The 144,179-nt window shown below is 27.0% G+C and overlaps 6 protein-coding genes across 9 annotated transcripts in view; 3 read left to right on the top strand and 3 right to left on the bottom strand.

Moving 5' to 3' along the window:
• LOC100203658 (hexosaminidase D) overlaps positions 1-34,071 on the bottom strand; it is a 50,637-nt gene extending 16,566 nt beyond the window's left edge. Inside the window, exons 1-15 of one of the 2 annotated variants that reach the window (XM_065791301.1) lie at positions 33,998-34,071; positions 28,894-28,991; positions 18,960-19,004; positions 18,749-18,821; positions 17,870-17,884; positions 17,685-17,739; positions 17,407-17,516; positions 15,256-15,343; positions 14,855-14,933; positions 12,983-13,068; positions 10,805-10,979; positions 10,468-10,536; positions 2,269-2,328; positions 1,779-1,914; positions 239-409 (exon numbers count right to left, since the gene is read on the bottom strand). In XM_065791301.1, coding sequence (XP_065647373.1) covers positions 239-409; positions 1,779-1,914; positions 2,269-2,328; positions 10,468-10,536; positions 10,805-10,979; positions 12,983-13,068; positions 14,855-14,933; positions 15,256-15,343; positions 17,407-17,516; positions 17,685-17,739; positions 17,870-17,884; positions 18,749-18,821; positions 18,960-19,004; positions 28,894-28,991; positions 33,998-34,053 — 1,316 coding nt within the window. In that variant the 5' untranslated portion in view covers positions 34,054-34,071. The remainder of the gene's footprint in view (positions 1-238; positions 410-1,778; positions 1,915-2,268; positions 2,329-10,467; positions 10,537-10,804; positions 10,980-12,982; positions 13,069-14,854; positions 14,934-15,255; positions 15,344-17,406; positions 17,517-17,684; positions 17,740-17,869; positions 17,885-18,748; positions 18,822-18,959; positions 19,005-28,893; positions 28,992-33,997) is intronic. The other variant, XM_065791302.1, reaches the window with a different exon arrangement.
• A 3,670-nt stretch (positions 34,072-37,741) lies between these two features.
• On the bottom strand, positions 37,742-38,167 carry LOC136076127 (protein FAM200C-like). The gene has a single exon (XM_065789597.1). It carries the CDS (start codon positions 38,165-38,167, stop codon positions 37,742-37,744), a length of 426 nt encoding a protein of 141 aa, XP_065645669.1.
• Positions 38,168-40,958: 2,791 nt separating this feature from the next.
• Positions 40,959-43,105, bottom strand: LOC136076541 (uncharacterized). The gene is made up of 2 exons (XM_065789877.1): positions 43,037-43,105; positions 40,959-42,797 (listed from the first exon to the last, which is right to left on the bottom strand). Exon 2 carries the CDS (start codon positions 42,726-42,728, stop codon positions 42,012-42,014), a length of 717 nt encoding a protein of 238 aa, XP_065645949.1. The 5' UTR covers positions 42,729-42,797; positions 43,037-43,105; the 3' UTR covers positions 40,959-42,011.
• Positions 43,106-68,530: 25,425 nt separating this feature from the next.
• LOC100204904 (uncharacterized) lies at positions 68,531-91,294 on the top strand. Of its 3 annotated transcripts, none has more exons than XM_065791300.1 (12): positions 68,531-68,604; positions 75,785-75,900; positions 75,984-76,138; positions 76,271-76,354; positions 84,776-84,838; positions 85,004-85,062; positions 86,046-86,215; positions 88,180-88,308; positions 88,598-88,805; positions 88,957-90,730; positions 90,842-90,961; positions 91,071-91,294. In XM_065791300.1, exons 2-12 carry the CDS (start codon positions 75,795-75,797, stop codon positions 91,188-91,190), a joined length of 2,988 nt encoding a protein of 995 aa, XP_065647372.1. In that variant the 5' UTR covers positions 68,531-68,604; positions 75,785-75,794; the 3' UTR covers positions 91,191-91,294. The 3 variants fall into 3 exon arrangements, with proteins under 3 accessions (XP_065647372.1, XP_065647370.1, XP_065647371.1); XM_065791298.1 differs by lacking the exon at positions 68,531-68,604 and adding an exon at positions 75,365-75,579; XM_065791299.1 differs by lacking the exon at positions 68,531-68,604 and adding an exon at positions 75,437-75,566.
• On the top strand, positions 71,702-72,259 carry LOC136076126 (histone-lysine N-methyltransferase SETMAR-like). Its single transcript, XM_065789596.1, has one exon. The coding sequence runs from the start codon at positions 71,702-71,704 to the stop codon at positions 72,257-72,259; it is 558 nt and encodes a 185-aa protein (XP_065645668.1).
• Positions 91,295-91,572: 278 nt separating the features above from the next.
• LOC100198688 (conserved oligomeric Golgi complex subunit 7) lies at positions 91,573-140,325 on the top strand. Its single transcript, XM_065791297.1, has 23 exons — positions 91,573-91,672; positions 91,846-91,929; positions 92,929-92,973; positions 96,353-96,408; positions 96,808-96,892; positions 98,956-99,045; positions 100,946-101,014; positions 101,163-101,198; positions 109,103-109,223; positions 116,189-116,271; positions 125,757-125,861; positions 126,010-126,220; positions 126,460-126,587; positions 134,377-134,451; positions 136,439-136,504; positions 137,076-137,205; positions 137,284-137,451; positions 138,201-138,331; positions 138,406-138,486; positions 138,566-138,680; positions 138,755-138,880; positions 139,185-139,275; positions 140,178-140,325. Exons 1-23 carry the CDS (start codon positions 91,670-91,672, stop codon positions 140,254-140,256), a joined length of 2,178 nt encoding a protein of 725 aa, XP_065647369.1. The 5' UTR covers positions 91,573-91,669; the 3' UTR covers positions 140,257-140,325.
• The last annotated feature ends 3,854 nt before the right edge of the window (positions 140,326-144,179 follow it).

Genomic DNA, 144,179 nt, shown 5'->3' with positions numbered 1-144,179 from the left:
TTGAACAATGTCTGAGGTCGGCAACTTTTTGTTTCAATACAGAGTTAAACTACAATAGTTTTATTTCAATGGCTTCAGAAGATAAATAATGGCGCGTAGATTGTTTTATAAAATAGTTTTCCATTTGAACTGACAAAGTTTATGTAAAAAATAAATAAATAAAAAAATTTGTCAAAACATACAAATTATTAATTCTTTAATTACTCATAAATGTGTTTGTGTTAGCTATTGCTTTTACCTTCCAAAAGGATCTTTCTCAACCATTATTTCATTTGAGAATGACAACAGAGACTCAACAAATTCTTTTGAACGAGATTTTAGCACTCCTTCCTTAAGAACAGTAAGTGTTAGGCCGAGCGATGGTAAAGCTGCAGGAAGTAGTTCGCACAGTGTTGCAAAATGGTCATACCTTTAAATTAAAATGATTATGATGATACCATTATAAGACAAAAAAAGCAAAACCAAAAAAATTCATTAAAAAAAAAAATTATTTATATATCTGTTTATTGTGATACCACCATAAGGAAGAATATTATGAAAGATTTACAAGATCCTTTTATCTTCACCCACAAATAAACTTTTATATTAGAGTTTTCTTTCTCACAAGTAAGTTACCTTTATTATTTATCTTCACCAATTAAGAGGCCTTACCTGCTCTAAAGAGACAATTTATTGTAAAAAAAAAAAAAAAAAAAAAACATTTTTCTTATCCTGAATATTAACTATAGTTAACTATTATTTATTTCAAAAACTAAAATATGCAAATGAATATTATTTATATTTTATTATCTATATTTATCTATATTATATTTTATTATCTATATTTATCTATATTATATTTTATTATCTATATTATATTTTATTATCTATATTTATCTATATTATATTTTATTATCTATATTTATCTATATTATATTTTATTATCTATATTTATCTATATTATATTTTATTATCTATATTTATCTATATTATATTTTATTATCTATATTTTAGAAACTAGTTATTTGTTTTAAAATGGAAAACAAAATTTCTAATAAGTTATCAATTTAAAAATATATTTTGTATGCTGACAATATATAGTATAAATATTTTCAAATTAAATAATCACTCACTTATATAAAAAAACATGTTATAACAATACTATGTGCTATTACATTATTATGAGAAACCTGAGATTTTGTTTGTTTGTTTGAATATGTTCTGTTATTGCTTGTTTTATTACTAATTGATTGTTTAACAGTGCACTCGATACCAACTATGTTTTCTAAAACTAGTATTATATTATAAAATTAGTTAAGATATAAACACCTAAAACTAATATGTCAGTATTTTTATTGAAGATTTTCTAAGCTTAAGTTGTATAGTGTTTAATGATATAAATATTCATTCATCACATTTTTTCCGTGTTCACATTTTGTAGAGATTTATCCTATCGTTAACTTAATGAACTTTAAACTTTCCTATTATAAGACAGTTTTTTCATATCAGTTAGATATATCTTCATATAAATTTTCATATCAGTTACATATATTTACAATATATATATAATACATAAGGTAGTATATAAGTTTAATGAGTTTTAATAATTAAATTAATTTAATAATAAAAAATAACTTGTTAAATTTAAGCATTTACAATTTTGATCATTTACTTTATGAAAAAAATGATTGCAATACATAGCTTAATAACCGACTCAATATAAACAAGAAAAACAATACCAATATTTAAACGTCTCAAACTCTATCTAAAAATCTATCAAACAATAACAAAAGAACAACCTTGCCCATCCTGTTAAAGCAATTCCAGAGATTTTAGTTTCAAGAACATTGTTTTTCTCTAGTATTCGCAGCCAAGATTCATGATTTTTTATATGCATAGGTATTGGTGGTATGTTATTGTTGGGAGATAATGCACCTATAAAAAATTTACATAACTACAACTTAACAAAATTGATTGAGCAACATCTAAATACAACACCACAAACATTTTACCTTTAACATTTTTTAAAACATAACTACATAATTATTAATGATGAATATATATATAATTTGTTATTTACCATATCTTAATCATTATATTTAATAAGATTATGTATTAACTTGTTATTAAAAATAACTTAATAATTATTAATGATGAATAAATATAATTTGTTATTTAAAATATTTTAATAATTATTAATAATGAGTACATACAATTTGTTATTTACAATTACTTATTAATTATTAATAAGTATATATAACTTGAACTTGATAATAACTTAAAAATTACCTTTAAATGAACTAGCTAACCATAAAGATTTAAAAGTTGTTAAGTATTTTTCCCACATATCTAAAGAAAAAGTAATCAAATTATACAATATTTTAAAAGCCATTAAGTAATTTTCCCACATATCTAAAGAAATAGTAAACAAATTATACAATATTTTTGAACTCAATTTATTGAAACAATCAATGCTAAATTAATAACTTTTAAAACATAGATAAAAATCAGGGAGGGTCTAAATGGTTAATAAATTGCAATAAACTAAATAAACTTTAGTTTATTGCAATTTATTTCAAAGTTTTAAACTTTAGTTTATATTTATTTCAAAGTTTTGAACCCAGATTCAATATAATGCTGGTTTGTTGATATTTTATTGGAGTTTTGCGGAAAATCAGAAAATGCGAGATTAATTTGGTAAAACAAAGTTAACTTGTAAACAAACTTATAATTAAATAAAAGTAAACTCATAAGATAAATTTCAAATAGTGGGTGGAATGGCCATCACAGGATTCGAAAGTATGAATCTGGTGCTCTGAAAAGAAAAAAAAAATTGAAACAAACAGTATTCCTTAGTAAACAGACAGGTGTTCTAAACAAGTATTCTAAAATTCCTTGTGATAGCATCAATTTTACTGATGGAGAAAATTCCAAGTGGATCTTTATATCCAGTAGGCAGCAAAGTTGTCAATCAATCTCTAGAAAGTAAGCATAACATAGTTTTGACTAAGGTTGTTACGAATGAAGGAAGTGCCTCCAGTGAAATTACTATTACTGATTTAGAACATAAAGAAGAAAAACTGGAGTATGAAAGCAACATTCTAACTAATGATAATTTGCGTGAACTTGTTGGAAAAAACAATAACAATGATAATAATGTAACTTCTGATGTTGTAGCTCCCAATAATCAAGAACAAATTGTTCAACAGCCATTAGGCAATGACCCTGGACTGCGGCCTGAATACTTCAGTGATCGCGATCTTTAAGTTTTGTCAAACAAGGTCCTAGTGTGCATATTGAGATTTCTTTTTCCCCCTAGAGATGAAAAAGATTCTTGAAAATTCAGTGTTTCTTATTATACTTAAGTTCTTACTTATGATGAAAAAGTAGATGTTGGTTGGTTTATTCAAAATCTAAAAACGCCATGTTCTGTTTCTGTTGCAAGTTGTTTTCAACACAATTACTTTCAAGACAGATTTTCAGATGCTGGTGGTGGTTTGTGTTACTGGCGTAAACTGTCAGAAGAGTTAAAAACTCACAAAAACAGTAAATCTGATATGGAAGCTATGCGGAAATGGAATAATACAGAAAATGCAATAAAAATAAATAAAACAATTGATTTTCAGCATTAAAAAAATATAGATCAGGAAGTTAAACAATGGGCAGCGGTGTTATAAAGACTTCTTTCAATTACACATTTCTAAGTGAAAGAGCTTTACGTGGTCAATTGAAAAGCTGCAAAATACAAATAATGGCAATTTTTTGAGATTAGTAACTTTTGGTTAAATAAGGTTTTGCAAGAGCACATCAGGCGAATCAAATCAGAAGAAATTTTACCATTACCTTGGTACAGTTACCTTAGTAAAAATATTCAAAATGAAATGTTTAATCTTCTAGCTGATTCAATAAGAGAAGAAATCATGATGCAGTGCAAGAAAACAAAATACTTTTTGTTTATTCTAGACTGCATACCATACCTGTCTCACACTGAGCAAATGTTGTTGACTATTCGTATTGTTCAGATAGAACCAGAAATTGCCATAAAAGAATATTTTATTTCGTTTTTACCTGTAGACTGTTAAACAGGAGCTCACTTGACAGATGTTTTTTTGAATAAATTAAAAAAACTAGGATTAGACATGCAGAACTGTCGAGGTCATGGTTTCAATAATGGAGCAAACATGAAAGGTCGCCATTCTGGTGTTCAAGCAAGAACTTCTATTCTAAACCCCTTGGCTTTTGTTGTTCTCTGTGTTAGTCTCAATTTGAATTAGTTTTATCTGATGCTGCAAAATCTTTAGTTAGTTCAGTGTCTTTTTCCGGTTTTATTCAGAACTTGTACACCTTTTTTCTGCATCTACAAAGCCATGGCATATTTTTAAAAATCACAGAAAATCTGTTCAAAATAAAAATAATGAACTAATCGTAATTTAAACAAAAGTTTTGAACAATAATTATTTACCAGTAAACCAGTAAGTACCTAGCTATAACCCTTACAGCTAAAATATCAATTTTAGCTAAAAATTAATAGAACTATTATAATAAAAAAATGTTTTAACAATTATTGATGGTCTAAAATGTCTAATATGCAGTTCAGCCCTGCATGAAATCATATATATTTATTTATATTCATTTATTATTATTAATTTTTTTTCCTTTTATGAAAAAACCATATAGAAAAAATTGGCAATTTTGAACAGAAAATTAATATATATATATATATATATATATATATATATATATATATATATATATATATATATATATATATATATATATATATATATATATATATATACATATATACAGTATTGGACAAAACATTTGCAACCAACATCGAACAATGCTAAAAAGTGTTCCTAATTTTACATGTCTTAAAAAGGAAACGAACTATACTACCACAGCAAACAGTTCAGGAGTCTGGAGTCATAACATGCCATGACATGAGCAATCAGCTGACAGGTGACAGCACACAGGCGGAATTTCATTGACAAGTGTCATTTTGCAGCGGACAAAACAAGTGCAACTTTTTTGGTTTGTTTTATTTTTTTAAGTCTGGTCCGTGTCAACGCCACGGAAGTTTTTTAATAATTAAAGGAAGTATCCAGAAGTTTCCAGAAGTTTCCAGAAGCATGCAAAAGCTTCCAGAAGTTTCAAGAAGAAGCATCTGGAAGCATCCAGTAGCATCCAGAAATATCCAGAAGCATCCAGACGCATCCACAAGCTTCCAGAAGCATCGAAAAGAAGCATCTAGAATCTTCCAGAACAAGTTCACACAGGTTCATTTTACTATATAGGAGACATGTAAATCGACATGTAATTCAGTCAGTATATGGAAGTCAATCAGTCAGTATTATCAAGACAGTTTATCGAAGTGAACTTTATCAAAGTGTTTTATCGAAGAACATCAATACAAGAAGTGAAATACAACAAATGTTACTTTACATCAATACAGTCCGCATCCAACCTTGTGTTCCACAGAGCATTATTGTATCATCACAAGGTAAATGTAACACGGTAAGCCTTGAGAAGCGTGATTATTTTTATTTTTTATTTTTATGACTTCAAGTGCAAAAATGGCTCCCGACAGTCTTGGATTGGAACTAAGAAAGAAAATTATTACGTAAGTGGAATGTCACAAAAAAGTATTTGTGATAAATATCGCGTGAAAAAATAGACCGTATCAAGACTATGTTCCAAATATCGTTCTACGGGGAAGTTGGCAGCAGATAACAAAGGTGGAAGACCGCGTTCCACCACTTCTAGAGAGGATTTTATGATCGTCAGATCCGTCAAGAAGGATCTCTGGATATTATCAGTAGAGATACAAAAGCAGTTAGAGCTGCCTGTATCGGACCGAACAGTCAGACGACGTGCTGTTGAAGCCGGATTGTTTTCTCGACGTCCTGCAAAGAAACCGTTGATTTCACTAAAAAACCAGAAGAAAAGACTCCTGTTTGCTACATCTCATATTGACTGGAATGTGCAGAAACGGCGAACTGCCCTGTTCAGTGATGAATCGAAGTTTAACATCATTGGGAGCGATGGCATTTGTCGTGTACGTCAACCGGCCGGAAAACGCCTCGATTTACGCTACTGTCATAAGACCGTGAAGCATGGTGGAGGCAATGTAATGGTCTGGGGTGTTTTTCTGCTAACGGTCTAGGTCCAATACATCGAATCGATGGAATAATGGACCGTTTCATGTATAAAAATATCCTGATAGATGTTATGTTACCTCATGCTAAATGGAATATGCCAATAAAATGGGTTTTTCAGCAAGACAACGATCCGAAACACACTGCAAAAGTAGTCAAGCAGTGGTTTCAAGACAACCACCTATCGGTGATGGATTGGCCGCCTCAATCTCCGGATCTCAACCCTATCGAGAACCTGTGGGAGATCGTCAACCACAGAATTAATCGTGAAGGTGTTTGTAATAAGGATCAACTGTTTCAACAAATCAAAAAGGCCTGGGCAGCGATTCCACAAAGTTTCATTGATCACCTGATCGAATCTATGCCTCGAAGATGCAAGGCTGTGATCGACAACAAAGGATTTGCCACAAAATATTGATAGCAAAATACAGCTTGGTCAACATTTTGTCGAGTTGCACTTGTTTTGTCCAGAAGGAAATCAACTTTTTTTAATACTTTTGATTAATTTATTAATTTTCGTGTACAAATAATGAACTTTGTGATGAATAAAACTTGAAGAACTTTGTCACTAAACAGTTACATAGTTATTTCTCTAAATTGAAAAAATGCAGCACTTTTATATAAAGAAACTAAATTAGCATTATTTGGTTACACTTTTTTTTTTTTTTTTTTTGTTATTTCACCTCCCCAAGGCCCAGAAGGCCACTACAAATGAGGAGGCTACTTAATTGTGGTCATAACCCTCTCTCAACTCTATAACTTCGAAACACGAACCTTGACGAACAAGGCCGCTGCGCGGAGAAACAAGTTGAGCGCGGTACTACCAGGGACGTGGTGGGGATTGAACTCGGAACTTTTTTTACACTTGTTTTGTCCGATACTGTATATATATATATATATATATATATATATATATATATATATATATATATATATATATATATATATATATATATATATATATATATATATATATCTATATATATATATATATATATATATATATATACACATACACACACACGCTATAATAGATAGATTAACTATATATATTATGGAGCTATATTTATAATGAGTAATTTATGTAAATGTATGTACTAAAGCTCTTACAGCAACCTATTTCAGTATAACATTATCAGTGTGTATCTAATAATGCATTCATATATATCATATATTATTAATATATTATTCATATATATTCATATATGTGTGTAAATATAGTAGTAATAATAGTAGTAATATATTTGAGCTATGACCAATAACTTGGTAAGTGAATCAAGTACACTTAGACAACTATATCATTATTCAGCATAGCTACATTATTTAAAATCCATATGTCAAGTTTAATATTAAGAGTTCACAGAAATATCATTAACAACATCAGTAGGTAGTCAATTCCAGTAAAAAGATGCTCTGTTTGGTAAAAAATATTGCTGAGGCGAAAAACTAGTTATTTCGTGATTATATTCCATTTGATGACCTCTTGCTGATTGATAACTTCTTAGCAAAATTTTATTAAATTTACTTTTTCAATTCCATTGAATAACTTGTGCATATGAATCAAGTCACCCCGAATCCATCTTACAACTAAAGTAGTGAGACCCATAACATAGTTTTTTTAGTGGCAATATTATTCTTGTAGCACGATACTGTACCTTTTCTAATAGAGAATTAGAAAAGGTACAGCAAGAATATGCAAGAATACTAGATTAATTGTATGAATACTAGATTAATTTCATTTTTAAGACACGGAGACCACATAGATACAATGAATTCAATTAACAGTTTTACAGAAGTTGTGTATATAATTTTTAGTTATTCACTATTTAATCTTAAAAATGCATTCCTCAACATACCCAAAATTTTGTTTGCTTTACTTGCACATTCAATTGATTTTTCCATTCAAGTCAGAGGTAATACTACACCAAAATCTTTTTCAACATCAATGGCATTTAAAGGTATATTTTGCATAAAATAAAACATAAAATATACTTTTGAAAAACCCTTTTTTTTTCTCTTTTAAATCTATTTAAATCTTAGAAAAATTTAACAGAGTTGTAATTAAGAACCAATGGAAAGTTTTAGGAAAAACGGTTAGTCCTTTTTGGAAAATAGGGCAGCATTTGACAAGCTTGGTCTGGAAGCGGGAGCAATTGCTCTTGATTACTGACCACAGAAATAATATTTAGTTTATTTATTTACGAAAAACAGGCCAGATTTTTTAGTCATTTTAAGAACATTTAAGTTTATGTATGTCCGTAAAACAAAAAAATTTTGTTTTACGGACATACATGGAAACATACATAAACTTAAATGTTCTCAAAACATCTTGGTGGAAGAGTAAAAACATCATGCAGAAGAATAAAAAGAATATTCGCGACCACTTAAAACAAACTAATTCTATTGGTTCAAAAAAATACGCTGAATAAGCGAAATGAAATGTTTTTAAAATGTTTTAAAAATTGTATTATTCGAAATTTGTTTAGTTTTGAAATTTCTAGCATAAATTGTTTTAAGAATATATTTTCAAATGAACTATTATTTTAATACTATGGCTTATTCTTGGAGCCACATCTACAAAGCTGTAAATCTTTTAAACTATTATTATTTGTTTACAAAAATAGATGTTTTAAACATATATTTTTTAAATTGTCAAAATTTTGAAAGTTTATTATATATTATACATTTTAATAGTATATTCTAGTATATGTACTTTTTATGTAAATGTAATTTTGTATCTGTTTTTTATTCTATTGTAATCTTTTAAAGCAATTTTTGCAATTTGTTTTGTAAACAAAAAAACTTTCAACAATAATAGTGTTTTCAATGAAATTATTAATAACCATCAAAGTTAATAAAACTAATTATGAAATAAACATACAAGAAGTTTCTGGTTACAAAACACAAACAAAGTAACTTGCGGATAAACAAGCACTGCACCTGAGGTCACGACAGAATACAAATATATAGATACATATATATATATATATATATATATATATATATATATATATATATATATATATATATACATGTGTGCTCTCGAGTACTTAATAGAAGTGGGTGGAGTGGATGTTTATTAATTAATTTTCAGAAAATTTTCCCATCCACCCTAAGCTCATTAAGTCCCCCCCCCCTCCCGTTTATTAATTTTTTACTTGTTATCAACAAAAAAATTATTTCCCAAAACTAAAAAAAACTTTAAGAGAAAATCGGCCTTAAGAAATTAAAAAATTACTAGTAACTGATAAATATCGAAACTTTCAGTGTAAATTCGGACCCCTTTTTCTACTTATATACTTTTTTCTGTTTTAAATACTATTTCAAATTAAAAAGCCCACTCACTAAACATCATCAGCGGTAATGTAAAGAAGTTCCGCTTCCTCTTTATAAAGTATATTTAACCTTTTTAGTTGATTTTTATCTAGTTAATTTATTTTCTACAGTAACTCAATGATTTATTTATTTCATTTGTTCATCTTACTAAGAAGAATTGTTTCGAATATGTTGAAATGTTTCAAATATGTTAAAATTTTCAAACTACGCAAAGCATAAAATAGCTAAAATTTACTTTTTTATTTATAAAATAATTTAGCTTAAATAAAAATAGAACTAGCGTTAGTTTTATTAGAATCATGTTGGACTTTTTGGGGCCGGGGCTATTTTTATTTTAAAGGCCTTTTTTATGTGCCACAGCATAAAAATGACTAATAAAAAAGGTCTTACTATACTCTTTGATAAATAAAAGAACATTTGTTTCCTTATTAAGCAATCGTAAGATGTTACTCTATACTAAAAATGTTGCTTAATTTTATAAAAAAAATTATAAAAAAGCAATGTTTCGAAAATATTTGTTCTAAACGTTATATATTTTGCTTTTAAAAAGTTATTTTCTTTTCCTAGTTTTTTTTTGTTTTTTTTTTGTAACTGTCTCTCATTGTTCCAATTAATCTTATTTACTCTTTTTTTTGTTTTTTGAAATGTTTTCAAAACAATTAAAAAATCTTGCTAGTTTTTCGTAACTAAATATTGTTTCCGTGGTCAGTAATCAAGGACAATTGCTTCCGCTTCTCGACCAAGCCTGATTTGATGCACCCTAATGTGTGTGTAATAATAATAATAGTAATTATATATAAATATATATACATGTATGTATGTATATATGTATGTATGTATATATATATATATATATATATATATATATATATATATATATATATATATATATATATATATATATATATATATATATATATATATATATATATATATATATATATATATATATATATATACATATATATATATATATACGTGTAAAAAAACAAACCTTTTGGAAAGTGATTGTCTAAATTTGGTCCATAACCCCAAACCATAATATCTGTGAGATTTGATAATTCTAATTAAAAAGTATGCTTAAATAAAAAAAATACATATATATTTTTAGTCAAAAAGTATATATATATATATATATATATATATATATATATATATATATATATATATATATATATATATATATATATATATATATATATATATATATATATATATATATATATTTAAAAATATCAAAAGAATAGTTAGTAAAAGGTATTCTTTGATATGTGATAAATGAAACTTTGTAATTAAGTGATAAACAAAGGAAAGCATAGAGATGAACTTACTTTGCATCTCCACTAAAGGCCAGTTTCTTATCATATCATCCCATATTATTGGTCTCACACGCAGATTTGTCTTTTTTTTAATATATTTTAAAATAGGAACCATATGATGGAGATAAATGTGCTCTTTTTGCATTCCACTTGCTTTACATCTGGCACAATCTTTTAAGTTGAAAACCTGAATAAATATGAAACTAATTTCTATGAGTAATATCCAGTAACATATATATCTAACCTTTTATATATATATCTAAACTGCTGGTATATAATCACACGATACACAGATTTCTGATATATATCTTGCTGTTGACATAATTATTTCTATTTATTTTAAGAAGTGAATATTTAGTTTTAAATATAAATTTTGACCTAAAAAAGAGTGTAATTCTTGGTGACAGAATTTGAATAATAAATTGATCAAGCAATGACAAGCAATATTGTTTAATAAAAAAAGTAAACAAAATTTAATGAGACTTTTTTATGATTTTGAGGCATCGGCAAAATGTGCGGAAGATAAGCAAAAATTTATATAGAAAACTCATTTTATAAATGGAAAAGTGTTTGAAGCCTTAAAAGTTTTAGGGAATTTTTATGTGGTAGTGGTATTGTGGTAGACAGCTTGCTTTGTAAATAAAAAGTTCCAAGTTCAATCCCCACCATGTTCCTGGTAGGACTATGCTCAACTTTTTTCTCAGCCAATCTTTCTTATTTGTCAAGACTCATGTTTAAGAGTTCAAAGGTTGAGAGAGGGTTTTGTCTACACTATGTCTACACATTCTTTGTCTACAAATAGTCTACACATTATTTGTCTACACATTATCTACACTGTCTATGCATTGTTTGTTAACACATTGTCTACACATTGTTTGTCTAAACATTGTTACATTAACTTTAACTAAATAAAACAGTTATTATTGTAAAAATTCTGATGATTATCTGAATAAACTCAGTAGTTATTATCTGTAGTTTTGATGATCATATAAAGGCACATTCACAGGTATAGATTTTGGTCCTGCTTTTATATTTTAAATAATCATTTAAATAGTATTTTTCTAACTGTCATTTTAATGTTATTCCAAAAGGGAAGAGTTGTCTTTGTTGGAATAGTACCTTTATCAGAACATTTATTTTTGAAATAATTGATTAATGGCTATATTTTGCATTTTTCTAGTTAAATATCTTATTTTCTATGTTTTGAAAGATTTAGAAAGTTATTACCATGAAAAAAAAATTAAAAAAAAAATTGTAAAGCTTTCTAATCATGTGATCACATTCTATGAATTGCACAGGGTAATTTATAAAACCATATAATATAAGGTTTTTTGTGGTTAAAGCACAAAGATTTAAAATACAAGTTATAATTTATAAACTCAATCTATAAGTTGCTGTAAGCATGATATTACGGTGACATAAAAAAATAGCCCAAAGTTACCTTGATTGGAACTATAAAAAAATAGCCAAAAGTTAACTTGACTAGAACTATAAGGTAATCATTAAATTAGTAATAAAATTAATAGGTTTTTGAAGAAATTGTTTAAGCTTAATTTAAAAAAAATATCAAATATACAAAATATATATTCAAAAATAAATATACATATAAAACCTTAAAAATAACAATTTTTACTTTTAGTAAAATAAACAAAGATTGTTTTTTTACATTTTCTATTAGATAAAGTTTTACCAATTTCTTAAGTAGCTTATTTATAGTGTCATCTCCTAACCAAAAAATTTTGGTGTAAAATAATTATTTGCCAGTGAGACATTTTCTAGCTATGATCTCTTTCAGCTAAAAAATAAACTTTTATATTAAATATCTTAAAAATACACTTATTTTTAAGCTGTTAATTTTTTTTTATTTAAATGAGTTGTTTTAATACAGTAAAAATAAAACAATTTTTGATTGATTTTTGTTGATGTTACTGTATTTTTTTAAAAGGGGCAATACATTCCAATTAAGAAATCAAAGCGTTCCAATTTAAAAAATTGGTTGCTTTAATTGGAACAAATTGAAAAATCAGATTTTTCCATTTCTGAGATATGTTGCCTTCATTATGGTTAAGAAGCATTATTTGCTTCCATTTAAAATCAGTTCAATACCGTTTTAAATTAGAAAATATATCTTAATAATTATTAATTTCAATAATTGAAATCACCTTTGTAAAGCAACTATCAGTAATCTACCTCATCACCTCCTAGGTGTATTAATGTAATATCTGGATGCACATATAACACTTGATCAATCATCTTCAATACCATACCTAATGTTTCTAAAAACATGAAAAAACTGTATAATGCTTAGTATATACAGTCATAAAGTCTTGTGTAATGTATTTAAAAAAACTTTTATTTGTTTCATTTATTGTTATTTTAATGATTTAGCTGCTCTATGATTACAAAAACTGGACAAAAAAAAAAGAATGGAGAATGGTTGTTACTATAAAAAGCGAACTTAATTAAAGTTAAGAGTTGACAAGACACTTGATAAATGCTAACTTTATCAAGCTATTTATTACTTATATGTAATAATCTTAGATAAATACCTTAAAGTAAAAAGCAACCCCAGTTTGTCAACATGTCAAGCATTCTGAAAAAAGATAATTTGAGAATGTTTCTCTGCTGCTGAACCAGGTACACTACCACACATGCCCTTAATTACTTTTTATTTTAGTAATTTGCCCGTAGATATGGTCACCAAAAATCACAAAATTCCTTTGATCAAAATATTTAAGTTTTTACATGCCCACAAGAAACTCTAAAAACAGGACTTTATAGGTTTGGGAACTTTTGCTCAAAATGCATGAAAATAAGTTTTTTGTTATTATCTTTTTTACACAAATTTATACAAAAAAATTATCGGTTGTTCAAAAGTTATAATTTTTAAAAGGCTTCATAGTTAAGGCTTTTACCCAAAATGAGACCTTCATAATATTGGATATATCATTTCGATATTAATGTCATGAATATGTCATTTTTAAAATACAAATCCATGTTAAGAATATCAATTAATGTATAGTTGAGGTACTGTTTATTAATAAATTTAATATATTTTTGTGACAATAACATAAAAAAGTTAAAATTAAGTAAATTTAAAACAAATATTTTTTCAGGAGCATTTGCAATATTTACAAGGTTGTTATCATTAAAACTGATTACAAAATATTTTAAATATTCAGCAAAGGAGCTGCTACTTTTTGAAACTTTGAATCAGTTCCAAGATTTATTAAGAAAGCTGTAATGAATCGCTTTAACAACTTGCTCAGAGTAGTAGCCCAACCCATGTCCTCTTACTGCACAAAAGCCACCTATTTGTTTTATAACAACATTGATTTTCAATGAAACAGTTATTCAATAATCATCAACAAGTATTCTGTAGTGATTCTCAAAGTTTGTAATATGTGTTTGTAAGTCATGATGTAGTTTTTGTTCAAATCAAGTTGTTTAAAATTTAAAGCCTCTTTGTCAATGGTTTTAAGTTAATTGGAAATGCATGTATGTACTAATTGTATATTTTTAGGACTTTCCTGGAGGCATTCCCATTAAAAGCATTGTTCTGATTCTCTTTTGAAATGTTCAGAATTATTGAAAAATTACTAAATTTATTTTCACCATTATATTTTTCTATATGATTTTAAATATGATTAACAGCTCCCTCCTGTAGGTGAAACTGGTAAAAAAAATAATGTATCACTTAGTGATCGCTGGTTTCTGCCCATATCAATAGAGAATTAATAAATTGCAAAAACCTTGAGCATTATATTTGATTGAACCTAATTGAAAATTTTTTTTGTATTGCCACTCTAAAATCTAAAAGTTCTAAGATTTTCTTCTTTAAATGGTTCAATACTTTTCCATTCGCTTATATGGCAAGGTTGAATAGCCATAATACTTGGAGATAAACCACACATTATTTGACAAAGTTAAAGATCAGCTACATTTGACTCTCACCACTCCAATTGATGCTGATGATTCAATGAATAATTATTACAATGAGAATAAACATTTTTGCTGTAATAATAATATATCTATTATGAAGAATTTAATTGTGATTCTTACCGTTATGAAGCGGACATGGAAGATTTGCATACTCAGGGGTTTCTCTCAAATATCGAAATTGCTCATGCTTAAGAACAAACTAAAAAAATAATAATATTAATTTTAAGTTCAAAATTAGAAAACTTTTTTATAATCTTCTTGATAATTTTATCTAATCTGAAAAAGTCACTCCTAAGTCTATAGAAGACTCTTTAGAACTTTATTAACATGGTATTTAAAGTATTTTTAACTTTATTGAAACTACACAACAAGACACAGTTTTTTACTAAAAAATAATCAAAAGTTTGACAAGTTTATTTTATAAAACATTAACAAGTAAGTTAAACATTAAGTAAAGTAACAATTAAAAGTAATAATTTGATTTTAACATATCATTAAAAAAATCAAATAATAACCATTACCTCAAAATGACCAAATGTTTGGACAAGTGGTATGACCTCCAAGTTCAATTTTTTAGCTGTATCCAAAAGCTCTTGAATCTCAAATTTGCTATAGTTGATAAATAAATAATAGTTAATAAGTAGATAAATAAATAAACAACATTTAATAAAGTAGATAAATAATAGCTAATAATGTAGATAAGCAAAAAACTTTTAATAAAATAGATAAGTAAATAACAGTTAACAAAGTAGATAAACAGTTAACAAAGTAGATAAACAGTTAACAAAGTAGATAAACAGTTAACAAAGTAGATAAACAGTTAACAAAGTAGATAAACAGTTAACAAAGTAGATAAACAGTTAAAAAAGTAGATAAACAGTTAACAAAGTAGATAATCAGTCAAAATGTATGATAAGTGTAGTTAAAATAAAATTAATATTTTTTGTAATAATAAAAATGAAAATAAAAAATTAAACATTTAAACATGTTCAATAACTTTGAATATTGTTTTTGACATATCAAAGGCTTCAGATAGCCTGGCATGCTGGATTTCTATATGGTGATCTGGCATGCTGGATTTCTATATGGTGATCTGGCATGCTGGACTTCTATATGGTGCTCTAAGAAAGTTTTTAAAATAATTGAATTATTCCTTTTCAAATGAAAATTTTTCCCTTGTTGATATTCAAATACAACTATTATACTTGTACTTAAATGCTAACACTTATTTTTATTTACAGTAACTTCTGGAGTACCACAAGGTTCAATCAGCAGTCCTATATGATTTCTCGTCTATATTGATCTTCTGACAATATTACATTTAAAATGACTCCATTTGCTGGCAACACAGTATATATATACTTTTTAAGCGCTTAGAACAGGCAGATGATCTTGAGTAAGATATTTTTTCTGTAACAACTTGGGGTTTAAAATGGTGAATTTTAATCTAAAACCCAGTTTTTTTACTGTTATATTCTTATATTGATGAATGGCAACTCTTATTGTTTCCTTTACTTTACATCTTCTCATACTATCTTTCACAATTTACCTCTTATCTCAAAAAAAAATTTTTAAAGATTTTCTTACTACTATGTCAAGATTTACTTACTCTATTCACTACCTCTACATAAACCTCTTATTTCTCACTCTATGGAATACTGTTGCCATGACTGTGCTGGTCCATGGAACATTGTTGCCATAACTGTGCTGGTTCTTCTAATAATTTTTTTTCTCTTCTAGACAAATTTCAAAAATGTATTGTAAATGTAGTTGGATCTGCTCTAGCTACAAGCTTGAGTCCCATCCTCATTGATGTTCCATCATTATTAGATTGTATTTTTTTCTCTTTTTTAAAAATAGCATCATGGTTGTTGCTGAGCTATTTTCTCTTGTTCCATTAGCCAAATACAGTCTCGCGTGACTCTTCATTCACTAAAGTTGCATCAATTTATTGTATTACACATCAATGTTTTGGAACTCTCTCTTATCTTCATTTTTACCCAATTAAAACAACCTGTTTTTTAAGTCTTCTGCCCACCGCTTTTTTGCTCTTTAACAATATTCTGAGTGCAGTACATCTAAAGGCATAAAACAGATTTGAACCTAAAACCTCTAGATTGATTGATAGCATGCATTATTTACATTAGAAGTTTTTAAAATTAAACTAATTAAATCTAAAGTTTTAACACAAAAAAGTTGTATTTCACTGGATAAAACCAGACAAATATAAACTATCAAATATAAACTGATTGAATTATTAACTTATTTGAATTTTTTAGTTACTTAAAAGAGTAGCCAGTGTTGTTCTGAAAAAAATGTTTTAAATTTTTTTTTTTTAATTTTAAATGCATAACCACAAAAGCATTTATAAACAAACTGACACGCAAAGTATTTAAAATTGAAACTCCATAAGTTGAAATTTTTTCTGGAAAGAATTATGTTTAGCATTCATCTAACTGCTCTGTTAATACCATGTAAAAACAAAAAGGTTTTATGGCACTATTCATAAAATTGCTATAAATTTAATTTTTCACAGTTGTGGTATATCAGGGATTACTTTTAGGTTCAATCAACTGTTAGGAAATATAATAAAAGCAGAGTAACAATGTAAATTTAAAATATAGAATGTACTCAGTACCTCAAAAACTAATACATTGATTAACAAACCACACCTGTATGCAAAAGGGGATGATATTTGGTGCAGAAGTCCAGAGTATGGAAACATGTCTTCATATTCTATCAATAAACCTGAAGCACCAAGAGACTTAAGTAAAGGCAAAAGCTGCAAAAAAAAAAGTTTGTCAGAAAAAAACATTTAACAACTGTAAAATTCACTTAGCCATAATAGTGTTATTAATATAACTGGACTATAAACCAGCTGGCTATTATCATAAAGTCAGCAAGCTAACAATCAGTAACAAACTAATCAACTACACTAAAAAAATCTTACTTTAAGAAAATATGAATGTTTTGGAGGTGCACCCTTTAAGTCAAAATGAACGATTCTAAAAATAATTTTATAAAAATTCATAAAAAAGACAAAAACTGTAGAGTGTAGGTGTATCTATGACTGTTCACGATCTTGTGGTCACCCTTGTTTATATAGAAAATAATTTTGAAAACGACTTTACTTACCGCTTGAAATTAGTCCTAAATTAAAAAAAAAAAATCAATTTAAAACTCATAACAAATTCAATAAATGTTAATGGAAAAAAAACATTAACACAAGATAAAATATGCTGTTACTAAATAATATAAATTTACAAATGTAAATAATAAATAATAAAGTTATATTCTTCTGAATCTGAAACTTTTAATGCTGACTCTGCAACTTTTATAAAATTGAACATATTTTTAAAACACAATTTAAAATTTCTTTTTTTTTTTAGTTTTATCTAATTTATTCTAATACTGGTCTACACAAAATGTCACTGATAATGTAGCCAACGTAGATTTCTATTTCATACTGAAATAGAAATATCCGATGGCTTTCATATATACATCATTTGAGGAATTGGGTAGACAGTATCTATATCATATGAAGGATAATTATTGTAAAAAAAAAAGTTGATTTTATTTTTTATTACTCTTCTTTGTAATCTTTGTAATCTTATTTAATAGAAAAAAGCCTGGATTTAAGTCGGCATTTTATAAATTAAAGTAAACAGTATGTAAATGTACCAAGTTAACCTTAATATACAAGAATAAGTATCAATGATAAATATGTTTAAAATTGAAAATTTATTTCATTCAATAATTCAGTTTTCTCAAAACTATCATATATCAGTAAATATATCAGTTAAAAACAATAAATACAGTAACTAAATATGTATTTTAGCATCTATGGTAAAAAAGTTTAAGAAACTAAGCAAATATGTAAAAATCTCAAATGTTTCAACAAATCTTTTTATTTAAATTAATAAATATGTAGAAGACACAAAAACTTCATCATAAAAAGATCAATTTAAAAAAAGTTTAGTAAATTTAGATTTAAAAATGTTAAAAACTAAAAACCTTTGTGTCTTTAGCTTGATAACTTTTAGAACAGGCTCCACAAAACTCTCCACTTGGACATAATTTTTACTATCTGTATGGAAAGTGAAAATAAAAACAATATACATTAAAATATTGATTATTCTGCAAAGCTTTTATTGCCTCTTTTTGAAATTTAGTTTTTAATATAAACAATAAGCTTTTAAAACATGTTTTTAACAGAACTACTAACCTGTTGAAATTTTGTTTTTCTCAAAATTACATTCAAATAGCTTCACTAAATGAGATAAAAATATCAAAAAAACATTTTAATAAATCATGTATTTTCCAATTTATGTGAGTTTACATTATTAATGTATAGCAGTTGAATTTCAAGGTACCAAATGAGATTCAAGGAACATTAAAATGGGTTTATACCCATGCATCAAACAAAAAAAACTCAACATTAGAAATTGAAAATGTGAAACAGTATTTGCTACAGCCTTTTTACCCCAAAAACTATTATACATGTCGCTTTAAAATAAATTAAAAAAAAATTAGATAATGCGAAACACCGAAAAAACTAAAATTATGCCCATATTTCTAAATTTTACCTTCTTCAATACTCCTCTACTAACTCTTCAATACTCCTCTACTAAATTTAAACAATTCAAGGTACATCTAGAAAAGGCAATTAAACAACAGGAATAATTAATAAAATAGTAAGGAATATAACTACTTAAACAGTTTCTTCTAAAATTGTAGAAATAATATGTATCCCATTGGAAAAAGTCAATTTAACTTATTTATAGTATTTTTATAAGATTGTTTACATATATATATATATATATATATATATATATATATATATATATATATATATATATATATATATATATATATATATATATATATATATATATATATATATATATATATATATATATATATATATATATATATCCTTGTGTACTTGGATTGACACTGCGTAAATATATTGTGCATACTTCAAGTTTAAAAATTCTGACTTTAATTCAATCAGTTTTTTCAGAAAAAGAAGAAAAAAAAGAATAATGGAAAAAAAATGTTTTTTTTTGCTGTAATTAAAGTAATTCATATCTAGATAAAGCTAAGTGTGCAAAGTATGTAAAGCTAAGTATGCAAAAATATTTGTATGTGTATAAATAAATATATATAGATATATTACTCTTAACAAAAATTTTACTTTAAATCATTCATATTCACCCGTACTTAATAACATTTATTATCAAACGCATTTTTTGTATCCCCCCCCCCCCCCCTTTAAAAAACTGTCAAAAAATCGCTTATCCTCGCCCCCCCCCCCCCCTAAAGCATGACTAATTAATGGATTACCCCAAATGGAAGTGGCTGTCTGAGTTTGACTTAATTTATAGCATCTGGGTAAATATCTTATAAGAAGCAAATATCTAATAAGAAGCAGAAGCAGAAGCAGACAGATATCAAAAATGTCAACTTACTGGTATTGGAATCTTTGGAGGCAATGCATGAATCCCAAATCTGGTGTGTTTAAAAACCGGAGGGTATGGTAATAATATGTTTGGTAAAATGTTTTCAATTAAAGGATAGCAGAATGATTTGTAGCAAGACACATCTGTGAATTTGACCACTTGAAGCATGTACTTTGATCTCATTCTGCATGTGATTGCCATAGTTGGTTTGAAAAACTTCTCTGGAAACTGTGGCATTGCTCTCTGGTATTTGAAAAGCCATCACATACACTGGATATTTATATATGATTGCTTTACTCCATATTGATACTAAAACATTCATGGTATAACAGGAAATTATTTTTTTCCAATTCTTCATTTTTTTTCCACTTGCACCAATATGAGAACCAAAATGTTCATGATCAAAAACCAATTTACAAATGTCATGGGGAAAGAGAGCCGTTCTGCATTCACATGGATTATATGTTCCTTGAAGTTTAAACTAACTATTTACATGTCAATATCATATTACAGAAAAATATCAATTGATTCTTAAATAACTTTTGGATACCATGCATTTTCATCTGGTCCTCCATCTGACCATGACCCAAAACTTTTTTAGATGGTGTTTTGACAAAATTATCAAATTGTTTATCATCAATTATTACCATGACTGTAGGCATTTGATAAATCATGTTTTCCAGAACAGATCTCTATATATATTGGCCCAGAGTTCTTCGTCCCAGTAACCCAGATTATCTAAAGTTTTCAGAGATTTTTAATAATTCAGATCAATGTTAAGGATCAGTTCCAGCTTCATTAAAGCGAACGAATTCCTAAACAACATTAAAAAGATCAGTAGATCAGTAAGAAAGCTTTGTTCTTGACAACAGTTAAGTCGCAGAGTTTGAATGTCTTGTTGAATTTTCTTTTTACTAGTCATAAAGTTCTTCAATTCCTTTCCATTAACTTGTGAATAACCTAAACTTTTAATAATCATAGTTAATTATTGAATCCTTCTTTGCATTTGTAGTATAAGTTGTCCTCGATGGACAGTAGGGTGTACCAAAAAAAAAATAATAACTCTCAATTGTTTTTCCATTCTCTAAGATCCTAATAGGCTAAAATTACCAAAAAAACATTTTTTGTTCCAGTAAAAGTGATAGCTGTAAAATTTTATTTTTCAAAAAAAAGTCTAATTTTTTGTGAAAAATAAAAGTCTCTTACAAATATTTATTTCTAGCTTAAGAAGTTATTCTCTGGCAACCAGTATGAGGTTCTTTAATATGTTGCCCAATCAGTAGTCTCTAACAAAGTTCTGGATCAATAGGATAATCTTTTCTGTGCAGCAATTGACACATGTCTAACAGTCATTTCGCTTTATCTGCCATTTTAACTCTTCAACATGAATCTCAGCTATCCTATCAGCTCAGTAAGCTCCTATAAGTATGAATCACAACTTATAGAAACCCTGTTCAGTAAGCTCGGTTGACTTGCTAATAACTATGAATTATTATTAATATTATTAATATCTTTAAAATACTTTAAAATACACTTTCCTCCCGCCCCTCTCCCCCTCCCTCCTCCAAAAAAAAAAGCAATCGATAATATAATTTAACTATTAATGGATTAATAGTTAAATTATATTATCGATACCGCTATTTCATTTTCATCCAGATTGATGAAAATTAAATAGCGGCATATCTCCTAATAATTAAAAGACAAATAGTTCACATAGTTTCTTGTAGTCCTCGTGTTAAATATCTCTGTGGTCAATGGCCTCTTGAGGAACTTCCCTTTTAATATTGTTTAATTGGGGCTTCCCTTTTAATATTGTTTAAAAACAACTCAACATGTAACCCATTCTAATCAAACCTGATGTACTCTGTCTTATCCACCTCGTTCTGAGTGACCAACCTTTATATAATGTTACATATAGTGCTTTCTTGTGCCATTTTATTTTTTCATCAGTAAGATCCTCCACAAAATGAGAAATGTGTACCTCCAACATGTGTTTCCTGCAGATAAATCAGAACAGGGAAGATTAAGTACCAAAAAAGTACTTCAGTGTTGGAGTGTTGGAAGCAGTGATGTCACAGCATATAGCAAAGACCTGATCAACAATGTTGTAATACTCTCATATATTTAAGATCGCATCTGCCTGGTCAACTCTCTTGGAGTGTTCAGCTTAGATTACTCTAAGATTGATGTCATTTGTGTTGTCAATATCAATGATGTGTTGAATCTTGTTCTTGACATCCATTAAAAAAGAAGTGCACATAGTGCAGATCTTTAAATGTTTCACTCTTGCAGATAAGATATTCGCCAGTAAACCTTTGAGAACAAGCTACAACAGACTTAGTATATTTAGACCATAAAGAATTTTAAAATAGTTATCAGTATTTATTTATAAAACTGTATATCTGAGGTTTTCTGATGCTAAGAAGCTGGTTAAAATATTCTATCAATCAGCTGCCCATGACAGCTGGTTGATAGAATACTTTACAGGAAACAGTAGCTTTTTGGTATTAGTGATTGTCTTTCTCTTTTTTCTTTTATTTGCGTCTATTCTGACAGGATGACCAATGTTAGCCACAAAACTGATTTTTTTAATTGACTAAAGATGACTTAAATTGGACATGTTTTTTTTAAATGTTTATAAACATTATATGTTTGTAAACTATATGCCTTATATGTTTATAAATATATAAGGCTCAGGTTTGTGTATGTTTAAAAATGAGCATCTGATAAGCATTTTGTTGAGTATTACTTTAAATCATGCATGTTAATGAGCAGAAAACTGAAAATTTTGTTGGTGTTTATTTGATGCATGAAAACCATTTAATGAAGTTATTGTGCAAAAGAAAATATTTATAAAGAAGTATAGATGATTTTTTTCTTGCCCACAAGGCTTACGAGAATGCTCATGGTTTTGTAAGCTTAAGTATAATTATAAGCCTCTTAAAATATTTTAAATAAGCCTACCCGAGCCTGTTACAAAATCTCAGTATTCATATAAAAGCATGCATTACACTAATAATAATATTATTCACCTTACTATTCATCAAAAAACATTAAAAAAAACAACAAAAGAATGAGAAAAATGTCCTAAGAAATTAAATAATATTGACAACAAAACAATATTCATTTTCAAAAGATTTCATTTTTTTAAATTTTACAGAAATCACTTTTTGACAACTGATTTTGTTTTTTTGGTTATTAATAGCCTCAGTGGACTTCAGAAAATGGCAAAAACTTGAGAAATGTCCTCAAGAAGAAAAAATAATACCTTTTTCTGGTACACCCTTTTGCTGAGCTCTACTCTAAATTGCACATGTTTTTGAGCACAAATCTATTAATACAGGAATTCTTGATCAATGAAAACCATTTGATGACAACCCTTCCCAGGAAACGCATGCGATTTTGCCTTGTATGACCATATGCAAGTATTTTATTTTAGAAAACTTAGTCATGGCTGTTTGCAAGTTTTATAATATTAATCATTACAGAAAAAGTTTCAAAAACAAAAAAGTAAAACTAACAAAATAGGAAATAAAAAGAAATTTAAATAGGAAAAAAAAAAAAGAAATGATAATTTAAATAATTTGTTTTTTGTTTTTATTTTTGTTTCTTTAGAGTGGTTATTTTCAGCAACAAAACTAGATAACGTGAAGCAAAAAAAAAAAAAAGCTTCAAGTCTACAACAAAAAGAATGATTTTCCTTTATTTAACTTTTTTTATTAAAAGAGGAAAGCCAAAAGATAAATTGCAATGTGTTTGTAAAATATATTTGTATAATTTTAATGTAACAACAAGGGTTGAATTAAGCGATCGCGAAATGCAAAATCTGGAAAAATATCTGGTCTTCAAAATTTTAGTTTATGCAAAACCATGTTCCTTGTTTTCAAGGGGCGAATCAACTTTTATTTGTTAGCGAAAAAGTTATAAAAAATAAAACAATAAACTTATGACTACAAAAGTAATAACACTCTAGTAACTAACTGCGTTATAAAAGTAACAACACTATAATACTGTGATTACTTTTATTTTTTTACTTATTCATCTAGAAAAATAGAGTGGATATATTTAAAACTTAAGGAACTTAAACAACTTTATAAAAATGTAATGTATAAAAAGTTTAGCATTATAAAAAACATTACTAATGGCCCATAAAAATGAGTGTTTATTTTAAAATCAACTAATAAAAAATTTTTATTGGTTGAAAAATTTTTTATTGGTTGAAGTTAAATGACTTGTAAAAGTTTCCAAAGTTTTTAATAATATTTGAATATCCATTTTATTTTTTCTAGATGATTTGCTACTTTAATTAAAGTTTGGAATTACTTATGTTGTTTGAACAAAGAATGAACTTTAAAAGTTATAAGTACTTTATAAAAGTAATAACACTATTATAGTTTTATTACTTTTATAATGCAGTTAGTGACTAGAGTGTTATTACTTTTGTAGTTGTAAGTTTATTGTTTTGTTTTGTTTTTTATAACTTTCTCGCTAATTTGAAAACAAAGTACACGGCTTTGCATAAACTAAAACTTTGAAGACCAGATAATTTTTTCAGATATTTTGAAGCTTAAAAATGATGTATATATGTGTGTGTGCCTTACTTAGAAAATACACTGTAAGGCCTAAATGGTATAAGAAATCTGAATGTGATGAGATGTGTATCATTGAGAAACATACAACAAAAAGTTTTTTTTATATGCAAATAAGAAAAAATAAATGGTTACAAAGCAAACACATGACTAGTGGTATTTTAAAGAAATACAAAAAAAATGGGGACAGTTGCAGGGGTTAAACCACTGACATTCTGTGTTTGAAGATAATGCCTTATCCAAATAAGCTAAACGTGTGTAAACTTAATATAAAATAAATATAGTTATATAATACAAAAAGTTATATATAAAAGTATATGCAAGCATTACATAGACGTTTTCTTATGGGGACAATATACTTGTTACTAGGGATTGCGATTCCGCACACTTTTTAATCCCGCAGGATCCGCATGGAAATTTTTAATTTCTGTGCGGATCCCGCGGGATCCTGCATGGGATTGGTAAATTTCTTATGCACATTATAAAAGGTAAAGTGACAATTGTATTTTTCTTTCAAGTATTTCAGAAAAAATATACTCAACTTATTAAATTGATAAGATGAGGTAAATAAAGCCGAAAAACACAATTCATTTGTAAATCAATATAATTCTTAATACTTAATAAACAAAAAGATAAGCCAAAATACGTAGAACATCTTTTAGCTTTACGTAGAACGCCTTTTAGCTTTATTTATTTTTATCAATATCAAATATGAGAAAATCATTGTAAGAAATGCGCTCTTAAGAAAAAGACCTTATTTAAGGTATCATCACTTATTCTACTCCTCAAAGGACTGCATATATAATGTTCATCAAGTAACTATGCGCTATATCTAGAAACTTGCCTCTTACTCCGTTACTTTCATAGGCAGACATTTCTTGCTTCAATAATTTATCAAAGTCTTAAGAATCTAAATTTGGTATCTTCTTTACATTTTCTGTCCAGATTTTCTTGTCTTTCTGTATTTGATTTTCCAATTTTTTTTTCAGCGATAGAATTGTAGGAGTAAGTATTTGGGAATTGTTAATAGAATCTACAGTTTCTTTTTCTTTGAGTTTATTTTCTTTGTCTTCATTTCTTTCGATTGTATAAACTCTTATCAATATTTTTTAATTTCTTGATGCATAACGGTTCTTTTTGGCATTGAAAAAGTATTTTCATTTTTTTTTAATTTCTTGTTCATATATTTTAGGATTTTGTAAGTAAACTAGTAGTCCATTTAAATTCTTATTACGACGTTGTGTAAACCTCTCATGAAGTGCCGCGGCTAAATCTAACCTCAAAAGTGATGATTGCTTTTGTAATTTATCTAACATAAATTGAGAAGTTTTTTCCGCAGTGATAAGGTTCGATTCTCTGCTGCATAATAGTTCGAGACCAAGTTTTAGTGGTGCCAGGCAAACAATTAGGTCATTAATTTGGGACCATTCATTTTGGGTGAAACAAATTTCTGACCCAATATCAATTAAGACTTTTTCAATACACACTTTTAGTCTATGAAATCTTTCTAACATATCAAACATACTGTTCCACCTAGTTTTACAATCAAGAATCAACTTAAGCATTTTTCCTGTGTTCTTGTAGGATATACTTCTGTAAATATGTATCGTCTTTAACAGGAGAGTTTTTAAAAATTTTCTTTTAGTGATATGAATTTTTGCATTATATTGGCTTTTACAGAATCTGAGAATTTAACTACCATCGATCTTATAGTAATAGGTGAAGTCGAGAGCCGGAAACTTTGAAAACAAATACCACAAATCTGAATATGTGCAAAAACTATTAAATGTAAAGCCATCTTTAACAACCATGCGCAACACCATTTTTTCCATAGAAATTTTTTTCACGAAAAACATGTCAATTGTTCTGACCTTTTTCAATGGAATTACTTCTTCGTCTTCGCAATCAATGTATATTTTAGGCTCTAGTTCAACTGATTCATGCTGTTTTTAAGTTGAAGCTTTAAGTCTTGTTGTAAAACGTTTGATTTTAAATTGGTGCCATGTTTAGTTTTTAAATGGATTAATAACCCTTTAGTTGATCTTTGATTAATTTTTAAAATAGCCCAACATAACATGCACTTCGCAATTTCTTCTTTATCATTTTTTTTTAAATAATTCCATTTAAAAAAAATAATTCCAGCTTTAATTTGTGACATGCTTAGTTGGTACTTTTGTTTTAAAATCTTGATGTAAATAACTTTTAAAGTCTTTTTAAAAAGTAGTATTATTTTCTATTTAAGTTTATTTTAATTTCCTATTTTGTTAGTTTTGATATTCTTTGTTTTTGAAACTTTTTTCAGCAAAACATTATAAAACTTGCAAACAGCTGTGACCAAGTTGTCTAAAATAAAATACTAATGTGTGGACATTAGTATTTTATTTTAGACAACTTGGTCACAGCTCAAAAAAAACCTCAAGCATTTCCTGGGAAGGCTTGTGATGAAGTTGTTTTTTTTATTGCAAAATAAAAATATTTATGTATCAGATTTGAAGAACGTTTATTTGTCTTTTTTACAAGATTAATGAGAAAGTGCGCATTTTTGTAAGCTTAAGCATATTTCCGAGTCTGACTTTACTTTTTACCTAAACATACTTGAGCTCATTTCAAAATTCAATATGCTTATAAAAAGTCATAAATAAAGTATGCTTATAAAAAGTAATAATAATTATGCCTAAGTCATTCAACTTAGTTAGGCATCATTATTAACTTTATTGAAAACAAAACAAAAAATAAAAATAAATTTCATTACATATTAATCCAATATTGATGTAACGGACATTTATTTTCAAAATAATTAATTTTTTCGAATTTTGCGGCTATCCCTTTTTGGATACAATTTTTTTTTCTGTTAATTTTTAGCCTTAGTGGACTTTAGAGAATGGGGAAAAATGGAGAGGTATCCTGGAGAGAAAAAAAAGTATATTTTTGGTACACCCAATGGACAGCACTCTTCTTCATATCATGTAACTTCAAGGTTCTATCCTTGGCCTTAAACTCTTACATTAACGATCTTCCAGATATTCTCACATCTAAAGTGGCATTGTTCGCTGATGACACTACCATTTATTTTTGTCATGATAAAAGCTTATCATAACAAGAATAAAGTATTTGAGCTTGAAAAAGATCTCAGTTCTGCTACAGCACATGGCTCACAGTGGTTGGTGAACTTTAATTTAGATAAAACTCAATTTTTTTCAGCCAATCGCTACAACAATAATTTAGATCTCCCTATATTTATGAATGGTAATGTACTCGACAAGCTACCTACCCTTCATCTTCTAGGATTAACTCTTACTTCCAATCTTTCTTGGAAACTATATATCAAATCAATCGCAAAATTAGTATCTGCTAAGTTTTGTATTAGTATCTGCATCTCTTTAACAGGCTCGACACTTTCTTACTCCGGATTCTATTCTTTACCTCTATAAATCTCAAACCTCCCCTTTTATGGAATACTATTGCCATATCTGGGGCGGATCTTCTAATGATATCCTTTCTATTTTAAACAAGGTGCAAAAATGCATTGTTAACATAGTTGGACCTGCTCTTGCAGCCTTGTTGGAAGTTGGTAACTTCGAACTCTAATAGTGGTTGCTTGCAGCCTTGTTGGAATCGCAGATGTTAAAAAAAAAAAAAGTTTAATGATTCTTAAATAAAGTTTATTCAAAAAATTTAAAAAAAGTCATCGTTTATAAAGTCAAAATAATTTTATTTTTTAAAAAATATTTTTTATTATAAAAAATGCTTTCTTTATATAATGCATACTTATTTTATATAACATGAATAAAATTTATATAATATAATTTATATAACGCAAATTTAAAAAATTATATACAAGTTTCATTGATACTTGGAACAAAAATCATTACCAGTAATTTGTTACATATTTAAAACTGTTTTGCTTGTATAAAAACATTTGTAAAGATAAAAGTTTCTATGTTATTTATTTTTAATGCATACTTAAAAATCTCTTTTATTCAACGCATTTTTTATATGTTAAAAGACCTTGGTCAAATTGTCAAAACAAAGTATTACTTGTTTGGTCATATAAAGATGTGCAATTGCACATGTTTTTGACTGAGACTGTATATATATAACAACTTACTGTTTAAATCATTGAGTTCTTTTTGCAAAAGTAAATAATTATGGTGATAATTTTTTCTAATTGGCAACTCAAACCAGACAACCATTAGCAGTAGAAAACTATAATAAAAAAAACAGTTAAATTAGTAGACTTATGAAAATATCATATGAAAAATTTTTTTTTTTATGTTTCTTAAATGTCTTTTATTATTTACTGTTATTACTATTTTTGTTGTTTATTTTGTTATAATTTCTTTACATTGGCTAGATATTTTTTTGATTTTTGATTTAATAAAAAATTACTTTGAGTATTAGGATGAATTTTCATTAAAATTGCTATACAAAACACTAGTACATCCCTATTCAGAATATTGAGTGCAACACAGGGCTACAAGAATCGAATTTTTGAGGGGAAAGCCGTATAAAGAAAGATATTAGAAATGCTAACTCTGATAGGAGAAGAGGTGATCTAAATTCAAAATCTAATTCAGGCGATGTTATGAGATTTAGTTGTGAAAAAGAAAAGCATAATGCATATTAATATAAATCAACAAAGCTTACATATTTATATAGTTAAAAGTTAAATTACGTTATTAGTGCAATTTTTTAAAGTACCTCATTGTAATTAAATTTAATTTTAAACTACGTTAAAAATTTATTAAACTAAATAGCTATAACAAATATTACTTATAAAATTTTTTCCATATTATTTATTTCTCAAAAAGTAAAAGTTTTAAGTAAAAAAAAAATCAACTTTTTTTCTTATAAAAACAAAAAAAAAAAAAATTTCACAATTACAATGAAAATGTTTTTTACAACAATTAATGTTTTTAAAAAACATTCTAAATGTCTTTAAAAACATTCTGAATGTTTTTATTTTATTTTTTAAAAATAAAAACTTTCTGAATGTTTTTATTTTTTAACTGAAAAATATGCACGGAGCATTACTACATCGACTATCTTATAGCCTGACTCGCAACGGAGTGCTGCTACATTAACTGAGGGTTTGGTTTGGGCAGGCAGTCTATCAAATAAATTTAAAAAAAAAAACTTGCGCTCATTAAAATATATATATATTTATATATATATATATATTTATATATATTTTATTATATATATATATATATATATATACGCTGATACGTATATATATATGTATATATATATACGAATCAGCGTGGAAAATAATGGGCGGTCAACGGTCACTGACCGCCCGAAATGATTAAAATTGCTATTTTGACCTCTCAAAACGGATTCTTCCCGGTCAAGGTTGACCGGTTGAAAAAAAAAGAGTCACATAACGTTTGACAAGTTATCAGGATGTCTTTGAAAATGCATATACAAAAATTTCATCTGTATATTTCATCAAATTTTTTCAAATGTAAATCTTTGAAAAAAGCTTCTAAAATAATTTTATTGTTTGTACGCTAATTTAAATCGCTTTGTTAGTGAGTATTATAAATGACGTAAACTATTAATTTTTTTTTGCTTCACTTATCAAAACTAATTTCATTTTACCGGTGATGAAATCCATAACTGCTTTTTTCATAAATGATTGAAGTTCTTATTTTATTATTGTTTTAATAATAATATAATTTTAACTAAGAACATTTTTTTATTCCTTCATTTTATTTATATTTTATTTATATATTTTATTTGTTTTTCTAATAACCTTTTGCTGCTAATTGCTATGAAAAAAATGCTTCTATTTTTAATTTTGATTTAATTTATCCGTAATCAGCAAAACTTACAAATTATCGACTAAGAGCCGCACACCAAGCCCCAAAATAACACCAATAATTCATTTGCTGATGATAACATCGAAAAAATGTATGACTTTTATAATATGCCGTTACGCTATGCTGGCTTCACTGGGAGTGTAAATTATATGTTAGATGCTTGACATAACTTAGTTGATAACACTGTCAAATATTTGGCACCAGATAAAACTGAATTGCCTGTTTCGAATAGAAAGGTTAAGCGTCTTTTTTCTCTTATGAATAGAATTAAAACTGACACAAGAAATCTGAAAAAAAGACAACTGAAAAACCGCTAAATTTAATATGGATGTGCACTGATGAAACAAATAGTGAAGAAATTGATGTGAATCCTGCCATTGAATTATGGACCGAAGATACGTTGCGAAGGCTTACACAAGAAAGTCGTAAAATTTATTTAAAAAAAGTAAAGAAAAAAACTATAAAAACATTAATTGATTTAGAATCTTCATCAGACGAGTCTTTAGATTTAAAATCGCCTTTCGATAAAACTTTGTATAATGAATCAAATAAAACGTATCTTTAATAAAACATCTCCAAGTTTTATAAAACTTTGTTTTTTGTATCTTTGGGCATTAATTATAGTAGTATTACATAAAACGATACTTAATTAAGTGTTCAGTATAAATTATTTTGATATAATATTAAAATGTTTATTTTTTATTATTTTAAAAAATAAAATACAAATAAAAAAGGAATACGAGTTCGTTCATTTTAAAGTATGAAGTTATTTTTTTATTTACAAAGTTACGCCATGCAGAATAATTACTACAATGAAAATTTGAACCAAAAAAATCATCAAAAGCTAACTCTGTATTCGGTCAACTAAGGAATGCTTTTATCTATAAAAATGCACAAGTCTGGAAGAGATTTTACACATCGCTGGTCACACCTTATCTCAAGTATGCTGCTTCGGTATGTATTCGGTAATTCTTTTTCTGCACACAACATTGAAAAACTTGAAAATGCTCAAAATGACGCCAATAAAGAAAATTCCGCTTCTTAGAGCGTTAAAAATTCTGCTTCTTAGAGCGTTATCCAGCGAAGTCAGATTATCACATCTTCATCTCACCTCACTAAATAAAAGACGCAATCAAGGCAATTTAATCTACAACTTCAAGTTGTAAATTAAATCAATGATAATTTTGAAAATATTTGTTGGCTTAACACCAAGACGATTCCTGATCTTCAAAAGGTTGAAAACCATCTCTCAATTGAGGCTGAGCTAGCAGGACAGGAGTGTAGAGAAGTTAGAAAGCTGCAGAAATTGGCAGAAACCTCTTTATCCCTGATTTGAGATCTAGTAACCTTTCCTTTCATGATGTTCCACCATTCTGATGGAGAGATAACCTTCAGTGATTCTGAGAACATTTGCTTGGGGAACACCTCCCTGTCCTTCAAGTTAAACTTGTATAGTAAACCCAAGAAATCAGGGTTCCTGTCCTCTAACCATTCTGCACTGTTTTCATTATCATTATCAATGAAGGTTTTGTAATCATCTACATAGCGATGGTCAGTTATATAGGCCAAAAGATGAAAGGGTTGTACAGCATCTTGAAATCTCTTCTTTATTGCATCATAGTATATGGATAGCTCTTCATCCTTTATCAATGAATACCAGATATGAACTGCGTCAGAGAGATGACAAGAATCACTCTGCATCTTGTCTAAGGCAATCCCCAATTTTTTAATTTGACTAAGAAGACGACTTGCCTCACGTTTGATGGCTATATTCTCAATTACTCTTCCAGTATTGGCTGGAAAATCTTCCATCTTCTCTCCATATATCTCCACGTAGAAGTTATAATTTTTCTGGTATGTCTCAATGCAGGCAACTTGAGAGTTCCAGCGTGTTTCATTTGGCAGCTGAGGCATACATCCACTTTTTTCCTTTAACAAACCATGGGCCATATGCACATTTCTAAAATATTTCTGAACTTCCACAACCTGTTTTAGAATTGTTGAAAAAGAATTGCAAATGTCTTTCTGTAGCAAATTCATATAGCGTGCATTACAGCTATATGTTAACATATCAGGATACTCTTGTTTGATCAGCTCTTTCATTTTCTTCATCTTAGCTTCATTGTCAGTGTAGACAGCAAATACAAACTTATTATAATCATTTTTTATGCTAACTATAGCTTCATTGATGATTTTGAAGCAGTATTCTGCAGTTTTTTTTTCTGATCCTGAGTCAACTATGTTGTACAGATAACTCTTTTTTCCACCATAAAATGAGTGAGCAGTTATTGGGTTATTCTGAATACTAGACCATCCATCTTGACAAATTACCAACATGTCTTTGGTTTCCAGTTCGTTCTTTATACCAGCTGACAGATCATCATAGACTTCATTTAATAGATCTCCACCCAGTTTCTTTCGGCTTGGTGGGACATACCCAGGACAAAGAAGAGAGCAAAGTTTCTGAAACTCACAATTTTCCACTGAATCAAAAGACATGATGGAGCTGAAAAAAAACCGGGCAACTTGCTTGTCTATGGCATCTTTCTGATCATTTGATGTTCTAACTACAAAGTTATTTAAGTTACTACTTTTAAACCTTTTTGCTGGTGTGGAGCTGGACATAATAGATCCTTCGAAAATTGAAGTATCTGACTCATTTAACAAGAGGTTAATATTGCTCATTGAGCTTCCAGGTCTTGGTTCTTGTTCATCAGTGTCCTTCTTTCTCTTTTGATTCTTATTAAATACTATATTCTGATCATATCCATATCCTTTTTTCAATAATAATTACCTTTTAATTAGTCATAATTATGTTTAAATGTTTTCTGAAATAAATAAATCACAGAAAAAAAAACAAGCAAAGAGAATCCTTTAAATAAAATATTATTTTAAAAAAATCAAAAAACCTCGGTTTTTTTTGGGTTTTTTTAACTGGGTTTTTTTGGGTGGGTTTTTTAATGCCAACCCTGCTTTCAAGCAAGAGAGAGAAAACAAAAAACATACTAACTTTGTGCTAAATTTAGCACTTTTACTTAGTTTAGTCCTTATGTTAATATTTTCTTGCTGCAGCTTATCATTATTATTATTATCATCATTGTTATTATTGTTATTATTATTGTTATTATTACTATTATTATTATTACTATTATCATTATTATCATTGTCACCACATATGATGATGATGATGATGATGATGATGATGATGATGATGATGATGATGATGATGATGATGATGATGATGATGATGATGATGATGATGATGATGATGATGATGATGATGATGATGATGATGATGATGATGATGATGATGATGATGATAAACCCATACTGACAGCTGAAACATTCAAATAAGTTTATAAAAAAGTATATAAAATCTATACTTACCAAAATAAAACTACAAGACTTTTTAATAATCTTTGACAACAGTGCATAGTATTCATTTTTTATTTTACTTTTTTGAAGATAAATATTTTGATTATTAAGATATATATATATATATATATATATATATATATATATATATATATATATATATATATATATATATATATTTGTATAAACATATATACATATATTTATATATATATATATATATATAAATATATATATATATATATATATATATATATATATATATATATATATATATATATATATATATCTGCGTGTATGTGTGTGTGTGTGTGCCTATATATATATATATATATATATATATATATATATATATATATATATATATATATATATATATATATATATATATATATATATATATATACTAGGGTTATAATTTTTTTTTTTACTAAAAGTGCACATTAGAACTTCACATTCTCATCAATGATATAATATGTGGCCATGTTTTAACCAATTTTACACTCATCATAAATTGACCAATGGCCACAGATATATATGTGTGTGTGTGCGTGCGTGCGTGCATGTGTGTATGTATGCATGTATGCATATATATATATATATATATATATATATATATATATATATATATATATATATATATATATATATATATATACATACATACATATGAATATACACACATATATATATTATGTGTGTGTGCGTATATATATATATATATATATATATATATATATATATATATATATATATATATATATATATATGTATATATATATATATATAAATATATATATATATATATATATACATATGAATACACACACACAGATATATATATATAAACTTTTACTTGTTATCAACAATATTGTTAGGCTTAACAGATATGCACACGTATAATTATCAAAAAATATTTAAAAAAAGGATAAATGGACTCTTTTCATTTTAAGATCGGAAAATTGTATGTGTGAGTGTATGTGCACTTGTGTGTGTACAAATATCAAAGACAATTGTCTGAACATCAAGTTTGATAAGCATATATATATATATATATATATATATATATATATATATATATATATATATATATATATATATATATATATATGTATATATATAATTATGATTTTTTTGATAATTTAATTTTATTTTGTTTTTAAATTTGATTAAGATTTTATCTTAATCAAATATTAAGATTTTATGTTAACTTCATTTGAAATACATATATATAAATACTGTTTGCCCGATCCTTAAGTTGAAGTGTTTGCATCATCAGTTATAACCTAAACAACATCAGTTGTCTAATGATGAGTTTGACAAGCAGAATCTATAGGGAAAAAATTTATTTCATAAAATCTATTTCAAAAAATAAAAAAGATAATGAAAAAAGATAATGAAATAACGAATTTTCAAAAAATTCCTTATTTTATCTTCTTTTATTTTCTTTTTTCTAATATAAATTTAGAAATAATATTCAAAGTATCAAACCCTAAAAAAACAAAAAAAAATTTTTATTCAAGCAAAAAAATGTTGTTGTTTTTTTCTTTTTAGATAAAAAGTAAAAAATTTTAATTGCAAATAAATCTTAAAACAACGTCAAATCAATGATAAATTTTTTTATTAAAAACCTATCTAATTAAAGTTTTTAAACTTCTTTAAAACTTTAAAACTTCTTTAAAACTTCTTTATTTAAAAAAAATTTTGAACTTCGATAAAATAAAAAAAGTTCTATATTTTACGAATAAAAATTACAATGTCGAGAATTGTTAAAATATTTGCTTGGAATGCAGGCAATTTTCTCCCTTAAATTCCCTTTAATTTCGACTCGGCTGTTTTTCGAATCGATAACTTATAGCAAGATACATAGCAGCAAATTTTTATTGAATTGTAATTGGTCCGGTAAACCATTTAGCAAAAAAACCTAAAAGAAGAGTTTCACAGGCATCAGAAAAGACCTTTTTTAAGACGGCTTTTTAAACGATGCCCGTTGAAAGAAACTGATTATTAAAATTTCATAGGAATTAGATTAAAAACGCAGACAACAGCGGCGTATCTTTTCGTAATATTTCAAGCTGTCTAGCATAGATCGTCATAAGACGTAAAATATATAATCCAAATTCATTATATCATAGCCTTAAGAGAAAAAGTTTGTATTTCTTACGACTACGATTACATAGAACTTAATGCTGCTCGTGCGTGCGATATTTTTTAAGGAGCCTTTGATACAAATGCAAATGGCGAAACAAAAACACTGGATAGAATTTCAATAAAAAGCTTTTATGTTTTTAATAGAAGAGCTTTGCTATATTTTCACCTAAAAGAGTTTAATTGAATTTAAAGTAATTTTTAGTTTGGTATTTCTGACGTAACTTTTTTAAGTTACTCGATACTTTAGAGTCTTAAGTATCGAACAACTCAACAAAGTTATGTCAGAAACTAAACTACATGATAAAATTTATGAAGTAAATTAGTTGAGTTGTTAGATACTTTACATCAGTGGTCGGCACCATATTTCCATAGGGGCCCACTTGCAAAATTCTTGTTTTAGTTGCGGCCTACAGCAATAAATAAATTATATATAAAATAGGTTATATTACCTATATAACAGAATATAGTATAGAATTAGATTATAGAACTAATAATTGTATCAATACTAAATTCATACTTAAGAAAAAAAAACGCATAAAACCCAATTAAAATTTGGTGAGTATTTTGTTGTTGCAGCTAGCACAAGGTCATTCAAATGAGTGTCAGTCAGTCTTGTTCTGTAAACATTTTTTATTGTTTTCATGGCTGAGAATGTTTGTTCGCATTGGTAACCAGTGCCATACATACAGATAAGTCTATTTACATGTTTTTTAAGAACTGGAAAACGTTCCTTCATGACAGCATGCCAGAAAATAATTAAATTTTCACCAAAAGTGCCATCTTCATCTTTTTTTGGTGCCTTTCTTCTCAACTCGTCGTCACGTTAATTAGTTCATCCTCTGCTTTTAAAATATCAGCTTCTTCAAAGTCCTTTAGAATACTAATATCATTCATATCAAAGTCAAATGGATAACATATGCTTTTTTAAGTCTTCTAATTCATTAAATCTGTTTTCAAATTGATCATACAGAGCAGTCACTATTAATGAAAATGACGATAACATGTCCCTTGATGGTTGACATTCATTTAAAGTAGGAAAATGAGTACAACTACCAGATGCAAATTGAGTTTTGTACAAATTAAGTTTTGTCTTCATCACAGTGATGTGGTTGATCAAATCAAAACCCGCACACGGCGGCCTTGTAATCTCTTATTCAGAACATTGAATTGTGCTGTGATGTCGCAAAGAAAAGCCAGTTTACACTTAAACTCTTCAATAGACATTGTAATGAATGAAAATTTTTGAGTTACCATGAACTGCAGTACACTTGGCAAACACTCCCAAAATCTGTTAAGAATATTTCCTCTTGATAGCCACCTAACCTGCAAAAAGTAGACAAACATTTATTTTTGATTGTAATGGTAAATTATTTATTTTTTGTCTATATACCTCTGAATGAAGAAGAAGATCACCATGTTCATCTTCATTTTGTTCCATTAGCGCACGAAATTAACGCCGTTTGAGTGCATTGGAACGTATATGATTGATTGTTTTTACTACAGCTGTCATTACATCATCAATTGTCGCAACTTTAGCGCACAGTGCTTCCTGGTGTATCACACAGTGATATGACATAAATTTGTTAGGAAACTCACCACTATTTCTCAGCAAGTAACAACTCCTCGAATTCTTCCAATCTTAGCAGGAGCGCCATCTGTGACAACTGAAGATATTTTTTGAAGAGGAACTTTCCTATTTTTTAATATTTTGAACAATTTGTCATAAATGTCTTGTCCAGTTGTAGTTGTTTCCAGTGGTTCAATTCCAAGCAGTTCTTCAAATAAACAACAATTCGTAGTGATAAAACGTGCATAAACACAGAGTTGTGCTTTACCGACAAGGTCAGTAGACTCATCGAGAGCGATACTCACAAATTCAGCTTCTGACAGATTGTTTGACAATTGTTCATAAACATTAACAACCGTTTTCTCAATTTTTCGAGTAACTGTACGCGCGGACAAGTGCATACTTTGAAATTTGTCATGAATTTTTTTATCATTTGGGAAAAGAAATTTTGATGCTTCAATCATGCATTCTTTGATTATCTCACCATCAATAAATGGTTTCAGGTTTTTTGCTAATATTCATGACACCATATTAGAGGCACGAGTTTCACAATCAACACTGCTAGACATTTGTTGAAACAAATTTTTCTGTTTTTCTAAACAGCTTTTCAATGAGTCGTATTTTATTTTTCTGGTTGTTGAATCAAGAGGATATTTAGTATTGTACAATTCATGTTTTGATACGAAATGACGTTCAAGCTTGGTTCTTTTCAGTTCACTAACAGTCTCATTACATATTAAACATAGAGCATTGTTACTTGGTCCCTCAGTGAAGAAATAAATCAGCTCCCATTTTTCATTCTACTGACGTGCATATTTACGCTTCGCTTCATGTTTACCTGGCATATCTTTGCAAGTTAATGTGTGTATTTATCAGAGTTGCAACTTCTGAGTAAAGCATCCAAACTCGATAACCGGTTACTCGATTACTGGTTATACTCGAGTAATTTTTGGTTATTTAATTTCCAAATATTGCGTCTTTTTTTTTTTTTTTGTTCATTTAACAATATTCTCTGGTAAAAGTGTCGTTGGTACATAATATATGAAGAACACGGACACTCGAAGAGGATCATAAGATCCTGTCACCGAGTACCGTTTAACAATACAAAAATTATAAACCAATTATTTCAAAAAAATATAAAATAAAAAGTAAATACCGTTTAAGAAAACCTTCATACAAATAAAATAACCTCAATTATAAAACACCGTTTAACAAAACAATAAAAAAATAAAATCAAATATTTGAAATTAGTAAATACCGTTTTTATGAAAACCGTCATACAAATAAAATACCGATTAAAAAAACAATAAAAAATAAAAACAAATATTTTAAATTACATTTAGAAACACTTATAAAAGAGAAACGAGATCAGAAGAACTCGAAAATATTTTCTATTGAGAAAATAACTTTTTTCAGTTTGTTTTTGAAAGAAGAAAAATTCCAACTTTGGGAAAAATCAAAATTTTTTAAAACTATTTGGTTCCACAAATAAGCTCCGCGATAAGATACAAGAGACCTTCCAAATTTTGTATGCGAATAATGTTGATAAATAAATTTGTCATTTCTTAGATCATAGTTGTTTTTGGGCTTTATTGCATATAAATTTTGAAAAGGTATTGGAGCTAAGTTTATCTTTAAAAAACCGACTTTAAAAAAAGTCTTAAAAAACCGGTTATTTAAAACATTAAAGATTTGTCGACTATTTCTTTTATAATACTTATTTCGTAAAAAATTTAAACAATGTAGTATTTTTATTCAAGAAAAGTACGAAAAACATTCTAAAGACGATAACTTTTACCACTGCTGTAAAAACTATTTCATATCAAATATACATTTGATATGAAATAGTTTTTACAGCGTTAAATTAATTAAATTGTTGTTTGAGTTACTTCATCTGAACAAATTCGAATGTTCTAATTATTTTTGACGTGCTTTTCGAATGTTTTTATTTTTGTAGAGTAATTTTTTAGCATGATTTAACTTTTAAGTATAAGGATCTTATTTGAAGTCTTAAAGTGCTACAGTGTTAGAGTGCATTAAAATTATCTTTTTACTATGTCTAAAATGACAAGATCTGGTGTTAGGGAGTATTTTATAAGGAGGCTTTATAATTTTTACAGCCTGGAAAACAACTAAAAGGCCCACAACTACACTAATTTGTATATTATGCAGTTAGGTGGCTTGGGACCCACAAATTATGTAGCAAAGGCCCACAATTTGCCGACCTCTGCTTTACATTGTACTTTTGACTGTAGAACAATTTAAAATATCGATACTTTAGACTGCAGAACAATTTAAAGTATCGATACTTTAGACTGCAGAACAGTTTAAAGTATCGATACTTAAGACTGCAGAACAGGTTACATTATCGAACAACTCAACAAAGTTACGTCAGAAACTCCATACAAAATATTACTACAGTTTTAGTAAAAAATTACTACAATAAAACAAGTTCCGCCTGTAATTGTTTTTTTATTTTGTTTTTTTAATTTTTTTCTTTATTCATTTATTCAACCCAAAATTAAAGAAATTACATATTTATTTATAATTTTTAAAAATCAGGTTCTGTGTAACTCATATAGTTAAAAACCAAAATTTGATTGAAACCAGTGGCGGATGCAAAGGTAAGAGGGGTAACTACCTCCTAAAGAAATGTTAAACTTCAAAATATTATTGAAAAATTTGTAAAATAAAAAAAAAATACAAAAAATTATTCTGCAGCTAACTATTTACTTTTTTTAAACTGAAACAAAAACTAAAACTAAAGCAAAACTAAAACTATTTCATAACATAACAAAAAAAATCTATTGTTGCATTTTTAACAGTTTTAGGATATCGAAGAAAAACGATGAAAGTTTTGAAACATTTTATCATCATTAATTCATTCTATTATATAATTAGATAACAATAAAAAACAGTAAAATTACTATCGCTCTATTTTTAAAGATTTTTTAAATTGTTTTGAAAAATTTACGAAAAAAAAAAATAGATTTGGTTTTAATAGAAAATTTTTTTTTTTCTTAATTTAATTTTAATTTGTAGTACAATTTACATACGCGATCCGCTTTTGGTAGTTAAAATTTCAATAAAAAAGTATTTATTTTTCAACAATTGAAGTTGCAACATTTCAATTTATATTATACTCATATAGGGGAGAACGGGGTGAGATGAGACAAAAAAAATTTGCTTGCGTGCTGCGCTTTAAATTTTCCACAAAAACGATACAAATCGGTTTAAAACTATAGTCCAATGAATTGTCATGTTAAATTATTGCAAAACCCATTATTTAACCATCAAATTAAGTTCAAGGGCTTGGTTTTTTAAAGTGACACTGTTTGTCCCATGTCACCCCATGTTGGGGTGAAATGGGACAATGGTTGGGGTGAAATGGGACAAAAATAGAAACAAATAATTTTAAGCATTATTTTATTGTTTATTCTACTCCTTATAAAACATAACAATACACAAAATTTATTTATGTTTAACAAAAATAAAATACCATTCTAAATGCATTTGTAACTTTGTTCAACAGGTTGCTTGATGTTTAAAATGAGTCAAAATTACGTTGATGCCTGAGGGGGTAGCTTTATTTCTTTTTCTTATCTTTATCTTCTTTTTTTCTTTTACATTCTGATAAACTTTCAACTAGTTCATTTCTTGTTGGTGTGTCAATCAATACCAGAGACCTAGAACATTTTCTTTTTGCACTTTTTCTCTATGCCACCCTTTCACCCGCTTTTGGAAATGGCCTTATATTTTCTGCTGTCCAATGGTAGGCAGAAGTGCTGATTTGCTGTTTCTTTTCATTAATAACTTCAGATACAATACACAGTGATGTGGGGATTGTTTGTTTGTCGGAATTGTCATTTGCTGGAATAGGTCGATCAGATACATAAGAACATAAAAAGTCGACATCACTGAAAACATATGGATCGTACGGGAAAATGCCAGCTGTTTTAAAACCATTTTGAATGTAAAGGCTCTCGTATAAGCTATTCCTAAATTTTCAGAAATGTCATATATCGTCATAGGAGTATTTGGATGTGCCTTTAACCATGAATCACATGCTGAATTGTAAAATTTCTTTAATGGCCTAAATACTGATCTGTCAAGTGGTTGGAGTTTGTGGCTGCAATGGGGTGGCAATGTCAAGAGTACAACATTGCTTTCCTTAGCTTTATCTATCAGTTTAATCGATATATGAGTTTTGTGGTTGTCCATTATTAAAAGTAATGGATGATCCTTGCTAGGATGTCCATACTCCACAAAATGATCAAACCATTTCAAAAATAATTCTGTATTTATCCATCAACTAGGATTAGCATCACATTTTGTACCTGTTGGTGCACCTTTAAACATATGGCTACGAAAGTGGACATGAGGAAATATCAAAAACGGTGGAATAAAATTTCCAAGGGCATTAATGGAACCCACCATTGTAACTAGGGTTCCCCTTTCAGCAGAAGTTACCTGTCCTACTTGCTTTACTCCTTTACCAGCAATCACTTTCACTGGCTTATGAACAGTTGTCAGACCTGTTTCATCAATATTGTAAATGCAATCAGCAGAAAAGATATAGCGCTTCTGCACACTGTCAAGGTTTTTGAAGAAAGTATCTACATTTGTGCGATTGAAACTAGTTGTTCGACTGAGGCTGGTAGCTTCTGGCATACGAATAGATAATTTTGTACGATTTAAGAATAAATAAAACCATTCAGTTCCAGCTGTTTCACTCTTTTTCCAGTTTTCTGGTATTTTAATGTCATTTTTAATTGCATATTGATATGCAAGTTGTTTTGTTTCTCTAACATCAAGTCCATAATGCATATTAGATGCTTGACGAAGATATATTGAAAGTTCATCTTCTTGGGTCTTATTAAAAATATATTTATGTTGTTCATCATAGTATAAGTTACTGTAAGAAGTTTCTTTATTAACCTTTATTTTCCGCTGTAAACTTGATTTTAAAATTGTATGCTCTTGTGCAGCTGCTCGTAGTGATAAACTGCCAGATTCGACAGCCATCACAGCAACTTCTATTGTATGAGCATCAGGCTTTAACCGACTTGTCACTCATTTGTACTTTCTTGGCATCTGAAAAATTATTACTCATATTACTCACTCCATTATTAAAAAAAATTATGCTCTTTTTAATTGCATTAACCAAAATCCAGATTAGGCTATAAATTTTAAATTTATTTTAATGAAAATAAAATAGTATCACAACCCTATAAAACTTTTAATGTGATTAAATTTAATAAGGCTATTAGTGAAGAACTTTATTTAAACTGAATTTAAAATACAAAATTGATTGGCATTAAAACAATACTTACTGTGAAAGATGTCTTCAGGACAAAGTAACAAAGAAATCCACTATAATTATTATTATTTTCTATGATAAAAACACTTTATTATAAAGTAAACATTGAAATCTTATCATAAACATAAACATTATTTTCTGTTCATTTGCTTTTTTACAAAAATATTGATTATAAAAGTTAAAGTACAGTAAATTAAAAAAAAAGATAAAACTGAACAGTGTCCCATTTCACCCCAATTCTCCTGTCCCAAGTCACCCCATCACTAGTAGGTGTGAGAAAACCTTTATTTTATATATATTTTTTATAACCTTTTATATATATATTTTTTATAACCTTTTATATATATTTTTATAACCTTTTATATATATATATATTTTTACAACCTTTATATTATATATATTTTATATATTTTATTATATTCTCATAGCCATATGCTAATCATACTTCTTCAGTAGTTAAATAAAACAATAGTGAATAATTAAAAACCATAAACATAAAAATATCTGCAAACAACACATAAATATTTAATATTAATGATGTCTTCAAAATCCAGGAAAATTGTTAGATTTTTATATATTCGCAAATAATCCGAAAAAAAAAATATTTCTGAAACTTAAAAAACACAATAATATTGAGAAGCTATTGCAAACTTATAATATATATAAAAAACTTTTGCTTTGTTAAATTTTTTTTAAAAATAGTAACTGAATGAATTTCTTATGAATTAATTTCTTATTTAGAAAACAAAAGTGTGTTTATTACTATTTTAAATAAATAAATGACAAATGATTTTTAATATTTTTAATGAAATTATTTTTATTAGCTACAATGACCAACAGGGTAAAGAGGACAAGCTCTTTATATGACTATTTTGTCAAAAGAATTAAAATTCTACCAATACAGGACCAAGTTGGTCCTATCGTTTTCCCTTTATCTTTGGTGTCATCATCCGAACGATTTATTTGTGCATTTATTGGCGAGGCTGAAAATAATCAAATTACAATGAAACTTTGTTTTTTTTCTCCAGAACCTGGACTTGGTATGGTAGCTCCTAAATTTACAAGTAAAACTAACACAGAAATAAATAAAGAAGATTCAATAACCGCGACAAAAGATGATATGCCTATAGACATTGGGGCATTTTTAACACGTCAGGTAACTGAACAAGATAAATACCGAATATTGAAATGAAATTGGTTTTCTGGTCCAAATGACAAATATCTATATTCTGTGCATTTAAAGAAGGATAAGAATATTAACTGCTTTTTGTCCGAGAAACATATACATAAATTTCCGTGGATAATGATTTCAGAATGCCTTTATGGAATTTTTATCGCTATTAGTATTGTTTTCTTTTTGCAAAAGTTGGGGGAATACACGGTCAAGTGCAATTAGTCAAGCTAGTTACTTTACCTCTTAAAAGTTATTCAAAGCTTTTGGGTAAGGATGGTGACTTACAATTACATGATTGCAATGCGTATCACAAAGTTGCTATGTTGGCAGCATCAGATTTCATCAGAACATATGAATGTCCGTCTACAGATGTACGTAATTTAGTTAACAAAGGAAGACTTAAACAAGCTAAAGAAAATCGAGAACGATTAAAGCCTATAATTGAATCTATAATATTTCTTAGTCGGCAGAATATTGTTCTGCGAGGTCATCGCGATGATTGCCAGATCTTTGAAATTATTCAAAACTCTTCAGTAATTAATAATGGCAATTCTCGGGAAGCATATTTACATACTCCACAAGGCGATAGCACACATGCGCCCGCGCGCATATTTACATACTCCACAAGGCGATAGCACACATGCGCCCGCGCACGATTTTTCGTACTTTTTTATAAAGAAACATATTTTTAAATTACGTACTATATACTATACTTTATTTACCTTTGTGTTTACATTTGAAGTGTCGCTTTATAAATGTATAGTAATCAAAGAACACGTAAGTATATTAGAATATCATTTTTTTAATTAAAGTACACAACTATACAAAGATCGTGAGGGTTTATTTTAAAAGAAAAGTTGAATGTAATTAATGCCCTTCTCCATGACTTTTGGCGTTTGCTCTATCTTGGGATATATTTAAAGCCAAATTTCGTGGACGTTTTTGTGGTTTGTTCTTTTTTATACACTTAAGTGGACGACCACAGCGTTTCAAATTTTTTTTTTGTTTTAGTAATATAGTCAGAAAGAAAACAATATATAGGTACAGTAAGTACTTCTTCAAAAATTTAAAAATATGTTTCTTTATAAAAAAAGTACGAAAAATCGTGCGCGGGCGCATGTGTGCTATCGCCTTGTGGAGTATGTAAATATGCCTTCGGGAATTGCTTCGCTTTCGAGTGAGCGCTGGGGACAATATTTTAAAAAACCATTTAAATAACTGTAATACTAAAGCAATATGCATAAGTAAAAGTATTCAAAATGAACTAACTGAACTACGCGCTCAACAAATTCAGGACTTAATGAAAACAAGAATTTTTAAAGGAAAATTTTATAGCGTTATATTTAATGAAGCAACGGATACCAGTCGTAGTTCTCAAATGACAGTCGTATTAAGATATATTAATGTTAATACCTGTAAAATCCGTGAAGATTTTATTGGTTTTATAAACTGCCATACTGAAAATTATTCTGATTTTACTTATAACCTGAATTAACTGGAGAATTGCTAGCAAACACAGCTGCAAACACATTGACAAAATTTGGCTTCAATTTAAAGGATTGTGTTGGTATAGGTACTGATGGATGCAGCCTTATGTTAGGTGAAAACAACGGAGCCGTCAAGAACTTACAGAAGATCCTACCAAACGCAATAAAAAGTCCATGCTACAACCATGCTTTAAACTTAGCAATTTCCAAGTGTTCGTATGTGCGAGCTGTAAGAAATGCAATTGGCACAGTGAAAGAAGTAATATCATTTTTTAAAGCTTCGCCGAAGCGAAGTAACGTTCTTAAATATATAAATAAGGGAATGCTTACAAGCATATGCGAAACGAGATGGATTGAACGGCAATAATTCTGTGTTAAGTTTTAAATCTTGTTTAATAAATATAATAAGTATAGAAACACTTGATTTGATATCACAGTGGAATGAACTTCAACAAAGGACGCATTACTAAAAAATGCAATATCTGAGTCCTTATTTGTAATAACACTTTGTTCATTAGCCAATGTGTTAAATACCACAGTCTCTTTAAGTAAGGCTCTTCAAAAAAAATTATTGGATAAGGAATATGCAAAAACTATTCTTAAACATACCAAAAAAATATTAAATTTTAAAATATTAAATAAATATTAAAAGACTTAGGTTTAAAAATCAAGATTCTACGAACAGGAAAACAAACTAATCGCGCAAGTCACAATACCAATGATTCTCTAACTTACTGTAGAGTCAATGTTTATTTACCGTTACTTGATAGCATACTTCTAGATTTACAGTTCAGATTTTCTGATGAAACCTTGAACTCTTTTGAATTAAATGTAGCAATATCAAGAAATTTATTAAATAAAACAAAGATAGAGTTAACAGCATCCATAAAATAATATACTGAGTTTTATGAAAGGGCTGCCCAACATAAATACTGTTGATCAGAATGACTAATTAAGGAAAGTTTCTTCAGAATTTGAATTTTGGGCGCTAAAATGGAACAACGCAATCAAAAAGCAACAAGACCTACCTGAATGTGCACTGGAAGCATACAAGCAATGTGATGGTAATGTTTTCCCTTTAATTAAATGTATTTTACAAATGCTTTGCACCCTTCCTGTTTGCGATGCTTTGGGAGAACGGAGTTTCTCGGTTTTAAAAACACTTAAAACTTGGTTAAGATCCAATATAGGACAAGAACGATTAAATGGATTAGCTATGATGTATATCCATAGAGATTGCATCATAAATGTCGAAAAGATTATTGATAGTTTTGCATCTTCGAAAACTAAAAAGCTCAATTTTACATTGTAGTTTGTTAAATTTATAAAAGTCTTTATTAAAAAAAAGAATATACTAAAGATATTATTTTGTCTTTTGTTGCACATTACAGACAGGGCCACATTTGCCTATAGGTAGACAAGACTGCAGCCTGTGTACCATGATTTTAGCGGGCTCAATTTTTAAATGGGGTATAGTAGGAAAAAAATTGTGGTATTTAGGAGTGTTTAGGACCCCGCTAATTTTTTCAGCCTAGGGCCCTCGAGGATATAAATCCGTCCCTTATAACAGACTAAATATTTATTTTCAACATTTGATTTTTTTAAGATATTTATATACAGATACATTCAATATATTTATTAGCAAACTTTTCTGAAAATATTCTAAATAATAAAATAAAAAGTGGTTTATCTAAAGAAAAAAAAGCGGATTTTTTTTTTGTTAGTCAAATTACCCCTTCCCCCCTCCCTCCTAGGACAATGACCTGGATCCGCCACTGATTGAAACCTTACAATAAAATAAACAAATAAAAATAAAAACAAACAAACAAAAAGTAATGGTAAAGATAGAAAAAAATAAATAAAAAGAACAATGATATTTAAAAAAAACATGACTAATAACATAAAAAAGGATAAAAGTCGATGAGAAAACTTAAGAAATAATGAATGAATGAGATAACCCAACATATCTCATTAAAGGTTAGGTTATTAACAACCAGAAGGATAATAAAAAATAAAATAAAAAATAAAACAAAAGAATATAATAAAATAGATAAGATGAGACAAAATATATATGTATAAATATAGCAACAACAACAAAAATATATATTCTGTAAAAAAAAGGTGTGATTATGTTCACAAATAGAATGAATACAAGTCCAAACCCCTATTGAATAATAATAGCAACATTAGTATGAAATAATATTAAAGCAAAACAATCAAGTAAAATTTTAACAATTACGGTAGTACTATAAGATATAACAATATAATAATAATAATCACAGCAGTGGCGGGTTTAAGAGGGAGGGGGGCATGGGATAGTAACCTCCCCCTTGGGACTAAGTTATATTTTTTTAAGGCGAGTAAGAAAATATATCAATAATCTTTATAGGCATAAGTTATACATATATGCATATGCATAAGTTATGCAACATAACTTAGTCTTACAAAAAGTTTTTAAACCACAATGCATTGTAACTTAATGTATTTTAAAGCGGATGGTCGTAGAGTTTGTAGGTAACATAAGTTCGAGTTAACGGGTTGTTCGACTTACCAGGAATTAACTGTATTTATCTTATTTTTATTTTTTAGTTTTAAATTAAATTTTTAATGATATTTTAAATATCTATGTGTTGTATGTCATTTGTTAATGTTTTACACAATTAACAAATGAGCATTTCCAATGGAGATAGTAAAAAAGCAACTACTGCAAAAAGAAAACAAGTCAATATTTGTACATATTATAACAAGAACCATATAGAACAGAACAGGTTAATAAAACAGAAAACTTAATCATTTTAATACCATGCACTTCTCAATTATCTGAAAATGAAAAAAACATTGCTTGCAGTATCGAAAAACATATTTAACTTTTATTGACGATATTGGATATTATTTAAACTCAAATTCTTTAAATCAGAATACAAGATATGGATTCTGTCTGGATCTGATTTTATTTATGCTTTTTCAACACATGTTAAAAAAGGAAAAGAAGTAAAACGATACTTAAATCAATCTCACTTCACGAATTTTCCTATGTTTCTATAATAAAGATGGTTTCGGGTAAAACAACATTGTTGATAACAAGTAAATATTAATTAACAAGCAGTTTTAATAAGCTTGGTCTAGGCAGGTTAAATTTCCCAGAATTGTTTAACGTGTACAAGCACGCGAGAGAATGCGTATAACCATATTAAGGATCGTCCATAATTTACTTCAAGCAACTTCGACTATTTTTGACCCCCATCGTAACGCTTTTGTAAAAAGTTTCGTACAAGTCTTTAAAAAACCACTAACCCCTCCCCCCCCCCCCCTCCTTAAAGTGTGGCGTAGTTTAAAGTATAAATAAACCAACTAGGGTAACAAAAAGCTCTGCAACTGCAATCGATAATATTTTTATTAATAGTTATATAGAAACGTCATTTGAGACAGGTATATTTAAAACTGACATTAGTGATCACTTCCCAATATACATTAAAATAAATCTTTTAAATGTCACATCCAAAGGGGATTCTAAAATTATAACTCTAAAAAAACGCAACCTATCAACAATTAATAAGAATAATCTTTCTAATAAACTAAAGCAAGAGACGTGGAATAAGGTTTTTAAATGTGATAATACAGATGAAGCTTTTAATATTTTTCTACAAACGTTTCTTGGTATATATAACAAAACCTGCCCATATGAATTAAAAATAATTAAAAAAAAAACAATACTAAATCCTTGGATAAATAAAACTCTAATAAAATGTTCAAAAAATAAACAAAAACTTTACAATAAATTTTTGAAAGACGGAAGTGAAGATAATGAAAAGATATACAAAAAATATAAACGGTTTTACGAAAATCTTCTCATGAAAGCTAAAAAAAACTATTATAGTGAAGAACTTACAAAAAACAAATTCGATGTAAAAAAAACATGGGATGTAATTAATAATATAATGGGAAGAAACAAAATAACTACGGCTTTACTGCCTCAAAGAATAAATATCAATAAAACTGTTATTTATTGTCCTTTAAAAATCTCGAATGAGTTAAATAAATACTTTACAAATATTGGCCCGAACCTTGCTAAAAAAATTATAACCACACCCAACTCATTTCAATTATATCTTAAATCGTTAAATGACGTAATACTTCACGATAGCAACTTTTCTCTTAAAGAATATGAAACAACCTTTTCTTTTCTTAAAAAAATAAATCACCTGGCTTTGATGACGTTTCTAGTAATATAGTTATTTTAAACAAAAATTACATTTCCAGACCTTTGATTCATATTATAAAACTTTCAATTAATGAAGGTATTTTCCCTGAAGCACTAAAGTTGGCAAAAGTATGCTCAATTTACAAAAACAATGATCAATCAGAAATCTCTAATTATAGACCTGTATCAGTACTTTCTGTATTTTCCAAAATATTTGAACGTGTAATCTATAATAGAATTTATAACCATTTTAATGAAAATAATTTATTTTACACAAAACAGTTTGGTTTTCGAAAAACCAATTCAACTGAACACGCAATAATTGAAATAGTAGACCAAATTACTAAAGGATTCGAAAACAATAACTTTACTCTAGGATTATTTATTGACCTATCAAAAGCATTTGATACGGTTGATCACCTCATTCTTTTAGAAAAAATTAAACACTATGGAGTAATAAATAAAATCTATGATTGGTTAAAAAGCTACCTCACTAAAAGAAAACAATATGTTATTAATAAGGAATCAGGTGAACTAAAAATTATGTGTGGAGTTCCGCAAGGGTCAATTCTTGGTCCCTTGCTGTTTTTGATCTATGTAAACGATTTGCATAATGCTTCAGCAAAACTTAACGTGATAATGTTTGCTGACGACACAAATCTTTTCTTATCGAACAGTGACATTAGGCAAATTTACTCTGACATGAACTATGAATTAAGGAATGTCAGTGAATGGTTTAAGGCTAATAAACTGTCACTCAATGTAGATAAAACAAAGTATACTCTATTCCATAAAAAATCACAACAGGAAAACCTTCCCTTAAAATTACCAAATTTAATTTTAGATGATAAACTAATCGAAAAAAATGAGTCAATAAAATTCTTAGGAATTCTTATTGATGAAAATTTATCATGGCTTCCTCACATAAATTATATCCAATCAAAAATTAGTAAAACAATTGGTTTGATGTACCGTATTCGCCCATATGTAACATCAGAAAGTCTGAAACTAGTATATTTTGGCCTAATACATTTTTTTATTTACTATTCCAATATTACATGGGCTAGTACTCAACCAACAAAACTTAAAAAAATATTTTCTCTACAAAAACATGCATGCAGACTTATATATAAGAAAAAAAAATATGAACATGCAAAACCACTAATGAAAGACATGCAAATGATGAGTATATATGAAGTTAATATTTACCAACACTTAATTTTTATGTATAAATATAATAACAGCCTGATTCCAAAAGCTTTTAATAATAAATTTACGAAAAATGTTAACAATAATTACTCTCTTAGAATAAATCAATGGAATACTTATAAATTGCCTAGAATTAGGAGCAAGTATTCTGAATATGGAATAGCATACCGTGGACCGAAACTATGGAACACATTTCAAAAAACTAAACATTTAATTACGGTAAAATCACTAAACTCCTTTAAGTTTCTAATAAAAAATGAAATTTTTAAACATTATAAATAATTTTTTAATTTTTCTAAATGAACATCGAATTCCATTATTCTTAGTTTTTTCTATTTTTATTTTTTTGTTTGATTGTCTCTTATTTTTATCTTTAAAATAATTTGTCAGTATTTTAAATGACTATCGTTAAAATTATATTGATACTATTTACTTTCTTTCTTTAAATGTAAATATTTATGAAAGTTTTTTATCTTTTTATTATATTGGAACTGTACATAGTATTTTTAAAAATCTTATTCTATTTTAAACTTGTAAAGCCCACAAAGGGGCTCTATGAAAAGATTGTGGTGACTTTAGTCATCTATATCTTCTTTGAGCCCCTGCCTGTTTTTTATGAATCAACTTTTTTTTTTGTATGTAAATGTTTCTTTGTAACTATATTTTCTTATTATATAAACAGCAAATATATATTTCAAAAAAAAAAAAAAAAAAAAAGACGATTCTTTATGTGAAATAAAATGTTATAGATAAAATATAGCTAGCTAAGTTTTTGAACTTACATAAACCCCATCCCTTTCTCCTTCCCTGGCGAGTGATAAAACCCCCTACTGAATCACAGTAATAATAATAACAACAATTAATAATAATATTTATAAATATTGAGTCTAAATATTAAACAGTCTTTATTGCGATAGTAATAGCAGTAAAAGTAGGGACGTAGCCCTCATAAATCCGGCAAATTTAGTTATATTCATAACACATTAAAAAAACTGTTTACAAAAATGAACTGTAATAGCAAATCAAAACAGAGAAAACAACGTTGACCGATGTTGTGAACCCTTAACAAAGTCATTAAGTGTTTCCTTCAGGTTAAATGTATCTGTCCTTTCTTTGTGAACATTAAGTATAAATAAATGATTCAGCCGTTTCTGAGACATTTTTGTCCTGAGATATGTTTTAACCCTTCTAAGAGCACTGAATGATCTTTCTGATGTTGTACTTGTTGCTGGCATCACTAAAGCAAGTTGAAGTACTTTTTTTACTTCAGACATAATACTTTGTTGACCCTGAGAGAGAGAGAGAGAGAGAGAGAGAGAGAGAGAGAGAGAGAGAGAGAGAGAGAGAGAGAGAGAGAGAGAGAGAGAGAGAGAGAGAGGTGAAGTAATCCTTGACATCAAAGATATTTATATCATTTTTCAATGGCTCATTTTTCTCCTTAAGGACCTGCTGAAAATGTAGTTCAAACGCGACAAGTTGTGCCTCAAGTAGACCTTTTAAATCATCACCATATAAGGAGCAAACACCATTTACATCATCTTCCAACCTCTCTTGCTTATTTACTTTTATCAAGAGAGCTTCCAAGTGTTAATCTTTTTTATATCCTGGTTGATCAAAGCGTTTTTGTATTGCAGCAATGATAACATCTATTTCTTCATAATAACTTTGCCTGTATAAGGATTTAGGGTCTGCATGATAATCACCATCAGAGTTACCAATATCAAACCTCTTAGATATTTTTCTAATTCTAGGAACCTGAGGTCCTCAACATTTAATTTGTATGCCATAAGATTAACCTTACCCCACAAAATATCAAAAGATATTTCATTTTGAAGAGATTTTAATGTAGCAATAGTCATAAGAGCAACTTGATGTCCTTCCATAGTAGACATGGACTTGCATTGCAAAGTGCAACTAAGATTATCTGAGTACCTCAACATGGTCTTACCTAAAATAACTCCCCACAAGTAATTGAAAGTTTTCATTTAAGCTGATACTCCATGAATTCTTGCCTTGATTTCATTATCCTTGCTTACATCAACATCCTCTTCCCATGTCATTTGTAAAACTTTATAGTTGCTAACTATACTAGCAAGTGAATCTGCTCTTACTGTCCATCTGGAAGGACATAGTGTTCTAATTCCAACAGTTGGAGCATCAAACAAGGTTGCTTTTGTTTTTAAACATTGCCTCTCTCATTGGGGAATTCTTAATAATTTTTATGATTTCATATGTGGTTTTTAATGCATTTCTCATAATCTTGGATTGTATTACAGTGTCACCAACAGCAAGATTTAAAGCATGACCGTAGCAATGAGTGTTTATTGCTCTTGGTTTAATGACTGCAATTTGTTAGGCAATACCACTCCTTATTCCACTTATCACACTTGCGGAAAGCTTTCTAAATGACGCCACGGACATTCACAAAATAATAGTTACGATCTAGTAATAATTACGTTCTTTTTATAATTCATTTATACAACTACGTAAATTGATCGATTCGCGATCGTAATAATGAATATACCGGTATATAGCAGAATGAATAGACGCAGATTTAAATAAATAAATAAAAATGTGAGCTGGTCAAAAGAGGCCTATTTTTAAGTCCTTGATATATTTATACATACAGTATTGGACAAAACATTTGCAACCAACATCGAACAATGCTAAAAAGTGTTCCTAATTTTACATGTCTTAAAAACGAAACTAACTATACTACCACAGCAAACAGTTCAGGAGTCTGGAGTTATAGCATGCCATGACATGAGCAATCAGCTGACAGGTGACAGCACACAGGCAGAATTTCGTTGACAAGTGCCATTTTGCAGCGGACAAAACAAGTGCAACTTTTTTGGTTTGTTTCATTTTCTTAAGTCTGGTCCGTGTCAACGTCACCTAAGTTTTTTAATAATTAAAGGAAGTATCCAGAAGTTTGCAAAAGCATGCAGAAGCTTTCAGAAGTTTCCAAAAGAAGCATCTGGAAGCATCCAGATGCATCCACAAGCTTCCAAAAGCATCGAAATGAAGCATCTAGAATCTTCCAGAATAGGTTCACACAGATTCATTTTACTATATAAGAGACATGTAAACCGACATGTAACTCAGTCAGTATATGGAAGTCAATCAGTCAGTATTATCAAGACAGTTTATCGAAGTGAGTTTTATCAAAGTGTTTTATCGAAGAACATCAGTACAATAAGTGTAATACAACATTTTTCATTACATCAATACAGTCCACATCCAACCAAGACGGTGTGTTCCATAGAGCATTATTGTATCATCACAAGGTAAATGTAACACGGTAAGCCTTGAGAAGCGTGATTATTTATTTTTATTATTTTTATGACTTCAAGTGCAAAAATGGCTCCCGATAGTCTTGGATTGGAACTAAGAAAGAAAATTATCGGCGATTATGTAAGTGAAATGTCACATAATCATAATGAAACAGAGAAAAACAAAGTTATAATTTACACTAATAAATTATAGTTTACACTAATAATATTATTCATATTCTCTCTTCCCTCACAACTGTTTCAAAAGTATCTTACTTTTGCTGACTGTTTCTGGAACTTTCTACTTACCCTTTAAAATACACTTGAACCACTTCATTTTCATCAACCAATCATTTTGCACTTTTATCTACCAATTGATTTGCACTTTTATTTACCAACCGCATATATACATCTGTTGAAATTTGACTCAAAGAGCATATTCTCTATTGTTTCTGCTTTTCACCGTGTTACCGCAACATGCGTCATAGAGCATCGTGGTACACTTTTACATGCGTTTTAATTATCTGCTCATTCGCGTTGCACAAACAGTCCACTTTAGTATCACAAATTTCAAAACTTTTTGCAATCAAGATATGGTAAGTTGCATGTTCATTTTTTATTTTTATTTTTATTTTTATTAATTTGTTTTTTAATCTTTATTAGTTAATATAAGTACAAAATAAGTATTCAGCACTTACTGGGCCGTTTGGTATATTTTTTTAGATTTAGATCCTTAAGACTACCTCCTGCGCAATAAGTTCAACTAACTTTCTTAAAAGTATATCAGCACGTATCTTTTTAAAAGGGAGAGAGTTAGGGTGTTTGGCTTTACAGTAGTATGCCCTATCAAATGTTGCAACATAAGAAGGCTTTGACGACGTAGAAGTGGGTTTTACTTGCTTGTTTTGAGGATAATATCCCGACGGGGGTTTCTAGGAATGAGCATTAAAACATTCGAAACGTCATATACCAGAGTATTGAATCCTTATAAGGGTCAATACTATATCCATTTCCTGACGAGAATCTGGTATAATACTACATAATTTTCTATTTTAATTAACGCTGATATATTTTTATACTCTTTCTTTAAGTAAATATGCGCACACTCCCCAATTATAATTAATGTATGTTTTTGATGTTTTTTGATGTTTTTTGAAGTACATCTGCATTATTGTAGTGTTTTATGTTTAATAAATTAAGCTATTTTGTTATATTGTGTTAATTGGTTTATCACATTGTGATTAGCATAACGATGGCAATTATTAACAGTTGTTTTGGTTTTTGTTAAAAAAAATTTTTTAAGCAGTAAAGAAATACAATTAAAGTATATACAATTAAATTGTATATACAATTAAAGTAATTTAGATATAAAGTAATCGTAAATTTTGTACTTATCCTAGGGGGTCTTATAGTTTTAATTGGGTGTTTAATATTTTTCGTCTGAGGCTGACGAGGTTGTGTTGCTTGGTGGTACACGGATTTATTCTGTTTATCGCTGTCTATGGATATAAACTAAATGTAAAACAAATATTTTTGCTATAAAGCTGCATATTTTTATAACACAAATTTACTAAAACAATCGACTAAACGGTTAAGCTCTAATTATATCTGACAATTAAATTTGTTTTATTTATTTATAAAACGAATATTTCCGGTCGAAGGCATTACTTAAAAGAATTAGACATAAATATAAAACAAACATTTTCCCAATATTAATCAAAAATAAAAAAGCAATAAAACAATAATTTTAAAACAAATATTTCCATTTAAAAAGTATTAATTAAGATGAGGATAAGTTTACATAAATTTAAATTTTATATAATAATAAAGGGTATATTAAAATATAACCTAAGTATAAAACGAAAAATTCTACTAAAATGGTTTACAGGTTTAGAAAACAAATTACTCCACTAAAACGGCATAGATCGTAAATCGAATAGCTTCATTTATACGGTATAAATTACAATTAATTATAAACTAAATATTAACAAATGTTTTCCCGGAAGGATATACATTATAATTTAATATAAATTGAGAGAGTTTTACTACCATAAAATAAACAAATATAAACAAATTATAATTTCTTAACAAAGTATTGATTTTCAATAAAACAGTATAAACAAAATTTAGATATAAACTATATATAAATTGAATATCTGCGCTAAAATGATATACATTTTATATAGCGATATAAATATGAGTGACTAGAATTTCCCCCTCTTCACTGAATGCTTCTATACTGGGCGCCTGTCTAACTTATCTGATCATTGTCTAACTAACACTAACTCCAAGAAAATTATAGCTTCCTTCTCACTCACATTTTAACAGCTGTATGTGTTCCTCAAAGTAACTGGGTTCTTTTGGGGTTCAGATAAAAAAAAAAAAAAAAAGTACCAAATTGTTAAAAACAGACGGAAATCAGTCCTGCCTATTCCTACCACTAAATTGTAAGATTCTAACTGGAGTTTTGTCCTTTTTGATAATTACTTGCTTATTACTTAATCTAAAATAGTCTTTTTTGGCATTTTCGCTTAGGATTTGACGGCCTGATGTGTTCCAAATAGTGACTAGACTTTTGCTCTAGTTGCGAACAATATTTAACAGTTTAAAAAAAATTTAAAATCTTCACAATAAAAAGTTTTTGCTAACATCGTTATCATTATAATTCTTATCATTTTTTTATTTATTTTTTGTTTTAATTATATATTTTAATTATATATAATATAATTAACTCTATTGACGTGTAAGGTGGGAGCTGTATTAAAACAGAAATTCAAAAATAAAACAAAACTAATAGAAAAGAAATACTAACCTTCCAACTCGAAGCAATGTTAAAACTAAACTCTTCACAATAAAAAAATTATTACCATTATCGCTATCACTAATATCTTTTTAAAATTTTTTTCATTTTAGATCAAATTGTATTTTTCTAACATATAAGGTAGAAGCTATATTAAAATATAAATTTCATTAAAAAAAAAATTACAACTTTCGTTATCAAAGTCGCTGTTTTCATATTCATTCTTATAACCATTTACAATATCCACCTCTTGCAATTTTTTTTTATATATTTATGTTGATTTTAAATTTGAAAATGTATTACTAATTCGTTTTCCAATTTAAAATCAACATAAATATATTAAAAAAATTGCAAAAGGTGGATATTGTAAACAGTTACGAGGAATATAAATACGAGGACAGCGACTCTTATAAAAGTACGAAATGATATACCTTTAAATTTTTTGCTTCGTTTTTTTTTTGAAATTTTTTTAAACATGTTTTAGTCGTGCACTATGCCTATAGGTAATACTATTACCAATAGGCAAAGCGCACTACTAAAACACGTTTAAAAAGATTAAACTTTAATACTCTGTTATGTTTTGAGTTGATGAATATTGTAATATTTATCAATATAGGAGAGAGTGGTGTATTATTCGAAATTACCTAACGTACGTGGGGTAATTCCAAACACACCGTGGGTAATCACAAACCCTGCTATGTAATAACAAATAAAATGCCAATTGTAATAATTAAGTGCAAAAGTTATACTATGTAACAACAACAACAACAAAAATAGTGGTTTTATTTTCATAATAGCTCAACGGAAATGTTACTCAAGAAAAAAGTTTCATGAATTTATCAGAAAAAGTTGAGATCATATTACTGTGAACAACAATCGCAGCTTCATTACACTACTACACTTCTGGAACTGAGCATGAGATTTCCTCTCTGTGGGTAAAAAAAAAATTGTCAAATTTTATTTTTCTATTATGCTGTTTTGACCATGTTTGGAGTTACTCCTGCATTTGTTATTACCCCACTCTCCACTCATCATCAATATCAATAATATTTATCAATGTAATATTATATTGAATTGTGTAAGCTGCTATGAATAAAGCTATTTATAATAATAGGTCAAAGGTAAACATACCATAATGGAAATTGACTTAATTACCCAAAGCGTGCTAATTTGTTAAATAAATTTGCCAAAGAAAATCACTAGTCAAAACGAATAGTGTTTTCATATTATGTAAAATATGAGGAATCTCAACAATAACAATACTAAATAAAAACACAATTAGCAAATAATCAAAATAAGTAATAATTTACGAAGAAAAAAAGCTATTTTGGTACTAAAACATAGTATTTTTAGAGTACCAATATTCTGCAATCTTTCCACGGCGAATGTCACAACTTATACTGTTGTACAATCAAATGCTGTACATATGAAATGATATTTACGTTAATATCATAACATATTATTAAAATTATTTGAACTGTAATGTAATTAAAAAAGTATTATGTATGTATATAACATTACATATAATCGTTATATTATATGCTACTGTTGCAATTTTACTATTACTGCAATTTTAGGTACGGGGAAAGTATAACCTCGGATCCCGCACCTTTGGGACCCTGAATTTATCAAGATAACCTTTTGTTTTAAGACATTTTTACGCTGTGGCACATAAAAAAAGGCCTCTAATAAAAAATAAGCCCGGGTTCCATAAAGTCTTAATCTGCCACTGTAACTTCAAATTGTATTATGACATTGTTGTAATTACAATTCCAGCTAAATGAAACTCACAATTTCATTGTGTACATTATATTAGAAAAAATCTAAAAATGTGTTTTCATACCGATTTCTTTGCTTTGTTCTTTCCATAATTTTCCGTCTTTAGTAAGTATTGCAATAAAATAAAATAAAATATGCATCAAATACAAAAAATTTACAGCAATATTTTTCCTTTTTAAACTATTTAACAATCATTAAAGACCATCTTAATGATCTTCGTAACGATCGTTATAGCGGTATTGTCTGCTTTTGAGATAATCAAATAACTTGTTTACATATTTGTGATTATCTCAAAAACAGACAGTTCCGCTACATCAATTATTACTACATCAATGTAGTAATGTCACAAGTGTGCCAATGTGCCTATATCTTTCATATTTAGAACGTTATTTAAACGGCAGCGATTTTTAATTATAAAAACCGCAGATCCGACACAGAACCCGCTCCTCTGAAAATTGAATTAAATCTTAAATAATGTGTTATACTAAGATATGATATTATATAATATACAAAAATGTTATACACAAATTATAATTATATACAAAAATTTTAATTCAACTATGATTGTGTGTGAACATCATAAAATATTTACACACAATCATATAATCACAAATCACAATAGTTGACACATAATCATTGAATCACAAAACATATATACATATATGTTATGATGTTTACAATCAAGGTTGTCACACAAAATTATAGTCGAACTAACATTTTTGTAAATTCAACTACATCAAGTTTGTGACAGCCCTATGACATCATAATGAGATCATTTTATGATATTTTAACATGAGTTTTCATACCATCATGACATAAATCTTTTATTGAAAATTTGGAAACTTTTAAAGAGGTTTTGGTGTTTTGTCAAAAATTGAGATTAATGCGATGTAGTTATGACATCAAAAATTTTCTCATGGTTTGTTATCAAGTAGTAATCTCAATATGATCTGATGGTAATACCACAACCATAGTCGAGTTTATTCATTTATGGTTATGACATCGGAATGATATCATAATGAGATAATTATTTGATACCGCAGTATGAAAAATTTTTCAATCATCTCAAATAATTCCTGTTTCTTATGAAATAGCTGAATTATAAATGCACTATCTAACATCATGTGCAATCCTGTCCGCTTTCTCTATGCTATCTTTCTAACACGATTACTTCCATCTTTTGCTCTATAATAACTTCGTTCTTCCAAAACTCACTTTACTCTTGGCCGTAAAGCGGTTATGACGCTCCTTCTTGGGGGGCTGAACATGTCTTTGCGTGCCTTGGTATGGTGGTCTCTGTATGGCAACTAGCCGGAGGAGAATAAACCACAATACCTATGAAAATTTTTTGATATCATATCAATATTATATTGATCTCATGCGTCGACTGGAATATTTTTCCTCGTATTATTTTTAATGTGCGTTTTTATATATATTTAAAATCATTTTTAAGTATATCTTAAATACTAATATCGTATTTTAAATTGTTTTTTCCAGATACAATCGTTTAAAAACTATTGTTTTTAAGATGAAAATAAAAAAGTCAATATTTTTAAGTTTTTTTAATATAATTGTTTAAACATGTTTTTTATGTAAATTGATTATTATTATTAAAGTTTTTATATAATTTCGCTTTTTTTGAGTACCAAGTTGACAAGCTTTCGAAAAACTTTTTTTTTCAAAATATTAGGGACCTGTCAAATTTTTAAGGGTCTTGAGGCACCCCTAAAAATACTTTTTATTCAAAAAAATTTTAAACCTAGTGTTTTTGTAGAACACATTTAGTTAAGTGCAGCAAACTATTTTAAAAAAAGTTACTTTTGAACCACCCTAATATATATATATATATATATATATATATATATATATATATATATATATATATATATATATATATATATATATATATATATATATATATATATATATATATATATATATATACTACTGTGATCAAAAAGTAAGGTGAATTTTTAATTTAAACTTCCCGCCTTATTCGAATCGTCCAATCTTTTTTATTTTTAAGTTGGTAGGAATGTCATTAACATATGCGCCAAATTACATGTCAAACTCATAATTATTTTTTTTTGTTTACGCTTGTTTCTGAAGTACCAAAAGTGCATTCGGCTATTTTCACGATGTCTAATTTTGTTGAGCAAAGAAGTGCTATTAAATTTTGTTTGCGGAATGATATTTTTGCTGCTGAAACGTATCGAATGTTGCAAAAGGCCTTCGGTGAAGAAAAAATGTCTCAAAAAAATGTTTACAAGTGGTACAAAGACTTCAAAGAAGGCCGAGAACGTGTTAATGACTTGGAACGCTCCGGACGACCATCGACTTCGATTGATGATCGCCACATCAACAAAATCAAAGAATTGGTGCTTGCAAATCGTTGGTTAACCATTCGAGACCTTGTTGATATGGTTGGAATATCATTTGGGTCGGTGCAAGCGATTTTGAAGGATCATTTGGGCCTCAGAAGACTCAAATCACGTTTGGTGCCGAAATTTCTCAATTTCTTTGAAAAAGAGCGTCGCGTTAAAACGTGTGAAGCAATGCTTTCTGACTATCAAGACGTCTACAAACAAATTATTACTGGCGATAAGACTCGGGTCTACGCATACGACCCTGAAACAACCGACCAATCGAGTGAATACCGTGAAAAAGGCGAGCCGAGATTGAAGCAACCACGTCAAAGTCGCTCAAAAATCAAGGTCATGTTGACTGTTTTCTTTGATTATTGTGGTGTCGTGCACTACGAATTCCTTCCAACTGGCCAAACTGTCAACAAGGAATATTATTTAAGCGTTATGCGATGTTTGCGTGAAGCTATTCGCAAAAAGAGACCGGAATTATTGGCCAATAACTCTTGGATTTTGCACCACGATAATGCGCCTTCGCACACAGCACTGGTTCTTCGTGAGTTTTTCGCCAAAAACTCTACCCATGTTGCTCCACAACCACCGTATTCGCCCGACTTAGCACCGTGTGACTTCTGGCTGTTCCCAAAGCTCAAGAGACCACTCCGGGGAAATCGTTTTGAGTCCATTGAAGAGATCCAACGTGAATCGGCACGCGCATTGAAGGCTATCCCTACCGAGGACTTTTCGGCATGCTTCAAAGACTGGAAAAAACGTTGGCAAAAGTGCATTGGGGCCGGGGGGGATTATTTTGAGGGGGACGATACAGATTTGGAAGAATAAATAAAGATTTTTCATTTTCATAAAAAAATTCACCTTACTTTTTGATCACAGTAGTATATATATATATATATATATATATATATATATATATATATATATATATATATATATATATATATATATATATATATATATATATATTTATAACTTTATAATTAGGGTTTTTCGGTTCCGGGTACCCGGACTCAGACTCGGCGAGTCTGTGGGTAAATACCCGGATCCGATACCCGGTTTAAGGCTCGGCGAGTATCATGGTTTGAATGTTTTGCCTAGTTTCGTAGGCAGCGGTGCGTCGTCGAGCTGGATCCCTACCTTTCTAGATAAATATAGTAGTAGGGTTTGTGAATCTAACTTAAAGTTGAACTTGGCCACGGCTTTTTACATGTTTTGAGAACATTCAAGTTTATATATGTTTCCATGTATGCCCGAATACACACTAAAAGAATTAACTTCATAACTAAAATTTTTTCTTATCGAATGTTTTTACATATAAGCGAATGCTTTAAAGGATTTGCTAATATAATATGTTTCTATATTAGCAAATGTTTTAAAAGCATTCGCTAATATAAAAACTTTTGATTAGAAAGATTGAATTTAATAAGTTAATTCTTTTAGTGCGCATTTAATAAACTTAAAAAAAACACTTTTTATTTCTTAATTACTTCTCTTTTTTAGGAAAAAAGTAAAATATCATACTTTTACTAGAACATTTTTTACAGCCCCATTATGCCGAAGCACTCCAAAGTGTGAGAGTATTTCACTCAATGCACCGATTTGAAAAGTGGAAAATGCGTTAAGTGTTCAACGATAATATCAAATAAAGATGAAAATACTTCATCAATGATTAAACATTTAAAAGTTAAACATGGAGTTTTTTTTACCAACACGGGAAGAAATAGGAGAAAATTCTGGCACCAAACGATTTAACCCAGCAAGCACACAACGTTGAAACAACGTTGAAATAACGTTGATCGACGTTGATCAACGTTAATTCAACGTTGTTTCAACGTTGTGTGCTTGCTGGGAAAACTCTCGACACTTTCGTTTCCGTCGCAAAAAAACCTTTAGAAGAAATTTTCTGTAAAATGGCCGCCCTTGATGGTATATCAGTTAGGGCGATTACAAAATCTAGTTTTATTCGTGAAAGTTTAGTAAAATCAAGCTTTAATCTTCGTAAAGCCCATAGAGATGTTATGAATTTAATTCATAAGTTTTATGAAAAAAAGAAGTTGGAAAAATTAAAAAATTAAAGAAGGCCGACGATTTAGCATTACACTTGATGAATGGACGAGTATAAAAAATTCGGAAATATCTCAATATCAATTTGCATGGAGTTGATTCTGAAGTTTATAATCTGGGTTTAGTGAGAATTTTTAACTCGTGTTCAGTTAGTTGAAAAAGTAGAACAATATTTAAACACATATAACATTAATTTTAAAAAACATATAGCTGGTTCAACTGGCGACGGTGCAAGTGTAATGATAAAGTTTGGACGAGAATCTCCTAGTCTCTATAATTTGTGTTTGAATCACACAATACACTTAGTTGTTTGTGATGTACTATATAAAAAAAAAATTATTACCGCCCTGCAAGATGAAGATGATATTGATGGAGATAGAAATGACCATGGTCAAGATGATATTAATGATGATCAAAATGAAAATTATTGCTCTGACAAGAGCGACGGTGACGTCGAAGAGTACGGACAAGTTGAATCAACAAATTTAGGCAATGTTGAAGAAAATATAAAAAGTGTTTGTATAATTGTTAAATTTTTTAAAAGCTCTTCTGTGAGAAATAATATTTTGCAAGAAAAGATCAAAATAATTTTAGGAAATGAACATCAGCTAGTGTTAGACGTAAGAACTCGTTGGAACTCAATGATTGATATGATATCTAGATTTTTAAAATTATTTTATATCATTAAAGAAGCTCTGCAAGATATTGGAAGTGTACATTTAATAGAAAATATTAATATTGAATTATTAAATGAATTGGAAAATACTCTAAAGCCTATTAAATTAACTGTTGAAGCTCTTAGCAGAGAGGATGCTAATCTTGCAAGAGCCCGATTAGCAATTGACTTTATGTTAAGAAAATTAAAAGGATCCAATGGTAATTTAAGTAGAGAGCTATTAATGACGATAAAAACTCGAATTAATAGCCGTAAAAACCAAGAAATAGAAGAGCTATTAGATTCTCTTGTAAATGGTACTATGTCTTCAAAGAAAATACAATTATTTACAACAGATTTACTGAAGAGATTATTTGGTGAGGATGAAGAACAGCAAAACACACATGAACAGGAGCATTCAGCTGAAAATAACGAAATACTACAGGAAACACACTACCATTAACACTGGAGAAAGAACTACATAAAACATTAGAAAGTGCGAAATGTCCAATTTTGCCAAATTGCGGAGATAAATTAGCTGATATTAAAAAAGAATTTTTATTATTTTCAAAAACTAAGAAAAATTGTATGAAGCGTTAATGACGATAAAACCAACATCAACAAATTCCGAACGAACATTTTCTGTAACATCCAACTTCTGCACAAGAATTTGTTCCAGATTATCGGACAATTAATTAAGTGCATTAGTTTTTTTAAAGTTTTATTTTTTAAGTAAAAATAATTGCTCTGTTTTGTATCAAACACTTGCAAGTATTTTAATTGAGTTGAGTTTATTTTTGCTAGTATATTTACATGCATTTTATAAAATGCGATATTTTTAAAAAAGTAATGTCAAGTTTATTTGATAGTTATTAGGTAAGATTATAATAAAAGTATAGAATAACATATTTCCGTTAGACGTTGAACTGACTAAAAGTTGTTTTATTTACCTTAACATAAACCAAATCCATTTTAAAAATTGGCGTGAGAACAAAAAGCCCTTTCATGCTATTGTTAAAATTGCAAGTTAAAAAGACGTATTGGACCCGGACCCGAACCCACACCCGATAAATATTTTTAGACACGACTCGGACTCGTCGGGTCTAAAAATGCCGGGTTTTCCCAAACCCTAATATTACGGTACCAAAAGAGAACAAAAGTGTTGCATTAATCAAATAATAATCTATTGTTTTATTAAAAACGTATTAGGTTTTTATTGGATAAACTGTTAAAGTTTTCTTTGGCAAAATATATTATAAGTATTTGATTATGGGCGTCTCATTCTCTTGTAGTCAGCTATCAAACATCAACGGACTCAGAGGCGGATCCAGCATTTTTTGGCCTTTGAGATGACTTCCAGACATGAAGCAAACTTATACTTATGACAAATAAGGATACTTTGCGAAAAGTTGCAATGATTGGAACTTAGGAACAAAAAACCCCAAGTTTTTTTCCCCAATGCCCAACGTAAGAGCAACAATTTGATAAAATATTCTTTGTAGCATTCTTAACTAGATTCTAAATATTTTATCGGACTTGAACCACTTTACTACTTCTCAACAACTTTTTTTTTGCGTTTATTCATTTTATATGGTAATATTATATTATAAATAAATTGAACTCGTTTTACAAGTTCACTCTTACGTAAAACTATAAAAAAGTCACCCAACAAAATGGTCAATATATCATTGAAAAATAAAAAAACATTTTTAGAGACTCGAAAAAGATAAATATTTATAAAATCAGCCTTTACCAACACCTAATTTTTATATAGTAATAGAATAAAACGAAGTAGTATACCGCGGACCAATTCTATGGAACACTTATCAAAAAGCAAAAACTTTTAATATGGTAAAGACGTTAAATTATTTCAAGTTTGAAATGAAACTTTTGCAAAAGATAAATAATTACTTCTAGACGAGCATCAAATTCCAAATCTTAGTTTTTATTTTTATATTTAAAAACTTTTTTTTTATTATTGCCTTGATAATTTTTGAATGCTCCGCTATTGCTGAATTTTCCCAAATTGCTGAACTTTGAATAAGGTAGAATATGCAGTTTTACATGGAACAATTAAATATTTTTAAAGTAGAAATCAACAAACTCAACAGAAAATTGAATGAATCACTAAAGATACAGCGTTTTCTGAAGCACTAGAGATGCAGTACTTTCTGAAGACAATCTGACTAAAAATGACGGAGATTACGTCGCTTCCTTTTAAAAACCAATGTTTTGATTTTTGCGTCAAAAGAAGCTATTGCATTGATTTGTTTTGTTTGTAATGGTTTTTTGTATATTGCATATTACACTTCTCAGCAAACATTCTACAGCGGAATTTCATAGGACCTGTATAGGCATTGTAAATGGTCCGCTTTAGCTTTGCTCGTCGGTTATTAAGTGGGCCGTAGTGGCAGCCACTACATCACGTCAAGGAAAGTTATCGGCTGGCCATTTATAGTGAATACCGCTAATGCTCCACTAAATAACCGATTAACAAAGTCCAATAAACCGCTCAAAATGCTTCTATAGGTCCGCAGCAAATCCACTACAATGTTTTCTTGGTTGACAACGAGAATATCTATGCTCCTTTGAAATGTTGTATAAAATCATTTATAAATAAATAGTTTAAATTTTTTATTGAGTTATAAGATTTTATAATTTTATATTTGAGTTTTTTAGTAATGTTGCGTAGGAAAGTTTTTAATCTACAAAAATGTTAACTCGTTCGAAGATAGAAAAAATTTCTAGAGTGAAAGCGGGCAAACAAATGCCAACACCGGCGTTCAGTAAGACAGTACTCACCATAAACTTCACATAAATTCTTTTAAACTCACACCGCATTTTTTCCTTTTCTGAAGTTAAACAATAAAATTACGACAATAATGCTCTCTTTAATTGTCCATTTTCAACTTTACTTTTTAACCGATTTGATTTTCGCTAATGAAGCTCAGTTTTTGACTCAAGATCTAGTCTAATCTCTAAAACAGTACCCGGTGCGAAAAAGATAGCCAGATAACACAAGACGTGTTAAAAACGTCAAAGACACGTAATACGTATTTTATAAGTCTTTAACGCGTCTTTTATTTATTTTAGCGACAAAATGGATAAAAGACGCGCTAAAGATGTATAAAACTATGTATGTAAATCACTATGTATTAATATCATTCAATCGCTATTACATCTTTATAAAAAACAACAACATTTATTTATAGCGAGACTTTGTTTGTCAAATAATATAGAACTCACTATTTGAACGGCAACGGTTTTTATTTTCAGCAAAACAAAGAATTGATCTCTGAAGAACACACGTCGTATACCGTTTCCTTTCAGTGTCGTAGTTTTTTTTTATCCAAACATGTTTAATTTTGCTAAAATAATGAGGTAATCAACCAATACAAATGCTTTTGATAAACCGATAAATAATCCTAGATTGATCAAAACCATTAGTAATTTGGTATACTAATTCAATAATTGCTTGTACAATTGAATTGCTAATAGAAAATCAAATTACTTTGCTTAAAAAAAATTGTTTTAAGTAAAACGACTTTATTAATTTAGATTTCACGTTTCAGATATCTGATTATCCATTATTTTTGCAAACTGCTTATATTTATGTCTACTACTTTAGCGTTTCAGAGAACTTCCGTTCATTTTTTAAAATTCATTCTATGGGTTCTGTGGATTCTGCCAATGTTATTTCGGTTTAAGAAAATTATATTGCTAGAAACGTCATTAAACATACTCCATTCTTAAAAAGAAAAAGTTATTTCATACTTTAGGAGTAAAGTAGCTATCGTGCAGTATTGTGTAGTTTTAAAAATTAAAGATATATTTGAAATAAATTTGAGGTGGTTAGGATTTTTTAAGCATGGTTTGGGCCAAAATTTGTGAAACATCTATTTAATTTTTTAAATTATTTATTATATTAATATTCTAAAATGTTAATTTCACAACCAAAGTTTTAAAATGATTTTTATTTTGAAAAAGATTTTTTATTTTATTTTATTAAGAAAAGAAAAAAGTGAAAATAGCGAAAACTAAAATAAAGTTTTAAAACAAATTTGAAATTAAAAAAACAAGTTGTTTCTACTATATTATCAACAACATTATATTTACTATGTTAACGACAACTGTTACTATGTTAACAATTCTACTAGGTACTACTTATATAATTAGTATAATAGTTCTGTAGTATACTACAGAACTATTATACTAAATTTTTACTTTTTCGATGCTTTTTCTGATATAAAAAACAAGTTTCGTTAAAAGAAAAATGACATTGCATAAATAAACTTGTATTATTATTTTCCTGAAACTTAACCAATTTTTGAAAACGTTGTTTTGAACATTAAGAAGGAATTTTTGTTATTATCGACTAATTAAATACATGCTAGACAAAACATTGTCTGCGGATTTTTGTAGTAGCTTAATTTTTTAATCTTTTAACTCTTGGTTGCCCCGTAATCGCCGTATTTCTAACATTTACATGTTTTTAAAACGTAGAATAGCTAATATATATTTTTTAAACGTGTTGCACAACAATGAAAAATAATTTTATAGTGGTAAGCGTCGCATTAAAATATAATTTTATAAATATTTTATGATCCTTTATTTCCTAGACTTAATATACAGTTTAACACGTTTTAATAACACCCATATAGCATTATTATTATTTTTTTCAATTCAAAAGTAATATTTTTTTTATTTAACCGTTATGTTAAGTTAATCTATGTATGTTATTCTATACTCCATATAAAATACTCATACTGTATATTATATACTACTCAAAATGCAACAGTTGCAATAGAAAAGAAATATTGTGCAAGCGCTTGCATATTATTATATTCATCATTTGTAAATATTTTATAAAAAATAATCAACTCGTTATTAAAACTAGAAAATTTTTTTTTTAAATAAAAATTAACATGCTTCCTACTACATCTTTTTTTGCTTACTTCAATTGCTTTAATTTATATTAAAAAAATAAGCTAATTTAGATGTCTATAAACATTAAATTAATATTTTTGAAGAATTATGAAGAAATTCATAAAAATCATTAGTTTTAAAAAAGGTTTTACAAAGAGTTTTTGCTCATTTTTTTATATAAATTTTTTGGTAGAAAAAACTTTTTAGAGTCTAGTAGACCAAAAAATTATTAACTATTCTATAAAATTTTTACTACCAAAAGATTTTTATAGAATAGTTAAAATTCTACCAAGTTAAGGCTACAGTTCTAAATTGGGTTATAAACAATGAGAGCTAAAGTAGTCCAGATCAATGGCAAACAATCTAGTGAGGTGATATGTAATATTGGGTTTCTACAGGGGAGATGACACTTTGATTTGTATTGATATTACAAACTAAAAAGCTGTTTATTAATTAAAACAAAAACAAAAAATATTTTAACAAAACAGTAAAGCAAAATTAATCTTAAATAACATCAGAAAAAATTTAGTGATTGCATGAAATATTTTCAGATTGATTATTAACTTGGTTTAACTAAACATATTAAATGTAATTGAGTAAAAATGCAAAGAAAACTTGATATCTTTCTAGAAACAGAAAATATTAAACTCTACAGACCAAAAAATTAATCATTCAAACTATTATTCCTCTTCACGATAAATACTGTGCATCTATTTTTTTGATGCAAATAAGGATTTTCTGAATATCTTACAAAAGCTAAAAAACAAAGTTGTGAGAATTATACAGAAATGTGATTGGTTGACTTAAAATCTAGAATTTTTAAAGTTACTCAATTAAATCATGGTAAAAAATAGAATAAATTTTAAATCCTATGTTTTATTCACAATGTAACATTGACTGGAAATATACTACTTATGTCGTTTTAAATTTTTTAATAAATATTATTTATTACTCTTTATATGTTCTGAAATTCCTAAACATGGTATGTTTAAAATCAACGTTGATATGTTTAAACCAAATGGTTTAAACTAATCAAAAAAATATCAATTTAAACCAAACTTTTTTTTGTTGAAAATATTGAAACTAATTGGAGTTGTTCTAGATTAGTCGCAAAGTGATCAAATAAAAATAAGTGACGCTGTTAAAATTTTTTAAGAGCTGATAAACATGTTATTATTTTTATCAACATATTATCATATCAATATATAAAATCTATTATAAATTGAACACAACAAATACATTTTAAGTAACGATACAAACTCTAATCAAGAAAACTGTAACTGCTTTAATAAAAATCTCTGTCCATCGTTCAATAACTGTTTAAAAAGCAACATTGTATATCAAGCAACTGTAACCTCCACTAATTGTGATACCTTTCCTAATGAAAAATTCTGCATTGGTATATGATTGGTATAAGTGAGACTCCTTTTAAATTAAGATACACTAATCACGTTAAATCTTTTGAAATCTCTAAATATAAAAATAATACTGAGCTCTCAAAGCAGGTATGGAAGTTAAAAGAAGCTCATTTAGTTCCTATAGTTAAATGGAAAATTCTCAGATGATGTAAAGCATATAATCTAGCATCTAAATTTTGTAAATTATGTCTCACCAAAAAATATGAAATCCTAAATTATAAAAATACTAATCTATTGAATAAAAGGAGTGAGATTGTTTCTAAGTACAGACATAGAAACAGATTCCTTCTTTCCCAATTTGACATTAGTGATTAGTAAAGATGATTTTTCCATATTATTATTATTGTTGTTATTATTATTATTATTATTATTATTATTATTGTTATCATTTGACCTCAGAACTCATTCCATTGTTTTTTTTTGAAATTTTTAATTACCAACCTTGTTTTTATGTTTTATGGTCAAACCATCATTTCCATTTTTTCTCTTAACCCGATGCCGACATCACACAGTTTAAGCTTGGCAAATTATTGCAGACCTTATTTTTCCTAATTCCATAGGCTGTATATATATATATATATATATATATATATATATATATATATATATATATATATATATATATATATATATATATATATATATATATATATATATATAAATAATATATATATCAGGCAACCAAAAAAGTTTGTGCGGTTTATCCTAGTTGCCTATTTCTAAGAAATGTATTAAAAAAACTGGTTGTGGTATGGGGATGATTTTGCATATAAATTAAAGCTTGTTTTAAGGAGAATCAATCAGTGTGTTTCATAAGTTTTATTAGTGCCTTTTAAATTTAAAAGTGGAGTATGGCTGTGTCAGATGCGATAATTCGCGCCTGTTTACTTTATGAGTTCAAACTTGGAACCAAAGTTGCAGAAGCTTGTTGTAAGATATGCGCTGCGTTTAGGGAAGGTACCATAGCAGAACGGACGGCTCAAAAGTGGTTTAAAAAATTTTCTTCTGGAAATGAAAACCTTGAAGATGAACCAAGATCTGGAAGACCATCCATCGTAAACAACAAGGATATCAAGCTGGCAATCAAGCAGGACTCCAGTCAAACATGTCAGGACCTTGCCCTAAGATTTAATGTGAGTGATGAAACTATTCGTTTACATTTGCACCAACTTGGAAGATGTTGAGCAAATGGGTACCTTATGAGTTGAGTGAAACAAACAAGCTACAGCGCTTAACCATTTGTTCTTCATAGCTTTCCCGCCACAATTTAGTGCCATTTTTTGACCGGATGTTGACGTGCGACAAAAAATGAATTATGTACTGCAAAAAAAACCGAATATATCATTGGCTAGCCAGTAACGATCCAGTACCAATGACTCCTAAACCAAGTATTCATCAACAAAAGGTTTTACTGTGTGTATGGTGGACTACAGCAGGTATCGTTCACTATAAGTTGCTACCAAATGGACAAACCATTACTGCTGATATATACTCAGCCCAATTGGACAGAGTTTCGGTTGCTCTTCACCAAAAACAAGCAGCTTTGGCAAACAAAAAAGGTGTTGTGTTCCACCAGGACAACGCCAGACCGCACACTGCAAAAATCACGTGCGAAACTCTAGCACGTTTACAATGGGAGATTCTACCTCACCCTCTGTATTCACCAGACCTTGCGCCAAATGACTATCACCTGTTTTTGGCCCTGGATAATCATATGAGGAATCGACAGTTTCAAAATAGAGAAGATCTCGAAAAAAAGGTAATTCAATTTTTTAGCTACCAAACTCAAGACTTTTATAAAAATGGAATATACCAGCTTGTTTCACGATGGGAGAAAGTTATTCTTGTTGAAGGAGACTATTTTTCAAAATAAACTTTATTAAAACTGTTTTTATGTGTATTTATTTATGGATCTGCAAAACCACACAAACTTTTTTGGTTGCCTGATATATATATATTATTCTATATATATTTTTATATATATATATAATAAATACTATATATACAGGGCTCGAATTAACGTAAAAAAATCTAATCGCGATTTTTTTGTTGCTCATAACTCCTCCTCCACTCCCGCCCGAGGGGAGGGAGCATTATTTATTTTAACTTATTTATAATAACATATATAATAAGTCTCATTTTTGCATAAGATGTCATAACATTTACGTTCAGCGGTTGTAAAGTAGCTTTAGTTATAATTTACATTAATACTATTATTATATTGCATTAAATCTAACGGCTATATTTTTGTAAAATCAATGAACTTGATATTATCTTCTTTTAATTAATTATTTCATTTTCTATTTTATTTACATATTTTAAACTGTTTAAAACAACTAGAATATGTCATTTTCTATAAATATTTAACAGTAAAAAAAATTATTTAAAACTCTAACAAAACAATCTATAAATTTGAAACAGTTATAAAAAACTATTAAAAATGACGAAAACATTATCATGATAAAATGTTAAAACTTAACATTTTCACGAAAGCCCGCACAATCACAAACAAGAATGATTATTAAATTCTTATTAAGTAAGTTTTCTTATCTAAGTAACCTTATCAAATTCCCATGATATTTCTATCTATTGCTTTTTCATTCAATGTATTTTTTAATAAAAGTTAACGTTCACTTTTTTTATTCAATAAAATAAAGCGGAAGAAAAAAATGTGTCTAAATAATAGAATCTTTTACGATCTAATACTTTTTTTGATTGCTAATAGAAAAAGTATAAGATCGTAATCGTAAATATTTTGATCGTTTTGTAATCATTTTACTAGTTTAATGCCTAGAATTTTTCAGGATTTTTACTAACAAAAAATTATTTTTAATAAGCAAAAAATCATACGCCATTACAAGTTATTATTTAACATTTTAATTTTAAGGGGTTACAATGCGCTAAAATAAAATTAAAAGTTGTCACAATTTTCTTCCTCGCTTTCACTTTCTTCTAAATCCGATATTGTAACTGTCGCTAGATCAATGTCTGTTTTTCCTGACTTACTTTTTCTCTATTTTCCGGATAACGATGAAAATTTGCTTACAATCGTCTAACTTTATTATTATACCATTCGTCCATAGCAGTATCAGGTTCAAATTTGCCATTCTCAGGACCTTCTTCACTTATCCGAAGTAGAGATTCTAAGAGATCTCGTCTAAGACAACTTCTCCAGTCATTTTTTACACGATTCATACATGAAAACATTCGTTCTACTTTCGCATTTGTAAAAGGACAAATTAAAAATAGTTCAAAAATATCAAGAATATTTCGGCATTGTTTGACCAAATTTGATTTGGAAAAAACAATTTCCCAAATTTTCAAATAATACTCATTTTGATTGTTACTTATGATGGGAAACATATATGCTTTTAAAATGATCCAATCATGAAGTATATTATTCAAATCACATCCTAAACCAATTGAAAATTCAGAAAAATGTTCAACAACTTCACCGATAGCTTTATCGCCAAAAGTTCCATCATTCACATTTAACAGCTAGTTATAAACGCCAAGTAAAGCTACCAAATGTATAAACAATGGTGATTTTTGGAGAGATTGAAAACGGCCTTCCATACATATGGTATTATTTGCAATAATTAACTTGTACTCTTGATTCGAATAGGTATTTAATCGTTTGTTTTTTATAAATTTTTCCTTCCTTAAACAATCGGTCTTTTTCCTGCATTTGAACATTTTTACTAATTGTTTTTCTAAATCTTCTATTTTTCTTTCTTTTACTTTATGCTCCGCTTTAAAAAAAAGTTATCATTTCAGAAATCACTGCAGTTTTATACTGTAAAAGAACAACTAATACTTGCGAATAGAGTATCAATCTTCTAAAATAAAAAAAGAATAATCATGAAAAAAAGAAAGATCACGAAAAAACAAATATTAGGAAAAAACTAATCGCAAAGGTGCGAAAAGTAATCGCGATACGCTTAATTCGAGCGTATATATATATATATATATATATATATATATATATATATATATATATATATACACATATATATAGATAGATAGATACATATATACATATATACATATATACATATATATATATATCTACTATAGATAACAAATTGTTACCCTATCTTTGTTACATTAATTTATACAGCATTTTCAAAAAAAGAAGAAAAATCTCTGGTTTAAGGTGTTTGACCACACGCATCTCCTGAGAAGGCTAGATGTATATAAAACAATATTTAAAAAATCTTTTATTTTCTTGCCAATGAAGTGCTTTTGTGCCATTAATTTTTTTTTGTCAAATATTATTTAATAAAATTTTATCACGAGTTCATAGGAAATTGGACTATTATTGTCAAATGAGGAAAGCCAAAAATTGTTTATAAAATTAGTTGATGTTCCCTGTATATAACGAAACCAATTTAAAATCAAATTAAAATTGCAATGGAGTAGGAATTTTTTTTACAAATAGAAGTATAAATATTCCTAAAAGAAAGTTTAAAAAAAATGGTTTAAGTAAAATTTAGACAGTTATTATTAGCTTTATAAAATAAGGTAATAAAAATGGCATTGTTTTTAGTTACATTATTTATTTTACTAAATCGCAGATATTTTATAATGTAAATTTTATGTTAGCTTACTTAGTGCGCATACAATTAATAGCACAACACTAATTGATATGATCTTTATTTGGTAAAGCTGCTGACACAGTAGCAGATTAGCGATTACCACCAAACATTTTAATGGCTTATTGAAACACATTTGAAAGTTTTATAACTAAAAATCAAATTTATTTATATGAAAGCTATTTAAGATTTCAAAATTCATTTATATGAAATTTAAGATTTCAAAATAATAATAATCACTCATTTTTAGATTTTATAATTTTTTGTTTGTAAAATATTTACGGTAAGTGATTTTCATATTTTTTGTTGGTATAAACATGGTTTTTTAAAGATAATTTACTTCACAGATTTGGTTTGTAGATTTATAAATGTCTCTATTTTTCAGTTTTCACAAATAAAAATTAACATATTTGCAAAGTTTTTGTACATTATTGCAAGTCTAACTGCAAAAATATTATTTGGTAAATCTTTGGACTGTTGCTTGTTAAATCTTTGGACTATATTTGCATATGTGTCTTCAAAGTTGTTTCTTGTTAAACTTCTTCACTAAAGAATTGTGAAGGCATATAATGGATTAGTGCAAAAGTTTGTTTAATAGGTTTTTGTATTATAATTTTTTTTTAAATTCCACTTAATGTCTCTTGGAAAAAAATATTTGCAATTATTTTTCTTCATTATATTAGATAATGTATTTATTGTTTATTTAATTACTGTTAATTTATTAGGTTATTTCAAACACTTGCAAAAAATATTTGTTTTTACTAATGTAAGCAAATTAGTTTTTTACTTTTCCATTCTAACAGAATATGAAGTATGTATAACGAATCAGAAGAAGAAAGTAATGAAGAAGATCTATTTACAACAAAGTCTTCTCGGAAAAGAAAATTGCTTGTTTACTCAGATGAAGAAGGTTCTTCTGGTAAATGAATCGCAATATTTATATCTTAAAAAAAAAAAAAAAAATTATTTTGAATAAAAATTATATATGTAAATCTACCACAGGTGGGAGTGATACAGATGATAACAACAGTGATGATTTAGAAGAAAGCGATGGCTTATGTCCAATCTGTTTGACTGAGTTTACTAATCAGATGGTTGGAGTTCCAAAAACATGCAATCATGTCTTTTGTTTGGAATGTTTGCAAGAATGGGCTAAGGTGTGACCAAATTATAAAATTTCTATTTGTGTGTGTGTGTGTGTGTGTGTGTGTGTGTGTGTGTGTGTGTGTGTGTGTGTGTGTGCATGTGTGTGTGTGTAAATGTATCTGTGACAGATGAGTTTTTTTTAGAAAATTAACAATTGCCCAGTTGACAGATCAAAGTTCAATTTTGTATTAGTTTATAAGATCAAAGATGGACCACTTGTTGAAGAGGTACATATTTTTTGTTTTTTATTATTTAAGTTAACACAATAAAATAATATTAATAATAACGAGTGATGCGGAAGTTATCGGTCAAATCCTAATTTCATTATTTGAGCATAATTATTAGTTTTTGTGGTTTTATGCGTAGGCATAAACGTTCTATAAAATATAAACTTTATTATTTGAAACACAATTATTTAAAATGAGCTTAAATGCAGCTGAACGAGAATCTTTTCGAAAGCGAATAAAAATGTTTTTTGTAAATAAACCTAATATTAAAAAAAAAAAAATCGTAAATCATTTTGAAAAGGAAGGATTTGCTCGAAGTACAATATATGATAACCTAAAAAGACTTGAAACTGTTCAATCGTTTTCTGATAGAAAGCACCCTGGTTGTCCGACATCCTGGACTAGAGAAAAGAAAACCGAGTTAACAAGACTTGTCAACAATCGAAATGGGGTCAGTCAGAGAAAAATAGGTATTAAATTCGGTGTAAATCAATCGACAATTGGTCGTCAGTTAAAAAAAATGAATATTAAATATAGAAAACGTGAAAAGACTCCAAAATACACTAAAGAACAACAAATAAAGGCAAAGAAAAGAAGCAGGAAACTAGTTAACCAACTCTATAACACAAAATCGCTTTTAGTCATCGATGATGAAAAATACTTTTGTTTTGCAGTGGACAACATGCCTGGAAATTCTGGATACTACACAAACAACAAAAAGACATGCCCAGAAAGTGTTCGTTTTATAGGAAAAGAGAAATTTCCAAAAATATTATTAATGTGGATAGCCATATCTGACCTTGGTATGTCCGAGCCATTGTTTCGCACTTCCAAGGCTGTAGCAATCAATTCATCAATCTATATTAATGAATGTTTAGAAAAACGACTTCTTCCATTTATTCACAAGTATCATGGAGACTTTAACTATTTATTTTGGCCAGATTTAGCAAGTTCTCATTATTCTAAAGATTCTCTAAATTGGATGGACCAATATGTCTATTACGTTGATAATAGACCAATTGAAAATTTTTGGGGACATTTGGCACAAAAGGTTTTTGAGGGAGATTGGCAAGCTTCAACAGAGCAAGTTTTGATTGATCGCATTAAACTAAAACTACAAGAAATTGATTTAAACTTTTTACAATCGCATATGAAAGGCGTCAGAGCAAAATTGAGATCAATTGCAGATGGTGGTGTTTTTTAAAATAAAAATAATTTATTTTTATTAAAAGATAAATGCTTTATTTAAAAAAAATATAATAGTAGTTTGTTTTTTTATTTATAAATAAGTTATTGACGTTTTTATTTTGTCCAATAACTTCCGCATCACCCGTTACTTATATAAGGTTTAAACTATAACACTCTTAAAACTCCCTATTTCACTTTTGTAAACTAAATAAAAATAAAAATATGTTTCATAAAATTTGAATGATAGGCTAAAAAGCTATGAGTTGTCTCTTTTAGTATAAATTTTTTTGATTAAAGTTAAATATAAGGGAAACTGGGGACACCTTATCACCCTTTTTCATTTTTAAGCTCAATTTCCTTTTTGCAAAATCAATTTGCAAAAAACAAATACTTCCAATACACTTAGAATTCGGATGGGTTTATTTGGTGAAGAGACTATTTAAATAGTAGTTTTGTGATTAGCTCACAAAAAGTAAATGGAAGTAGTTAAATTAAGTCCTAATGATCCCTATGATCCCACATAATCCCTACCTTATAGATGACTTAAGGAATCATGTGTACCACATCAGGCCTTGTTAAGAAGCGTTATGCAGTTTGCATTTTACATACAAAATGGTGATTTGCGTTCAGCAGTTTTACATTAAACAAAAACTTTACTATTTTGGAATATTTAAAATATCTTTTAATATTGTCTATGTTTATATAATTATATAATATTCTATCTATGTTTAACTGCAACTGATAAATTTACAAAATTTTTTTTTTGTAAAATAAGAACTTTAAAAAAGACTTTAAATTAAATAAGATTTTAAAAATTTAAATTTTGTTTTGAAGTAATGTAAAGTAGTAAAATGTTGAATTTTAAATTATTTTTAAAGGAATGTAAAATAGTTTTGCAATAATTATTAAAATTTTTTTTTTATTATCTGCTAATTAATTCATTACATAAAACATAAGCCTCTCCATCATAGATTAAATGCAAAAAGCAAATAATTAAAAAAAAAAAAGGGAGAAGTTTTTTTTTTTAAAAGAATTCTTTTCTTAAATGTATCAAGCCTTCCAGGAAGCGTGTGCGATCGCATGCCTTGTTGGTCCACGTTTAAAGTAATTTTTTTAAACACACTGACCATGGTAGTTTGCATTTTTTAACTTATAAAGCGTTTCAATAATTCGCAACAAAAAGCTGAACTTATCTACTGATTAAAAAAACAATTCTAAAATAAGGAAACAAAATTGTAACGAAATATCAATTAAGTTTTAATTAAATGAACTAAAAAATTGAATAATTAAAACAAAATAATTTAAAGAATTTTTTTTTAATAAAATTATTATACAACTTTTGTATTCACTTTTTTTAAGTGGTTGTTATTTTTAGCGACTGAGTTTGATACAAGTTGAGGTAAAAAAACATAATGTTTTATCAAAATTTAACATCAAGTGAAAGTTTTGATATGCAATTTATTCATGATTTTTATCAGTACGTATATTAAGAAACTTATTTGCTATGTACTCTAAAACTATAAGAAATTTGTTAATTTATTTTCTAATGTGAATTTGTTTTCATGTCATTAGGCTTTTAAAAATATTTTTGCTATATTTGACATTTTTTCTTAATACTTATATAAAAGGAAAATAAGAAAATAAACTGCTATTTATTTGTATAATATATTATTTGATTAACAAATTTTGTAATAAATAATAAAATAATATGTTATAAATATGGAATAAATTAAAATAAAAATACAACATGATTTCTTTTGTAAATGTATTTACCGCATTTGATGCATGTCTGAAATTGTTTCCTTTAATTGCCCAATTTCCAGCGTTATTTTGAATTACTAGAGATAATGAACATAATGATTGGTCTGTTTGAAAAAATGTTTTTAAAAACTTAAAAAATGTTTTAAACAGACTCCAGTAAATTAACAATGCACTACCCCACAAGCTTTTGGAGCATTGTCAATGGCAATAGTTCATAAGGAAATACACTATAGGTTTTAAATTCACAATTTGGATAATCCAACAAAAGTGCAAACTATTTCAATGGGGTAGTGAAAATAACCAAATATTTTATATTTAAATATAAGTATCAATGACTTTTTATTTTTTTACATGAAAAACTTGTTAATAAAATTTTTTTTTCTTACAAATAAATAGCAATTTGTTTTCTCGCTTTCCTGTACATTGATAAAAACAGAAAAGTTTAGCAAACACATTTGAAAAACAAATTTAAAAATTGTGGGATGCACAAAGCGTGTGACTGCACGCAAGAACAAGCCCAGACCTGTGTTAGTACCGCTGGAGCGATATGGGTGCCCAAACATTTTTATTTTTTCATTTTTCTTTTGCCTTTTTATTGAAAAATAAAATAAAAAATTCAGTTTTAACAATAGTAAATAATTTTCAGTTTTTTTAGCTACCTCATTTTTTCCTTTGGTCAATAAAATGAATTAAAAAGAAATAGCTTTTTTACGTAATTACGTAAATTGAACGTTTTAAAAAAATGAATATCGTTACAAAACTTTAAAAATTTAAATTTACAATTTTAAAAATTTGCTTTTTCAAAAGATAGAATGATTTTAAAATATCCATTCAGAGTAAAGTTAACTTTTGTTTTTTGGCAATTAAGAGTAAACTGCTTTTGACAATTAATGAACAAAAGCAAAAAATTTCGGTCAACTATTGCGCAAATTTAGTTTTTGAACGAATAAACTTTTGATCTTTAGCTTACTATTTTAGTTTACCTGAGGAAAACGGAACCTAAACTTTTTTAGAAAGTTTTGTTTCTTTTTCATATTCTTTTTGACTTCTAAAATGATAAAAATAACAATTACAATAACTTATTAAAAGTTTTATTAAGATCTGTTTAAAGTAACCCATTGTAAATGTAACTTATTTATTAGGCGTAACTTTTTTAATAGGGGTCATCCATAAATTATGTCACGCTATAAGGGGGGATGAGGAGGTTGGTGGTTTTGTGATGACTCATACAAAACTTGCTTCTTAAGTGTTATGATTTTGTGACGAGGGGAGGTCAAAAATGGTCAAAAGTTGCGTGGCATAATTTATGTTCCACCCTTTATACTTAATGATTAAAAAGATAAAATATGTTTTTTAAAATATAATGTTTTTTAACATTATATTTTTAAAATATAATGTTTTTTAACATTATATTTTAAAAATATAATGTTAAAAAACATTATATTTTAAAAAGTTTATCAGCAAGGGGTCATCCATAAAGTAAAGCTTTTTTGTCAACTATCCCCCTCCCCCCTGCATTTTGCCATACTCTTTTTTGAGTACCCTCTACCTCCCTAAAAGTACCTACGCTTTTAACCTACCAACCCAACATTTTAATGATATTTTTTTAAAATTAGTGTCTCCATACTTTTATAATTGACCTACTGCCCCCCGCTTCATCTCATATAGGCCATTTGCAAACCCCCTCTTCCTCTCTGAACGTATGTACTTTATGGATGATCCCCAACTAACATTTGTTTCTTAAGTGTCCCTATATGCCCTGCTCTATCCTATTCAAAAAAAAAAAAAAAATACCTTTAAATCAACTCCTTATCTTAGGATAAAACTAAACACGGTAAACACAAATGATTAAAATGATGATTGAAAAAATGATGATTAAAAATCATTGTTGCGGCACAGGTTTCAACTAGGTAAGGAGAAGGAGAGAGGGGGAAGGGGAACACACGTTTCCTGGGAAGGGTTGATGTATATAAAATTTTTTGTTTCTTATTAATTCAATATCGTGTAAAGTTTGACATTATTTATGCGCGTAAGTTATGTTTACGAATATCTTGTTAGTAACTGATTATTTAAAATACTGCATTAAATACATAAAAAGTAAAGTAAAGAAATAAATTGTGATAAACAAACAAAGTGTTAAGTATGAGATTGTTTTAAGAATTGAGTTATTAGGAAATATAATTTTTTAATACCAAATTTTATATTTCATTAGTAATTTTTGTTATATTAGTTTAAATGATTTTTAACACAGTTTTAAGTTAAATTTAATTATGGTACTTTAAAATATGCTAATGAGGCAATTTAACTTTTAACGACGTAAATATCAAAGCTGTGATAAAATTACATTTATTAGCATGTGTTTTTGTTATGTATTAAAGTCTCATAAAAAGGCCTGTCACATTATACAATTTGTATAAATTTATAGAATCTTTTTAATTCAAATCTAGTCTCTTTAAATTTATAAATATTAGTTTTTTTTAATAAATTCATTTACCTCTCTGTAAATTAAAAACATTTAATATCATAAACAATATTATCTTATTAATTTAAATGAGAGGCATTTTATAATTGTAGTTTCTCAATCTAATTTTCAGTTAATCAAGTTAATATTTATTACAATATTTTATATAAAAAAAATCAGTCATATAATATTTTATATAATACAATAAGCAGGGATGCGAAGTCAGTCCAGAGTCCAGGAGTCCCTGTTTTTACCTGGAGTTCTGCCTTTCATAAAAATTGTTGAGACTCCATGATTTTTTTAACTTTGTATTAGCATATGAATGTTTCCTTATTAAGCCTTATTAACTTTTATAATTTTAATAATTTAAATTTGTTTAGCCAACCGTTACATAACTTTAAACCAGTAAAAGCACGAATACATTTAATAGCGTCGCATATGGTAATCTCTCCAGCATATAAGTTATTTAAAATATGCAGCATGTTTGTGCCATACATCACCTATAGCAGATAATGCGAATCACAGCATATGTGGTACATAAAACTTTTGGTGTACACTGATACTTAGATGCCAATTTATACTTAGGATAGGGTTATCATTGTCCTGGTTTAATAGGGAGAAAAAAGTTCCTATTTTTTGACCCCAGAGTCCGGAGTCATAGAGTCCATAAAAATCAATAGGATTTAGCATCTCTGACAAGAAGATATAATGAGATTAAGTTAATAGCGCAATAAAGTTAATATCAAAGTTACTTTTAACTAAATTAACTTCTTTTAAATAACAAAACAAAAGTTTATTTTTAATTCTAAATAAAATTATTACAATAAAAAAGTAAAAAAAAAACACCTAGTTTGAATTGAAAAAAATAATAGTTAATACGAATATTATAAACTTTTAAAAAATGTTTTTAGCTAAATTCTAAAAAAAAAAATAATACTAGAAAACCTGAAAAGGTAATTTTTCATTTAAATTCAAGAAGGAAATAATTAAAATAAAAACAGCAAAACAAACGTTCTGTTTAAATTTAGGAACCTTTTATTTAAATCAATGAAACAAATAAAATAAAAAACGAAAAAACCAACGTTTTAATAATTCTAAATAAAATAATTTAAACAAAAAAAAATTAAAAAAATTTGCATAAATGTTTTATTTTCTTTATCCTGTAAATTAAATTTACACTTTATTGTCTTTGCTTTATCTTGGCAAATATTTTTTTTATTTCTTTTGCTGTCTTACTTTCCACTCATTTATAATCGCTAGTTTTTTGGGTGTATATATATTATATTAAATGTATATAATTATAAATGTATTGATTTTTGTCTTATTAAGTTTATCAAATTTATTACAACCTTGCACATGTTCTTATTTGTAGAGTTAACTTTTTGTATTAAGGTTTTTAAAATGCTAGTAGAAGGCAACTCTGCCTTCTTCTAGCGTTTTTTGTTCTTGGTTAGAGAAAAATTAGAGGTTTTAATTTACAAGAAAGCTCTTGATTTAAGAAAATATCATTGTTGAAAGTTTGGAAAAGCTTAAGTGTTATAATAAAAATGTTTGTTTTAAGTATACTGTATATTTGTTGATCCCTTCTCTATCTTGTAGGCTGACTTAGATTGATGAGTGATAAACAATGTTAATAACTTAGATCAATTAACTATGTTGACCTATTTCTTACTCCTTCTCCATCTTGTGGGCTGGCTTATAAAGTGAAAAGATAAGTTTTTCCAGCCTAGAACAATGACGATGAACAATGGTGACAGCCTAGAACAATGAATAATTTTAGGCTGCTTCTTACCCCTTCTCCATCTAGTAGACTGGCTCAAAAAGAGGAGAGAATTGTTTCTAGCCTAGGATGATCAATGATGAACAATGTAGATAGCCTAGAACAGTGAATAATGTTGACCTTCTTACCCCTTTACTATCTTTTTCTATAAGACTGTTTTAAGTATGACTGATCCATCTTCTCAGTGTTGATAGCTATTTTGCAGCTATTTTTTTCTAAAAATATTCCAATTACTATTATTATGAGATAATCATTTTCTTTATCAGTCATTACAAAAAACAAATGTAAAAAAACATGCAAAAAAACATTTGCAAAAAGGTTTTGGTGGAGCTTATATTTTTTTAAATAGTAAATCTTGTATTTCAAATTTAAAGATAACAAACTAGAGACTTTTAAAATCTTTAACTGTAATATAAACAAAAACAAATTAAATATTTCTCATTAATATAATATTGATTATAATATTGATGGTATTTTGATATTACTGAAAATGATCCCATTACATTTTTTCTCTCACTCCAAGCACTTATTCAGAACACCAATATGTAAAAAATATCTTATTTTTGTTTTCATTTTTTCATTTTTGTAAAAAATCTTATTTTTGTTTGCAAATAATTATCCCTTCTTTCTTCTGTGTTCTTGAAACTAATTAGCAAGCTCTTATATGAATTTTCTTTTTTGTTTTGTCTATCCTATTTTTTTTTAAACTTTGGAACTCAAATCTTTTTAACTTTTTTGTTCATTTTTTAAAAACTTTATAAATAGCTCTGTTCCCTACAATATTTTTATCCACTTTTTTCATTTTCACCTCCCAAAGAGGAGCACTATAGTTGAGTTTTTTTAAAAACTGTTGTTACAGGCCTTTCACTACTAACAAAAACTGTTGTTGCAGGCCTTTCACTACTAAAAAAAACTGTTGTTACAGGCCTTTCACTACTAACAAAAACTGTTGTTACAGGCCTTTCACTACTAACAAAAACTGTTGTTACAGGCCTTTCACAATCCTATAAATCTGAAACAGGAGTTTTAATTAATTTTTTTATATGTTCTTATAAGGATCATAATTGTCATATAGGGGCTAAATCTTCAAATTATGCCTATTTTTGTTAAGAAACACATTGTAAGCATAGAAGTTGTAGGAGTCGCTGATTTCAATAATTTAGTTTCAAATTATTTATAATTATACTAATTATACTAATAATACTAATTATACTAATTATGTTATTTCAAGATTTATATTGAAGATAAAGAAAGTAAAGATGATGAGTTTGAAGATCCACCAACTTATTGTGAGGTAAACAGAGGAGTTGTATTATTTTTTTTTATTGTATTGATTTTAAAGTGCTGTCACTGTCAATATCATATAATTTCATATTTAATTTATCATATTTAACTTATTTTTTTATTAATTTATTCTACTTTGTTTTTATAATAATTTTGTAAATATTTCTTTCATCAGGTTTGTGGCTCTTGTGAAAGAGAAGACAGTTTGCTGTTGTGCGATGAGTGTGATAACGGGTAAGTCGTAATATCAAAAAATAAAATATATTTATATTATTTATATTTTTTCATCCTTTATGGAAAAAAAAACTTTTTTTATCGATTTTCTAATATGTTAAAAATGGTTTAATGGTTGTTGAATCAGACAGCTTGTATAAGCTGTTAAATCTGACAGCATAAGCTTTATTGAGTGTTATGTTTGTAAAAATAAATTTGAGTTTTTGAGCTCATTTAAAAATTTTCTAAAATCTTTTTCTTTAACTTCCAAAATCTTTTCTTTAATAGTCTTTTTGGGACAAATTTTGCTTATTTCACAGTTTTTCTTTTCAAATGTTTTTATGGGACATGCTACATGGTAAATGTTTTCATAGTTTTAAGTTGAAATATGTATAAATAGTATTAATATACTCAATAATATATAATAAAAATACAGTTTCAGCTGTACATCTAGTCTTTGAGGTCATATTTCCCTTACATATTTTAATATACTATTTGTATACCTGGTGTTTTGGAGCTGGATTTATATTAATAATTAAGGCTTTTTTTTAGTTATTATTTTTTTATGAAAATGATTTTGATGGTATTTCTAATAGTAATTACTATCAAGATCTTCATTTTTCACCATTGACATTTACTTGTTGCTCCAACAAGGTTTTTAGATAAGATTAGTACATGTACTATTAGTAAATATTCATGAAGTTTAATAGCTATTTCAGAAATATATTGATTGATACATTGCCATAATATAAATATGTCAATTATATGATATATGTTTGTCTATTTGTATTTTGTTACCTGTAGTTGGGAGTTATTTGGTGGTATCCCGAATATTATGATGCCTTTATCTGTATTGGAAAATGTTCATTTTTTTTAGATATATTTGTTTTAAACATATTTACATATTAATTATTATTACATATTTGTTTTTTTTGTATTTTCTATATTTAGATCTTAGAACTACTTTTTTGCTTTAACTTTTTTTCTAAAATTTTTTTTTAAAGATATCATCTCGATTGCTTAGTTCCACCATTATTGGCTGTTCCATATGATGAATGGTTCTGTTCTAATTGTCAACCTAAAGATCAGACTGTTGAAGTGAGCTTATCAAAACCCTCTGGCTTCATAGGTGATGAAAAATTGCTAATGAAAATATATGAAGATCATTGTGCAAGTATATTATTGTTTTGGTTGTTGTTTGTCATTATTTTATTCTTTTTGTCATTATAATTTTGGTTGGGTTTTTTATTGTTTTTTGTTTTTATCATTTTATTGTTTGTTTGCCTAACATTCTTGTTATTTAAACTAAATGAAAATATTTTACAAATTAGATAACGTAAAAACAATTATAATATTATCAAAAGTTTATAAAGTAAAAATAATTAAATTACTTTCAAAAGCAGTAGCCGTGGTGCAGTGGTTAGAGTTCTGGCTTAGAACCAAAAGGTTCACGGTTTGTTGCCAGCTCTAGCCTAATAAGCAACATTGTTAAAGAAGGTAGGGTGAACTTCTTGGTTAAAACTTCCTGGATAAAACCAATAGGTATTTTTGGAGTACATTAATAACTTATCAAGGTGCTCCAAAAAGAATAGTTTGTTTCATGTATCTAGAAAAACTAGTTTCTTAATTAAGATAAACATTTATAATCTAATTTTTTTGAACAAACTATATTAATTTTAGGCATTTTAATAATTTTTTTACAACCAAATTATGCCATTGCTTTTTATGTCATTGCTTCACCAAGCACCAAATTTGTTAGATAAGTTTTGTTGTTGATAAAACAATGACATAAAAAGTCATATTTTAAAGAGTATTCTAAGAATTTTTAAAGAATATTTTAAAAATTACTATTCTACTTATTCCTTGTTTGACCTCGCTTACACCATTTTTAAAAATCATGATTCCTGCAAAAACATTTTATTTTTAAAGAGTATTCTAAAACTTATCAGTTTATGAAATGGAAGAAGCTTCTGTTTATTAATTGAAATGGTTTTATAGTTTTCTCAAAACTACTAATATAGAATCAGATTTAAATATTTGTATCAGTTTAAACATGTGAGTAATAGCTGGGTATTACAAAAGTAAAAACTCTTGTTTGTTGTGTTACAAAAGTAAAAAAAAAAACTTTTGTTTGTTATGTTACATAAGTAAAAACTCTTGTTTGTTGTGTTACAAAAGTTAAAACTTTTGTTTGTTGTTTAACAACGGTAAAAACTTTTGTTTGTTGTTTTATAAAAATATTTTCAATAAAAAATGTTTTATAACTTTGTTTTCCTGTGATGCCACATGGCATGAGACGCAAATTTGACAAAATTTTCTTTTTCTTTGTTTTCTTCACATTATTACTGCGGTAGTGGTGTAGTGGTAGAGTGCTCGCTTCATAAGCGAGAGGTTCCGAGTTCGATTCCCGCCACGTCCCTGGTAGTACCGCTCTTAACTTGTTTCTCCGTGCAGCGGCCTTGTTCGTCAAGATTCGTGTTTCGGAGTTAGAGAGTTGAGAGAGGGTTATAACCACAAGTAGCCTCCTCATCTGTAGTAAAAAAAAAAATTAATATTATATTATAATGGGCATTCTTAATGCCCAGTGTAATATTTCAATTTGCAGTTTTCAGTTACTGACTATTAGTTTACTGTCTCATAAACCCTAATATATTTATTTTATAAATGTATGACAAATAAACTTTACTTATCTTTTGAAAGATACAGTTTTTTTATGGGGAGTTTTTAAAGTATTCTATTTTTCCTTCAAAGGTTTTATATATTACATATATATTTCATAAAAAAAACATACATTTATATTACGTAAAAAACACATACATTTATATTACGTAAAAAAAACATACATTTATATTACGTAAAAAAAACATACATTTATATTACGTAAAAAACACATACATTTATATTACGTAAAAAAAAAAAAATTATTATTATTCTACCTATTCCTTGTTTGATGTTTATACCTCGCTTACACAACTTTTAAAAATTATGTTTCCTGCAAAAACGTCATTTTATTGTAATAGTTATTTCTTAACAACTAAGGTTCTTTATTTTTCATAATTTTTCTGAGAGATAATGTTTAATGTGAATAAATTTTTAAAAAGTTGTTTTGAAAAGCACTAGTTTTTAAATAAATTCTAGGTGGTTTTGCTAACGGAACATCTGATAGCAGAGTTCGTACTGTTGCAAAAGTTAAAAATGAGAGAAGACAAAATAGAAGATTAGAGCGATCACGATCAGCTAGACCAAGAAGGCCACGAAACAAAGATAGTATGTTTTCTATTTTGTTATTTTTTATTGTTTTATATATTCATATAATTTGGAGCATCTTTTTAAAGGTTGCCCATACGGCAACCAGGAAAAAACATGAATGGCGACTGAAATGTTCTTTATGTAGAATAATATGCTACTAAAAATTTGCACAGACAGAATAGTTTTACTAAAATGTACAAGAAACTTTGTTCACTCTTAACTTTATTATCACGTCAAATCTGAATAATGATTTTGAGTTATTATGGTATTATAATAGTTATTTTTTATCTTTTTTTCTTCTTCTTAGGTATGCAACGGAAAAGAAGGAAGAAAATGAGAAGAGCAGTAAAACGCATGAACAAAGAATTGTCTTATAAAATTACAGAAAAGGCCAACAATGAGAAACTGAAGCAGAAAAGTGAAGATAATGACACTGTTATCTCAATATATGGAGACCCATATGATCTTAATGAATTTCACGATGCCTCTGATGATGAGCATGAACCTATAGTAAAGTAAAAAATAGTTTTTGATTTAGTTTTTAATATTTTACAATATACAATAAAAGTATTTAAAAAAAAATTGTGGTAATGAAAGTTATGATATTTGATACATTGATTTTATCATAATGATTATAAAAAATATGTCTTCATTAATCTTGCATAGACATGATGTCACCAATACAGAAGATGTTGTTGGTAGTATTTTAGATGGGTTTATTACCTTGGATCCAAATAAAGTTGTTGTTGAAAGGGATGGTTCTATAAAAGAAAAAAAAAAGATGGAAAAAGCACTTATAACAAATGTTCCATATGTCATGCCTGCAAGGAAAAAAAAGATAAGATTTATTGATGACGATGATGATGTGGACATTAAAAAAAATGAAAATGACAAATCTGTTGACAAATGTATGTCAAGTCCAAAAAAAATAACTTCTGAGATCTACAATAGTTCTCAAGATATAGAAACTTCATGTTGTTCAATTAAGCAAACAAAAAGAGAGATTTTGAGCGGACAATTGTTAAAGTTTAAAAATGACATTGCTTTGGATAAAAAAATTAAAAAACAACTTGCTGAAATGAGACAAAAAAGTAATAAAAAAGAATTTAAATCTATGGCATCATTACATTCAATATCAAGCTTTAAAATTCCAAAAAAAATACAAATAGAATCTAATTCACTAACTCATCAGCCTGATGTTTGTCAGTTAGATAACTCTTCAGCACATCATTCTGGTGATTCCCAGAGAATTAACTCACAAAAAATTAACATCTCAAAACCAATGCAAAATAGTAGCCACACAAAGTTATCAGGAGCATATGCACCCAATGAATTTAGAAAACCAATTGAAAAGAAACAAGTTCTCACTCTTGAAAAAAAAATTGAGCTATATAACCAAGGAAAATACAAAGAAATTTGTACTAAAAGTCGTGAAGAAATAATAAAGGATACAAAAGAAAGATGTCTAGCACTAATGAGGGGTAAAAAAAACAACCAGGATTTAAAAGTTAATGCATTCAATTTAAATCAGTCAAATAACAGTAAAATTTTAATGCAGAGTAATAAAACCTCTTCGAGTAATAAATGTTTTGACATTAAAGATTCTAAGGAGTGTTTGCAAAACCAATTAGAAAATAATATATATAATATATATAATAAAAATAAAATTTCTAGTTTTCCAATAAAAGAGCCTGTAAAGGTGTCTTTAGCTGAATATAAAATGAAGATGCAGCAAGATAAAGAAAAAAAAAGTTTGTTTACAAATGATGTTAATGAATGTTGCCATGGTGATAGGAAAAAAAATTTATTTGAAGAGTTGTTTGGAGATCCATCTATTTCTTATTTAGAAGAAACTAAAGAACCATGTGTAAACATATCTCAAACACAAAAAATAAATCTTTCTGACACATCAAAACCACACCTTTCTGACACACCAACACCACATCTTTCTGATGCACCAACCTTAAATTTATCTGCATCTTCAAAAAAAAACTTGTTTGAAACTCTACAATCTAACTTGTCTGGCTTATCAAATGTATCTTGCTGTTCTGTTATCCCTAAAATTGATCACAAGGACAGAAAGTTTTTTTTCCCAATACAAACAGATGCTTACCATAAAAACAAAGTATCACTAAGTGATATTGATAAAAATAAAATAAACGATCTCTATCAAACATTTAATAATCTAAATAATGTAGTGGAGCTTGGTGACTCCGCTTTAAAGAGTAATTTACCTTACATGGAACATTTCACTAATCATCTGTCTAATATAAATTATGATATAAAATCTGAAGGTCATGGTAAGTTAGTAAATAACTGTGGCATTCCAATTGCTATTGTTTATCCAAGGTCTAATTTAGAAGAAAATTTTACAATTGGCAACAACAGTTCTGTAGTAAATTTAGAAAAGAAACAAGCAGCAGAATTTGTTAACCAAAAGGTAATTAAGAAAAATGTAGATTAGTAACTAAATTGTTAAAAGAGGTTTACATTTTGTTTAAAATAGTGTTTAGTACTATTTGGTTAATTCATTAATTTTAATATTTTTTAGAGTCCACCTATTGACAAGTTTTATTTAGAAAAAATAAAAGCTTTGTTGAAATACGACTACAAAAATGGAGCACTAACAAAAGATCAATGGAAAGACATTGTAAAACAAAGCGTGAAACAGGTTATATAATTCTACATGTCATACCATATTTAGCATTTTAAATCAAGCATTTTGTATTGCATTTTATTACTAGAAAAGATATTAGACTCAAATAAGCATTTTTTTTTAGATTCAACGTGACATTGATTATTATAAACAAGATGGCATGATTGAAAATCTAGTTGAAAGTTATTTGAAAAAAATAAAGAAAAAAACAATGTTTGAAAACATGATGCCTGCATTTATATAAAAGCATGGCAGAATGTATTGTAGTATCATGTATAAAATTGTAAATATTTATAGAAACTTTTGGACTTAAAAAAGACATTATAATTAATGGAAAACTTATAGAATAGAAAAAATTTTTATTATTAGAAACTTAAAAAGTAGAATCTTTTTGGATGCTTAAAAAAGGAATTTAAACTAACTTATTTGCATCCTACATTTTAAAATCTTAAAAAAATATATTTATATAATCGATTATATTCTTTTTTGATTTTTGTGTTAAAAACAAGAATTTTTTTATTCACATTATTGGCATTTGAAAACATTTAAATTTAAATTTTGTACCAAAATGATTTCTTTTTTTTTTTATATTTTTATTCTAACAATTTTTTTTTTATGGTAATAGTTTTTTAATAATTTTTTACATTATTATTTTTAATATTTTTTTAGTTTTAATTAAGATGAAAATAGATTTGAATAGAATTTTATGCCTTGTGATCTAAAATGGTATGTATAAATAAATTCACATAATCAAATAAAAAATGAAATGTCATTGAAATTTAGATGGTTATGGTTTATTTATATGTTGTTGTTTATTTTATTTTTTTTAAAAAAAAAACCTCCAAGTTTTAAAGCATATGCATATTGTTTGCTCATTTTAAGGAAACATTGTAATTTAGGATTTTTCAAAATTTTCGGATGAAAGTTTTGATGTGAAAGAATGGATAAACAATGCTCTGCAAATGAAAAGTACTCTTGCTGATGTAAGTTTTTTAAATACTTGTTTTAAATGCATTTAAGTTACAGTAAGGCATATGTTAACAACAAATGAAACTTTTTGAATCAATTAATCATTAAATCTTAGAGACAGTTTAACACAAGAAAAAGTTGCGCCCAGAAACTTATGCACTCTTGAGAGAAAATGTGGTTTTGTGGCTATATAAATATAGTCAAACTTTTTATAAATGCTTTCTATAAATGTTATATAATGGATAAATGATAGCTTTTAATTTTTTGTATTATTCATTCATACAGTTTGTGTAATATTTTTTCAAAGTTTTATTGTTTTTTAATAAAATATATAAAATATATAAGGTTTAATAAAATTTATATATATAAATTAATAGATTTTAATAAAATATATTAAGGTTAACAAAACATTTTTTTCCCAAAAAATTCTTGCTACTCAACTACATGCACAAAGATAAAAAAATTAAAAGCAAAAAATTAAAGATATTTTATCTTTTAATTTTTGTTTGTTTCGTACATAACACAACGCTACAACATAACACTTTATTAAGTAATTATGGAGTATTTTTTATTGATAAAACAAATAAAATATTATATTGCAAATATACTATGTTGCTATTGACATGGCATATTTGTTTTAAAGTATGTTACTACTATACTATGTTGCTATTAACTAATATGCCATATAACCCTAACCCCTAACCCAAACCCTAACCTTACCATCACTAAGAACAATAGCTATAATTTAACTACAGAACAATAGCTGTAGTTTAACTAAGGAACGACAGCTGTAACTCAACTAAGGAAGAACAGCTGCAGTTCAACTAAGGAACAACAGCTGTAATGAAAAATTGAATAATGTGTACAGTGTTAATTATTAAAATCTTGCGTTTTTATACTAAAAAAGAAATAAATATACAGTTTTTTTGTTAAGTTGTTCTTAACTTTTTTTGTTAAATTGCTCTTTATTGTGTTTTTTTTCTAATTGTTGAACTTTATCATTTTGATTTTAGAACCAAGTATCGAGTCTTGTAATGAAACTTCAGTTATGCATTCAGGTGAGACTATCAAGAGGTGAATTAACTCAAATTTAACAAATTGCTAAAATTTTTGCAAAAAAACAAAAAGTGCATTACTACTTTAATCCACTTCAGAAGCATATACTTAAAAACAAGCATTTTTATATGATACTAGTGTTCCAAAAAGTAAATGCAATAATTTTAAAATTGGCTTTGTCTGACCTGACAAAAAAATGATCTAAGTTACCTTTGATTAACCCAGAAATAAGTTAGCATTCGCGATTTTTTTAAATAATATACTTTAAAGTTCACTAAATGGCTTGAGCCCATTGTGATTTATGATTGTTTAGTTTGCCCCTTGACTATTATTTAATAGATTTTCAGTTTATGATATTTTTCTAAAGAAGCTTAGACAAATTTTTTTTGGGCTATCAAGAAATTAAGTTTTTTTTTGCTGGATCATTGTATTGTTAGGTAGTGGTGTAGTGCTAGAGCACTTCCTTCAGAAATTCTGTGTTCGATCACCACATCATTGTTAGTTTCTTTGTGCAGCAGTCTTGTTTGAGGTTTGTGTTTTGGATTTAAAAGAATTAAGAGATTGTAACATCAGTTAAAAAAATAAGTCTCCTTGATTGTATTGACTCCTAAGCTCTAGAGAGGTAAGGTTACAAAAAAAAGGTGAATTATTTTTTGTAAGTTGCCTGCCTCAAATGTGAGACATTTCTTCTCAGTTATTGATTCAAAAATTAATGACAAATTAATTCAAATTTAATAAGTTTTCTTTTTTAATTGTTTGTAAACAGTTACGTATTAAATATTAAATTTACAATTAAAAACATTAGGAAAACTTTAATACATTAATGAATGTTTTTGACAAAGCATAATGACTGTAATTTCAACCTAAATATTTCATGCAAATGTTTGCAAAAGTAAACCTTTGTTAGCGGAGTTTTTTTTGGAAGACTAGTTTACCACATATTTAGAGCTAAACAAATCAAACAAGTTTTATTTAAGATAAAAAATATTTTAACCGCAATAACATAGAAAAAAGATTAGTAAAAATTTTTTTAAAATTTCTTCCATCAATTTAGGGGCAAGTCGCAATTTAATTTTTAAAATTTTTGTCACCGATACATGTAATTTTTTTTGTGGCATATAGTTATTGAACCATTTTTTACAAGTAGTTCTTCAAAAGAACTACTTAAAAAAATATTTTAGTTGTACTGTTTTGTTTTCTTGTAGCTTGTTGCGCACAGTTTCATTTGTTTTTGTTTTACTTTGCTGTGATACTTCTTCATCTAAATTTATTTCTTTACTTTTCAAGCAATCCTAGTTTCATATTGGGTTTGTTTTGTTTAGGATATCCGGAACATTCCATAATATTTCCTTATTCCTACATCCTAATGTTTTCTTGAACGTTTTACCTAATTACTTTAATTTTATTTTAGTTTGAAACTTATAGAATGTTACATAACTCAAATTTTAACAAACAATTTTTTACAACTGTTTTTTTATTAAAAGATTTTGTTCAAGTTATTAAATATACATTTATTACTTTTGCTTTGGTTTGTTTGTGTTTTTTGTACATAACTAAGTAACTAAGCAACTCATATATTGTGTATTAAAGAGTTTTTTTCGTTTTCAGAAAAATTTTGAGCCAAAGAGTTTGCATATTAACTCTTATCATTTATATTTTATCAACTCTTTTTTTATATAGTTTTATTTTTGTTTTTTTTGTGTGTTTTTTTTTTTTAATTGTAAAGCATATTTACAAGTTATTTTCATAAGTTTGTTTGAAGAAATTTTTTCAAAGATATAGTTTTTTATGAAATCCCAAGATTTCCTAGGAAGAAAAAGGCTACCAAGTGGCATATTGCAATTTACCATTTTATGTAAAAAAAAAATGGTGTTGCATCTGACTTGCACATAATGCCTAAAGCAGTAAATGCATCTTATTTTGCATCAAGTTCATATAAGTGTTGCTTTGTTGCATATGTTGAGTTGAAGTTACAATTATAACCTGGACAATTGTGGCTCTCGGCAAGTTAACGAAAAATTAGCTTGTTTTAATAAAGTTATTTTTATTTTATTTTTAGAATGATTTTTATTTTTGTTAACAAAGTTTGATGAAAGTTAAGAAACAAAATGATTTTATGTAAAAACTTCAAAAAAAAGAGTTGTATTTTCTAAATATACTCTTAATTTTAAATACACAGTTGCATTTTAGTTTTTTCTTGTTTACATGCAAAATAAAAAAATATAACTCAACCTAAAAAAGATTTTTATTTATACAAATCTTTTTTAGGCACACATAAAATGACTAACGCAAGTGTGGAGGTAGTATATATATATATATATATATATATATATATATATATATATATATATATATATATATATATATATATATATATATATAAATTTATATAATAAAAAATTAATTCAAAAGACCGAAAAAAGTTTTAAAACTTTAATAAGTATATTTTTTTAATTATTTAATAGACTGCCTGCCCAAACCAAACCCTCAGTCAATGTAGCAGCACTCCTCACATGTATACCTATTTGTCAGCTGATAAAGCAACACTCCTCGCATGTTCTATCTATTTGTCATTCGATGTATGTAAACAGTAAAAAAATAAAAATAAAAACATTCAAAATGCTTTAATTTTTTTTTAAATTTGTAAAAACATTCTGTAAAAACATTCTTTTACTTGCGCTTTTGCGGAACCTATATTTATATAGTCATGACAGTCAAGAAGGTTACTCTTTTTTTTTTTACTTATTTTATGTTGTTACAATTCTCTCTTGTAAGTCTCAATGAGCCAGGCTGTTGTGCAAAAAAAATAACTTGGGTGTTGTAGTATCCTGTTCATGGTGTGGCTTGAATTCTTGCTTTTCTTGCTTAAGAAAAAGCTTTTAATGGTAGATCGCTGTTGTGTTAAGAATTTGTAACATTAGACTCATTGTAAAACAAAGTTAGATATTAATTTGGTTTTTGACTTTTTGTACTTTTTCAGAGACAGTAAAATCAGAAACAAAATGTCACAAAAAATTCCTATTATTTTTAAAACAGAAATAAACTTTTTATTTTATCAAAAGAAATACTTATAAACATTTATTTTAGAAAGTTTTGTGTTCATTTTTATTATATATTCATTCTATTTTATTAATAGAAACATGATATCTTAAAGATTTAAATATTGGATTATTTGATTATAAATTTTGTAAAACTGATTAATAGAATAGATTACCAGCTATATTTCTAATCATTACAATGTATTGTTTCCCAACAGTACATATGGTTTTTATTTAGAAGTTAAAAAATGATAGAGTTCTTTAACTTTTTTTTTTTTAAATTTGTTTTCTTTAGTTCTATTAAGCACTTGGTTTTTGTTTTTTATATTTTATTTATTGACAGGAAGTAAATAAGTCACTTGAAGAAACAAGTCGAGTAGCATTGAACAACATTCCTCGGTAAATTCTGATACATCATTATATTTCAAAAATCTATAGTTAAAAAGACCAAGTTTATTATTTGTAATTAGTTAGCATAATTAAATTAATTTACATTTTTATTTCAAAAATCTATACCTAAAAAGACTAAGTTTATTATTTGTAGTTAATTAGCATGAATAATTTATACTTTTATTGCACATTAAGTTAGGTGTCCAAAAAGTAACACTTTTAAAAAAAAAATAGTATTAAGGACTTGTTAGCTGTTCAAAGGTCTCTGGGGACCTCTAAAAATGTTTTTAACTTAAAATTTTAAAATACAGTATATATTTTTATATGTAGAACATATTTATATAGTATCTATGGGAATTTTAAAAAATTGTTGTTTTTCGGACCACTCTACATTATATTTTTGATTAGAGTTCTCCGGGAAGTGGAAAGTGTAAAAACTGAAGCTTCAGTTTTAAAGAATCAAATGGCAGTCCTGAAAGATGACATAAGACTTGTAAGTGCATAGTTTCCTTTTATATATATATATATATATATATAATATATATATATATATATAAATATATATATATATATATATATATATATATATATATATATATTTAAACAACTTTAAAAAGTATTCTACACAATAGAGTGCTCAATGTTCTTAAAAGAACAGAGCAATTATATTAGTAGTAGAAAATCACTTAACAAATATTTTTTCCATTTAACACTGTGTTTCGTCAACAAAGATTCATCAGAAAAACTGATTTTCTGATGAATCTTTGTTGTTAAAACACAGTGTTAAATGGAAAAAATTTTTGTTAAGTGATTTTCTACTACTAATATATATATATATATATATATATTATATATATATATATATATATATATATATATATATATATATATATTTATATATATATTAGGGTGGCTCTTAAAACAATATTTTTGAAAAAAACCTGTTCCTACCCCTTTACTTTGCTCTATATAATACTAAATACTAGGTTTAAAATTTTTTTGAACAAAAAATTATTTTAGGGGTAGCTCAAGACCCTTAAAAATTTGACTGGTCCCTAAAATTTTGAAAATAAAAGTTCTTCTAAAGTATGTCAACCTGGTACTCAAAAGAAGCGAAATTATATAAAAACTTCAAAAAAAGTAATCACTTAACAAAAAAAGGATGTTTGAAAAACTATTTTTTTAAAACTTGAAAATAATGACTTTTTTTATTTTTAGCTTATAAACAATAGTTTTTATGCATTTATTTAAGAAAAAAGTTATTTTTTTGTTAATTGATTATTAATTTTAAAGTTTTTATATAATTTCGCTTCTTTTGAATACCAGGTTGACATACTTTAGAAGAACTTTTATTTTCAAAATTTTAGGGACCAGTCAAATTGTTAAGGGTCTTGAGCTACCCCTAAAATAATTTTTTGTTCAAAAAAATTTTAAACCTAGTGTTTTAGTATTATATAGAACAAAGTAAAGGGGTAGGAACAGGTTTTTTTCAAAAATGTTGTTTTAAGAGCCACCCTAATATAATATATATATATATATATATATATATATATATATATATATATATATATATATATATATATATATATATATATATATATATATATATATATATATATATATATATATATATATATATATATATATATATGTAAATTATGTTAGTGTATTTTACAAATAGAGTGCTCAATGTTCTTAAAGAACAGAGCAATAATAAATTAGTAAAAAACACTTATCTAACTTTTATCTTCGACTTGAAGTTTCACCATTGTCTGGATCATCAGGAAGAGTTTTTGAGATTTAGTAACTCTTCCTGATGATCCAGCAATGGTGAAACTTCAAGTCGAAGATAAAAGTTAGATAAGTGTTTTTTTACACTAATATATATATATATATATATATATATATATATATATATATATATATATATATATATATATATATATATATATATATATATATATATATATATATATATATATATATATATATATATATATATATATATATATATATATATATAATTTTATAATATATATATATATTTAAAATTTATAATATATATATAACTTATAATATATATATATATATATATATATATATATATATATATATATATCTATATATATATGTATGTATATATATATGTATATATATATATGTATATATATATATATATGTATATATATATATATATATATATATATATATATATATATATATATATATGTATATATATATATATATATATAATTTATAATATATGTATATAATATGATATAAATATAATATAATATACTATAAATATAATATAATATATATATATATATATACTTTATTATATATATATATATATATATATATAAATAATATAATATAGTATAATATAAATTAAAATATATATATATATATATATATATATGTATATATATATATATAGTTGTTTTGTGGATTAAAGTTGGCTCCTACATATACATGTATTAACACTGCCACAAATGCTGAAGCTTCCATATTTAAAAATATGTAAGATTTTGTTATAATTTTTAATTTAATTAGATTGAAGAAAATACATCTCAATCAATGAAAGAGTTGATGTTGATCGATAGCATTAAAAATCGGATGCAATCTACTTCTCTTGCTCTTCAGGTTTATTCAATTTTTGTAGTATTTAATATGTTTATTCAGTTATTTTATACAATATAATATTGTAAAAAGTATTTTTATTGACTAATTTATATTAGTTCTTTGTTACTTCTTTATTTTTTTTGTTTTTATGAACAAAGTTAGTAAACGATTAAAAAAATTGTGCACAAATTGTGGTTAAAAATATGAATTAAGTTGGAGTATGAGTTGAAAATATGCAAGACTTTAATATGGTGAAAAATTATAATGTAGTAATTGATATCCTTTGCTATGTTTAAAGCTTTTTTGTTGATATATATATATGTTTTGTATGTATAATATAGTTTATCAATATTGTTACTTAAAGTGTGCTTTTAACTCTTTCATTAAATCCAGATGCTTCAAATCATATTTTCTGATGTTATTATTTATGTCGTTTGTAAACTTTTACTTAACTAAATAAATCTGAAAGTTTTTAAAAAAAAATTCATTACAATTTTGTTATAGTTTATATCTCACTTCATTTGTCTGAATGTAAAAGCTGATGTTAATAGTATTAGCTGTAATATCAATCTGAGATAACCACTATTTTGCTCAAAGTACGTTTTTGGTTTGTTGAGTTCTTGACCTTGAGCACTGTCTGTATAAGTGTTGTTTATACATATATAATTTTTTTTTATATTAGCCAAGAACTCTGTTGTTTAATTTAAATTTAATGTTAATGTTTGTTGTTTAATTTAAGTTAAATGTTTAACAATATCTTTGTGTAAAATAAATTCAAAACCTCAACTTTAAGTTCATTATGTCAAATCACTTAAATATTGCAAATCACTTGTAAGTGTAACAATCATGTCTGCATCATACTAATCGCTTGTGTAAGTATGATGCAGACATGACACAAGTGTAACAATTTTTTTGATATTCAATTTGTGCTTTTTATTAAACAATATACTAGGTATAATCACAAGTTAATTGTTTTTTAAAATAAACTATATATAAATGTTAAAAAGTGCAGATTCAAAAAAATATTAATTGGTATATTGATCATGAGATACAATAAGTATTTAGCAGTTACAAATTTTCTAACAGTTACAGTTATTACTTACTGAGTTCATTAGTTTTATTTGAATAGCATTAGCAATGCCGGTTGTGTCCATTATATCAAATTTAACATTTTATTGAATAAAGCAAAAGAACATATTACAGATATGTTGCAGAAAATGTTGCAACATCTCTGTGACATTTTAATGAGGTATTTTATGTATCAATGGAGCAGATGTCAGGATCCATTTTACAAGCTATTCAGGTTGACTTTCTAGATCATTGGAAGTATTAATCCAGTAATGAAAAATAGAAATATAATTAAAAAAAAAAGAAGCTAAAACACAATCGTAGAACAAGGCAACAAAATTACTAGAACTAAAAACTAGAGAGAAAACAAGTCCGATGTACAACTTTTTCTACAAGTACAACTTCTTCTACAAGTACAATTTCTTCTATAACTTCTTCACAAAAAGGATAGTCAAACAATGGAATTAGCTGAAATATTATCATAACACTTACACATTTTAATTTTGTATTAACATTCACAACATTTTTTGTTATATAACATTTATAACATTGTTTGTTACATAGCATTCACATCACTGTTTGTTACATAGCGTTCAAAACAATATTTGTTGCATAGAATTCCCAACATTTTTTGTTACATAGTATTTATAAAATTGTTTGTTACATAGCATTCACAACACTGTTTTTGGAATAAATGCCCTACTATAAGAAAAATAATGAAATATTTTTTTAATCTTGAAACTTTATTTACTATCTTTAATTTAAATCAAATATTTTGCTTTTTGAACTTTCTTGAACTATTTAAGTGTTTTAATACAAATGGTTTTTGTATATTTTAACATTAAATATCTAGGAAGCTGATAATTGGTCTAAATCATCCTTAAAAGTTACAGAGGCTGCACTTGTCGGAGATGTTGAGCAGGTATACCAATTGATAGATGTTACGAAAAAAATGTTTTTATGTTGTTAATTTTGTTGCAAAAATTTATTTATAATTAGTTAAAATTTATTTATAATTTATTAAAATTTATAAAATTGTATTATTTTTAAAAAGATTAACATAATTACAGGTTGCACAAAGGTTGATCAGCATGCAAAAAAGTCTGGTATGTTTTTTTTTTTAGTTTTTTACTAAAAGTTAAATATTTAATCAGAAACACCTTGTGTTAATGTTGATAATTAGGCAATGGCTACATGTCATGGTTGAAAATATGCAGGCAGAGTTATTGTTTATTTTAAAACCAATTATAAAATAAATATCATAATTAGGTCAGGCACAAATAAATTGGCCAAATGCACAAGTTGCACTTTTTTTCTAGCAAACAAATTGTTAAAAAAATTCCAAAGTTTTGCAGAAGAAAATTTTTATTTGCAGCCATTTTTGTTTTTTAAGAGCTTTTAAGCAACTACTCTAGTTGTTGTTTTCTTATTTTAATATGAAAATTCAGTTTCAGTTGTGAAACTGAATTTTTATGTTAAAATAGCAAAATAGCATTCATTACTAAGTTAGTAATGATCCAGAAACTGGCCTTATGGATATGAGTATTTTAAAGCATATAGAGGCCTCAATCACAATTTCAAATCTTACAATTACAAGATAAATTGACATCAGTCTCAAATGCAAATGCAGGGCAAATTAAAAATATAAAAGTTGTAAATTAATTTTTAAAAAGTATATTTATTTACAGATAATAAAATGTAGTTTGTAAAAAAAAAAAATTTCTCTGTATAATTTTATCATTGTATTTTCTTTAAATTATTTGCCTATTGATATTAGAAAAAACCATTATTACCTAAAAACATATTATGAAAATAAAAAAAGATATATTAAAAAATGTTTTGCACAATTTTTGTATGGAGAACCTCTGCATACAACTATCGTATTTCTTTCCTAGATTTTTTTAACAATTATTGCTTACATACTCCAAGGTTCAATGAATAATTTTTTAGTTTGGATTTAAACATATAAGTTTGGTGATCATAAAAAGAGGAAGTATTTAATTATATATATATATATATATATATATATATATATATATATATATATATATATATATATATATTATATATATATATGTATATATATGTATATATATATATATATATATATATATATATATATATATATATATATATATATATATATATATATATATATATATATCTATCTACCTACTCTAGCGTATTTATATAAGCGTTTGCTCACTTTTTTGCTTATTTTAATCAATACAGCTTTTTTAGAAAAAGAAGAACTGCTTGCCTAAATCAGCAGTATAAGATATATATTTATGTGTATATATATATATATATATATATATATATATATATATATATATATATATATATATATATATGTATATATATATGTATATATATGTATATACATATAAATAAAATATAGATATAATATATATATGTATATAATTTATATATATATATATATATATATATATATATATATATATATATATATATATATATATATAATATTTATATATGTGTATAAATAAAATGAAGAAAGATAACAATTTATGGGCCTAAAGTTTTATACCTTGGGCAATCATCAGCCATAAAATACTTATTAGTTATTGTCTCTATGAAGATATAAATAATACTAGCAGAGATTGGACCCGTAAAAATACAGGTCTTTCTAAGTCTACTTCAAACTTTTCTATACTTTTTCCTTAATATCCTAGTTTTCCAGATCTGTAAAATACAGACTTTACCAAACCTACCATTTCTTTACATATCTATTCCACACCAATTATTTATACACCTATTCCTTATTTACTTCAATATTTTTTAGTAAAACAATTTATTCTGAAAAAAACATTCAAGAGCAAGCAACATGTGCACCTTAACATGTTAACAACTTAACAACAACCTTTTCCGCATAGCTACGCATGTAGAGCTTATAAGAGACTTATAATAAGGTTTGTTTTTCTGCTAAATGCATTTCATTAATAGCTCAGTGGTTAAGTGCGCTGTCATCAGTTTTGTTTTGAGGGGGTGGGGGTGGGTGTTGAGTGGGTTTAAAACCTTCCCTTAGCGTAATAAATTTTGAAATTTTTTCAATCTTGCTTATATATTTATAGCAAAAAATAATAATATAGCAAAAAAGATTTTTAAAATTTAAAATAAAATTTTAAAGTTTTCTTATTTTATAAATATATTATACCCGACAATTACACTTACAGACTTTTGTTTGTAACGCTATACAAATGGAACTAAGAAGATCTTAGACCACTAAACCATAGTCATTAAAAAAAAGTTCATTCTTTTTTATGATTATGATTAAAAACTAAATAATAAACGCTAATCTAAAAGTTAAGCTGAAAAAAATTTGCGCATTGACATCGGTTTGTGGCAAAATAAACCTATATGCGTCAAGTTTCCTTTTACATTTGCCTTTCAATTTTTTATTAATTTTAATTATGTTGCATACAGTTGCGTAAAAATATATAAAACTGGTACAGGTATACCATTTCACAGATCAGAGATTGTATTTATTACAACAGTAATAAATAAATAGTTTTTGTCTTTGTTAGAATATATCTCATAAAATATATTCCATATATCTTTAATAGAAGGAGTTTTTTGAAAAAATTTAAATAAAATCTTATTTCTAGTTTGTTTTTCTAGTTTTTTGTCACAAAGTGACGTCACATAGGCAAAAAAATTGTGGTTTCATCGATTTATGAAAAAGCCTTGACTATCATTTTCAAAGGTCTAAGAAGCAGATGACATAATTTTAGCAATCAGAAAATATCGAGAGAGAGGCAATTCTAAAATTGAAGCTTCAAATTTTTCACTTGGATAAGACAATATGTTTTGTGTTTTTTCAATCTTGTTAATATTTTTAAACATAATAACATACCAACAAAAAATCAAAACAAAACAGCTTGAGCAAAATATTATTATTGGAATAATTTATTAGTTTTTAGAAAAGTTTACTTATATTACATACGATCCTGAATAAAATGTTATATAAATGGATTTTTTACATTTTATAAACAATATATGTAAACAAATAAATATAAAATATATATATATATATATATATTTATATATATACATATACTGCCAAAGTATATGTATATATATAAATATATATATATATAAATATATATATATATATAAATATATATATATATATATATTATATATATATATATATATATATATATATATATATATAATATATATATATATATTTATATATATACATATACTTTGGCAGGAATGGAGGGCTATAGCCCTCCATTCCTGTCAAAGCCTGTATATATATATATATATATATATATATATATATATATATATATATATATATATATATATATATATATATATATATATATATATATATATAAGCGCAACAAAGTTTAAAAAAAATTAGTTTATATTAAAAATTAAAAAATGATTTATATAGCTTCTTTGCAAACACCAATACACTATATTAAAATTTTTAAGTGCACTGAACTGCAATTACTTTTAATTTTTTTGGTTTGGTGGCTTTTGTTCAGAGCATTTAAATTTTGTGTCAAATTATCTCATTTCAACATATTTGCTGTATCATCCATAATGCTGCTGTTTTTCAAAACGCCTTAAGGTAAAAAAAATCAATTTTGACTTTTTTACAAAATAAGCCAGTTTAGATGTATACAAATGTTATTGAATACATATAAAAATCATTTGTTTCAAAAAGCGTTTTACAAAGAGTTTCTCCTAATGATTTTTTTTAATTGCGTTTTACTTGAAATACATAATAAGCATATTAAGGCGTTTTGAAAAACAGCTGCAACATATTTATAGTTAAAAAAATTAATGTAGCAAAAAAAACTTTTAATTGTCAAAAGAAAGTTTTAAACTTTTTTCTAGCTACAGACTTTTTTTTTTTTTTTTTTCTCCACAGCAACACCTTCTGGAGTAGCAGGACTGTCTTATTTCTTTATTAAGTTTCAGACAATTTTTTTCAGACCATCCGCAGCTTATAAGGGCTAATTACCTGAGCACATTAATAACATAAGTATCTCAATCATGACACATACGCAACAAGTTTTTTCTCCCGGTGTTTTGATGTTTTTAGAAATTTTCGTTTGTTTAAGTGTATAATATTGTTACATATGTTTGTATATACTCTCTATAAAACTTCAAAAGTATTTTGTATTCAAAAATAATCGAAAAAAACTTTTAAAAAAAAGTTGCCAGTGGTAGGACTACAACCACGGCTTCCTTGTTCAGAAGCTCAGCGCGCTATCCACTCGGCCACGCTGGCATGTTAAACTAAAATTTTCAAGACTATATAATGGTTTTTTAACAGAAACAAATGTTATAGATCAAAATTAAGGAGAGCTTGACGCAATGTAATTTTTAAGTGAAAATCAAACTGTAAAACTTGATAAATGTTTCAGTATGTTTTAACATTACTTTACATACGTTAGATATTTGCATACACGTTCGTTCACGTTTTCTTATAAAACAAAGTGGTGCGACTCTTTCTTGCCACTACCTCAGTTGCAATGGCTGCCAAGGGTTTCATGTCAAGCACGCTCGAATGAGCACTAACACTACTACTATTACTACTACTAAAAGGATTTAGTTCGGCAATAATATATAAGATTAATAATAGTTTGGTCTCTATGTGCAGACACAAAAAAAAATTTCCATTGTCCTCCTATGACACTGGTGATTAAACAACCATTATTATCCCCAATAAATTGTTGTTTTTCTTCATTTTAATTTTATAACGCTCTTTTTTAAAATTTAAATTAAATTTTTAAGGTATTGAATGTTTTTCTAGGATTGAGAGTTTTGTATTTTAATATGGCACAGAAATTGAAAAAACAATTTTAGTGACAGACTTAGGAGTAAAATGTTCAAATGATTGTAAGTGAAAACAACAGATTATATCATCTACTTTGAAAGCAACAGATTATTTCATCTACTTTGAAAACAACAAGTTATTTCATCTACTTTGAAAGCAAATTCAATTTTATGACAAGTAAAAAAACTTCTGCACATCACAAGGTTAATTTCATAAAATTGTTATACAAAGTATTTGTACAACGCATATAGAATTTGCTACTACAGCATACTGTGGTAGCAAAGTCTTCAAAATATAAAAGTTGACATCTGCAATTTAGAAAAAGTTCAATAAGGAGCAACTAAAATAGTTCTTGATCTAAAAAAACCAATAACAAATATTTAGGTTAAACCTAATTCAAACCACGATCCAAAAGTCTTAGAAGGAATATTTAAAGAATTTATTCATAGAGCTTTATCAATTTACTCTGAAGAATTTTTAAATAAAGAAATCAATTTCCTAATAAATGTGTTTGCTGAAAATGGATACGAAAAGAAAAAATTACAAAACCTTGCAAATATTGTTATAAAAAAACAACACTCAAATAATGAAATAGTCTTATCTAACAATGAAGCAACCAGGCCAACTATATCACTGCCGTGGATCCCAATATAATCACCAAAACTTTGAAAAATCTTTAGGAAAGCAGGTTACAGGGCAGTCTTTAAATCTAGTGCAAATCTTAAATCTTTAATGTTACGTAAGTTTAGAAAAAACTTTTCATGGAACTTAAAGTTTCATGCTTATTGGCAATCATCAGCCAAATCAAAATATAAAAAAACCGTTTAAAAATTACAAACTACAGTAGAATGAGTTCTGATGTAATACAAAAAGACATAATGGAAAACTAATCTCTGCTAGTTTTCCATTACGTCTTCTTGTATTATAACGTCAGAACTAGGGCTTCTGACGTTATAATACAAGAAGTCAAACATGTTCAGATTCGAATGTTCAAACTTTTGTCATTTTTTAAGAGGTTCAAGTTGGAACTTTTTTTCTCTAAAAGTTCGAACATGTAAATATATCAAATCAATGTTTTTATCAATAATAATATTTTTAAACAGTTATATAAATCAATATTATTATTTTTATGCTATTATGACGTGATAAAAATAATAATATTGATTTATATATATATATATAAATATATATATATATATATATATATATATATATATATATATATATATATATATATATATATATATATATATATATATTTATCCATCTATCTATATATATATAGATAGATAGATAGATAAATATATATATATATATATATATATATATATATATATATATATATATATATATATATATATATATATATATATATATATGTATATATATATTTGTTGCACGTCATAATAGCATAAAATAAGTAATTATTTTTAAAAAATAACACAATGTTTTTTATTCTTGACATTGTTTTGTAAAATTTATTTACATTTTCAAAAGATTATTTTACAATAATAAAAAACTCTGAAATAAATAATTGCTCCTTTACAGCACTTTTTTTTTATAAATGGTATGTGGATGACATAATTGTTATTTTTAATTCTGAATACGAAGCTCAAGAATTTTTCAAACGCCTCAATAAACAACATAAAAATCTGAAATTTATTATGGAAAAAGAACAAGATAACCAGATTGCTTTTTTAGATGTACTTATTAAAAAATCCAATTCATTTTCGACTTCAGTTTATCACAAAAAAACGTATACAGGTCTTTTACAAAATTTTTTTAGTTTTGTTCCCTCTTGCTAAAAATTTGGACTTGTTTGTTGTTTTATTGATCATACATTTAAAATTAATAATTCTTGGGTTGGTTTTGATAAAGATATTAAGAATCTATCATTAGTTTTACAAAATAATAATTTTCCACAAAAATTATTGACTATGAAATTAAATCCTATATTGATAAGAAAATGAACCCATCTGTGTCTAACATTGTTAATGGCTTAGATATAAGATACTTCAAGCTTCTATGCATTGGAATGTACTCTAATTACACTAAATGGAAAATTTCAAAAATTGTTCATAAATATTGCAAGGATGTTCTAATAAAATTAATTTTCACTACTAATAAAATACAAGATTGTTTTTGCTTAAAAGAGTCACTTCCTAAACTGCTCAAATCTCATGTTGTCTATAAATTTTTTTGCGCTGGCTGTAATGCCAGTTATATTGGGGAAACCTCCAGACACTTGGCAACTAGAATAAATGAGCACCTTAAAAGTGATAAACAATCTCATATATTTAAACACTTAAATTTATCTCTTAATTGCAAAAATTTGGCTAACTGTAATTCTTTTGAGATTTTGGATAATGCCCCAACCAAACACAAATTAAAGATAAAAGAAGCCCTCCACATTAAATGGGAAAGTCCGTCACTTAATAAATAAACTTCACATTATACTATAAACTTATCTATTTAATTTTACCGTCAGTTTATTATATATATATATATTTTTTTGACAGTTGGTTATTTTGATTGATTATTTACCGAGTTATTTTGTAATAAATATATTGGTTTATTATGTATAATTTTTTGTCCGTTAATATTTCTCTGTAAAGACTTCTATTTTTTAATATTTATTTCAGAGTTTTTTATTATTGTAAAATAATCTTTTGAAAATGTAAATAAATTTTACGAAACAAGTCAATAATAAAAAACATTGTGTTATTTTTAAAAATAATATATATATATATATATATATATATATATATATATATATATATATATATATATATATATATATATATATATATATATATATATATATATATAAAATATCTTATTAGGATATATAATATCGTATAGGGAAATATATAATATCTCTGGAATTTTCTACAAACCCAATTTTTGGAAGCCTAATATTGCCACTTTTAGAATTGGAATTTTTTGTTTTAGATTATTAGGTGCTTAAAACACAAGTTAGTACATTTAAAAATTAGCTACTCTGTGTGTATTCTGAAATTGTTGGAATTGAGACCACAAATGCCTGTTGTTTTGTACAGATGCAGATGCCTATAAAAATGCATTAAAAACTTTTTTTTTGTTTTAAAAAAATAGCAAAATAAAATATTGTTTTTATACATTCTGTATACTGATTGAATAAACAGTGTAATTATTTAAATTTTTAAGCAACACTTGAAAGATTCTCCAGATTTTGCTGATTATGTTGAAGTGTTGGAGTCTCATAAAAACAAACTTGAAGCCATGCTCAGCCCCAAACTTGTTCATATTTTCAATAATCACAACTTAGGTATGTATAAAGGTTTTTATATATTTTGTATTTATATGTGTGTGTATGTAAACAGTGGTGTGAAAAATATTAGAGTTAACAAATTAAAAGCAAAAAGCAACAGTATCATTTGAAATAGTTTATAAATTTTTTTATTTATTTTAAATTAAACATTTTGTTGTTGCATGATTTAGTTTATCAAACATTTCAACACATAACTTTAATATGTTAATAGTTAACATGGTGTTATAGTACAAATCCAGGTTGTTTAAATCAACTTTGTTTAACACATATTCTAATGTTATTCAAAATTTATATTTACCGTAAGTAGGAAAACCATATAAAAATTACAATTATTAGGATTTATATTTTTTCTAAATATTAAAAGTATAAACTGCACTATGCGATTCAAATTTACTTTTGCTAAATGTCGATGAGCATCTAACACTTTAATAGTTTATAAAGTGTTACCTTCTGGTACAAATCCAGGTTTATAAAGTACTACCTTCTGGTACAAATTCAGGTTTATAAAGTGCTACCTTCTGGTACAAATCCAGGTTGTTTTTGAACTGGTTGGCTGACTTAGAATTGACAATCTAGTCAGGAAGCTTGTTCCAAAGTGTTGTGCCTCAGTTGGTAAAAATATTTTTTGATTAAAGTTTGTAGTTGTTTTTCTTCTTAGTTTGGTTTGATGATCTCTTGGTTTCGCTGAGAGTTTGCATAGAAGTGTACTTCTTTCAATTTTTTCTTAATTTTAAACCATTGGATTAGGTGTTTTCATATATGTCATTCTTCTAAGGTTGTAAGATCGAGGATCATGAGCTGATATTTGTTTGTATACTTTTTTTGGGCATGAATTTTTTTATTATTTTATATCTTAACTTTTAGTAAATAATTTGAGACAGCTAATTTGTGTAAATGAAACTGCTCAAACTAATCAACATAAAACATCACAACAATAACATACAAAACACTAGCAAATAACATTAAATATTTGTAACTACACATTCCATTACACTAAATATTACCAAAAATTATGAGTTAAACTTAAATAACACATAAACACATTATATAGACACATTATATAGAAACATTATATAACACATTTATACATACAGAGCAAAATCTATAAATTATGAACATTACAGTAAAGTTATTTGTGTAACATTTTTAAACTACCATACCTTAATAGAATTATTAATTATCAATTTAGAAAAATAAACTATTAGATGTTTTTGAAGTTGTAGCATATAGTTACCAGTATAGATAACCATGAGAGAAACAAAATATTTAACAGATTAACATATTCTATTGCAAATTTATTGATTGCAATAGAATATGTTAATCTGACAGCTGGTGGCATTTTAGAACAAAAGGTAAATCTATTGAAGATCACTGAATTCAAGGAGAAGATACGTATTTACCACTAGAAATACTGTGCAAATCACTGCATCAGTATAATTATTATGAAAAGCTCAAACTTTTATTAATTTAATGCTGTATGCATATATAGATAATTTTTAAAACTTGAAAACTTTAAATAGTAATATAAAAGTTGCATGACTCTTTAAATACACTTACATTTATTTTTATTTCATTTTTATCAAAACTTTTGTGACATCAATACTTTAAGTAAAAAATCATTATATTTTGATTTATTGAAATGCATATCTTTTTATAAGTTTATAAAGATAACTGTTTGTATAAAAGTTAAAAGTTAGTATATAAAAAAAAATAATTAAATGAGAGCAGATTATGAAATGAATGTTTATCAAAAATAGAAAATATTTCTTTAATAATATCAGTTATTTTTAACTTAATAATCTAAAAATTCAGATATAATGCACAATCTTGATATAAAATATACAAATAATAATAATAATAATAATAATAATAATAATATATATATATATATGTATGTATATATATATATATATATATATACTTTCATTTCAACAAATTTTTTGAAATGAAAGTATATATATTTTTTGTCTTATTTTAACATTTGTTATATTTTTTTATGCTCAAGATGTATAGATTTCCAATTAAAATAAAACTGAATAGTTAACTTACTTAAATCCAAATCAATTTGCTTGTCTAAAAAATTTATTCTCATTAATCCTTCTACTTGTAAACATAACAAAAAGTAACAATAAAGAGAAACAAACTAAATAAATAGGGTTTTACTCTTTTTAATTGCTGTAAAAAAAAAAAAAATAACAAGAAATTGTGCTGCATTGAAAAAATTACTTTACCAGTCATTTTTCCTGAAAATGTAAACAGATTAAGTAAATTAGAAAACAAACAAACAACAAAAATAAACATTTACTGAATAAAACTACTGATTTTAATAGCTCTTTGGAGCCATAATTCTGGTCATGATAAGTTTGATTCACCCTCTCCCACTTATTTTTTATTTATTTTTGATAAGTTACAGAAAATCTTAGCTTCATTAGAGATTTTTATTTATCATTTTCTTCTTGCTCTGCTTGAGTATTATATACATATAGTATAACAAAGTGGATATATTAGTTGACTTAATTAAATATTTTAGCTCTTATATATCGAAGCTTTAGTTTTCTTGTCTATTTTTTGCTTTTTCAACTTTAAGCTTTAAAACTTTGTTTAAAAAAATTGCTCAAGCAAAATTTTATTTGGGGTTTTTACAAGTGATAACATTTGATCTAAAAACGCTAAATACAAAAAATTTTAAATTTAGAACAATTTTTAGATCCCCCACAAAACATTGGAAGTTAAAATAACAGATTGCACAAGTGTTGTGCAACATTTTTATCCACTAATTGTTATTGTTACTTAGTGGGGTTTACACAATTTAATTATTGTTCATTAAAAAATAGTTTTGCAAAGTTTTATTAGTCTATACTATTTGTGCATATCCAACAAAAGATTTAATAAAATATTAATAAATATTAATAACGTTACTGAAATGTTATTTTTTTGTTTGTCCAAAATTTGTTTCAATTGATTTCTTTGAGTAATATGCTCCTTTAAAGCTTTTTTGATGCTTTTCCACAACTTAACTAAGTTTTTGTCTCCTATAAGCTTGTTACCTCACTCTGCAATATCGTTGACACAAGAAAGATTGTATACACATTTTTTTGCAGCATTTAAGTCCTCAAATTTGATCCGATGCTCTGATGGAATGTTTAGCCATTCTTGGGGTCTGTTTAATTTTAATACATGAAAAAGCAACCATGAAGGTTTGCCAATAAAAAACGATAAAAAAGGTTTTTCTTCGTTGCACCAAATAATAATTGGAGGCTTCATTTTATAAGGAGTGAATACTTTAGGTCTTTATAAGTTTATAAGTTTCTGACCCTACCACAAAAATAATCGTTTGTTTTTAGTATATATATAGCTAATTATGTAACAAAGTAAAATATATGTATTTTTGTAACAAATTTTAAAAAAATACAATAAAAACACAACATTTTTCAATTTTCTAAGAAAACATCTACAGGAAGGGGGAATTGCAGCTTATTATAAAGAAAACTATATATTGTAATAACTTAAAATGTTTTTACAGATAAGGATTACGATTAAACATTTATTAAAATAATTATGCAATTACATAGTCATGGCGAAATACAGGAAAAAAAAAAAATTTAAAACATCTCAAATAAATTAGAAAACAAAAAAAGTTTCGGAAAAATTATTTTATTATAATAACATTTTTGCAATGAGATTAAATTTGAAATCTATTTCTTTAATAAAATACCAACTATAAAGTCTTACTCAAAGAGCGAAGTTATTAACAACACTAAAGATAAAAAAAAATGAATTTGAGATTTAACTATATTCACAATTTTACTATAGTAATACCAAATGTCATTTTGGTTTTTATGGCTAAAAGCAATTTGATGGAGTAATGAAAATAACTATAATCATTTTTAACAATAGACACCAATGGAAAGGTAGCCGAGCTGTCTATCAACACAAAACATAACAACAATAACATCACTGCAATTACACTGAGCAAGATCACCTAGCATAAGATATTTGTAGGTTTACATGACATTACACTAATTATAACCAGACATGTGTTTTCTGAATAATTATAAAAGTCTAGACAACAGAACCTAGACATAAAACTAACACCTCTTGGAACTCAATACACTGCTTGGCTGGCAAGGTTGGCAATCTACTCTACTCTCTATTTAATCATATCTGAGTTGATATCAGCCCAAGCTTTTTGGAGCATGTTCTTTAGCTCTTCTTTTCTTTTTAGACAATGTGTATATACATTTTATATCCAGAATAGCCCAGAGATGTTCAATTGGATTGAGATCTGGACTTTGCACTGGCCATTCAAGTAATTCAAATTGCTTTTGGATAAAAAACTCTTTTGCATTCTTTGACATATGTTTAGAGTCATTTTCTTGTTGGAAGATAAAATGTTTTCCTAATCGCAGTTTTTTAGTTGAAGCCACAAGATTTTTATTGAGAAAGTTAACATAAACCTCCATAATTCCATCAATAAACTCCAGTTTTCCTGTTCCATTCCAAGCCATCGATCCCCATACCAAAACATTGCTTCCACTAAATTTTACTGTGCCTCGAATGTAACTGAGTGTGAGTGCTTCACCTTTTTTTCTCCATACTTTTTGTGAGCTCCATCAGACTTCACAAGATTAAATTTTGACTCGTCCGTCCACAAAACTTTCCTCCAGAATGATACCGGCATATTTACATATTTTTTAGCAAATGCAAGTTTTCGTTTTCAATGGATTTTTGAAAAGAATGGTTTCTTGTGTGGAACTCTTGCTTTGAATTCACTTTCTTTCAATCAATCTTGAATAGTACATGAGCTCACTTGCAACCCAAAATCTTTCTCAAGGAGGCTTGACACTTTTGGAGCTTATAAAAAGCAGTTTTTTTGCACTTGATAATTTGTTGATCTATTCTTGATGTTGTTTTACACTTAGCTCCGGATCTTGGCTTATTTTGCACATATCCAAACATATTATACTTTTTAATTAGATCGCTGATGGTTCCTAATGCCATTCAAGTCGCTTTATTTATCAACCTAAATGTTTTACCTTGCTTGAAGAAGTCAATAAACAAATTGCGCTCAGCTTGGAACCATTCCTTGATTTTTACTCCATACTTGATGATATTGAATTTACAATGAGTAATTTTAAATAATTGACTGATATTTTTTTAAATGAATTTAAAAAAATATCAGTCCATTATTTAAAATTACTCATTGTAAAACAACAGTATTTCTAAAACTATTGGTTTAAAAACTTTTTTTAATAATCAATTTCAAAACTTTGTTTACAAAAAAACATGTTTTGATAATTATTTTTTGTTGAAGTTTTAACACTCCTTCAGGAATTGTTAAATTTTAGGAACCCAAGTTAATTACCTTTGATTTATTTTTTGCAATATAAATTCATGATTAAATTTTTTTTTAGAATAATTATAAAAGTATTTATCAAAAACATGTTTTTCTGAAATAATCTGACAAAGTTTATTTTTCACAATAAAATGTTTTGTTTGGATACTTATTTCTCTGACCGTATATATGTAGATAGATATAAATTTTTATTTTATATTCATTAGTTATTTCTTTTTTTATTCATTGTTATATTCATTAATAGTTCTGTTAAATGGGTTAAATATCATTACCACGCCTTGTTTTTAAGCGTTATGCATAGAGTGATTTACATACGCCTTAAGCGATTTTACGTAAGCAGTAAGCAATTTCGGTTAAGTAAACTTTTATCATTTTTTAACTTTTAAATTATTCTATAAGTGGTAAGATAAAAGATGTAATTAATTTAAAAAAAGTCACATTAACTTTTAAATGACGTATATGTAAAAGTATTTGTTCTAAAAATTGAATGACAATTATGTTTGATATAAGCTCTATTTACTAATGAAAAAAAACTCAAATAAAATTAAAAGTTAATTTTTATTTTGTTTTTATTTTATTGTAATGATTGATTTTTCAAGCTTGAAGCAAAGATCATAAATACATAATTTAATTCTGATAAAAAATATATGGTTTAATTTAATACTAATTTAATAAAAATTTATAATTTTATTCTGATAAAAAAATATATAATTTAATTTATATTTTAAAAATGTAAAATTTAGTTTTGATTTAAAAAACATATTTAAATTTATTAGAATTAAAGTTAATGCTTGGGTTTAACTTAACTGTCAAATCTATTTAAAAATGTTACTAAATATTGTTCAATATTTAAAATTTATTGTTCTTAAAAAAATCAGCTTATTATTATTGCAATAGTTTTTTTGGTTTTCCTTCCTAAACATTTTTTTTTTTACTTTAAATTAAATTTTAAATAAACGGCTGCATCAAAAATTTGCACAAAATGTAAGTTAAACTTTTTTTTTTAACGCAAGTTAAATCGCACTGATTATTTTTTAATAAACGATATATACAGTGATGTAATTTTAATAATAAAATAATAAACTAATAAACTTTTATTAAATAAAGTAAATAAATTTATGTAATTTTTTTATTTGTTAATCTCAAATAATTTGCAGCTACAAATTTTTTTTTTAAATAAAAAATCATTTGTAGTTGCAAAGCCGCAATTAGAAGTTTAAGAAATAATCATTTTAAAAAGTTCAAAAGTTTAACGTATTTTAAATCATTTATGCAAATGTTGAGAAAAAAAAGAAATTTGTTAATATCAAACATTTAAAAAAATGCAATATTAAATTTAATTATTTAATATTAGAAAAAAACAAAAACATTCCTTTATAGTAATGATAAAAAAGCCGTTAAATAACATTTAACTTGTTTCACGGTTATTAATATTATTGCAGTAATTTAAAGTTAATGTTTTTGAATTTTATGATGTCAGATATGTCATTAGGCTAATGTATTAAGCATTTTTTATTTAAAACAAGGCCTGCATTACTCATCAAAAATAATATTATATATAAAATGTGTATATATATATAAATTTACAAATAATTTAAATTTATAGAAGATGCAAAATATTATGTTGGAATTTTTGAACAACTTAATCGGCTTACTCATTTGCAGACATATTATAACAATTGTCATAAGGTTAGCAAATTTTGATTTTAATTTTTTATTTTCAAATACATTTGTGTTAGTTAATAAGTTTGGTATATTAATCAAGATTTTTGTATGACTGGGATTTTAGCTGAGTTGTTAACAAGGCAAAAAATAGCAAGATCAAGGCCAATAGTTTCAAGACCAAGGTCAGAATTTTCAAAACCAAGGCCAAGAGTTTTAAGGTCAAGGTCAAGAAAAAGAGTTTCAAGGCCAAAGCCTACACAAATATTTTCAAGGCCAAAGACTTAAATTTTGGCCTTACTTTAAGGTCAGTTATTAACAAAACTGCAGGTAACAAGTACTGTGACAATAAAACTACATGTTTTCAAATTAGACAAAGGTTATGTGCAGAGTTCGACAAAATCTATAAGAAAATCTATTTGTAGATATACATGAAAGCCGAAAACAAAAATACATAAAAATAAAGAATTAAAATTCTTTATTTTTATGTCCTTTTGTGCTTAATGCTAACAACAAATATTAACATCTTTAAATTAAAAATATGTTGATGTTAGTTTTTAGCATTAATTATATGTCAGAAGCATTAACAATCACTATATAGCCTATAAGTCTTTGTTACATTTATGAAACATCAAAGTTTCAAGCAACCAATCAGACATACAAGCTCTATGAAGGCGCACTATCAATCCACTCTGACAAAAACATGCTAGACATAAGCTGGCGTTGTAGGGACACAGAAATACTTGCCAAATATAGATTTCTAATTTTTGAATATTGTTTTATTGTGTAAAGTTTTTTTAACAAAAAATCTTTTTGATTAAATTCTAATGATTTATTCATTCAAGGAGTTTTTTCAAAACTATCTGGGTTTTAAAACATGATTTTTTCTATTATTTGCAAAAAAGCTTTTTTTTTTCCTTTTCTTTTCGGTAAAGGGCTTTTGAATCTGAGGTGTAACACTATTTTAGTATATGTCAAAGTGGTTTCTAGTGTTGTTCCAAAGAAGGATAGTTAAACTATTGCTTATTGGTTCAATGTTGGATTTTATAAATTAAATTATTAAAAAAAAAGTCATTAAATATACATTACTAACAACTTTTTTAAACAGATTTAGATAACTTAAATAAAAAAAGTATAAATAAGAAAAATACTCCATATCAAATTGTAATTTAATTATAGTAAAAACTATTTTAATTCAAAAAACCTTTAAAATTCTGTTTTTAATTTTAAGAAAAAATCATGTGTTTAAATCTTTTTTTAAATTTTGAAATGTTTTAGCTAATAAAAAATATTAAAACATATTATGTGACTTAATATATATAGATGTAATGAATTCTCATTAACCAATCATGTCATTGATTATTGCTTTAAAATGGTTGTCAAAAATGGCAATTTAAACTGTGACATAAAATACAAAATTTAGTTCTAAAGCTTTGTAGTAAACAAAAATAACTCTTGTAAATAAAATCAACTGTAGTAAAAATTTTAAGATGCAAACACGAAAGAAAGTTCTGATATTATTAGGAAAAATTGGAAGGCTAAGGCCAAAATGTTCAAGGGCAAGGCCAAGACCAAGAAAAGACCTTAAGACCTTTTTGGGTTTAAAGGGATCCCAAAGTGCAGAAACAAGTTGTGTTTATTTTAAAGAGAATGATAAAAAAAAATGTTTATGCAGAATTTTTTTTAAGTAAAACAAAATAATAAATTTATACCAACAAAAACAAACTTTGTTGTTTTACTCAAAGCTCATCATCTCAGTAGTAATTCCTTTAAAGTCTTTAAAATATATGCCGCAATCTACAGACTTTATAATTTATTTAAGCTCGTTTAACGTTTAACTTTGTTGCGTTGAAATAAAGGAAATAGATATTGCTTCAGGTATTACAAATTAAGTAACATTCTTTAAAATATAAACTGATGTGCGCATATTAATAGTTGTAATAATAACAATGTTTGTTATTATTACTACTATTAATATGCGCACGTCAGTTTATATTTTAAAGAATGTTACTTAATTTGTAATACCTGTATACCAAATATACACGTTTTTAAAGCGGTGTTTTTTAGTGGTTTTGAGCGACTATACGTCCGATCTTCTTACAGATTCTTTGCATTCTTGGTATTATTAACTAATTGCTTACTATTTGTTATTTGGTATTTTATTTATTATTTGGTATTTTTTTTAGTATGCGGTTTAACTTTTAATTTTCTATAAAAAATTCATTTTATTTTTTAACAAATATTGTAATCAAGAACAAAACAAAACAAAAACATGTTATTTAGTTATAAAGACAAAGAAAGCAATTTGTTTTCAAATAAAGGAAGTTTTCTGTAAAAAAAAAAAAGTCCTTAAGTTTGAATTTGGGCGGCGCCCAAATACGGTTGGCACTGTTGAAAACGGTCTAAAATAGCCCCTGGCTGTAAATATACACACTTCCTATATATGTATGTATATTTATTTATATTATTAAACAAAGATGTTAGTGCAAATAACATCTGAGAAATTTACTCAAATTTAAGTAAAAAAAAGTTCGATAAATAAAAGCAAATTTATTTAGTAAACTAAAATAAATTTTTTAACAAAAAACCTATATATATAAATACTAATTAGAGGTTTCTTTAAATGAATCTGGCACCCAAGCTCCTTCCTGTCATTAAAAATAAATAAAGTTTTTTTTCAAAGATCATCAATGTATAGCAGAGCATAAAGGTTTTTTGATTGGTTGCATTGAACCATATCCGTTATGGATATCAATGGCCAGTCTGAATGACAGGAATTCAATCCAGTAAGTCTTTTTGAGAAATAGTTTTACTAGCTTCGTGCATTTTTTTACCGATTGATTTAGCAACATGCCACAGATCAAATTGATAATTTATATCATTAAACCTTGGATCTACTTTCAAAAGTTTTTGAATTAAGGCATGACGATCAGTAGATATAAAATCAATTTTTATTTCCGCTTTTTAATTGTTTTAATAATTGAATAAATCCTGCTTTTTCCATACAGTTAGAATTCCGCACTTCTGTCACTGATATTACAACTGTCTCAACTACACACCCAGGTTCAATTTCCATAAATGTAAATGTACAGTATTTTGCATTATGACTAGAACTGTCACATCGCGACGTAAAAGTTTGTACAGTTTGTTTTTCTCAAAAACAAATGGTGTCTGATCATTGTACTTTTTATCACTATACACTTCTTGGTTTTTGTCTTCACTTGTGCAACTCTTGTCGTCTGATGCTGATAGTGCACAATCGTTGTTTTCCTCATTATTTTCCAAAGAAGATGTAAGCGAGTCAGAAATTATTTCTTTAGATTCATTTGCGTAGTTTATGAATGTTTCATCACCAGTAATCATCTCGATTCCCATTTTATTTATTTTGTCCTCTATGTCAACCACAAACACTATGGTGTCAGAACAACTGTATGTAGATGCAATGGAATCGTAATTTATGTCTTTATTAATTGGAGGTACCTTTGTTTAGGTCGCAACATCTGAATAGGTTTTTATATCTGCTTGTACACAACTGCTGACATATTGAAAATGCAGTATATTTTCATTTTGAGTGCTCTGTGGAGAACATAAATATTCTGCAGATACTTCCTGTACATTAATATATATGAATATGTATGTATGTATGTATGTATGTATGTATGTATGTATGTATGTATGTATGTATGTATGTATGTATGTATGTATGTATGTATATATGTTTGTATATATTATGTATATATATATATATATATATATATATATATTATGTATATATATATATATTATGTATATATATATATATATGTATATATATATATATATTTATATATATGTATATATATATATTATATATATATATATATGTATATATATATATATATATATATATATATATATATATATATATATATATATATATATATATACATACAGTGACGTGGGAAGGTTTTTAAATCTTTAAAATAACCAATTTTTAAACAAAAAGAATGTTCCAAGTTTTTTTACGTTCATATGTATGACAAAAAGATTCTTCACAAAAAAAATTACTGTGATAGGAGAATGGGAACAAGAAATACTAAAATCTTAGCTTCCCTGCCCCAAATGTGGGAGCAACAAGTTGATGAAATATTTTTTGTACTACTTTCAACTAGACTTAAATTCATTGAGAAATTTTAAAATTCATAGTATAATTTCTCAGCATTCAAAAATTATGACCATATAAAATTTGCAACCCCTCAAATTTAGGTTTTTTTTTAATTTTTGCCGACCCTAATTATATATATATATATATATATATATATATATATATATATATATATAACCTCATAACTAATATTACAGCAATTACATCATTGTTGTAAATCATCGCGTTAGTTTGACATGGTTCTAAGTTAAATTTTTTATATTAGGAGAATTTCGTGTAATTTTGTTTAATGTTTAATTAAAATTATTTACGTTATTGTTTTTTTTATTTGTTTATATATATATATATTTTTTTTATTGATGTATAAAAATGCAAAATACATAAAAAATATTTATATAGATATTTTTAATTAGACATTAAAAAAGGAAGAAAAAAAAGTTTTATTTGCTATTTTCCTAATATAAAAAAGTTAGAAATTTGTCAAACCAACGCTACAAAATAAGGATTTATGTGTATATATAAAAAAAAGACCCTTATGAAATATTACTATTTAAACTAATGTAGCTAGAAAATACGATTTGAGTCAATAGAATTAAAAAAGTAACTAACCTTAGCCAAATTATTTCCATCAAGAAGTATGGAAGGAACTGATTTAACCATTTCTTCTTTAAACTTGTCGAAACAAGAAGCATCAAAATGTAAGGAACATATTCTAGTATTCTTTAAGATGTTATTGAATTCAATGACCTTTTTCCTTAAATCTGCAGTAATTGGATCCAAAGGTACTTTAAATTACTAGAACAACCATTAACTCCGCAATATTTCATTATAAGTTTCAACTAATAATTTACTATTTAATATTTTATAACCACTAAATTAAAACTGTGAAGAATGTTTTTTGCGCCTTTTTATAGTGTTTACACTTTACCAATTTACAGACAGCTTTTTATTATTTAAAGCAATAAATAATGTTTTATGGCAATAATTCAAGACAGATGGCAATTAAAGTTGTTATTGTGTTAAAGCGCGCATTAAAAAACATATTATATTTAATATTTCCTAACTTATGTGTCATATTTGGCAAGTATTTTATATTTCTCTTATCAAAAAACTATCAAAATTGACAATGAAAAGTTTTTCGTTAAATGATTTCAATTTCAAAATTGACTCGATAATACTACACTTTTTTTGCAACCTTTAACAGTAATTGTTTAACTTTAAAAATAAAATAAAATGAGCAATACATGTTTTATAGAATAAATTTTATTAAATATATCTCGCTTGATTAAATAAGTATTTTGAGGATATATGTAACTTGATGAAAAGTTTAGCAAATAAGGGGTCATCCATAATGTATGTATGCCTGAATTTTGACCCTTCTACCCCCTTACCGTCATTCCACATTTGCTATGGTATTTTTGAGTACCCTCCATCTGACCCCCTGCCCCTTCATCTCATACACACTCTTTGCAGACCCCCTCTTCCCCACCCAAGCATACATACTTTATGAACAATCCCTAAATGCTGTTAATTAAACTTTTATAAGGTTAAAAAATACAAACTAATTTTTTTAACAGAATCTTAATACAGATAATAATATTTTAATAACAATAAATATAACACAAAATTAATTTATAGCAATAAACAAGCTTAAAATGTCTGAAATATTTTATTAATACTTTTAATGCAGACTTCATAAAAATAACAAAATAATAATAATTTAAAATAACTAAAAAAATTCTATAGTAATTTATGATTAAAAAAAAAAAAAATTTATATAATGATAAGTAACTAAACAAATTCTTTAATAATCTATAATGGAAAAAATAAAATCTATAATTTGCTAACAAAATTTTATTTTAAGATTTCTTATTGAAATTCTACAAAAACTCCAAAGAGTTTACTAAAACTCTTTGGAGTTAAACACGCTTGAATAAATTATAAAGTCTTTGAGAGAATTGCTACTGTGGTGATGGCGAGCTTAAAGTAAAATAACAAAGTTTGTTTTTGTTGGTATACATTTATTATTTTGTTTTACTTAAAAAAATCTCCCCAAACATTTTTTTTTATCATTCTTTTTAAAATAAACACAACTTGTCTCAGCTCTTTGGGATCATAAAGATCTTTTCTAAACCATTCAACTACTCAAGCTTTTTAACTATTTGAGTGTTTAAGAAAAAAATGAAATTATTCAAATACTCAAATAGTTTATCAAGAATAATATAATGGGGTACCTGTTTCCAAATCACAATCAATAAATTCAATAAATTCAAAAAATTGCAAACAAAAATAAGTTCAAAACCATGGAAATTTGAAAATATCGTAATCAAAATAGTTTCAAAAACCTAGCAAGATGAAAATATTTTGAAATGCAAAAAAAAAGAATTGTTTCTAAAGTACAAAAAGAGGAATAATTTTGAAAAGACTTATTTTTTTGAGCTTCAAGCTTCAACTGTGCAAGCATGATTCAAAAGATATTTTGTTTTAACTTTTTTTTTATTTCAATTCACCATCCCATGCGTGGCCCATGAAGGCCACTGCAATTAAGGAGGCTACTTTTAGTTGTGGTTACAACCCTCTCTCAATGCTATAACTCCAAAACACGAACCTCAACAAACAAAGCTGCTGCGCAGAGAAACAAGTTGAGTGCAGTACTACCAGGGGCGTAGTGGGGATTGAACTCGAAACTTCTTGCTTATGAGGTAAGCATTCTACCACTACACCACTACCGCATAATTTAAGCAGAGCAGTAGGCTTTTAATAGGTTTTTTAAATTATTCTTTTTGACTGCCTGCCCAACCCTAACCTTTTGTACTTAAATGTACATTCCGCTACATCTGCCCCTAATTTAGTCAGCTGATGTATGCACAAAACATAGCTATGTTTACATCCTTCTTAACTGGCTTTTCAAAGTTATTCCCCTTTTCAAGTTTTCTGCATTTTTCCTTAAACAGCTTTTTGAAAGAAATCTCCATTTTGAAACAAACATTTTTCGAAGTTATTCCTTTTGTTGCAGTTTCAAAACAAGTTCTGAAATATCATTTCAATAAGTATACTATTCCTTTTTTCAAAAAGATTTATTTCAAAATAAAGAAATAATTAAGGTTTGCTTACCAATAAAACGTATTAACAAAAATAAATAGTAATAATAATTCAAAAAAAAAAAGAGTTTACTTAATAATGAATGGTTCTACTGTTCTTTTTAATTTAATTTTTTTAAATTATATACTTTAAGCATAAAAGTGGATTGAATTTTTAAAACTTTGTTCTTTTTTTTTTTTTATTAAACCTCCTGTTGAGAATACGCTTTCAGAAGCTATTTAGGTTGGGCAAAATGTTGTTAAAGGGTGATACAAAATTTGCAGGGTTGTGGACAGTTTTTTAAAGAATCTAATTGACAAAATACTTTCATATATTCAATATATTTGTCAATTTTGACAATGGTTATCTAATGTATATTTACCCAGGTCACTGATTCCCTGATAGTGTAACACTGACGTAACACTTATGTATTAATCATGCGGAAGTTATTTTATTTTAAAGCACATTAATTAATTTAAAAATATCATGCGTCAAATCAAATTCATTTTATTTAAACTTTATTAACTTATTAAGACACAATATTGTGTGGTGTAGTGGTTAATAAATTTAATTGTAGTGCCTGCGCTCTGGGTTCAATTCCTATCAGAGTCTATTTTCGTTTTTTTTTTGTATATTTTTTTAATAATTAACTAATTGATGCTAATATATTAATAATAAAAAATGTTAATTTAATAAACACGACAAATGTTAATATAATAAACACAGTGGTTAATAAATAGTTAAGTAATTCAGTTAATAAATAACATAAATATGTGTAATATGTCTTACTTTTGAAGTAAAACGTTATCTTTAATGTTCTTACTCTTGAGTGCTTAATACAGGGGGGGGGGGGATTTTGTCTAGATCTAATAAACAGGAAGTTTTAACTAAAGGGGGAGTAGGAATTTTTTATGATACAATATAAGTATTTTTTATAAAAAAGTTTAGTTTATAAATCCGAACTAATACTTTTTACAAAATACGCTTAAAACTATTTCATTCTAGTGTGACTTGCAGTCAAATGCACATTTTCGAACAGCTGCTTTAGCATAATTTCATTATGATTTAATATGCTGAATTGAGATTTACCAGGTTGGCAATTTTTAAAGCCTGTTTACACTGAAAGTTTTTATTTTTATCAATGACTGAAGGAATTATTTTCTAACTTTTAAGGCCAATTTTCACTGATTTTTTTTTCTTTGTAGTTTTGAGATAAAAAGTTTTTGCTGACAACAATTAAAAATTATTAAACAAGGGGAAGGGGAGGGGTATCTTAGTAAGCTTGGGGTGGGTGACAAAGTTTTCCAAAAATTAATAAATGTCCCCCCTCCCTTTTGATAGGAGCTTGAGAGTAATATAGTTTATAAAGAAATTCTTTAATGAAATTTGTTTAACTTAGAATTATTTTATTTTTAACATTTATTTTAAACCATTTAAGATTTATTTGCCTACACTGGCTTCACTTGCCTCGACAACCTCCTTGGGCGCCATCCCGGCTATTAAAAGTCGAATAATTTGTTCAATAACTTATTTTAAAATAAAAAAATCGGTGAGCTTTGCAGCAAAGTTTTTGGTTTAAGTCTAACGTAAATTTAAATTTTTGGCAGAAAATTACATGCTTTTAATTACAAACACCATTTTTTTAATACGCACCTAGCATAGGAAATTATTCAAATTTATTGAGAGTTAAAAGCAAAATATAAAAATTTATGTTTTTTATAAAAAGATTGAATATTAATTTTTTTTTAAATTAGCTGTTTTTCTTGGATAATCAGGTTTATAATAATGTCACCCCATAAAATATTGCGAAACTCAAAAAGTGTACTAAATTTATGTGAAAATTACAAAAATTAAATTTGATCGTCTGGAAAAAAACTTAATTATCTACTTGTTAATATTTTTCATTTAAGCTGATCAGTGTTGATCCTTTTAATACTTTTGTTTTAACCTTTAAATACTTTTTAACTCTAAAATTTACATTGTTTTTTGCTGCAAGCTTAATGTATCTTTTTTTTTTTTTAAAAAATATTGAACTATTTGAATTCAAATATTTCATAAAACTTATCAAATAGTCATAAAACATGCAAATATATTCCAATATTAAATATTTCAATACTCAAATTGGATGGTCTAATCTTTTCATAATAGGGATATTATCATGATAGAGATGTTTGCTGGGATATTATCACAATAGAGATATTTCATAACTTAAATATTAGCATGTTAAGGGTACTTGCATCACTTGTATATGTAATAATTTTTATATTTTGTTAAATAATCATTTTAGACCTCAATTTTGAATGCATGGATATCGTTAAGAGATGAAAAGAAGCCATTGGCATCATGGTTGGCAAAGTTCTATGAACATTTGCTGTCTTTATGGCATCAAGAGGTCATTGCAGTAACTTTTCAAAAAAAATTATAACAGGTTTATTATATATTCATAAGGCCTTTTTATTCATATGAAGAAATTCATACTCAAAGTATTTTAAAAATCATTTTTAAGTTGATATTTGTTCTACTTTTTTTATTGTTATTAGGTCAGTTGGTGTTCTAAAGTTTTTCCACAACCTCTACAAATATTAAGTTCACTGTTAGCTCAGTCTTTAAGTAATTTGCAACCTTCCCTAAATATATGCATTCAAGAAAATGTTAATGAAGCTGTCAACCCACTACAGCTTCTTCTTGAAATTAAAACTGTTACAGCCAGGTTTGAAAAAAGTCTGCGAATGGCAGTTTTATCTGCTCAAAGTAAGTTCATTTGTTTACTTATTTTCGATTTTTCCAATATTTAAAATACACTTTGAGTTAATGTATAACTTTAGAGTTGAAGGTAAGTTGTGTTTTCTAGTAAACTCTAACATAGTCATTCAAGTTACAAAATCTTTTCTTAGGTAGATACAATTAAAATGTAATATGAATAATATTTGATATAATATATGATATCTACAAGCTTTTCACATGTTAACTGTTCTTTATTTTATGCTTAGATTCAAGTGATGATGTTAGCATATTATCTGTGATTGACCTTGTTAATGCACCTTTCTCAAATTTTTTGCTTCGGTATTCTAGTCTACAACAAGATTATCTTATGAAACACATTGATCAACTTAAAATGGTAGTTTTATTTTTTCATTCCAGAGAGAGAGAGAGAGAGAGAGAGAGAGAGAGAGAGAGAGAGAGAGAGAGAGAGAGAGAGAGAGAGAGAGAGAGAGAGAGAGAGAAGGAGTTAAATGTTAAATTATGTCAGTTGTGTATTTTAAAGTACCGTTTTAAAGTATATAAATATAAGTATATAGTTTTAAATTATATAAATGCAGAAAATGAGTATTTGTTAAAAATTAAAATAAATAATTTATTTTAATTTTGTTTCAGGAGTCCTGCGAAAGGTTTCAAGCTCGTCTATTTAAAAAAAAAAAATGAGAAAATACTCATAAAATTGAATTTTACCTCGTAAACGTAGTTTTTTTAAATTTAATTAATATTTCATAATCTCAATATCAGGGTACATGCTTTATTTTAGAAAACTTAACAAATAAAAATAATATTGTATTTTAGGACTTTTTTCTTAACTTTAAATATGACAGTTAAAAGTATTACAAATTATAATAAAAAGTTACCATAAATGGCTCAAGATCTTTTTTCGCCCACGTTTCCCCACTATAGGAATAACTTTTTTACAGTGTCTTAATATTGTAGAAGGTTCCTCATTAAAAATATCTTGCGCAAAGTTTATAATGATAAGGTTTAGCAGGTTTTAAACATACAACTCATTTGTCATTTTTAATTGTTCAAATCACATTGTTATTAAACTACAAGAAACAATAAAGTTTAATGCTATTCCACTTTATTAAGCAATGTGGTTTTTATTTATAAACTTAAACTTATTTCAGTTAATTATTGATTATGTTTTAAATTATGTAATATACCTATATATTAATTTAAAATTTTAAAAAAATATAGTTATATTTTTAAATTGAAATTTTTTTCTACCAATCATTATAAAAAATAAAGAAATTGCTTAAAAATTGCTTCATGCTTTGGAAAACAACTTAATCGAATCAGTTACCGATCCTGATGCTTATAAAGTTTACAGGGATCTCTGACATAGACTTCAAGTTATTTTCTAAAAGATGCAAGGATAGATTTGAGTTACATTAAAAAATTTGGTTAGAAAAAGAACTACAAACTTCACTCTATTGCCTTTCTCTTTGTTCTATATTGCTCTCCTTCATCTCAAGGCTGTACTCTTTTTGATATTATTTCTGATCAAATTGACCAAGCCCTCTCTCTTTATCCATCAGCCAATATTTTTGTAGTTGGTGACTTAAATGCTCATCACACTGAACGGCTTGGCTTTAGTGATAGTGACTCTGCAGGCATTAAAGCCCACAACTTTAGCTTTTCTCAATCCCTAACTCAAATAGTCAACTTTCCAACTCGCTTTCCAGACAACCCGAATCATTTACCTTCTCTACTCGACTTATGTCTTGTTTCTGACCCTAGTCAGTGCTCAGTTTCTCTACATTCATCCTTAGGTGCTTCCTGTTGACAAAAGTGTTTCTTACATAACCTTCGTGGATTCAGGCTGGCATCGAATCTTTTATTCTTTCACGACAATTCCAGGTCAAGCCTCGCTCTTCTCCATGGTTTTCCTCACATTGTGCTGCTGCAATTGCTAATCGAAACCATTACTTCCACATCTATCAGCAAAACAAATCACCAGAACACAGACGTCTGTTTATTACTGCTAGACGCCATTGTAAAAAGGTTTTGTCTAATGCTGAAGCCCACTATTTTCAGGTCATGAAATCTCGTATTTCATCACAAAAATTTGGCTTTCGTGACTTCTGGAGAATCTTTAATAGTATCAATAATAAGCGCAAACCTGTTATTCCACCTCTCTTGTATGGTTCAGACTTTGTCACCTCACCTAAAAACAAAGCTGAATTGTTTGCTAAGAACTTTTCAACAATATCATCTCTTGATTCCACTAGTTGCATTCTACCTGAGTTAGTCGTCAAACAGGTTGATCCATTGCTTGACATTCATATCACTCCAGCTTCTGTGTCTAAAGTGATTTCCTGCTTAAACTTTTCTACAAGTTGTGGTCCTTACAACATACCTCTTATAGTCTTGTAGATGTGTTCTCCGGAGCTGATGCCTATACTTTCAAAACTATTTAACAAGTGCTTATCAGTGTCTTATTTTCCAGCCTGCTGGAAAGCGGCATCTGTTATCCCCATTTTCAAAAATTTTGGAGAGCAATCTGATTCGTCTAACTACTGTCCCATTAGTTATCATCTTATCATAAGCAAGGTTTTTGAAACTTTAATTAACGAACACTTAATCTCTCATCTTGAATCTAATAATTTACTTTCTGATCATCAATATGGATTTCGATCTTCTCATTCTACAGCTGATTTGCTAACAGTAAAAACCGATCGGTTTTATAGTGCATTTGATTATGTGGAGAGGTTAAGGTCATCGCTCTTGACATTTCTAAAGCTTTTGATAAAGCTTGGCATGCTGGTCTTCTCCATAAGCTTTCTTCTTACGGTGTATCTGGTAACACCTTTAAGATTATTGAATCCTTCTTTTCCAATCATAGTATAAAAGTTGTCCTTGATTAACAGCACTCTTTATATTCTGTAACTTCAGGGTTCCTCAAGGTTCAATCCTTGGCCCTATACTCTTTTTAATTTACATTAACGATCTTCCAGATATTCTCACATCTAAGGTGGCATTGTTCGCTGATGATACTACTATTTATTCTTGTCATGATAAGAAGCCAACACTCTCTGATCGCTTGGAGGGGGCATTTGAGCTTGAAAAGGATCTCACTTCTGCTACAGCATTGGGCTCACAGTGGCTGGTGAACTGGTGGCTTTGGAATTCGCTCCCTTCATCCTACTTTCCTGATTCATATAATTTGCAATCTTTTAAGTCGTCTGTCAATTGTTATCTTGCTCTACAATCTTCATCTTTTCTCTTCCAGTAACTTCCAACTCTAATAGTGTTTGAAAAATTGAATCCAACTTATAATGAAGTTAAGGAAGAAAAAGATTTATGCATACCTCATTGTGGAATACAAACTACTGATTATTCAGCCTCAATTGATTTACAGAGCCTTATTGACCATACTTCATACAGGTTATTAAAAATACTCAATGAATCTTTAAAGGCTTTTGAGAAGCCCATTAGCTCTCTAAGAAGGAATTTGAGATGTATTAAAGAACTTGAACTTAACAAAGATTGTATTAAACTTTTGTTGTAACTTTTTTTTAATTTTAAGTTTTGTATATTTTTACTCCTTTTTTTTTGTGTGTATTTTTTGTCCTTTTTATGCCGATCTTGGTCCACTGTGCATTACTACGTGCAATATTTTTACTCTGATTTCTGATAAAATATCAATACAGTGGCAAAAAAAGTCATGTGTCCAGTAAATTTTTAACAGAATTTCTCGCTAGATAAAGCAAAAACACCAAACAATCACTCTATATTTGTTCAGTGTTTACCTTTTTCATAAACTAAAATAAATAGTCAGTCGAGAACTGGAAGAATTGTTAAGACTTGTCAACCCTTGTCTGTCAATTTTTAGCTAAACGCAGCTATTCAATTCGTTGAGACTTAATAAGATGTTATTCCAAGCATTTTGTAGCAAGTTCTAAAGTTCATCTTGATTGCATGGCTTTTTACCCCTGATTGCCCTGAACAGGATTTCCCATACATGCTCAATGGGCTTCATATCTGGGCTCTGGGGTGGCCATTCCATTTGTCCAACACCCATATCGTGTAAGAAATTGCAAACTCGCTTAGCTTTATGGCAAGGTGCATTATCATGTTGGAAAATAAGGAACTTCTTCATAAAAATCTCTGGCTGTAGGTAGCATGTGATTTCTTAACACTTGAAGGTATTGGTCTTGATTTGTGTTATCTCTGCAATGGTAACAAATTAACAAGTTCTGTAAAATGAACTAAATTTGTGGTCGGACAAAAATATAAGCAAGCATTGGCGTCTGAAAGAAAAGTTGGTATACTCAGTGTTTGTTTTTCTGTAAATTTTATGCTAAATGTTCGCACATTTGTTAATTTGTTGAACCCTGTTTCAGAATTTTTTGCCAATCTGATGCTAACCTAAGCATCAGGTCAGCATTATTTGCCAAGCTAATTATTTCAATCCTGTGGGCTGTGTATATATATATATATATATATATATATATATATATATATATATATATATATATATATATATATATATGTATATATATATGGGCAATTCCATTTTTAATTGGTTACATGCGCAACCACTTTATCAAATATTTGCCTATTTAAACTGTAAATTACATTTTTAGCTATTTTGTATGTTGGAGAGGTCAAAGTGTTTTCTAGAGTTTTTAGTTATTGGTACCACTTATTTAGCACCTAATATTAGTTTAGCAAGGTTTGAAGAGAGTTCTGGAGAACACTTTAGTAAGACTATGATGGAAATGTTGTCTGAACCACAAGCCATAAAAAATTAAAATTGAGAGTTTACTTTAGCATTGGATGCTGGAGTGATTTTTTTTTTTTTTTCAATATCTTTACTTCCAACAAGACTGCAAGCAACCACTATTAGAGTTGAAAGTTACTGGAAGAGAAAAGAAGAAGTTTATAAAGCAAGATAACAATTGACAGACAACTTAAAAGATTGCAAGTTAGAAGAATCAGGAAAGCAAGATGAAGGAAGTGAGTTCCCAAGAACTGATGTTTGAGGAAAAAAACTAGACGAATATGAATTTTTGGAGCACATAGGAGTTAATCCTAGAAAATAAAGGGTAGATGACTCATTGAGTATATTACTATTCATAAATGTAAGAAGATCTAGATTGTTGCAATAACAATTAGCTAAAAAAAATCTAAGTTAAAGTTCACTAGCCACTGAGAGCCCCATGTTGTAGCAGAATTGAGATCCTTTTCAAGCTCAAGTGCCCTGTCCAAGTAATCAGAGAGTGTTGGCTTCTTATGAAGACAAGAATTAATGGTAGTATCAATTTGGATGTCTAGCAATGGGTTAATCTGTTTAACTCAAATGGCAGGAAGAGTCAAATTAGAGAAAAGGTTCATTCTTTTTAAATCACTCTGCCTTTTTCTTGGTAGGTGTAATAAAATCAGACCCATGAATTAAAGATGTAATGTCAAACTTTAATTATTGATACTTTTCCAAAAAAATTTTTAAAGTTTTCCAAAAGTCTCTAGAACCTATCAGATTGAGAATAACGGAGCTTAGCATCAGACTTTTTACATTAACTTCTTGCAATAATAAAAAGACATTTGTTCTCAGTAGAAATGCTCTTATAAAAAAGACGAATGATTACAGTTTAATATAGCAACTGCACAAGAAGGTGAAAAACTCCCAGTATAATGAGGCTTAGGAGGATCCAGGAGGATAGGTAAAAGGCGCATTTATACATTATAATAATATGAATATACATATGTTTTTCTATTTAATTAGAAAAACATACGTATATAAATAAATATATAAAGATAATGCTGGCATACAATATCTTTATATATTTGAATAAACTTAAGTCTTTTTATGGTGTAGCATTTGCTGAAAAAGAAAATGATTATCAGATGGATGTGGAGTTTGACTCTAAAAAGACAAGGAAAAGAGGCATAATCTTAGACAGAGATTACAAAAAAGGTTGTATTGAACAATGTTTGTCAGAGTGATTAAAGTGGTTTGGGTATCAGCATGTAGAGAGGTTGCTTCTGCTGTTGCTGCTGCTGATGATGATCATGATGATCATGATCATGATGATCATGATGATGATGATGATCATGATCATGATGATGATCATGATCATGATGATGATCATGATCATGATGATGATCATGATCATGATGATGATCATGATCATCATCATCATCACCATCATCATTACCATCATCATTATCATGTTGATCATGATGATGTGATATATAAATATGGATAGTTGGTAAAATGCAAACTGTGAACCGCTAACTGCAAACCGGTTAAATGCAAACTTTTTTGCGAACCAAGACATATTTTAATGACCACTTGAGTTATGATATTTAAAAAAACTTTGTTTGGCAATTTTATAATTTGAATTAAATATAGTGTAATTTGATATATTTTATTTAAATTAGATTGTATTTCTTTAAATATAATTTATGTTTCTGCTTGAAGTCCATAAAATATATAGTAAAATAAACAGTTTAACGGCAAACAGAAAATGAAAAACATTACATCATTAACAACCAATTGAATTATGGTTTGCAAAAAAGTTTGCATTTTACCGACTACCATAAATATGCATATATATATATATATATATATATATATATATATATATATATATATATATATATATATATATATATATATATATATATATATATATATATATATATACATATATATATAATATATATTAATACATCCTAAAGTATACTTTTATATATGTATATATATATATGTATATATATATATATATGTATATATATATATATATGTATATATATATATATATATATATATATATATATATATATATATATTAATATATATTAATACATCCTAAAGTATACTTTTTATATTTGAAGCATGAGTTTCAAATAAAAAAGTATACTTTAGGATGTATTAATACTTATGCAGTCCTAGTCACAAACCTGACCCTGGCTATTTTTACCCAATCCCGCCCAGGTCAAGTTTCAACTCCCGTTACTTACTGTATAATATATATGTATATGTGTATATATATATATATATATATATATATATATATATATATATATATATATATATATATATATATATATATATACACACACACACACATATATATACTATCAATATTTAGTAGTCAAAAAAAGTAATAGTATACAATATGATGTAATATTGAACTGGGCAAATGTGAGTCACACAATGGTAAATGCAACAGCAAAAAATTAAAAATATAAACTCTAAATTATGAAAATATAGGCTGCTATATAGAACTGCTCTTTTTTTTTTTTTTTGTCTTATATTTGTATAATATTTATATTATAATATAATTTGAGTTTTTTTTATTTTTATTTTTTTGAAAATGTTCATCATTCATATTAGCAACTTCATTAAATGAGCTAATCAATTTAACTGATGAAAGTTGCATTTATTAACAATCCTATTTGTGAATAAACCCAATCTAGCTTCTGAATTAAGAGTTTATTTATGTAACCTTTGGTTGTGACCACATGCTTGTGAGTATTAATTATATATTGGCGGATATTCTTCAGTTTATTTTATGAATGTTTCTAACCATCTGTTTTCTAATATTCCATCATGATTTCACCAACATTCATTTTGCAATATATTCCCCCAAATTCTCTTCTCTACTTGCTTTCTAATGTTGTCAAACCAAATATTTTTAAACCATCTTAAAAACATTTAGTTCTTGTTGCTCATTTTGATTAATTATTAATAATTAATAAATAATCAGTTGTTGAATGTACAAACTGTATATATAGTTCTTAGTCATAGTTTTCTATAAATTTTATTTTTGTTTTTTACTGCTATTTTATTTGATGTTAAAATATTTTTTTATCAATACAATAAATACAATCAAAAATACAATCAAATAAAGAACATGCTTTAAAACATTTATTCAATGCTATCCAAAAATTACTGCATTATGACATAACAACATTACCGCATTATGACATAACAACATATTGTTGATATAGCAACATATTTTAACAAAGTAGTCATTATAATAAACGTAATTAACTGCATTATACACAGTTAGAGGTTATTTACAATTTAATAAGTTAAATTCATTCTTTAAAACCTGAATAAAAAATGAAAAGCTAAACATTAAAATTGTTTTATTAAAAAGTTGACATTTTTGATTTTTTCTCTCTAGACTGTAAAAGATTTATCAGATATTCCTGAAGTGATTGCTGACTCCACTAATCTAGTTTTTAAGTATGCTCAAGAAGTAAGGTTTATACATATATACAGTAGCGTGCAAAAGTTTAGAAACACCTACTTTTTTTCAGTTTTTAACGCATAACTTTTCACAAACTTTTTCAAATAACTATATTATAACAATTCAAAATCCATTTCACAAAATTTTTAAAACTCACCGATCAATTGATTTTTATTGTTTTTTTGAAAAGACTTCCGTGTAAAAGTTTAGAAACAGCTGAATTTGGATTATTATTTATTTCTATAAAGCTAAAATATTTACTAAAACTTTCAAAATTTGTAATTTTTTAATAAAATAGTTTCAATAAAAAAGTTAGTATTTGGTGGCATATCCATTTGCCTTTAAAACAGCATCACAGCGACGAGGCATCAAATCAACTAAATTAACGAGAACATCCTGAGGAATATTATACCAACATTCTTTAATCAAACCAAATAAATTGTCTTTGTTGGTTGGTTTTCTACCAACTAATTGCCTGTCAATGTACTCCCAAAGATGCTCAATGGGATTGAGATCTGGGCTCTGTGAAGACCATTCAAGAATGTTGACTTTTTTTGATTGAAAATATTCCTTAACAGATCTGGCACAATGCTTTGGCTCATTATCTTGTTGAAAGATCCAATTGCGATTCATTTTGTTCTTTGCATGGGGCAGCATAATGTTCTTCATTATGTCTAAATCAACTCTTAGGTCCATAATTCCTTCTATGCGATGAATGGGACCCAGGTTGTCACAACTAAAACACCCCCAAAGCATAACATTTCCTTCTCCATGTTTAACAGTAGGTAACTGATATTTTGGATTGAATCTGTCTCCTATTGGACGTCTGACATATCTAATTCCGTCACTACTGAATAGCATAAACTTTGATTCATCGGAGAAATGGACTTTTGACCAATCATTAACTGTCCAACTGAGATGATCTCTTACAAATTTTATTCTGGTTCTTAAATTTCTCACAGATATAAGAGGTTTCTTAACTGGACGGCAACCATACAGATTATTTTGTCGTAATCGACGTTTAGTTGTATCAACGCTACAGTTTGTGCCATGAAACTGATGCATAATTGAATTAAGTTCGACAGCAGTCATGCGAGGATTATTCTTGCAAAACCTTACTAATAATCTATCAGCCTTTTCAGTTGTAACTCTAGGTCTTCCAGAGCGAGGCTTGCTTTCAATAGTTTTGAGCTGACGAAACCTTTTCATAATGTGACATATTCCTGGTTTAGAAACATTGTAAAGTTCAGAAATCCTTTTGTAAGTCATTTTTTTCCCCACAGCTTTTATAATTAATTTCTTTATTTCATCTGAAACTTCCTTAGCCTTTCCCATGCTTTTAAAATATCACTACGTAATTGAATTATAAAACTTCACAAATAATTTCTCAATTAGTTATACTTTATTGCTTTTGAAATATCTCAAGTTAATTCAAATAATAAATTTCAGAAAAAATTTGATTTTTTATAATGCTTTTGTTTACAAAAACCTAATATAATTGTGGGTTATTATTATGTTTCTAAACTTTTGCACTGAAACCTTTTCAAAAAAACAATAAAAATTAATTGACTGGTGAGTTTTAAAAATTTTGTGAAATGGATTTTGAATTGTTATAATATAGAGCACATTTGGTAAAAATTTCAGGTTATTTGAGAAAGTTTGTGAAAAGTTATGCGTTAAAAACTGAAAAAAAGTAGGTACTTCTAAACTTTTGCACGCTACTGTATATCTTTTATTCATTTTTTTATTCAAATCTCTTTTTTGTTATGCCTGTTTTAAAATTTTTTACCTCTTATTTTTTATTTTATTTATCTTTATCCATTATTTATTATCTCTTTTACCTTATAACTGCTATTTCTTATCTAATATCTCTTGTTTTTGATTTGATCTGATTTCTAGTTTTGATTATAAAGTTTTAAGAGATAGTTAACAGATAATTTATAACAAGTAAAAAAAAGTACAAAATAACAAACACATGTTGCTTTTGTTTTTTTAGGCAAGTCAGGCATGTTGGCAGTTCACACATGGTTATGGAGTATGTGGATTGCATGAAGCACTACAGGTAAACCTTGTACATGCTATCTTAAAAAAACTTTTATGCAGTTTTGTTATATTACTTTATTATCTAAAAATTACCAAGTAACGGGAACCTAAAAAATGTCAAAATAAAACTTCATGTATTATTTTAGTATAAGTTTGTGATATTGATTCTCATAAACTTTAAACATTATAAAGGGTTGCCACTCTAACATGGAAATTTTAATTTTTTTAAATAAAATTTTCTTTCTATGATTTATTGGTTCATTTTAAATTATTAAAATCTAAAAAAAAACAACATAAAATAGCGTCAAGTCAAGTTTATTGAAAGTGTTAAATAAAGTTTTAAATGTTCATTGAGTAAATGTATTTTCAATTTGAGTTTGAAGAAAGATATGGATAGCAACCCTCAAGGAGTCATGAACAATTGTATAAACATTTTGATTAGATTCAATTTGGGATAGACTTAGACTCTGTCTAATCCCAAAACCCTGGAACATTTCATTTCTGGCTATTATTCGATTGTTTTCTAAATATTATGAGATAAATTGATTATTAGAAAAATTAAATTAAAATTATAATTTGTTTTTTAATAGATTTTTTTATCTGCTTATTTTGAACTTATCGACAACACTCTTTCAAAGTTTAACCAAATTGCATTCGTTCTTCCTGCAGAATGTGTTTGGTCCAGTTTTCAGTATTCATTTAAAGTTATAGAAGTTTGTGGTTAGTATTTTTTTTTTATAATTTTATTTCAGTATTTTGATGATTGTTTATTGTATAATATGAGAGTTTTACTTACAGGAACATTGATGACAAAATTTGAAGCATATAGATGCGGCTTATGTGAAGAGATTACAAATCATGTGTTAGAAATAACCCAAGGAAATGTTTCTGATGACAATTATTTAATTAAAGCACGACCTGCTGAATGGGATTTTATAATGGAATTAAAAGATCAAATTCTCTCACGTAAGAATTATACAAATTGATTATTCAGTTTGTTTAAAGTAAATTTTATTATCCTAATTGATTTTTCAGTTTGTTTAAAGTAGAAGAAGAAAATGTGAATTAATTAAAATAATGTTTAGTTTATAAATTTTTGTCATTTTTTTTTTGTTCAATAAATTTAATTTAAATAATTTTTTATTTTTTGTTGTTGCTGGTTGTTTAGTTTGTTGGGTATTTCTTTGGTTGGTTATTTTATTGTTGATTAGTTATAAATGTAAAAAAATAATTTTTTTTAGCAGAATATTATACTTATTACATTTTCGAAATGAGGAAATAATTACCTCATACACTGTAATCAGGGTTCTTATATATAACATAACATAAAATGATTACTTATACACTGTAATCAGGATTCTTGTATGTAACATAACATAAAATGATTACCTATACACTGTTATCAAGATTCTTTTATGTAACATAACATAAAATGATACATTGTATCTAAGTAACCAAGGTTTACATAAGTTAAAGTGAGTTAAATAAACAGTGAAAGTAGCACAAAGAAATGGTATGTAAAAGTAACTAGTGTTGTATTTTTTAACTATGAACCAAACAAATGGTTAAATTAGCAAATACTTTTAACAACCAAGTTATCGAACAAAAGTTTTTAACAACCAAGTTATTGAAATAAAAGATTTAAATTGTTGTTAATGCTAAATTTGTTGCAACAAATGTTTGATATGTGTTGTTTAAAATGCTTTTATTCATAGGAGGAAAAGAGGCAATTTTGTCAGCATCATGTTCTCATGTTTTGCGTTTAAACAAACGAGCGCATTCACTGGCATTTGATCTTATTTTTTATCAATTTAAATCTTTGTTAGATGGTGTTTCATCTATGGAGGTTAGTTCTTTATTTCATTGCTGTTATCTTTTTGTTTTTGTATGATAAAAAGGCATAATCAATGTTGAACTTAGGTTTGGAGAACAGAAGAAAAAGAAGCAGCAGGTGGTGACTTGCCAAAATTTAGTTTATCTCCTCAAAGTTATATTACTCAGGTAAGTTTTTTGTAATTATTTTCTTGAGATAATAAGTTTTGAAATGTATCATATTGAAACATATTAATAAATTGTTTAGATTGGAGATTCTCTTTTAACTCTCCCCCAACAGCTTGAAGGTTATTTCAATGAGCAAAATGTCTCTCTAATAGTTTCATTAAAAGTTGGAAGATTGCCTTTTCAAGAAACTGAAGGTATAAAAAAAAAGTAAAAAGGTTACTTAAAGTTTTTTAAATATGTTGTTGAATTTTTTAGTTTATTTTAACAGGTGCTCATCTTGATCACTGCTGGTTAGAGAGCTTGGCACGAAGTGCAAGTGCAAATTATGTTGAAGCTATTATAAAAATTCCTTATCTAACAGCTTATGGAACACGGCAGTTACTTGCTGATATAGGTACACACAGTTTTTAATAAATAAAGCATTAATAGTAAAAAGAATAAATAGAATAAGAGAATGAATGAAAAAATGAAAAGCAAAAGTTAATACTGTTATCATTTTTAAATTTGCTTGGTTTTTTTCTTTGTCAGCCCTTGTATCATTTTTTTTTTAAGTTTTATCATGCCGAAATAAACAGTGTGGAATCTGATTGGATATAATAAAATTCTTCACGCCAATGTTCCTTTAATTTTTGTACTACTTTAATTTTTTATTTTGTCTTTGAAACAATTTATTTACTAATAGTTGTGTTTGCTTTAAGATTATTATTTAAAAATTCTTGGTGCTTTGGAAGTAAATGTTAATGAAAAACTTCTTACTATTCAAAAGTTAATGATTGCTGACCCATCAAGGTATCTATTTTCCTTATTTAATATTGTTATCAATATTATTTATTTGTTCTAACTTATTTTTAATTTGTTATTATTTAATCTGTCATTGTGCTATCAATTTCGATTTATCATATATATTTTTAAAGTGCATAGTTTGTTAGTTTTTTTAATACTTATTGAGAAATATATATGAGATGAACTTTACCATAAACAGTTTTATTATCTGAAAATGTTTGTAAATGAAAAAGCAAATTTTAAAAAGGTTTAAGTTAAAAAAAAAAAGGAAAGATGAAAATGTTTGAAATAAAAAAGGAAAGCAATGAAAGAAAACGACGGAAAGTGTTTGAAAAGATAAGTTCAACTTGGATCTAAGTAAACTCACATTTTTCTTAAATGAAAATTTCGTTATAATTTGTATGAAAACTATTTCGATTAAATATGTTTATAAAACTCCAGCATTTATTTGTTCTTATAAAATTTTTTATCTTTTATCTTCGTCGCCTTATATTATGATAAACTACAACTTTTATTATATCTTATTTCTTTATATTGATTTCTCATAATTACAAAAATATAGTAAATGGCATGGTATTATCTTAAACGTTCATTTAATAATTTATTTTTATTTATCATAATGAACAATTTTACTGATGATAACACTCTCTTTGTAAACGGCTTTTTTCAATTTGAAACATCTATAAGAGCGCACACTTTAACATTAAGCCACAATAACTTCAATCTGTGCATACAATTCTTGAAACCCCTTTCACAAAATCTAATACTGCATACAGCAGTAGTTTGTTGATCTCTTTTTTTTTTCGATGAAAGATCGATGTTTAAAAATGTTTTGTAATTTCCGAGCGGCTTTAGGCATTTATGGTTTTTTTTTCCGTATAATATATTTTGCTGTATATTTATTTTAGTTTTAATGAAGTTGCAGCTGAAACAGGTGCAGACGAATCATTAATAAAATATATATCAACGTTGAGAAAGATCTGTTAATTATTCATGTAATAATTATTTGAACAATCTTTGTAATAATTTATTTCAAATACATCCATAATTTTTTTATTATTTTTTTTCTTTCGCTATAATACACAATGGGCCAAAATAAAAATAATATAAAATAAAAATAGCCAATTTTGAGATAAATTGAATAACTAATTTAATACACTAAATTTGTATGAGTGCTCGCGCTTCTTATGAAGGTGTTGTTTTTTTATTTGGTAGTTGTGGATACCTAGTTGTGCGTAGCAACAAGCTTTTTGTAGTCACGGAGTCAATTTTTATACAAATTTTGTAAATAATTTAGTGAAAGTTATTAAAAAATTGAATTTTCCAATTTTGCATAAACCAAGTTCTTTTATTTCCTGGTGTCGCAAATTAGTTAGTGTTTATTATATTTATATATATATATATATATATATATATATATATATATATATATATATATATATATATATATATCTAAAGTACCGAATATTGACAGTTAATTAACAATGTATGTATTTTATAATTAACAGTGTTGATAATAACTTAATTAAAAGCGTATATGTTTGAATTTCAACAACGATTAAAATATAAGTTCAATTTACTATGTATGGGGAGACCATAATAGGAAAGTGAGTTTCTGTCTGATTTTTAGAAAATAAATTACTGGTTTAAAACACTTAAAAAAGGCAAATTCAAAATATTTTTTTCTGGAAACAGTTACTGTCTCCAGAAAAAAACTGTTAAGTTTTTGAACTGTTGAATTTTCTTTTATAAATGAAGTGTACCACATAACATGAGTTTAACTTTCAATCCTTGTCTCTCTATCTTTGTTTTATTCTTCGATGCAATATGTTCGTTATACTTATGGATTGCTTTATTTGCGTTTTCAATTATGCAAAATTAGTACCACGTATCACGTAGATCTTTTTTCGGCTTCTGAAATTTAGTATAGCCATCAAAGTATTGTTTGCAAGAAATACTTTGACAATACTCTATTTAGTTAGTTCAAGAACCTTTTCAGAATTTTTTTAATTGATTTTGTTTAAGATCAAGAAAAGATATTTTAAGTCGTAGTTATTTTAACTCATTCAAAACGCGTATCAGCCACCTGTTCCATTTACAGACGCATTGATTGACAACAGAATGGTTACCATACGTATAAGATGATACATTTAGTTTTCCATTATATATTACAAGTAGAGTACAGATGTATTAATCTACTTTCAGTGAAAAAGTTTGTAATGGAAGAGGGTAAATTTTTATTTAAACAAAATAAGATTATTAAACTTTACTAACCTTAGAAAGGTTGGAATGCTAAGCATTTTAAAGGACTTCGATGTATCTGATTTAAATGACTAGATTTGTTATTTGATTGGATGCTAAGACTTTACCTCAGCTTGATCAGCAGAAAGTTTATGATTTGATTGACTTCGAACTTGACAACAATAACTAAGATGAGATAAGAATAATGCATAGTAAATACTCTTAAGTGCAACTTTATCGACATAATTACGAATCATTGAAAGCATACCGTTAGCTCAAGATAATTTGTTGCGTAGCTCATCAATGTAAAAGTTTCATGAAAGTTTCAATATACTAAGATATATAATAACACTTGAAGAATGAAACCGTTTATTACTAATTTTGGTTTTAATTTAAACATTTTAGTAGAAATAGTTTTCATTCGTAGATAAAAAAAAATTTAGTTTTTTCGGTGTTAAGACATTTTAGGTTAGTATTTAGTGAGTGTAGCATTAAGTGAATTATACATTTTAGATTCGAATTTGTATTTTTACATAAAGAATAATTTTTTGGTATGCAAAAGATTTTTATCATTAGCAAACAGATGAACTGACGAGAAGTGAACAGAGTTAGTAAAGTCGTTGATGTAAAGTCGTTAAATTCAAAACAAAAGAGAACCAAAAACAGAACATTCAAAACAAAAGAACCAAGAACAGAACATTCAAAACAAAAGAAAGCCAAGAACAGAAAAAGAGAACCAAGAACAGAACACCACACAAAACAGATTTATTACTAGAATTAAAACCATTAATACTTACAAATCGTTTTCGATCTGAAAGATAAGATTGAAACTAGTCATTTACAACACCGCAAATTCCAATACGTCCTAATTTAGAAATCAAAATATTATGCTCAACGGTATAAAAAGCTTTTGTAAAATGAGAAAAACTCGACAAACAAAATGACCAGTATCAAGAGCTTTTCTGTTATACTCATTAATGTGTGGCAAGTAGAATGTTTTAATCGAAAACTAAACTGAAAATTATTTAAACAATTAAATGGTTTTAGAAAAGAATACACTCTAGAATACACAAATTTTTCAAAGAGCTTACTAATTTTAGATAAAAGAGAAATAGGTCTATAGTTATTGCATAAAAGTTTAGAGCCTTTTTAAATATTTTAATAACACAAGATAATTTCGAAACATCAGAAATATCGTAATGGAATATGTGCAATATTCAATTTTTTGTTTAAAAATTTTTTGATTTGTTTTAGGTTATTTCTAATTTTAGTGTAAGTTATTTTATATTTTGAATTCAGTTTGAATTTAGCCTTATAATATAACTAGTTTTGAAAATTACTTGTATTTTAAATATTATTTGCAAAAAAACATTTCACTATATTTCTTTTAATATTATTCATATAAAAAAATTGTTAAAGTTATGTATGTTTTTGTGAACAGCTTAATAATTTGCTATGCTTACTAATGCTATAATACTACACTAATACTTCGCTTATTATATTTCAGTAAATAGAATCTTAAGATAAAAAACAGATCATCTTTTATTTTGGTATTAAAAACCACTCTCTGAGGTGCAGCTACCAACGATATGATGCGGCACATGGTGTACTTGTTAGAAAATGTAAGCAAACTATACTGCGTATCATTTCTCAAATAATAGTACAATAATATGTACATTATAATTTTACAGAAACTTCTTGAAAAAACTAAAAAAAAAAATAAAGCACCTTTAACAGCAACATACATACAATGTGTTATCATTTATCAGATTTTATCTCTTTTATCAGATTTAAATTGGGATGACCTCCTTGATATTGAACACCCAGATAAGGCATACGATAAGTTTATTGATAAATTACAACTTCACAATACGGCTTTTCCTGTAGTTACAAAATGTGTGAAAAAAAAAACATTAATGAATCCATGGATAACGCCTGGAATTATAAAGTCGTCAAAAAAAAGCAACGATTATATAATAAGTTTCTCAAAAAAAAAACTTTTAAGAATGAAACTAATTACAAAAATTATAAACGTGTTTTTGAGATGGCTATTAAAAAATCAAAGAAATATTACTATACTGAGCATTTAATAAAACATAAAAATGATCCAAAAAATAGTTGGAACATTATTAAGGAAGAATTTGGCACGAAACAAACTGACGGAAATAGCCTTTCTATAAATCTAAACATTGCAAATAAAACTATTACAAATAAATCATTAATTGCTGAATCACTTAATCAATATTTTGTCAGTGTAGGTTCCACTTTAGCGTCAAAAATAGAAACTACTGAAGTAAACTTTGAGTTATATTTTACTCCTAATAAGACCTCTAATATGGATAATTATGAAATTACTGAAAAGGAACTCTTTTTTTTTAATTTTTTTTTTAATTTTTTTTTATTTTTTGGTGCCCCAAGAAGTCCTAACGGTCTTGTCACAGAGCACCGCGGAAGTGCATTTAACCAGGAAGTTCACGCCTCCTTCCTTACCGCGACGCGAAAATATGTCCAGAGCTCGTTTCGAACCCGGATCTCCTGCTTATAAAGCAAGCGTTCTAACCACTGCGCCACGGCCGCACCTCTTAGATACAGTAATCTTTTAAAACTAAACAAAAGTGTGGGGTATGATAATATTAGTAGTAACGTAATTAAAAAATCGATAAAATACT

The sequence above is a fragment of the Hydra vulgaris genome, chromosome 02, assembly GCF_038396675.1.
Source record: "Hydra vulgaris chromosome 02, alternate assembly HydraT2T_AEP".
NCBI classification, from domain to species: Eukaryota; Metazoa; Cnidaria; class Hydrozoa; order Anthoathecata; family Hydridae; genus Hydra; species Hydra vulgaris.
The sequence above is the reverse complement of the archived record's forward strand: the minus strand, read 5'-3'. Positions and strand labels throughout refer to the sequence as shown.

Excerpts from the sequence above, each read along its gene's own strand:
- LOC100198688 (XM_065791297.1), top strand. Across the intron at positions 91,930-92,928 it reads TGAAAAGTACTCTTGCTGAT|AACCAAGTATCGAGTCTTGT; the intron begins GTAAGTTTTTTA and ends TTTTGATTTTAG. Across the intron at positions 138,332-138,405 it reads ATGGTGTTTCATCTATGGAG|GTTTGGAGAACAGAAGAAAA; the intron begins GTTAGTTCTTTA and ends TGTTGAACTTAG.
- LOC100204904 (XM_065791300.1), top strand. The coding sequence starts at position 75,795 with ATGTATAACGAATCAGAAGAAGAAAGTAATGAAGAAGATCTATTTACA. Across the intron at positions 88,806-88,956 it reads GAGCATGAACCTATAGTAAA|ACATGATGTCACCAATACAG; the intron begins GTAAAAAATAGT and ends AATCTTGCATAG. Across the intron at positions 90,731-90,841 it reads CAGAATTTGTTAACCAAAAG|AGTCCACCTATTGACAAGTT; the intron begins GTAATTAAGAAA and ends AATATTTTTTAG.
- LOC136076541 (XM_065789877.1), bottom strand. The coding sequence starts at position 42,728 with ATGGCTGTCGAATCTGGCAGTTTATCACTACGAGCAGCTGCACAAGAG.
- LOC136076127 (XM_065789597.1), bottom strand. The coding sequence starts at position 38,167 with ATGATTGAAGCATCAAAATTTCTTTTCCCAAATGATAAAAAAATTCAT.
- LOC136076126 (XM_065789596.1), top strand. The coding sequence starts at position 71,702 with ATGTACTGCAAAAAAAACCGAATATATCATTGGCTAGCCAGTAACGAT.